Source organism: Protopterus annectens, chromosome 3.part1 (assembly GCF_019279795.1).
Source record: "Protopterus annectens isolate FY-2018-M chromosome 3.part1, PAN1.0, whole genome shotgun sequence".
Classification (NCBI taxonomy): Eukaryota; Metazoa; Chordata; order Ceratodontiformes; family Protopteridae; genus Protopterus; species Protopterus annectens.
In genome coordinates, this window is record NC_056732.1 from 812,128,079 (window position 1) to 812,272,257 (window position 144,179).

The window sequence follows — 144,179 nt, forward strand, 5'->3', positions numbered from 1 at the left end:
TTTGCCCGTGAGTGCGCTTATGGGCGTGCCGCTTAGCCACAGTTAGCAGTCAGTGGAAAAGCATATAAGAACTAAATATGCAAAGTAAACGAAGAAGCAATAGCGTAGCGGTAGAGACATTGGCTGAAGAAGAGGCAGTCATGGTTCGAGCCCCCACAACATAAATTTTTATATTTAGTGAAATAAGCACGAAACAAGTCCCTGACATATGTACATATATAAAATTATATTTTATGTAAAATGTAATGAAATGGGCCATGTATTTTGAAGAAATGTGAGATAAAAAAATAAAAAAAAAATGTGAGATATGCCCATAGCTGAGCTACAGTCTAACAAGTTGAGGATATCTGCCTGTAGGTGAACAGTGGTTTAACAGTTGTAAAATGAGTGCCCGTAGGTGAGCAGTGTTTTAACAGGTGTAGAATGAGTGCCCGTAGGTGAGCAATGGTTTTACAGGTGTAAAATGAGTGCCCGGGGTTGAGCAGCGTTTTAACATGCTGAAACTGTGTGCCTGTAGCTGAGTTGAGCGTAATATGCATGCTGACAGACAAAGCACGCGTAAGCCAGCGTGACCTGTTTGCACGGAGCTGCGCACCGCGCCAACAAGCTAACCAACGGGCAACGTTGAGCAAGTTGTATCAAAACTGCCTTTACACAGACACACCTCCTAGCCTGTGTAGACAGTGATAAAATATAAAAAGCAATGGCCAGGTTCGAACCCAGGACACCATGCACCATAGTCAAAGTACTGAACCACTAAGCAATGACAGTTGCACTTCACAATGCAGTAATAGCATATATATAGGAATGAATAGAAAGAGGAGCATGACAAAGCAGGTTTTGTGAAGCTGATACAATTCCAAAATGGCCAATCACAGATAAGTGCGGGAAAAACGGCATATATAAGCCCCATAGGTGGGAATACACAGCATAACCGATTGTAGAACCGACTTGCAGCCAGGATGTCAGGTGTAGGTGAGGGTAGTTGCTTCCGAGCACAGAGGTGGGGCATTGAGGAGTCCAAATATATGGTTTGGCTCCTTGTCCATAATCATGAGGCCCAACTCATGCAGGGCCAGGTCCTGTGGGGAGCATATAGGGCTGAGACGTGGGACCGGTTGGCTCATGATCTTACCAGTGCCACAGGAATACCAAGGACTGGTGAGCAGGTCCGTCACCACCATGCGGACCTGAAGAGACGGAAGCAGGACCAAATGAACTGTTGGATCCAGGAGGCCCAGCAAATGCCCAACGCCCCACTACTGAGTAAGTTACATGTAATTATTTACATAAGAAATTAACCTAGCTGATATTATGGAGATGTGTATTCCAATATTACTTTATTTATATTATAGCTGCAGGTGTCCGTTCTGTGAACAGTCAAGCCTATGGCGATAGGCTGGCGCAGTTGCACCACCAGGCTGGTCAGTAATTCTCTCCCTGTAACTGTAAATAAATATATAAGTATGACAGTTAGCAAAAGAGTGCAGTGTAGTCACTAATTAATAAAATGTGCAAGTAACAGTGTAAGAGGGTTTGCAAGTATTGCTTAATTACAAAAGTGTGATGCAGCCTGTAATCCAAACATAAAAATGAAACAAGTCTGAAATAAAGATGTCCCACCTGTAATATAATAGTACATAACCTGCAACAGGCTGAAAAGTACAGCTGCAGAAGCTGAGTAAAACACGTGTGAAATATATCCCTGTTGAAATACAGAAACATGACAGAAGTGAGACTGTTGGAAAGGATTGTTATAACTACAGGTAAACATGTCAATAAAGCCTAGAATTAAGTACCATCCTAAATTGTAAAAATAAAACAAGTGAGAGAGTGCGAGAAAGAGGTATGAATCCACCAGTAAAGTAGTAATAACTCCTGAATAAAGTATACTGCAGTCAGTAAAGAATGAAATGAATGTGACAGGCAGAACCAAACAGTAGCATGTGTTGAAAATGGTACTGCAGCTGGAATGTGTGTCCCAAAATCTGGATATGTTGCTCTCAGTCTGCAATATGCAGATAGTATGGTTGTCTGAAATACCAAACATCCACAGTTGTCTATAGCTATATAAAGCAAATGTATCAGGATGAAGTAGCTGAACAGAGCCAGATATGAATGTGTATGAATAAAAATGAAAATGTATATTGATGTAGCAGTAACATTCCTATCACCAACCTGAAATAGTTATCACATAGGAAACTGTAGGCAGAACTGTAGTATCTATATATCTGCAGCTAGTAGAAATGTACAGCATATGTATTGGTATTTGAAGTTGTTAATTAAATTTTCTTCACCCTACCCTATAACCACATATAATCCATTCCACGTGAAATTGGTATGTGCAATAAAAATTAACACCCCTGGACATTTGTCCTGTTGGTTCATACATATTTGCATGCACGTTGATGCATCTGCCCTGTTCATACATCCAAACCTGATGGCCTGTTGCCATCAATCAACCCTGCATGTTGTTGGATTGTGTATTGCTGTTCAAATTATGCATGTGTTATGCTTGCTGTTCAATGGTTTGAATATATGAGTGTTTGGTTAATGGGAATGCTAATGCATGCTGTTACAACTAATTGTGAATGGTATTGTACGTTACTAACCCAAACTGTCATAACATAATACAAAACATAGGACGACAGGGAAGGCGGGTTCCAGCGGACTCACCTCTCCCTCCTCAGCTGGCGAGTGCACCTGGCAGTAGTGCCCAGGCTGGACCCTCCTCCGGTGGCCCTGTGCCACCTGCAGGTGGAAGCGCTGCAGGGGATGGGGCTCATCCCCCCTCTGCAAGTGTGGCCGGAGGAGAACATCCACTCGTCCTCCGTAGTGTCCAGACTGTGGTGCGTAGGGAGATCCGGGACGCTGTTCTTTGGCCCCTACACCAGCTTGAGGCACAGGTGGCACAACTCATGGGTGTGCCTGCTGCCCAGCCTACACAGCCCCCAGCACAGCCCCATCCTGGGCAGTGAAGGTGCAGTGGCTACTGCCAATAGGTAGGGATTTCAGTTCCACTGTTGCCATCTGTGGGCTCATGGGCTCGAGATATCCAAACATCCGTCCCCATCAATTGTGTAACCCCCCGCACATGTGTCATACACCGCCCCTGTATGCATCTTGTTTGTCTTGTCTGTTAACCTACTCAACCTACCTCCCCAGCTATACCGACTTCCTGTACCTGACATACCACTCTCACCTGAAAAAAAAAAAAAAAGGGCACTCTGTACCCACAAAAAATTTACGCCCCATACATAGCTGCCCATTTTGCACACATGTCTGCTGGACATGGAAACTGTCAATTACAATTGGCTGTACAACAAGTATTACTGTTGTCCTTACACCTCTCTCAGGGGTGGAAGGTTTTAAATGTCACACCAAATTACAAACATATGGACAGCTGTTGCTGATGAAGAAATGGGCAGCTATGGGCCTTACCTACATCCATCCTGCAAAACCCGAGCATGTTTCCCTACTGTCCTAGTCTCTTTGTGACCCCTTTTTCACCACTTTCCTGTCTCCCCATTTTCATTTCTTTCAAAGAAATTAGCGCTGGTGTGCGCAAGAGTAAGCACTTTTAAGCAGTTGTAAGCGGATATGCGCGGAGCTGAACGCCAGTGCGCATGCGTGAGCTCTGCGTAAACCAGTGCTAACCCGCTTACAACTGCTTAAAAGTGCCTTAGTAACTCTGAATGACAAGGCTAGTAGTCTGCTCAAAAGCAAAATAAAATCCCACTGTCAGTCCCGAACCCAGGACCTTGGAAACAGTAGTCTTTATGACTTACCACTAAGCCATGACTGCTATATAAGAACATTGTGCTACAATAAATATATCATACAATAGTAGGAATGAATGTAAAGGGAATATAGGATGTGTAGTACACAAAGCATGTCATGTATATTTACTGTCAAATGTAGTGGATTTCTATAATAGTAGTGTGTGAACACAAACAGCCATGCTAGTTGGTAGCTAATAGGTAATAATGTCACTGTAACACCTTGCAAGCCACACACATACTCACAACAGGATAATCACTACCCATACCCCACAACCTCTTACAGCAAGACATCTGGACTAAGTAATAAAACATGTGGAGCAAAGGCCCAAAAAAAAGGACACATTTCAAATATTGCTCCGACAAACATAGACAGTTGAGAGAGTAACAGGTTTTGCATTATTTTGGATTTCTGGAAGGGTACGAAGTCTGAAACTGAAATGTTTGTCACTATAGTCTGACTTGAGCCCTGAGTGATTTGCCAGAAAAAGCTGTTTTATGAGATATGGACCAAAATATGAGGCAAAAATGTGGACATCCTGCAAATATCTGTACACTTGAGAGGTATGACACTGCCATATTTGAATAGTTAAGAGCCTAGACATAGCAACAGTGACTGAGTTACAGGGATGCCCCACAGACTCCCTGTGAAATGTACAAACAGTAGGCAGAAAGGTGTTACAACACATGCAATGGTGACTATGAAGTACTGAAAGTATGCACCACTTGCACGGCAGAAATAGTGTAGTAATACATATGCTCATGCTAACCCACAGTCACAACTGCAGAATACCAGACAATTTAATGGGTGTACCCCACTGATATGTTCCATTCCATGAGGCAGATAAAAGATGCACCTGAGAGTCTCTGGGGCCTGCTCAGCAGCATACTCAAATACCCTAATAGATGTCAAGGCCCACACCATGGCCAGACCACACTGCATGCAGTAACACCCTATCAGATATAGCAAGCATTCCAAGGTGTGAATGTACATGGAAGATAGGAAAGCCACAGCAACACACTACAGTCAAGACACCTAGCAGACATACAAGTAGTGAATGCAAAGGGCAAATAATGAAGCCATAGCAACAAAGTGCAAGAGCCACTGCTATATACCAGTTACACCACATGTCCCACAGGAAAGCACACACACCCACATTAACAGTAGTAGTAGTCTTAGGTGTCAGTGTACATACACACTAAGTACAGGAAACTGGATAAATGAATGGAGAAATGTTAATCTACAACACAGCTGGAAATATGAGAGAGATACTAACCTTTACACTCACAGAACAGTGTCCACAGCATACCAGCTTGGTCCCTGCCCTTAAAATCTGAAAGGGCTATGCCTATTTCACATAGCTTTTTATAGCACTGTCCTGAAATCACAGTGAGAACTGCAATCAGTACACAACTGGTTGCATGCAATTAACAAATGCTGGCTAACAATTGGTGCAGAGGCCATCACATGGACATATGCAGATACCTACAAAAGCATGCTGTACTCCCAGTCCACACATGCAATACTTTCATTGCACCCTCTGGAGGTAGGGGGAGAGAGAGAGAGAGAAACACAAACAAAAACACTTATTAACAAAACCTACTAGAAAGCTGTCATCTGTCAACTGGAGCAGCAGCAGCAGGACACCGATCCAAAAGACAATGTAAGCAGCTGTGACAAACACAGGTAATGTAAAGTAATACTTTAAAAATCTACATACTGTGAACCCTCCATATGTGTCATTGGTCTGTATCTATATGTATATGAAGATGTGCATAGGGCAGGGGACATACAGCAACTATCAGTGAAGGCTGTACATAAATATGTATGTGAGGGCATCTATGTGCACATATCAATGTAGGTTGAATGTAGGTTGTAGTGCAATGTACAATGTAGGTTTCACAGTTATGTATGTTTAGCAGTATGTTAGTGTGTGTATACAGTTTTGTAAACAAACATGTTGATATACCTATCTATCATATGGATACGTATGTATGTCAATATATGTATGTATGTATATATATATATATATATATATATATATATATATATATATATATATATATATATATATATATATATATTATGCATATATGTATACATAGATAGAGAGGGATGTAGGAATACATAGACAGATGTAGATAGATAGAATATGTACAAACATAAATATGTAATACACACATACAGATATAGATATATGTAGATACATATACATAGACAGACAGATCTGACTATCTACAGATATGACTGTATATGACTATCTCACACTCCCCCTGTCCCACCCCCGCTGTCACTCTCACCCCCTCTCTGTCACACTACCCCCCTCTCTCCATATCTATAGCAATATATGTACATCGATATATATATGTGTATATGTATACAGACATATATACATATATATAGACATATACATATCTATATCTATATATATATCTATATATATATATATATATATATATATATACATATATACAGATATATATATATATATATATATATATATATATATATAGAGAGAGAGAGAGAGAGAGAGATATTCTGAGTGAGGCACATGTGTACAGATGTACTGCAACAGGTGCCTGGTGACAAAGGCATGGAGTGAACACCAGTGTCGAAACTGGAGTACCATACCCCATTTCAAATCACCTACACAAGTAACCACCAGATATGTGATTGGCTGCCCACCACTGCATCTGTCAGGGGTGAACAGGGTCATAAACGTGTACAATAGGCCCCCCAATGATAGTCACAGTGGCACACTATTCCTGGAATACCTGTACATGGTATGTGTCAGCATACATGGTGTGTCAGCTATGAACATGTAGGTCAGTGTACCCCTCCACATCACACAATGTCTGCCATGGTATGTACCTCACATGACAGCTACAGATATGGAGAAGGACACAGTGACATGTACGACACTGTGACAATGCACTCAAACACATTACCAATGCACAGTGACTGACAACACCACAGAGTGCACACATACTACCCACATAGAGGTTACCACTCCTGGATTTACATACTTACGTCACACCCACGACAGATGTCCAACAACCATAGTAACACCTCACACCATCCACAACCTAAATGACCACTGTGTGTCGTCCTTGACACTGCAGTTGAGAGCACATGGTGGAGGTACAGGTTCCTACCCACAGATAAGACATACCCTGCAATAACCCACACAGCGTTAAGAAGCAAGACTCCCCATGAGTACATGTCACACATACCCCTGCTGAATGTTAGTCAGATAGGTAATATGCCATATGAGTCACCCTGTGTAACTGTTTGACAGGAGCAGGTACCATCACATCACATGTTTCACAAGGGTCAGGGTAGCAGAACAGTATGCTGCTGTAGTCCCAGGGGCAATAGCATATTGTATTGTATTGTATTGTATTGTATTGTGTTGTATTGTATTGGTATGTAGAGGTGCCTCCTTTGTGGAGTGGAACCACTGCTGCTGTACGCCAGTGTACAGGTACATATCCTGTAGTCAGGCTAGTGTTACATAGCACTTCTGTATGCGGGTTTAGCTCCTCTTGGAGTTCATGTAGCATGCAACTGGGGATACCATCAGGTCCCATTGATGCTGTGTTTTTTGCTTTTCTGAGGGCGGCTCTCACCTGGACATTTGTGATGACAGGGAGGTTACATTCAGCTGGGATAAGTATGTCTTCATTTGGGGGAGAGGGGGGAAAATTGCACTGAACCTGTCTGCCACAATGTTGCCAATATCTGTGGGTTCAGTGAATTATTTGTTGTTATGTACTAACTAAGAGCATATTGGAGGGTTTCTGACCAGGTTTCTAACATAACTGAAGAAGGCCTTGTGGTTATCTGTAGTGTCCCTGGTGATTTCCCTCTCAAAGTTGCCCATGGATGTTTGTATGAGAGAACATAGCTCTTTACTTGTGCTGATCAGACATGCCTTCCCTTTATGGAATTATGCTCTGTCTTGCAGTAGCTTCCATCTTTTGTTATACAATCTGTTTATGGCTGGGGTCCACCAGACAGGATGCTTTCCCTTTGTGGAGAGTGTCTTGGTCTTATATGGGATTGCATGATCCATGCATTCTCGGAGATGTCCGTAGAAATCATTTGTGAAGGAGTCAGCATTGTGGGTTGTGGCTTCCACTGGCCCAGTGGGCTTAAAGGATACCATCTCATTCTTAAGAAGTGTAAAGTTTGCGTTTGGAATGTTATTCACTGTAGTCGTTTGTGCTGGTGTTGGAGGTGGGATATGTATATCCAGGACGATTAGTTTGTGGTCAGATCACAGTAGTTGATGATGTTCCCCATACTGTACCTCGATACAAACCCCCAGATTGAGGAGGTGCTTTGGACCTGAATCAGTGTGCTGACTGCTGGGGTTTGGTAGTATGTTGTATGGAGTGTGCCAGGTACTGTTGCACAGTTGTTGGCTGAGCACTGATTCCTGGCCATTTATATGTGTATCCACCAATAGACAGACAGATGCTATATATGGGAGATATGATGTATCACAACAGTCGAGTAGCATATGTAGTATGTGTGCCAAATTCTGCTGACATATTTTGCTGATATCATTTTATTGTCTTTTTCAGGACCATGGTTCACCAGCGCAATCCGGCATACTCTGCAGCCGAGGATGAGGAAATACACAAGAGCCTGGTGTGGGATTTTGCAATACTCTTTTCCCGCACCAGCCAGAATCAGCTGGAGAGGGCTGCACTGTGGCAAGACCTGGTCCATCGGGTAAATGACATAGGCACGCATAATAGCACATATGAGCAGGTACAACATCACTGCAGTGATTTAATCAGAAATGTCATTCAGCGTGTGTCGGGTATCCACAGGCAACAGGTTGCCACAGGTGATGGGGTGGCTACACAACCCCCACTCACCAGACTGGAGGGACTACTCCTAAGTGTTGTGGCTCCAGCCCATCAACAACAACAACAGCAGCAGACCTGCATTATGATGGAGGCTGGAGCCACACAGCACCATGACTACAAGTGTGCAGGTAATATGCCATATGTATAGTTGACTGTTGTGTACACTGGTAGTTAATGCATGTGTGAGGTGTGTCCTTGGTTTGTAGCTGTCATGATAGTATTTAATGTGCAAGTGTGATATTCTCAATATCAGCAGCTGACCTGTGAAAGGCAACTGTTGTACTACTGACCTGTATCATACTCAGTAACAATGGCACAGTTGTGCCCACTGACATTAATTTCCTCACTTCTGCAGGTCCCTCCGGTGTAACAGCAATGCAGCCTATCCATGCTGGTGAGTGTGTATTAACAATACCTTTAATTGTCTTGATAGTAATAGTAATATTAGGCTCAATCAGTAGTGCTCTGTGTATGCATGCAGGTATGTCTGTGTGTTGATATCTCGCATACTGAGTAGTGTGCAAGTGTGCAAGTGTGCAAGTGTGTGCATCTGTGTGCATGTGTGCATGTGTGCACCTGTGTGCACCTGCATGCGTGTGCAAGTGTGCACCTGTGTGCATGTGTGCATGTGTGCATGTGCGCATGTTCGAATGTGTGCATGTGCGCATGTGTGCATGTGTGCATCACTGGTAACATTGTGTAGACATTGTAAACTGTGTTTCCTGTTTCCCTCCCACAGGTTCTGGTGCTGCTCTGGTGTCATGCAGCAGGGAACCTGAATCAGGTGCCACAGGTAGTGATAATGATGATATCAGTGTAATGGCACAGGAAGGTGTGCCAGGGTCTGTCATTGGTCAGCCAATTGACAGGACACAGCGGTCAACCCCATCAATGCGCACAGTCATCCTGCCAATACATCCTTTGTCACCAATGTCTCTAGGTGATGGACAGGATACAGTGGGCATTGACCAGGGTAATGTGGTATCTGTGGCACATGCTTCCCCACACAGCAGCCATGGGCATGGCCCTGAGATGGTACCACACAGACAGATGTCCATGGGTTCGTAGGAGCATCCGTGGGCGTACTGCCCGTGTCAGACGTGCCCACAGAGGTCTTACAACCTCAGCTATGTTTCGGGCTGTCAAGTAGGCACAGTCACGTATGGAATGGTACACCAGACAGAGTCTGAGTGAGCTGACAGCATGTCACACAGCCATGAGTGACAGTATGCGTGACATTGCGGCTGCCATCCGTAATTTCACCAATGTCATAGACAGATGTTGTGGGGACATATTAGATCAGTTCCACAACTACATGTCCATGAGCCAGGGCAATGGTGGACGGTTGAGGCGTCAACATGGGCGTATGCCAGCAACAGCTGCAGCTGGCAGTCGTCGCGGACGACAACAGGGCCGCGGCCGCCCCCATAGTGCCAGCAGCAGCCCCAGCAATGCTGGGTCTGTGCTGTCATCAGACCGCCCCAGGAGACCACATGCAAGTGGCTCTGGACAGGCACAACAGGGATCTGTGTCCAGTCAATGAACACTTGCTTCTGATGACAATACCCAGTCTGGATTGGTACTGGATACGGTCCATAGCACCCCTGCAAGGCACAGGTACCGTGTTCGTGGCCAGAGACACTGATCTGTGTGACCTGGCAGGTACAGTCTGTATCTGTCCACAAACACCGGTATATGGCAGCCATGAGGTGGAACTGTGTGCATCCATACACACATGCGAATTGACAACACCTAGGGCTACCGCATACACGCACACACTGCATCAACATTGCCCCACCTTGTACTGCTGTCCCTCACCAACACACATACACATACATGTCAATTGGTGGTATCAGTGGCAGACTCAGGCATTCCAAGTTCAGACCCTGTGCATATGATGAAACTGTGCCGCAATCTGTAACATCAGTACAGGTACAGGTTAACATGTTGCTGATGCACAGGGTGACTACATAGATGTGTAGTAATAGTATCATGTTGTTAACAGTACAGTGTGCTGATATAATTGTGGGTATATCCCAGCATGCCTGATGCAGTAAGGGTATGATTGTCTTGTTCTGTTTTCTACACCCATGGTAAGTACCATAGTGTATCATCTGCACATGTTTGCATACTGGTGGTAAGGATGTCAACAGAAGGACACATACATAGGTAGCACAGGGGATAAGGTAATGAAAGTATTGATACGCAATGATGGACATGTACACTGAAAGTGGCATGTTGCCCACACTGGACTCTGCAATGCGGATGTTTGAGGATGTTGATATGTGTGCAGTACTACACAACTGGTACAGGACACACAGGAGCACCCTAGCACTGCAAGCTCACACATCATACCATGCTAGACAGCCCCAACACACAAAGCTAACTTTCACAGGAGGGAGAGTCCCCATAAATGTCAGGGATACTGTGGTGGCAGGACAGGTAGCATACATCCTACTAAGTATGGAACCACTGAGTGAAGGCTCAGTGTATGTTATTTGACATGTATTAGTGCAGGTATGAGCACCTGGGTTTCCGTCCGGTTATTGTACATCCTGACGGTACATGGTCTGTACACTTGTGTGCGCTGAGACTGGACCCTGGCCATCTGACCTGTGTATTTCCATGTACGTGTGTATAGTGCCTGCATATTTGCACTGTTACCTTCTGGAAGTGGTACAGCTTGTTTGTTGTACAATGGACTACATGCAGCCCTGCTTACTGTAGCTTTGTTTGCATGCATGTTTGCTTGCAGTTACCCTGGAACACTGATTCCACCTGCAGTGCAGATTTACGGAGCCTCTGTGGATTCCTAGTGACATCTAGTCCATGTCTCACTTGACAGAATGTCACTGTTTGTCCTGTTCGCATGTACGTTGCCTGTGACACATTGCATATGACTTACCTGGCATTTGACCACGTGAGCAGTCATATATGCCAGCGCTAACTAATCACAGGCACTACACCCTCACATACTCACCTTCTGTACCTCATTCCCCATTGGTCCTATGTGCTGTTAATCACCATGGCAATCACAATACTATGGTAGCATGTGCGACGGTCACTTGTCAGTCACCTCTATGGTACAGTTGTGGAATATGTGAGTCATGTGGCAATGTCACAGCTGCCACATGTACACAGTCAACCCTCTCCCCTACCCATGAACGTACAACACATGTGTGAGATGCAACCACATAGCCAAACTGGGGACTAAGCACTCTGAACCCAGTACTCGCATAACCTGTCAGGTGGCATGAAATACTACAGTGACTACAATACCAGTCTGATGTACACCTACACTGACAGCAATCTAAACACATGAACACACTGGGGCATTCTTGGAGCCTCAGAATAGAATCCTGCCTGAGCAGCAGACACCTCTGCAGCTGGCACACAGGCATACGTTACGCCGGAACAGAGCACGTGCAACACATAGCACACAAATCCTGTGTGCCAAACAGTCACAGCCTGTACGGCTAGACAACACACCTGCTACAGTTGTGTTGGGTACCTTTATTGTCTGGTACAGTGAGGTCCCGCTCAACATGCTGGACAAGGTGAAGGTCACAGTGATATGCCCATGGGGCACTATGGTCCACCACATAACACAAGCATACAGGTCAGTCAGAGGCATGGACACATATGACTCAGTCATTGTCCGTGCCACTATGGCTGACCTGTGATGTACCTCCCTGGACTACATGATAGGGAACATAGAACTCTCTGAGCATGTGGCACAGGCTGGTACGACCCTGACCTTGGTTGGCATCATACCCTCACCAAGAATGCTGAAGTATTACTGAATGCTGATGAATTACTGTAGCTACAACACCCTAGCTGAAAGGTTCCTAGCATGTAGTCACTGCATTGCTATGGAACAACTTGTTACCACTCCCACAACAGGTGAAAACATGCAGCACCTGTTCATCAACAACATGTAGACTATATGCCCCAGACCAGATGTGTATCCCTCAATGCTAGGATGATACCATATACAACTCACACTGTATATACACATACCATATGCAGCACCCGCACAGAAAACCACAGTCATAATGTTATCCAGTGCAAATACCATGTATTCACATGTGGCAGGCATCAGACATGGGAACTATTGAAGGTCACAGGTATATATGTGTAGTTGGCACACACATACATCATATGTGTGCATTGCCATTACTGGTTTAATCGATGTCATGCATTATTGTGAACAACAACCCACACACACATGGTCATTTTGTGTGACAAAAACACATGTGGTATTTGTGGAATTCAAAGCCATAACTAACTGTGCTATGACAGTAGTGAGAGACGCAGTAGCAGAGTGTGCTATTTGCATTACTGGGAGATTTGCCTTCGTCTGCTGTACTTGTAGGGTGCAGACATCATCTCTGTTTAGAGATTGGAATATGCAGCAGCTGGTGTGTTGTACTGGTTGCACACACACACACTTGCCATTTGCAGGATTCAAACCTCTACCTAACTATGTTATGACACTAGTACAAGATGCAGTAGCCGAGCGTGTTATTTGCATTACTGAGAGGTTTCTTTTCTCCGGCTGTACTTATAGGGTGCTGACATCATCAGTGTTTATAAAGAGGAATGTGCATCATGTAGTGTGTTCTCCTAGTTACCAAAAGGGACATTTCTGTCATACAGAATTGCACACACGCTAATCTCCCTCCACACACACTGAGCATTTGCAGGATTTAAACTCCTACCTAACTATGTTATGATACTCAAGACGGACGCATTAGCAGAGCACGCTATTCGCATTACTTGGAGGTTTCTCTTCTCCTGCTGTACTAATAGGGTGCTGACATCATCAGTGTTTAGAAAGGGGAATGTGCATCCTGTAGTGTGTTTTCCTAGTTGCCAAAAGGGACACTTCCCTCACACACTAACCCCCCTCACCCAAACACACACACTGAGAATTTGCAGGATTCAAACCTCTACCTAGCTATGTTATGACACTTGAGATGGACTTAAAGAGGAATGTGCATCATGTAGTGTGTTCTCCTAGTTACCAAAAGGGACATTTCCGTCATACAGAATTGCACACACACTAATCTCCCTCCACACACACTGAGCATTTGCAGGATTTAAACTCCTATCTAACTATGTTATGATACTCAAGATGGACACATTAGCAGAGCGTGCTATTCGCATTACTGGGAGGTTTTCTTTCTCCGGCTGTACTTATAGGGTGCTGACATCATCAGTGTTTAGAAAGGGGAATGTGCATCCTGTAGTGTGTTCTCCTAGTTGCCAAAATGGAGATTTCTCTCACACAGAATTGCACACACACTAACCCCCTCACCCAAACACACACACTGAGCATTTGCAAGATTCAAACCCCTACCTAATTATGTAATGACACTCAAGATGGACGCATTAGCGTAGCGCGCTATTCACATTACTGGGAGGTTTCTTTTCTCCGGCTGTACTTATAGGGTGCTGACATCATCAGTGTTTAGAAAGGGGAATGTGCATCCTGTAGTGTGTTCTCCTAGTTGCCAAAAGGGACATTTCTCTCACACAGAATTGCACACACACCAACCCCGCTCACTCACACACACACTGAGCATTTGCAGGATTCAAACCCCTAACTAACTATATTATGACACTTGAGGGAGATGCATTAGCGGAGCGCACTATCCGAATTACTGGGCATCTGCTCTGCACCTGCAGTATTTATAGGGTGCTGACATCATTATTTCTACAGAGGTATGTACATCTATTACTACGTGTCAGGTGGGGGATAGCATATATATGCATTTGCAGCCACCTACTTCAGGGTCAGATATGCACATCAGCACTGTTAGGTTATGTTTTATACCATGCTTCGTGACCACAGGACCTGTAACACACAACACAACCAGTTCAGACCACCCCTCCCACATCCAGGACACACACTTTGCTTCCCTGGGAACAGTGCCAAGATATGAAGGTGTTCACATACACCATTCCAGTTGTTAACGTCAGGTACAGGTATATTGTGTGTGGGAACTACTCAGGCCTCCACAACATTACCCTACAGCCACTACAATTTGTGTGTCCATGTGCTATGGCAGGACCACTCACCACAGCCACAAGGGGGAATACATATTGCACCTGACCATCTGCAACATGGATACTCACTGTTCCACACCAGAGGTAGACTACCATTGTTGATATCTGACCATACCCACCATTCCCTGGACATCCATATCCCATCCCCACCCCCAGGCAAGTTTGTCACTGCAAACAAAGTGTATTTCTCAAAAGCAGACTTTGCACTTGTGAAGACTATGGTGGAAGACTTCAAAGGACCCATGCTGGGGGAGTATACAGGCCACTCTGCATAATCCTTGACAATTGCATTCTATGAGCATGGGGAAGGTTTGCATTGATCATGCTATCCCAAATATACCCATGACTCCTCCACAACAGGACACCTGTCAGGTGTACACCAGCCATATATGAGCTGTTCAACAGATGGAGTGAGCTAATACATTGCAGAGCAGTAGTCCACAGAGGGAGGACATATCTGAACAGTACTGGCATGACACTTCAATCCCTCATAATGATCACGACAAAGTGTTGACAGTGAAATTGTCCAGACACTGCAGATAAGGCTCCCCTCAGTCTGTTATTGACGCCCACTTACTGTTAGAGGTCCTCACCAACCCTCTTCCAGCAAACACCAGCCACATGGATGTGGCATAGCAAATTCAACACCTGGGATCTCCACTGTGTCCCTGCTTGATGGAGGCAAAGCACACTAGCCTCAAACGGTGCCTTATGTGACCTACTTTACAGTGGCACAGTAGCCTACTGTACTGGGGAGGCAGACGCCAAGCACATTCTGGCTAAGCTTTCATTCCCTAGGGCAAACAGCCTAGTATTGACCTCTACACCCATTTGTTTAATTGTCAGATGCACAATATTTGTTGCTGATAGACTGTTTGCAGGTCTTTATTGCCATAGCATTCCCTGTTTCTATGAAAAAAATTGTGTATCTGTGTAAGATGTTTGAATATGAGAGGAATCCACTATTTCACTTATGTCTCTGTAGTCATTTAACTGTGTGCACTGGGCAGATTGCTGTAATGTGGTTGGTTCCTGGAATAACACATACAAATACCAGATATATGTGGCCAACTGCTAAACTGAGATATGGCCTAAGTGTGCGAGCATGCCCAGTGTGAGCTTTCCATATGTTGAAATCTGCAGTCCACCACATTTGTGGATGAGTGTGAACTTCAACAATATCTCACGTTTATGGTTGTGTGTTGAGTGTCATGTTGTGTACTTACTGGCCAACTGCTTTGTGTCTGAACACAACAGGGATTATACTGTGCCTGCAGGGTTTGCATGGGATACTTTGCATACAGTTGTCAACATCCTTTCATACTGACCAAACACTGTAGTACCGTATAGTGTACTGGTTCAGTACTTTCACTGTGGTGGACAGTATCCTGGGCTTTAGTCCTATCACTGCTTTAAATTTTCATAGTGAGCACAACAGACTGGTTTGGGGCCAGTTGTGCACATATGACCATGTTGCATTATGTTCAGATATGGACTACTTAAACCAGGCTTGTCCAACATTGGTAGTGTATTCCACAACATAGGTGGACTAGCGATGTGCCCTAGGCCATTTCTAATGCTAGTCAGACAGTGTGTTTGTCCTTCGACACACATTGTAACTGGAGTTTGCCATGACATATGTCATGGTTAGTATACTGTGCCTCCGTCTACCCGTGACATAACAGTGATACCCAGGGTAAACCTGCCATCTCCCATCCACTCATCAAGATTCCTCTTGAGGAGAGTCAATGAGTGACTCTCTGGCTAACCTGTACTGGGAGTTTACTCAAGAGTGGGGGTGGCTTCTGTGTTATGGATCTATCAGTACATCATGTCCTATGTATGTCAGTGCTGGGGTTCAGGTCTCTCATGTGCATAGCTCACTGCCATTCAGATTGTACAAGGTGCAGCATGTTCATTGATTCCAGCTTGGACATGGCTTTATACATCAGGCACAGCTTGCCTCTGGGCGGGCAGTATGGCACTGTGTGGAGCTGCAGTTTGATTAATCAGGCAACACATGGCATCTGTTCAAGCTCTTTGATACTCCTGGTGAGGTACTTTTGGGGTCTTTCCGGTTGATGGAGGTGTCTGCTGAGGTACATCCCACAGGGGCCATTGCACTCAATTGTGAGGCTGATGAAGAATGACTGCAGAGCCACAATGACCTCCCCTGATCTAGATCTGACTACCTTCATGATTAGGTGGGTATATGGTATGTTTCTGTAACCACTACAGCCACATGCTTGTCCAATGCAAGATATCTATCTGCTTGTGTCCCCAGGTCTCCTATTACATCTTAAGTTCTTAATGGGTTAACACCTATGTGGTAATTGGTGGGCACTTACTGTATATCCACAGGGATTGACTATACACTTTTCTGCAATTAGCTTGCTGACATGGCTATGGCACCAGTTGTCTGTTTCTATGTGGCCCTTTTGTGGGATGCTTGTGTCAGCTGGAGGGTCAGATATGGTGGCCAGTTTGTAGTCCTCTGCAAACTTATTCAGACACAGTCCTTCCATGTTGGCCTGTACCTATGGGACATATATACCAAACAAGGGAGGTCCCAGGACCGAGCCTTGTGGGATGCCAGTTGTATCTGGTTTGTAGTCTGACATGGCTGCAGCATTTCTGACCATGTCAGTTCTGTCCTTGGTCTGGTTTGCAACCCCTCTACTGACATAGGGGTTTATATTTATGCTGGTGAGCTTATCTATAATGAGCATGTTTGGTATTGTATGGAAGCCTTTTGCAAGGTCCAGCTAGGCTGTGTGGGCCACATTCCACTCATCAATGGCCTTAATGACTGTTTCAAATGAGTCAAACATGTTTAAGGGGCAGGATCTGCAGTTAAGAAAGCCACACTGGGTAGGGTCCAGTGTCAGTAGGTCCAAATATCTTTATGTCTGAGGTACATGCTGATCCTTTCCATAGCTTTGCAGACAAAGCTTGTCAGAATTCTGGGGTGGTAGTTTGCAGTATCCATTCAGGCAACACCTTTGTGGAGAAGGACCACTGTTGTTGTAGTACACTGCTCTTTGGGTACATATCCTGTGGTAAGGCTGACATTGAGCAGTAGTGTTATCTGGCGTTCCATTCTTCTTGGAGTCCATGTTGGACTCAGCCCAGGACACCATCTCGTACCATTGATGCTGCATGTTTTGCTTTGTAGATGCTAGCTGTTACCTCAGCATCTGCAATGTCAGGGGGCCAGCACTCTGCTGGGATAGATATTTGGCATTGGGGGGGGGGGGTTTGCACTGCACCTGTCAGGTTGGATGTTGGCAATGTGTGTGTGTGCTTGGTATATTGTTTGTAATATTTGAGTGATTCAGAGCATATCTGTGAATTCCCAACAAGGTTCCTACCATCAGTTAAGAAAACCTTGTGATTATCTTTAGTGTCCTGTACAATTTGTATCTTCATAGGTTCATAGGTTCATACTAGGCTATCCACCCTAGGGCATTTATAAGCCTAGCCAGAGTGTGTGTGGCTTTCGCCACCCCTTGCTATGTGAATGTTATGGCCATTTAGGATTTACTTTACTGTGCCTCTGTCTGGACATGACACAGTGAATACCCCCAGTGTACATCTACGATCACCCATCCACTTGGTAAGATTCCTGTTGAATAGAGTCAGGGAGGGGCTCTGCCTAACATGGAGTGGGATTCCATTCCAGGGTGTAGGGAGCCTCTGGGTTATGTATCTGTCCCTCCAGCACATCCTATTTCATTATGTGTTGCGGTTGACATCTCTCGCTCTCACAGCTCTGATGGATTTGGGTTTTCTGGGGTGGAGCATGTCCATTAATCCTATGTTGGACATGGCCTTGTACAACAGGCATACAACGCCTTTATGTAGGCAGTATGTGACTGCATACAGCTGGGGTGTCTACAGCCAGGCAGCATATGACATATATTTGAGACCCTTTATCCTCTTGATGAGGTATCTTTGAGGTCTTTCTAACTGCTGCAGGTGTTGGGTAAGGTACATCCCAAATGAGGCATTGTACTAAATTATGGGCCTGATAAGAGAACAGTATAGGGGCACAATGACCTCTGTTGACGTAGATGTGAATCTTTTCCTGATAAGGTGGCCAATATAGAAGGTCTTCCTAGCCACGTTGGCAATGTGAGTGTCACATGACAGGTTACTGTCCACTTGTGTCCCTAGGTCCCTGTTTACTCCTTCCATACGTAATGGATTACCACCTATGTGGTAATTTGTGAGTACCTTGTTTGGTATTTGGTGAGACATTCATACTGTCCAGTGTCTTCAGGAAGGCTGAGTGGGGTTCCTGTGTGAGAGTGTGGTCTGTAGCATGCTACAGACCGTACAGCAGTTTTGCCTATGGTTAGTTGCACATGGGTGGTCTCCAATGCTTTGTGCATTGTCAGTTACCTGGATGTGTGGGTATTTTTGCTGAATATGGATACTCCCCTTCCTTTTATGGTTTGTTCCAGGTTTTAGGGCCGTAAAGCATGATATGAGGTATAACCTGGTAGTGCTGGTGTGCTCTCAGGAGCCTTGCTGCAGGTTTCTGTCAATGCATGGACATCGATGTTCCCCATACTGGGGAGGGCCTCGGGAGCATGCATGTTGAGGTTTAGACATCTGGCATTGGGCAGCATTACCCTTATGTTTCTTTCCACTTATGTTTTCTAGGGAGGTGGGTTAGTCTTTTCAGCCTTGCCTACAAAAGGCTCTATGGAGGTGGCAAGAGCCTTAGCCAGTATCCAGACGCCCAGAGGTAACAGGTGCAAGCCATCCCTGGCAAAGCAGCGTGGCTTGTCAAGCATGACTTCCCAAGCAGACAGACATTGGATCCCCTTGGAATGACACCAGTAATTGTGCCACTTGTTAAAGCTGATCATTCTGTGTTTGTACTGTGGCATCATTCTTGGTGAGGGTAGGATGATGCACAAAGTCAGTGTCATACCAGCCTGGACTACATAATCGGAGAGCTCATCTATGTCTCTTTTCATGTAGTCCGGGGAGGTACATCTCAGGTCATTCACACCAGCATGGACAATGACTGCATCATATTTGTACTTGCTTTGGGTTGACCTGCGTACTTGTGTTATGTGGTGTATTGTAGCAGCCTACAGGCAGCTTACTGTAATCTTTCCCTTGTTCAGTCTGGTGAGCAGGACAGCAGTGTGTCTGACTATGGAGTCACCTATTACAACTGTATCAGGCATGTTGTTTCTCCTTCTGGCCTGTGACTGTTTGGCACACCAGATTTGTGTACTATGTGTTGCATGTGCTATGTTTGGAGGTAGTGGTTGCTTGGGTGTCTGCTTTGGAGGCCTCTGTTGATGTGGTGTGTTTGTAATTAGAGCCTCCGGGAATGTTTTTCTCTGTTCATGTCTTTGGTTTGCAGTTATGATAGGTCTATGTGAGACTGGATTTGTGGTGTGTGTGGTTATCTTCTCCTCCTGACTAATTTTGACAGTACTGAGTTGAGAGAGCTCAGCCTCTGGTTTGGATAAATGGTTGCATCTCTCACATATATTTGTATTTCTTGGGGGGAGGAGAGGGTTGTCTGTGTACATGGAGCAGGTGTAACATTGCCTCAAGATTCACAGATTCAACTTGTTGTAGTTGGCCTTAGTGAATTGTACGAGTGGACATATTTTATTGCCATAATACTGATCAGAGATTACTTCCCTTTTTAGGTTTTCTCTATCATGTAGTAGCTTCCTCATTCTCTTGCATGGTTTGGTAATGGCTGGGGTCCACCATGCCAGATGCCTGCGTGTATAGCATTGTGTCTTGGTTTTATTTGGGAATGCATAATCCATGCATTAATAGCAGTGTTCATGGAATGCCTATATAATGGGTTCTGAGGTGTGGCCCATATTTTGCACATGCACAGGGCCTTTAATGGATTCCACTTCAGTTTGGAGGAGTGCAACATTTACTTTACACATGTTTTTCACTGTGGTTTTCTGGCCAGGGACTGTGGTCAGGATGTGTATATCCGGTGTGATTACTCTATGGTCTGATCTTACCAGTGAGGGATACACTTCTCATCTTGCCATCCAGTACCCATGTTGCTGATTATCACATCCAGTATGTGTAGCCCTCTTGTGGGAGTGGTACGTTGTTCCTGTGCATTTTGTTTTATGGATTCTAGGGACCTTTGTCCTAGGGTGTTGGAGCTAGAATAATGCTCCAAGTCTATGTTTGGATATTTTCAGTCACCCAATATAATGTGGTTTGGAGAGCTTGATATATTCATGTATTCCAACATAGGCCAAGTGCAGTTCCTGGTGTTAGGACGGTAGTCTGTAGAAGGCTATAAACTGGGAGGCAGTTTTAGCCACTGTTACTTGACCATGGCTAGTCCATGCTGCTTCTTGTTGTGGTACCAACATGGGGGTGTGGTTATCCTTGACAATTATTGCTAGTCACCCTCCTTTTGTAGCTTGTTCCATGTTTTGGGGCTGTACAGCACAGTATGAGGTGTAACCTGGTAGTGTTAGGGTGCTGTTGTGAGCCTTGACCCAGTTTTCTGTTACAGAACAGATATCAACATTCTCCATGCTGGGGGAGTTTAGACTGCATGCATCTTGCTGTTTAGACTTCTGGCATTGGGTAGCATTACATATAGGTTCTTATCCCTTGTGATACCTATGGAGGTGGGTTTGTGTTTTGAGCCTTACCTATTCAAGGCACGCTGGGGGTAACAACAGCCTTTGCCAGTATCCATAAGGCCAGGACTGATAGGTGCATGCCCCCCCTAGCATGTGGAGCATCATGTCATGCTCAGCATGTCATCCCAGGCTGGCACACATTGGATCCCCTTTGACTAACAGCAATACTTCAGCCAATTATTGCAATTGATCATCTCATCTTCATATTGTGGCATCATGCTTGGTGAGGGTAGGATGTTAGTCAGGGTCATCAGGTTTGCATATACTATATGGTGTTACATTGCTTAACACATGGCAAGCATGCTTCAGGTGGTGCTGCAGGGCTGCCTATGTTGGATGCAGATACTACACTCCCTATGCATGTTTGAAAGCAGGTTGTGTCAACTTAGGCGTCCCTTTTACTATATGTGTGAGTCGAAGAGAGGTATCATTTCCCGGGTCCCTACTGAACCAGTGTATGTGCTATGTGTTGCTGCTTTGCCAAGGCCAAGGCATACTGGGCTCGCCTCCTTCTGCCTACTGGGGCAGGCTCAGGTTGTTCCTCCTCCGAGTCACGCTCTGCCTGTGATTGACTTGGCAATGGTGGGGGGCTGTTTTGCCCAGCCCTATGGTGATCCTGCTGCAGCTGTTTTCGCAGAATCATGTTATGTAGCATAGCACATGCCATGACAATTTGGGTACATGTAGTTGGTGAGTACTACAAGGCTCCACCAGATGTATCCAGGCACCGGAACCGTGACTTGAGCAGCCCAAACACACGCTCGATTACATTTCGTGTTTGTGCATGTGTCTCATTATGGCGTTCCTGTTCAGGTGTGTGTGCATTTCTGATGGGTGTCATCAGCCACGGCTCCAGTGCATATCCAGCATCCTCTACTAAGTGACCATGTGGAATGTCCCCACTGGCAAATGTCTGGTACAGCTGCGTCAGATGCCAGATATGGGAATCATGGTAGCTTCCAGGGCAGCCAGCACACACATTCATTATTATGCCCTGGGCATCACACATGACCTGGTAGTTGATGAAGGGGAAGCCCTTGCAGTTAAGAGAGGCCCTACCCCACTCACCGGCTGGTGCTTTGATGCGTATGTGCGTGCAGTCTATTGCACCCACTACCTCAAGGTATTCCGCTATTTGCTGGAAGAGACGCATATTGCTAGCCAATACCTCACTGGGATTGGGGAAATATACATGATCACCGACATGTGCTGACATGGCATCCAGGAACTGGTACAGTACCCTGGAGGCTGATGCTTGTGATATCCCCATCATATCACCAGTTGGACTCTGGAAGGTACCTGTTGCTAGTATTCTTAGGCCAACACATACCTTGGTTTCCACTGGGATGGGTTCCCCTCTGTTGGTTCTGTGTGTGAGGCGTGGCCTGCACAGCTCAACAATTTGCTGCAGGAGGTCTCTGTCCACTCTATAGCGCTCCACTATCTCCAGCTCATGTAACCCTTGGTAGGTGACCCTGGGCCTGTACACTCTTCTCCGTCTCCTCACTGTGGGTTGTCTGGCAGCATTTGCATTGTCACCACCCTCAGCAAGTTGCCTATGTCTCCTTATGATAGCTATGGCAGCCCCTAGCATTTCTGCTCTGAGTGAAGCTTTTTCAGTTTTCACTTCTAATAGCCTACTCCTGTCTTGAAGTGTCTCTTGAGAGAAACATCCTGCACTGCTGTTTGCAGAGTTTTAGGTGCTGGGCTGGGCTAGTATTCTGCCTGTGTAATTGCCTGCTTCTAATTGTTTTCATCTGCTAGCTCCAGCAGTATTCACTGCTAGCTTCCTACTATTTCTGTTGCTTCCTTTTTCCTTTCTGTTTCCTCAGGGGGGAGCAACGCACATACCAGCGGAAACACACTCACAGTGGCTTACAGATGTGCACACATGCTTATACAGTTTAGAATCTACTTATTCAGGTTAAAACACGCGCACACCAGCGCAAACAGTCTTACACATCTGCCAACAGGCTCCCATATACTCAGTCTGCCTTACACGCGCACACACTGCCCTACTCGCGCCTCCTGGCATGCACACATGTGCATGCATGCCCAGCAAGAAACTTTGGTGTTGGCTACAGTGTACACCTTCCATTTCTTGACTTTCCCATGCTTATCTTGTGGCACTCCTCTTTCCATGATATGTGTCTGACATCTGTCACGTAACACTGTCCTCCAATGAACTGCATTTCCTTCTGCCATTCCCCCCTGTGATGTCACCTATCTCCTACTCTGTTCCTCCCCCTTATGAAACTCTTACACTACTCGGAATGTGCTCATTTGCTATGTGACAGTGGGATTCAGTATCCTAACACTCATTTACATATGATTACCTACTAATGCTTAGTTACATGTCTTAGACTCAGCTTCCCCCCTTAGCAACCACTAAACGGTTGCCATGTTGTTTTTGGTCTGCTGGTCCCTGCACTGTAAATACAGGTATTGCATAAAACCCACATTTGTGGGTTTATAACCTTCATTTTTATGTTTTATATAGCGCAGCCTGTTTGCGCGGGGCTGCGCTGCGTTTAAACATCAGCGATCGCCAAAAAAAAAAACTTTTTTATCATATTTGCATCGGGGTACCTTGCCAATGGCCACATATTTGGACATTGGCATGCTGCCTGACACATATGCACCCTTTATTTGGAGCTGACATGGCTCCATTGTGTTATTTGCAGAAACGTACTCAGTTGTCAACTGAGTACATTTCTGCAGCTAACACAACTCTTACACGGGCTGGTTTGAGCTTCGTGGATCGCTAATCTACCTCATTTGCATGCCTTTCAGCTGCAAGTGAGGTGATTAGCATATCCACGCCCAGTCCGTGTAAGAGACGTTTTAGCTAGTCTCTTACACGGAATTTCGGGCTGTTCCTGGATCGCGAGGGCTGCATGGAGTCTTACACTACTCTTAGACTCCGTGCAAGCCTTTGTGAATCCTGCCCTTTGATTGAATGCTTAATCTACCTGAGTTTACAATTGGTTGTAATTAATTTATTTTAATTACTTATGATCGGTAGATTTTTTATCATGTGATGGTTCTTATACTATTTAAATGGGTATAATGAATGAATGGTTAATTCTGATGAAGTTCCTTTAGTTACTGTGGAAGGAAAGCACTTAATTCTTAATAAAATTTATTGGAGATTGTTTTTAGCAGCTGGTGCATCTTTTCTGTGGTTATTAAGTAGGAGACAAGAAACAGAAGTCTGTGTGTAGAAGTGGTGAGGTAATCTAGGGAGGGCTTTGGAATATGAGTCACAAGAGAAATGCCTATGTAGCAAATATAATTTTAGAGTCTATATTGTAAACCCGAAAACCCTTTTGAGCGAACACTACAACAGCGACACATATAGCCCGAACTGCAAATACGCTGAAACTCCTAAACCACGAAATTTAAAATCTTGAATCGTCATAGTCGGCCAACCCCACCGCGAGCTACATACTACTTACACAAACATAATAAATAAACCACATACATACACTAACCAAACCCTACTTCTTACCCTACACTAAACCTTACATACGTTACTATCTATGTACTTACCTTAACCCGCACCCTAACCCTAAGATCCATAACTATTGCACACTTACCCTATGGAGATATACCCAAACAAAGCAAATAATCCACATGCATACACTTAACAAAACCCTACTTCTAACCCTACACTATACCTTACATACATTACCTATCTATGCACTTACCTTAACCTGCATCCTAACCCTAAGGTCCATAACTATCGCACACTAACCTTATGGAGCTATACCACAGATGGGCCAACCATAACAAATCGACATTTCAACTTTCGCAGTTTTGGACATTCACCATTTCCGTCATTCACGCAACATGTGTTGCTCTTTTCAGATTCGCTCAAATGGATCTTCTGTCTTCTAATATAATTTTAGAGTCAGAGCGATTGGATGGGAATTGGGGGTAGGGGGGCAAAGTGAAGCTGAGAGTAGTGAGGCTGAGCAAAGGAGGCTTCCCACCCTCAGATCAGTTTACATCTGGGAGCAATCAGTTTATAGCCAGAACAAAGCAATTAACAAAGTTATGCAAGTAAAACAGGTTGCCTGTCATTTCCTGAGAGTAAATAACTAGCATATGCAGTCTAGTCTACTGGTCAAGCAAAAGGGGACGGTGGCCAACTTAGATATAGGTCCTTAGAGTGCAGGGACTATTTCATGTAGATATTCAATCACAGAGCAGGCATGTATTTAATAGATTATAGGTAATACACAACAACAGTCTTCATGATAAATATGCTTACAATGAACACTGATGCTATTTTCAGTCAACTTGAAGGTGTAGGGCCTTGTAGCAGACCTCCTGCTCCTGCAATATCGAGGTCAGATATAGTGACTGCAGGCTCTGAAATGAAAGAAAGAAAAAATCTACTAAAATGTAAAATTATATTGAGTCAAATAGTTTAGGACTTATTATAGTTTCATAGGTGTTTACTAGGCTAACAACCACAAGGGGCTGAAAACAGAGTTGAAATTCTGAAGCTGGCATGAGCCTAGGCAAATTGGTTCTGACACATAATATTTATTTAGAACAGCAGCAAAAAAAGTTGTATTTTGTTTTTGTATAACTGTACAAAAAGTAAGATGAGTTTCACATTTTTGTGAATATCTCTGTAAGACAGTATGACAACATGTTAAATAAAGATTTACTGTGAAGCAGTCAGGAAAAACTGCCTGTGATCCATTACACATATCTAGCACTCCTGCAGAGATATGTTTTTTGTTTGTATCTTGCTTTATGAAAATTGTGATTTTTTTTATATATATATTTATCACTATCTCTGTAAGGGATCATCACATTATCATGCGTAAGGTATCATTTCAAAGATGATTTCAGTCCAGACAAATTGTCTACTGATACATAACCTCTATCTAGTATGATTTTGGAAACATGACAGTTTCTGTTTTTTGTTGGACTATGAGGAACATAGTGAGTGGCACATTTTGAAGTTTGACATCCAATCAAACAAGTCAACTAATGATACTAGATGTCTTGATGGTACATTCACTGAGATAGTTTCATTTGTTTTCCAAATAAGTGCAATATTTGCATAAAATCTGCAGTCATTGCCAGTTATAAAACCAGATCTATAGGTTGGAATATCAGTAGCTCTGTACGTTTTGAGCAATTTTGAAATATATATTTTTTGAGTGGCTGTTATGGTTCAATATTTTTCAACATTTATTTCAAGTATGGTTTTAAAAACATATCTTCTGCAAAGCAGCTCTATATGCAACCTTATCAGATGCATGAAGTTAAGAGGCAGCAATCCTGACCTTCTCTGGAGTAAATGAGATATGCTGCTTATGTATACTTATGTATTTTCAGACATTGCTTCTAGCTGCCTGTTTTAGTTATGTAGTTTGGAGATTTTGCAATAAAGTGGGAAACAAACATGCATCAAAATAAGGTTCTTTAGATATTTTTTTTTTCTTGTTTCCTTTTATTCATCCATTTTAGCCAATGCTTTGTCATGACACTGGCCTTTAACCATAGCAAATTCTGTCATTGTAATTACTTTAACTGATGGATGTTCAGTTTTTGTGGGGATTAGGATAATGTTATTTTGGTTTGACTATGCTAGCCATACAGATTCAAACAATTATTTTTATTATGAGTGGTATGTATAAACATTATATGCAATACATAACATTGTCCCATGGTAAACACACTAAGGTTGTGGGCAATTCATAAACATAGGGAAAGTGACTGCAGAGATTAGCCATACTACTGACACACACAGCACAGTAACAGGATATGAATGAGACTGGCAACATTGCTGCAAAATACCATGCAATCGAAAAACATTGATTATGATTTACACAGAAGCTTACCAGTACAGAAAATTAGGGGCACACAACTGTGAACAGTCATGCAACGCCTATATAAGATATGGGTAATCCCCCATTAATTATCATGCACATGCATGCTGTAGACATAGCCACACAATTGGACAATACTGCTGTACCAGGAGGCACCTTAGACCACAGATGGGAGTTCTGTATACATCAGCAGGCATGGGTATTACTTGGTTAAATGACAGGTATTATTCAGACATACAGAAAACATTATCATTACACCTGTCCACAACCAAGTGGGCAGACGTAATGATAATGCAGTCTGTATGTCTGCTCACAACCCAGTGACACCAATGTTTGGCATTTTAGTTTTAGCCATACAGTGCACTTTTGAGGCCTAATGCATCCCCACATATATGTTGGTTAGGTGATGCTGAACATCCAGTAAAGGCATGGCTGCTAACACTGAAGTCACCATAGACATCTGCATATTAGAGTTACAATTTTGCCTATCAGCAGGGATGGAATATTGACAAATGTGTCTTTGTATTCTTGAAAATGTGTTTCCACTCAGTCTACAACTGATGACACAATTCAGTGCATGCATGAGAAGGTGTGTCATATGTTCATTTTCTGCTTCATCTTTACAGTATTATGCAAGGGAACCTGGAAGCCTGCACTGAGTATGTCAGTGATCAATGGGTCATAGAAATTAGAAGGTATGTAAGTCAAGATACTATTTGTACCTTGCTGATACACACCCCAATATGCATCTCCCCACTTCCAGGAAGGTAAAACATGTCAGGCCAGGGATGAATCTGCAGATACTCAAGTCACCCAAATGTATTTTCGAAATATGTGAGGGTGACATTTTATTTCACATGTAAAGACAACTTGTTCCAGAGATGAGATAATCAGTGGGTAATAATCCTGTCCCCCAGCATGTTTTATTTATGCATTTGTAGATGTTTACATCCTTGGTTCAATCGATTGCAGCACTGCTTGTCATACGGAGGTGCACAAAATACAGTATAGTAGGGTCTTCAATGGGAGAGAATGCAAGGCACAGAACTTCTCACAGTAACTTATCAGAGATAGAGAACAGGTGTAAGGCTTATCAGAGATAGAGAACAGGTCTAAGGCTTATCAGAGATAGAGAACAGGTGTAAGGCTTATCAGAGATAGAGAACAGGTGTAAGGCTTATCAGAGATAAGAGAACAGGTAGGCTTTAAGCTTGGCTTGTTGGCTAAGGGTTTTTAGACCAATAATCTTTTCAATTGGGAAACTTTGTGGCCATGCTAAGTACATGCTATGTCTAGCTCAGAGGTGAGGTTAGCTATTCTTGCACCTAGTGCTATCACTTGATCTGGTAACCTCCCCTCCCCCACACATACTGTTTATGCCACACAGAGTGGTATAGTGTTTCATTTCTGACTGCACTTGCATTACTGGCATTCATTTCTGAATACTGGTAATGCATGGAAGGCGTGGAGCACTACAGTGCTTTAGTTATAACTGCATATGCAATGTTAATGCACAGAAGTCTGATTATGGTCTGCTGATCCTGTCCCATAATACATTGCACCCAAGTTGGCTGCCCTTTGCCCCAACTTCTCTACATCTCTCAACTGGCTAGGAACATTCTGAGAGGGGCATTGTATTCTACAACTGGTCTAATTAGAGTTCAATACCAAAGAATGTTAACTTCACTGAACCGTAATATAATGCCTTTTGAAAGTAGATGAACTACATAGAAGAATTTGCTGACAAATGTTGCTATATGTTAGTCAAAGATAGAGAGTCGTCAATCCTGGTGTCAATGTCCCTGACTGCTGTGCCAGGTTGGAATGGGGTACAAGCTATACTATAAATTGTAGATGAGAGGAGTTTGCCAAATGTGACTGTACTGCATTTTTTAATTCAATTTAAATCTTTTTTTTTTCTGTATACCATTAGTTTGTAAGGATTAGTTTTTGCTTTAGATTTTTTTCATCTGAACAGGAGTTAATGGTAACACACATCTTACAAAAATCTGCAAATGTGGTTAACCAAAAGCATGGATATATGGTACAGTATGGAGGTCAGAAAACTATAAGCCAAAAGGGTCCTAAGACTGAGCATTGTAATATTTAGGTAGCTACTTTCTTAATTTCTGTAGTGGCATCTACCACCTTAATTATGTGAGTTATAATCTTTCATCATATCTGAAATCCATTCAGCTATGGAAGGGCTCGTCTTGATGTCTTTTAGAAGATTTGCAATGTGAGCATGGGGCATAGTGACAGTGATTAGCCAGATTCAGATATGGTGTTTGGACTGAATGACCCATATTCATTGCCTGTATGACCTTCCTCAAGAATATTTCTACATTAAATGGACCTGACCAACCCTTAGACAAAACCAAACTGCTGTGAGTCCAATTGTATGATATTAAATGCCATAGTTTTTTAAGTCAGTGACAATACATTCGAAGGCCATGCAAGTAAGTCCATTTAGGCTAATGGGCATGTACTCTGTAGCTTGCAAGGTGCAGGAGGGATTCAGTGAATGCATGTTTGGCACTAATAATTATTCATCCAGGTAAATTGTCTGGGACTGGGAAACACGTTTGTAGTTTCCGAAAGAACAGCCTGGATCTGTTCTATGTTGAGCTTAGGCACTTTATGAGGGTCTATATTAGAACATCGAAGTTTCAGAACTTCGAATGTTCAAATATCGACCCCTAATAAGCGAAAGCAGAAAATAGCAAAGTTTCAGAAAACCTATTTCTTTCCTAGGAAAATAATTTGGTTGTCCATTCCTGTCGCTTCGCTATTTTCAGCTCTGTGGTGGAAAGTTACGGGTTGGGTTCAGGTAAGTGTGCGATTGTGTGGACATGAGGGTTAGGGCGGGTTAGGTGAATTACGATTAGGGCACGGGTCAGGTAAGTGTGCGAATGTGACAGACCTTAGGGTTGGGGTTTGAATTAAGGTAGGTGGGTAGATAGTGGTGTATGTGCAGTTTAATGTAGATTTAGATGTGAGATTTTAGGTGTATGTGTGTGGATTGCTGTTTGCTGGGTGTGTTTGTATTGTGTGTATGTGTTTTGGAACAGCAAATTTTTTCCCTAGGAAAATATTCACTGTTCTGAATTTTCAGTGTTAATCAGTTTTTGGTTACTAGGGGTCGATATTAGAACGTTTGAAGTTATGAAACTTCGATGTTCTAATATAGACCCCTTTATGAGAGTCGGCAATCTGTAAATACTCTAGATGCATGTCTTTGTGACATGGGAGGAAACTGGAGCACCCAGAGGAAACCCACACAAACACAGGGGGGACATGCAGACTCCACACAGAAGGCACCCCAGCCAAAGATTGAACCAGAGAACTTCTTACTGTGAGGCAACAATGCTAACTGCTGTACCGCTGCACTGCCCAATGGTTGCTTGATTGCTTTTATTTGAGTTTACTTCCTTACTGACCTTTTTGTTGAAGTCTTCAATGTTGCTAGCTTCTAATTTGCTATAAATAAAGAGGATGAGGAGGAATCATTAGCAACAAACACCTGCTTGGCATAGGGTACAACCCACATAACTCATGCCTGCCTAGTAAACTAGAGCATCATGATTGCCAAAGTATTTTGACCTCTAGAACTCAATCTGTCTAGAGGTGATATGGTCTCTAATAAATATATAGATGCCACCACAGTCACCATCAGGTCTGAAAGCATGGTAAGCGAAAAATTCAGGTAGGGAAGGAGTTCTTTCTGAACATTTAAACCAGGTTTCATTAATTACAAAAACATGGATGCACTCTAAATGCAGTAGAGCCTCAAGGCCTGGCATTTTGTTGATGAGATTTGTGTTACCGAGAAGAGCCACCTTAATATGATCCTGTTTTGGATTTAAGTTAGTTATAATGGAATGTCCATCAAATGAACTCTGTCTAAAAGGCAGTATAGGGCCAGCAAAGGCTTTAGCCAGTCTGCATAAGCCTTGGAATGAGAGGTGAAGACCATCCCTGTCAAAATGAGTAGGAGAGTTGAGCATCTCATCCCATGCTGACATATACCAGACCCATACCTCTAAACTGTACAGATTTAGGTTCATAGGTTCATAGGTTCATACTAGGCTATCTGCCCGAGGGCATTTACAAGCCTAGCCCATCGTTTTGTGGCTTACGCCACCCCTTTAGTATGGGGAACTATACCCATTATTTTGCTGTGCCTCTGTCGAGCAGTGACACTGAGGTAATCCCTGGGGTATATCTGCGATCTCCCATCCATTGGTCAAGATTTCTCTTGAACAAGGCCAGCAAGCTGCTCTGCCTCACATGTACCGGGATTTTGTTCCACAGCATAGGGAGTCTTTGGGTGATGAATCTATCCCTCCATCACGTCCTATTAATAGCCGTGTCAAGGTTTAAGTCTCCCGCCCTTGTGGCTCTGATGGATCTAGATTTTTTGAGGTGAAGCATATTCATCAAATCTGGGTTTGACATGGCCTTGTATGTTAGGCAAAGGTCACCTCTGAGCAAGGTGGCGACTGAATAGAGCTGGAGTTCTTTCAGTCGGGCAGCATAGGACAGATTTTGAGACCCTTTATCCTTTTGGTGAGGAACTTTGTGGCCTCTCCAGCTGCTGCAAGTGTCGGGTCAGATACATTCCGAATGGGGCATTGTACTCAATCACTGGTCTGATGAGTGAGGAGTAAAGGGAGACTATGACCTCCCTTGATCTAGATGAGAATCCCTTCATGATAAGGTGGGCAATGTAGAAGGTCTTCCTAACTACTTTAGCTACATGGGTGTCGAATGACAGACTACTATCAACCTGGGTCCCCAGGTCCCTGATAACTTCTTCTGTGCTCAGTGGATTGCCACCTATTTGGTAGCTAGGGTAACCTTGTTTTTCCCGAAGGGTATGACTATGCATTTTTTGGCATTTAACTTTAGGCCGTGGCTCTGGCACCAGTTATCCGTTTCTGTGAGACCCTTCTGAAGGATATCTGTGTCAGATGTGTTTTCTACTATGGCCCAGTTTGCAGTCATCTGCAAACTTTGTCAGCCATAACCCTCCTGTGTTTGCTTGTACTTGAAAAGTAGATGCCAAACAAGAGTGGGCCCAGGACTGAGCCCTGTGGGACACCACTTGTGACAGGCTTTGAGTCTGACATGGCGCCAGCAACTCTGACCCTGTGGGTTCTGTCACTCAGCCAGTTTGCAACCCATCTTGTGATGTATGGGTTGACATTTAAGCTGATGAGTTTTTCAATGATACCCGAGTGGGGTATTGTATCGAAGGCCTTAGCCAGATCGAGGTAGGCTGTATGGACTGCCTTTCCCTCATCAATGGCTTTGGTGACTGTTTCGAAAAAGTCAACCAAGTTTAAAAGGCATGATCTGCCTTTGACAAAGCCAAACTGGGTTGGATCCAAAGTCTGCAAATTCCCTATGTCTTTATTTATGAGGTCCATTATGATCCTCTCCATGGCTTTGCAGATAAGGCTTGTCAAGCTAATGGGCCGGTAATTTCCAGGGTCGGTGGAGGCACCGCCTTTGTGAAGTGGTACCACAGTTGCAGCGTGCCACTCCCTGGGTACGTATCCAGAGGTAAGACTTTGATTAAACAGCTGTCCTAGCTGTGGGTTTAATTCCTCATTGAGTTCATGGAGCACACAGCCGGGGACACCATCAGGTCCCATGGATGCTGTGTTTTTTGCTTTGGAGAGAGCAGTTCTCACTTGGGCGCTGGAGATGTTTGGGGGGCTGCAATCGTTTGGTATAGATATCTCTCCTTTTGGGGGGGAGGGGGGGGAGAAGTTTGCATTGAACCTGTCAGCCAGTATGTTGGCAATGTCTGTAGGATCAGTAATCTTCACATCATTTTGAACTAGCTCTGAGCATATCTGGGAGTTTCCTCCCAGGTTTCTAACATAGCTAAAGAAGGCCTTATGATTGTCTTTTGAGTCTTTAGCTATTTTTCTCTCGAAATTTGCTTTGGATGATTTTATGAGAGCTCTTAGGTTTTTACTTATTGTGATCAAGGGTGTCTTAACTTTTAAGGATTTTGCTCTATCTTGTAGTAGCTTCCTCCTTTTGTTGTAGAGTTTGTTTATGGCTGGGGTCCACCAGACTGGATGCTTGCCTTTGGTACAAAGAGTCTTTGTTTTGCTTGGGATTGCCTTATCCATGCAGTCCTGCAGGTGCTGGTAGAAGGCATTTGTAAGTGATTCAGCGGCTTGAGTACTGTTTTCCGCCGCCTCGGCGGCCTCAACGGAGACCACACTAGTCCTTAGAAGTGTGAAGTCGGCTTTTGAGAAGCTCTTTACTGTGGTCTTTTTATTTCAGGTGGGGTGGGATGAGGACCTCCAGCGAGATTAGTTTGTGGTCTGATCTCACCAGTGAGGGGTACACCTCCGGTGTTGAACATTGTGCTCTCATGTTCGTGATGATGAGATCAAGTATGTTATCTCCTCTTGTGGGGATGGTGACTAGTTGTTCCATGGCATTTGAGTTTATGAATTCCAGGAATTTTTGGGCTAGGGTGTTTGGGCTTGAGTAGTGTTCCCAGTCTATATTAGGGTAATTGAAGTCACCTAGTATGATGGTGTTTGGTGATACATTTATCCCCTCTAGTGTTTTCAGGAAGGCCATGTGAGGTCCCTAAGTTTGTGAGGGTGGCCTGTAACATGCTACAATTTGCAGAGCAGTCTTGCCTATGGTTAATTGCACCTGGATGGTCTCAGATGCATCGTGCGTTGCCACCAGTCTTGAGGTGTGGGTGTCCTTGATGAATATGGATACCCCCCCTCCTTTCTTGGTATTGTCCGGATTTTGGGGCCGGAACGCATGATAGGAGGTAAAACCTGTTAGGCCTGGGGTGCTCTCAGGAGCCTTGAACCAGGTTTCTGTCACAGCACAGAGATCGATGTTCTCCATACTGAGAAGGGCCTCGAGTGCGTGCATTTTGAGATTTAGACTTCTGGCATTGAGCAGCATTACCCTTAGTTTTTTTCCTTTTTTGTGTTCTAGGGTGGTAGGTTTAGAATTTGAGCCTTGCCTAAAAAGGCACTATGGGGTGGCAAGAGCCTTTGCCAATATCCGAATCCCAGGGTGACAGGTGCAAGCCGTCCCTTGCGAAGCAGTGTGGCTTGTCCAGCATGTCATCCCAGGCAGACAGACACTGGATCCCCTTTGAATGACACCAGTGTTTAACCCAATTGTTAAAGCTGATCATCTTATCTCTGTATTGTGGCATCATTCTTGGTGAAGGTAGGATACTGCTCAAGGTCAGGGTCATACCTGCCTGGGCTACATAATCAGAGAGCTCCTCAATGTCTCTTTTCATGTAGTCCAAGGAGGTACGTCTCAGGTCGTTTACACCAGCGTGGACAATGACTGAGTCATATTTGTACCTGCTGTTGAGAGACCTGAGTGCTTGCATTATGTGGCGGATTCTAGCGCCCGACAGGCAGCTTACTGTGACCTTCTCCTTACTCAGTCTGGTGAGCGGGACATCAGTGTGTCTGACTATGGAGTCACCAATGACTAGTGTGTCTGGCATTGTGTTTGGCCTTAAGGGCTGTGACTGTTTGACACTCTGACTGTGAGGTCTATGTGTTGCAGGTGTTGTGTTCTGAGGTGGTGGTTGTTTGGGTGTCTGCTTTGGTGGCCTCTGCTGTTTTGGTAGATTTTTGATCAGAGCCTCCGTGTATGTCTTTGTGTGTTTATGTGTATGATTTGAGGTTGTAATGGTACTATGTGAGACTGGGTCTATAGTGTGTGTGGTAACCTTCTCCTCCTGACTGGTCTTGCCAGTCCTATGTTGAGAGAGCTCAGCCTCCAGTTTGGCCATATAGTTGCATCTCTCGCATGTATTTGTGTTTTGTGGGAGGAGGAGAGGGTTGTCTGTGTACATGAGGCAATTGTAACATTGCCTCAATATTCCCAGGTTCACCAGCTGAGCAGGAGAGGACACTAGCAACTGATCCCTCGACATGCTAGAAGGAATAGACAAAAAACTTTAAAAAGATTCCGGGGGACGTGGGTGACCGAGAAATGGGGGTTGCCTTTTGGGGTACTATCTATGACAAGAGTGCCATATCAAGGTAATAAGTACTGTAGGAGCAAGTGCTACGTTTAACAGATAGAGAATAGTCTACTTGGAGTCAAGTAGAGATGATCTTTTAATTATAGGATACGCTGATTAGATCAGTAGTATAGTTCAAGGAAGGTAGTTTTAAGGGAAAATTTGAAGAGTGGACTTTAGGTAGCCGAATAGTTTAAACCTGCTTAACCGAGCTGCCCTAGTGTGCAACAGTGGCAACTCCGGCTAAATCGCTAATGCGCTAAAAGCGTGCTTTATAGCAGGGGCTGGAAAAGACAGGAAATGACCCAAAATGGCCAATAAACTACAAGTTACTGCCTTAAACCACTCCTCTGAGGACAAATGAAGGAGTTATGGAAATGACCCCTAGTGGCCAATAAAACTACAGTTTCAAGTCAGTAACCACCTCTACGGGGGCAGGGAAGCTGCTCAATGTTAGTCACTGCCACTGATGAACACAGAGACCCTCCTTCAGCCCAAGCAAAAATGGCCTCACAGAAACTTTCAAACAGTTCAGGAACAGCAAGCTTGTAACTGAACTTTTTTAACTCTCAGAAAAGTGGGAAAAAAGCAAGATTTTTTTGTTTTTGTTTTTTACAGAGATAGCAGAGGTTCACAAGTAATATCAAGTTATAACAGTGCAGTAAATGACCCCACACAAGAGTGCTAGGTCAAGGACAAAAAATATGCAAGTTTTAAGAAAAAAAAAACGATTTAAAATTAAGTGCAAACAGGAAATTCAGCAAACAGCTTTTGGTTGTGCTCTAAATACAGCTACTAATACAGAAATCAAGTTTAACAAGCCAGAAAATGCTCAAGCTAGGCAGCTATGCAGAAAAACCTAGCAAATAAACAGAGAAAAAATACTTAAAATCTCAAAAGTGGCTCCCTTCTTCTCTCAGCGTTTTTTCCTCTTGGAGGGTGCTTCACCAACAGCCAACAAGCCTGAAAAGACGCTCAAACCACGAGGCAACTAGGTTTTAAGAGAGGAAGATGAAGGAGTTATGGAAATGACCCCTAGTGGCCAATAAAACTACAGTTTCAAGTCAGTAACCACCTCTACGGGGGCAGGGAAGCTGCTCAATGTTAGTCACTGCCACTGATGAACACAGAGATCCTCCTTCAGCCCAAGCAAAAATGGCCTCACAGAAACTTTCAAACAGTTCAGGAACAGCAAGCCTGTAACTGAACTTTTAACTCTCAGAAAAGTGGGAAAAAGCAAGATTTTTTTTGTTTTGTTTTTACAGAGATAGCAGAGGTTCACAAGTAATATCAAGTTATAACAGTGCAGTAAATGACCCCACACAAGAGTGCTAGGTCAAGGACAGAAAATATGCAAGTTTTAAGAAAAAAACAATTTAAAATTAAGTGCAAACAGGAAATTCAGCAAACAGCTTTTGGTTGTGCTCTAAATACAGCTACTAATACAGAAATCAAGTTTAACAAGCCAGAAAATGCTCAAGCTAGGCAGCTATGCAGAAAAACTTAGCAAATAAACAGAGAAAAATACTTAAAATCTCAAAAGTGGCTCTCTTCTTCTCTCAGCGTTTTTCCTCTTGGAGGGTGCTTCACCAACAGCCAACAAGCCTGAAAAGACGCTCAAACCACGAGGCAACTAGGTTTTAAGAGAGGAAGATGAAGGAGTTATGGAAATGACCCCTAGTGGCCAATAAAACTACAGTTTCAAGTCAGTAACCACCTCTACGGGGGCAGGGAAGCTGCTCAATGTTAGTCACTGCCACTGATGAACACAGAGACCCTCCTTCAGCCCAAGCAAAAATGGCCTCACAGAAACTTTCAAACAGTTCAGGAACAGCAAGCCTGTAACTGAACTTTTTTAACTCTCAGAAAAGTGGGAAAAAAGCAAGATTTTTTTTGTTTTTGTTTTTTACAGAGATAGCAGAGGTTCACAAGTAATATCAAGTTATAACAGTGCAGTAAATGACCCCACACAAGAGTGCTAGGTCAAGGACAGAAAATATGCAAGTTTTAAGAAAAAAAAAACGATTTAAAATTAAGTGCAAACAGGAAATTCAGCAAACAGCTTTTGGTTGTGCTCTAAATACAGCTACTAATACAGAAATCAAGTTTAACAAGCCAGAAAATGCTCAAGCTAGGCAGCTATGCAGAAAAACTTAGCAAATAGAGAAAAAATACTTAAAATCTCAAAAGTGGCTCCCTTCTTCTCTCAGCATTTTTTCCTCTTGGAGGGTGCTTCACCAACAGCCAACAAGCCTGAAAAGACGCTCAAACCACGAGGCAACTAGGTTTTAAGAGAGGAAGATGAAGGAGTTATGGAAATGACCCCTAGTGGCCAATAAAACTACAGTTTCAAGTCAGTAACCACCTCTACGGGGGGCAGGGAAGCTGCTCAATGTTAGTCACTGCCACTGATGAACACAGAGACCCTCCTTCAGCCCAAGCAAAAATGGCCTCACAGAAACTTTCAAACAGTTCAGGAACAGCAAGCCTGTAACTGAACTTTTTTAACTCTCAGAAAAGTGGGAAAAAAGCAAGATTTTTTTTTTGTTTTTGTTTTTTACAGAGATAGCAGAGGTTCACAAGTAATATCAAGTTATAACAGTGCAGTAAATGACCCCACATTTTAGCAAAATGTCCAGATTTTTGCCTCATATTTTGGTCCATTTGTAATAAAATTGTGTTTTTTCCAGGCAAATTAGTGGCACATCATTAAAGACTGAAGTTAGAAAATAATGACTGACATTTGAGTTTCAGGTTTCATAGCCGTCAGAAAATTAATGCTAATGTACAGCCTGTTATTCTATCAACTTTCTATGTTTGTAAGAGCACTATTTAAAAATTGTCCCTATTTTTGGGCCTTTGTCCAGGTTTTAGTTATAGCTTTGTCCAGATTTCTTACTCTAAGAGGTTGAGATGTATTGGTCACCCCCCTGGAATGATTCTATATTGTAGTGGTTATCATGTCTACTTTGCATGCAAAAGGTCCTGGGTTCGAGCCCCAGTGAAATCATTTTTCCACAAATTCATCCTGTGAGTTTCACCTGTGTCCCTCTTGAACAGGGGGTGTAGTTGCTGACTTAGCTCTGCTTAATACCATGATATTCTTGGGAACATGGGATGCACTTGAGTAGGCTTGTAAGGGCCCTAGGGCCATTAGCCTAGTAGTCTCCTATGATCCTATGATTTGTTGAGGCCAGTTATCTTTTCATTGTATCTAGGCCTTATTCTTAGACAATATAGGATTCCACTCAGGATTAGAGTCTTGCCTGCATTGTGACATAGGGGGAAACTTTTAACATGTCACTCTGCATATCATTTTGGGTTTTATGCTAAGTCATGCACCCCCACATCGATGACTACCATGTCATAGTCAGAAACACTAGATGAGAGGGTTATAAGGGACCTCAATATGTCAGAGCCTGGTACCTGAAAGACAACTCACTATCACCTTGTTTTTGTGCAACCTAGTTACAGTAGAATCAGGGTTCCTGCCTGTGCAGTCACCAATCACTACAATGTTTTCATTTGCTGAGCTGACTGCTGTATTGGATAAAAGATTATTTAAAACCAGTGACTGGAAGAGGGTCACAAGGTGATGTGATGCTCAGTTTTCACTGAGACCTAGTTTTTGTGTGTTTAAGAGGCTTTGGCAAGGATCTGTGTACAGTCTCAAATTTTAGTGTGGGTTTATGTAGAGCATTGTGAAAACACTTGCTGATCACAGTCAGCGTGTGTTGTATTTGTGACAGTGAGGACTCCAGGTCAGTTAGATGGTTGCATCTCTTAAAACTAAAATGTCTTGTACTAAGTAAAATTTCAGATCAGTATGTGTGAGCATCAATTACCACACTACTTAAGGATACCAATTGCAATGAGGCTGGCTGCAGAAGGAAGATAAGCTGGCTAATCTTCCATTTTAGTCTGTGAATTTGTAGAATTTAAGTGGGGTAGTTATCTGACTATACTGTGGTGAAAACAACTATGACCTACCTTGCTGTTGCCCTAGCTATTTAGTAGGTTAGGGTGTTAAAAGCCATTGTGGGTCTCTCATCTGGTATTAGAATATATAGTAAAATATGCACTGTTTTGCTCATTCAAATAAGAAAGAGACCTGGAGCAAGTCATGGCTAAAATTCTTTATTTGTAAAGTGAAATTTAAAAATAATTCCAGGCAGATGAGCATAGATCAATTTGTTCAAGATTACATGTATTTCGCTGATTCTTAAAAAGAAAATATTAGAGGAATGTAAAATATTTGCATGCCACCCAGGTGTGAGTGTTAATTAATTGACATTTATGTAAATAAATCTGCAATGGTTCCGACTTAGTGGAATCTAGGTGTACATTTAAGATTAAATTAACTTCATTAATTAGTAACAAACCAGTCAATCAGTCACATACTTTCTAGTTTTAAATATATTGTTACATCTTATAAACCATATTTTTCATTAGAAACTCAAGTAAGTTTGGCTGTGAACAAATGGAATTATACAAGTGGGGGAGGGAGGGGGTTATAAACTTTATTAGAATACATGAATAAAAGCTGCAAAAGCTTAAAGGGTTTGGAGAAGTGGAAGGGGGTGCGGGAAGTGTAGTGGAATAATTAAAGATCCCCTGGTTTGGCAACTGTAGCACAGACAGAGCCCAGGGCCATCACTGCAATGTTTTCTATGTAGGCAAAACCATTAACAAATTACAAACCAGGATGGCCAGACACTATTCTGATATACAGCACATTATAAACTTCATCCCAAAGGCAAAACATGCTGGAGAGAAACCCAGTCACATCTTTTCATTTTCTCATGATAGACAGGATCATTGATGAACCATTTCAAGGAAATACAAATGACAGACTTGAGAAAAAGAAGCTTGAATGGAAAATCCATCTGATGGTGAACAACCCCCCCCCCCCCAGACTTAATACCACAATCTCTATTAACTGTTTTTTAAGCCTTAGAAAGCTGAATTACCACAATTATTACAAAATCAACTTTCTTCAATACAGTGTAGGTGTTTGTTTTTTTCCCCTCCTTTTTGCATTCTTAATATCTTGTTTAACTTTCATCAAAGCCTAAATGATACCTCTATTCTACCATACCACAGCATCTTATCATTCCTCACTTGTGTAACTTAAGACACACGTCTTTACTTTTCTCCGGCTCGCACACCCCTTGGTTGATGTTTATTTTTAATATATTTTTGTAGGAAATTATACTTGCTGACATACCTCTCAACCCGGAATCATCAAAAATCTGGACAAAGGCCTGTGAAAAGTAGGTACAACTGCCCAAAAATCAATATGGTGATTAACATAACATTTGTATACATAATTATGTAACATCACCCACTCCAGTGGAATTGTGGGATACCAACTTTTAAATGCAAATTGAAAAACAGACAAAATATTAAACACAAAATATAACAAAAACAATGCAACAGTTCCAAAGAAACATTGCAGTCTAGTTGAGGACACACAGAAATAATATGGTGACGCAACATAAGAATTTGTGCATTTAAAAATAGAGCACAGTATTTTTTTTTTGAACTGCAAATTGTGATGCCATTGACAGTTTAAATTATTAAATGGAAATAAAATGAATCTGGAAACATTCCAAATTATTAATTTGCAACTATTGCTCATTTATGCATTAGCATTCTAAACTTGCTAGAGTTCAAAAATAACTATCACTCCAGATCAGCATTTCATTAGTTCTGTGCATTTCAGATTTACTGACACAGTGTCTCATTCTCTGTCCAGATGAGAAGTTAATTAATTAATTCATTCATGCACTAAAAGGGAAATTGGCTAAGCTTAAAATGGCCCACAAGGCAGTTGGCCTAATACTTACTAGTCAACCTACGAATCTAAGGGCACAAGGCAAATCTCTTATAGTCAGGTGTTTAACACTCCAAACCTGGAGAAAGTAGCCTCTTCTTTCTCTCTCTCTCTCTATATATATATATATGGATGATTTTATCAGAAACTAGAGAAAATATCATTCTATCATATTTGGTTGTTTGTGAAAACTCATACCAAGAAATCCTGTTTCCACTACTAAAAATATGATCTCAATCAACTGGTGCAAGAATTATTATAACCAGCTCTAGCGAGATTTAAATTTAAGGATCCTGTCTATACCTATTGTGTTGAAATCTCCAGTTATTAACGTATGCCTGTTTGACAACTTTCTCAGATTATTATAATCTGGCAAAATGTACATCAGCCCATATGTGACATCACAACACTGATGCAAGGTAATATCTGAAAACAGCTATTCATTTTATAGACAATGTGTTTTCGGTGTCAAGCTGTTTCATGTGCCGTTTTAAAATACATTGGTATTTCCTTTCCTTAGGTAAAGTCCTGCACCACCTCACTGCCTCCAGCAGCTGTTTGCTATACATTTATGTCTGTTCAGCCCAATTTTTACTTTGCTTACTGTGTTTCTTTGACTACTGCTACCAGCATATGTTTCATCTGCTTTTGGGTTGCTATACTAGCAGCTTCAGTTTGTTTTCTTTCTTAAAAAAAATAATTTAAGACTAATCTCTAATGTTGCTTTCTGCTTACATCTACTTATTGGTGTATATAATAATTAAAGATCAACTAGGGATAGATAATTTCCATCCCTCATATAAAGCAGGTCTTTTTTCTTAACCACATTCATCTCTCCACATATGCATTCAACTTAATTACATCCTTGCCTAACATATGCTTACAATGTACTAATAAAACTAATATTTTTACCTTTACTAATAAGTTATTTGCATCTTGTCATATCCAGACCCCTTCTGTGGTCAGAATACCATTAATTTCTACATTATTACTAATGTTTCAAGCTGAAGTTTGCATTATATATTCAAGGACAGTAAGTGGTTTTCTTCATTACTGTAAACATTGAGCATGTGCTTCATTTGCTTTTTTTTCTTATCTTCTAACCTTTCTAATCTGCCTTTATTAGCTTCCTTCTTAATTGATCTGATTGCACACACATACACATATTAAAGCTGCCATTTCTTTGGTGCGTTCATATACTTCCAGAGCTGCTAAGACTATTTTGACAATTTTTTCCACTTTGCTGTCTTTCAATTACATCTCAGTCCAGGGTATCTCAATTATTTTCTTCATGTAGAATTTGAACTGCTCTAGTTTTAAAGTTTTCTTAACAACCTACGAGTCTTTCATTTTGTTGTTTTTCTACTTCCTCCACAGTACTGATACAGTCTAACCTCCTGAGATGCTATTTCCTGTTTTTTGGAATAGTGTATTACATGTTCTATTACTCTACCCTCTGACTTTATAAGTTTTTATTATTTCTGTCAAGATACCCTAGTACAATTCCAATATTTGATTAACTTCTAACTCACTATCTAAATCTGTGCTTTTTCATTACTATGTGAATTATTGTTTTACTGTAGTAGGCAATACTTCTATTATTAGTTATCTTTTATCATGTCCTCTTTCTTTGGAATTTGCCCCATTAGAATAAGTTTATTAGGTCCTCATCCATTCCTCTTCTCATTCCTACTTTGTTTCCTGCCTTTCTGAGACTCTTATCTCCCTCAGGAATACTCTGATTGTCTACTTTATAACTTCTGTTTTGCATTCAAAAATTGCTTTAATATGTACCTACTTAGTAATCTTTTAAATAACATTAAATAAATTAGTATGTCATAGCGATGTTCATAGGTTCATAGGTGTGTACTAGGCTAATGGCCCTGGAGCCTTTGCAAGCCTAGCCCATAAGATTACCCTGGCATCGTGCCACCCATCCTTAGTTTCCAGTGTCTCTGTCGAGTAGAGCCACTGGAGTTATCACCCGGGGTGAATTTTCTATTTCCCATGCACTCATCAAGATTTTTCTTGAAGAGGGCCAGTGAAGTGCTCTGTTTGACATGTATGGAAAGTCTATTCCAAAGCATAGGCAGTCTCTGGATTATGAACCTGTCCCTTCAGCATTTTCTGTATTTTGTGGCAATGAGGTTGAGGTCTCTGGATTGTGTGGTCTGGAGAGATTGGGATTTCCTTACATGTAGCATTTCTAACAGAGCTGGGTCAGACATGGCTTTATAAGTCAAGCAGAGATCGCCTCTAAGTAGGCAATATGAGACCGAGAATAGTTGGAGTTTTTTAAGTCTGTCCATGTAGGACAAGTGTTAAGGCCTAGGATCCTCTTTGTGAGTCACTTTGCAGCCTCTCCAGTTGTTGCAGGTGTCTAGTGAGGTACATGCCAGATGGGGCATTGTACTCAATGATTGGCCTAATGGAAGAGTAGAGGGAGACAATGACCTCTTTCTTCCTGGATGCAAAACCCATAGTAATGAGATGTGCCACATAGAAGGACTTTTTGACCACAGTGGCAGTGTGGTTGTCAAAAGAGAGGTTGCTATCAATCTGTGTTCCCAGATCTCTGGGTTTTTCCCAAAGGGGATGACAACACATTTTTTGGCATTGAGCTTAAGGCCATGGTTCTGACATCAGTCATTGGTCTCATTGAGGCCTTCCTGTAGGATGTCAAGATCACTTGGGGAGTTAATAATGGCTCCCAACTTGCAATTGTTTGTGAACTTTGCCAGCCAGAGTCCCTTCGTGTTTGACTGGACTTCTGAGAAGTAGATGCCAAACAGGAGAGGACTCAGGACCGATCCCTGTGGGACTCCACTCGTGACTGGTCGGCAGTCTGACTTGGAGTCAGCTGCGTTCACACTGTGGGTTCTATCTGTGAGCCAGTTTGCAACCAACCTAGTGGCATAGGGGTTGATGTCTAGCTTAATGAGTTTTTCTATGATTCCTGGGTAGGGAATGGGATCAAAGGTCTTGGTCAGATCAAGGTAGGCTGTATGAACCACCTTGCCTTTATCCACAGCTCTGGTGACTGACTCGAAGTTACAAAGTTCAGCAGGCATGATCTACCCTTCACAAAACCAAACCGTGTGGGATCCAGAGTTTGGAGACTCCCTATATCATTGTTTAACAGGTCTTTGATGATGCATTCCATAGCTTTGCATATCAGACTTGTCAGGCTAATGGGGCAAAAGTTCCCACGGTCTGTAGTCGCTCCTCCTTTATGGAGAGGGATGACTATAGCAGTGTACCATTCAGAAGGGACAAAGCCTGAGGTGAGGCTGTGATTGAACAGGGCACACAGGTGAGGCACCAGCTCCCTCTGTTCATGTAGAATACAGCCAGGGATATTGTCAGGTCCCATAGAAGCTGTATTCTTGGCCTTGGATAGTGCTGTTTTAACCTGTACAGCAATAATACTGGGTCCCTGGCAATCTACTGGTATTGTGATTGGTCCTTTGGGGGGGAGGGGTAAAGTTGACACAATCTTTCGACCGGTATATTGGCAATATCTGTCGCCTCAGTATAGGCGGTACCATTGTGCATTAGCTCAGAGCAAATCTGGGTATTGCCATGGAAGTTCTTTACATAACTATAGAAGGCCTTGTGGTTGTCTTTACTATCTGCTGCAATTCTGTTTTCATAGGTAGCTTTGGAGGAATTGATGAGGGATCTCAACTTTTTGTTGAGGCTCATAAGGGAGTTTTTCCAGTCTTGGGACTTCACTTTATTCCGCTTCAGTTTCCTCCTTCTGTTGTAGAGTTTGTTTATGGCAGGGACCACCAGATTGGCTTCATTTTTTTGGAGGAGAGCGTCTTGGTTCTATAGGGTGTGGTGAAATCCATGCATTTGTGTATGTGTTCGTACAGTGCATTGGTGTATGAGATGGCGGTCATGCAACTATTCCCCATTTGCATGGGTGCCGTGAAGTTAGCCACCTCTGTTCTTAAGAGCCCAAAGTTAGCCTTGGAAACGTTTTTCATGGTGATTACCTTTGTGGGGAGGGGGGGTGGGAGGGATGTGGATTTCCAAGGTGTTTTCTTTGTGGTCAGATCTAACCAGGGAGGAGTTGAGTATTGGTGCAGAGCAATGGTTGCCCATGTTAGTAATGACCAGGTCAAGGATGTTGCTAACTCTAGTGTGGGTAAGAAAGAGATGGTCCAGGGCATTGTAATTAATGAATTCCAGGAAACGTTGGGCAAGTGTATTGGTACATGAGTAGTTTTCCCAGTTAATGGAGGGGTAGTTGAAGTGACCCATTATATAAGTGTGTTGGGTTGGACCCTAATATTCTCCAGGGTGCTTAGGAACATGGAGTGAGTGTCTTGGGACATGGTTGGGGACCTATAACAGGCTACAACCTGAATTGCTGTCTTACCCAATGTTAGCTGCACCTTAAGTATCTCTGATGCATTATGTTGGGCTACCAGTCTGCAGGTGTGCGCATCCTTTATGAATATGGAAACACCACCACCTTTGGAGTTTTGGTCCAAGTTCTGCGGCCGAAAGGTGTGGCATGAGTTATAGCCTGGTAGTACAGGGGTGCTTTCTGCTGCCTTGAACCAGGTCTATGTTACAGTGCAAATGTCGATGTTCTGCATTTTAAGGAGTGCTTCATATCCTGTATTTTATTTTTATTTTTGTTCATAGTACTATCTGGTTCTCTAGTTCCTCTGTGTACTTGTATTTCATAAATACAGTTTTCATGCTAAATTTAGGGAATGGCACCATTTCACCTTTAGCACACACAAAACATTTCTTCTATAATGGAGTTGATTAAAGATTCACCAAAGTCACCCATTTTAGCAAAAGTGGTTACTGCAGTAAACAACACTTTTTTGGAAGGACTCAGTCAAATAATAGGCAAAAAACATTGGTCTTTTGTAAATTGAATCAGTCAGTACAGTGCCACAGAGTGCCAAAATACTTTAGGTAAATTCCAGATGTAATCCTTTTCACCCCCTGAGGATATTAATATTCTTTTAAAATAATGCAAACAAAGAATACTAGATAAAGTAAATACATAAAACAACTTAATTTAAAGTAAATTGAAAATTGGTTTAAGAGAATCATTACTAAAAGCCAGTGTTGAAAAACATTGAATTCACAATGGTAGCAAATTCCAAAGGTGCAGGGGCTCTTAGGAAAAGAATCAAACCCCTACCCAGATGACTCAAGTTGCACCCTACCGAGTATGAGCACCCCAGTGTAGCAAAGCATTATAGTTACTGTCCACAGACCAAAATATGAGTTATAAATCTGGACATTCTGGGAAAATCTGGACAGTGAGCTATGCTATGAATCTAGTCACCCTTTTTTTTTTTTTTTTTTGTTATTCTTTTACCCGGAGAAGCTGGAGGAAGTCAAGCCAATGGAGATACATATTCTCATCTTCAGCTGTGTTGTTTACCTGTTCTTCCTTATCCTGGCTGGTTCTGGGATTGCTGGGAGTAGGAGTGCAAGACACTGACTGGGTGGACCAGTCTTGTTATTCTTTTACCCGGAGAAGCTGGAGGAAGTCAAGCCAATGGAGATACATATTCTCATCTTCAGCTGTGTTGTTTACCTGTTCTTCCTTATCCTGGCTGGTTCTGGGATTGCTGGGAGTAGGAGTGCAAGACACTGACTGGGTGGACCAGTCCAGAGTGGATTCTGCTCGAGTCTCGATTGTTGGCTGCTACACTTAGTACACTGCACTGCAGAGAAAGCTAAGTGCTAGTAGTCCTTGCTTCAGCAGCTTCCATTAACTTAAATGTTAGTTAAAACAGCTGAGCTTACATCATCTTGTCCTCCAATCTGCTCTGCTTGCTGGTCGCTGGTGCCACTATGTGCTGCTGCCTGCTGCTGTGCTGCCCACCCTACTAACCACAGTTAATGTAATAATAAAAAAATTAAATATAAAAAGCATTAACAAGCTCACTAAATCATCAGGCTGGTCGAGTATCAATCACAATGATGTTTTGTTAAACTGTTTTTTTCCTGTGGTTGCTAAACGCAAGACCTTGGGAATGGGTATCCTTCCAACAGGTATTGAAACCTGTGGCCATTTCACGAAAGCACAATCATAGCTGCAGCAGGATGTCAGGCAGGGACTGCACAGGCATCTTCTGCTCAGTGGGCTATGCACCGCCTACACATAATTTAGGTTCCTAAGACTCTCTCAGCTCAATGGCATTAGAAGGCAAACTGCTGTGCTGGCCACGGCTACCTGCTGCTGATCTTACCTTGTTGCAGACGCTGGATCCACTAGGATAGCCAATGCAGTAGCATAAGCACAGTCTGTGCAGCTTAGGGTATGGGATGTCCATAAGTTTTCCCTGCAAATATAAATCCAAAACATTCAATGAATTAATGTACAAATGTACATAGAGATAAGCACACTACAGACACAGTTTGAGCCTTCAGCCAAATTCCAACTGGCTCTCAGTCTGCCTCACGAAGCTGACCTCATCATGCATGCCCCCGGATGTAATGACATCAGCACCAACTTTGAACAAAAAACAAATTAAAAAAAGAAATTTGGCAATTGAAGTGGCCACTCAGGAATTTGTGGCACTCCATTATTTTGCCCTCAAGACTGGTTAATACTGATGAATTTGTTACAGTTGAGAGGTATGCTTGGTGACCCCACATTGCATTGCTGATCCCTATGTTTTCTCACTCTTTATAGGCAGATTAGCTTCAGATAAACTCTATCCTATATTACCTGGTATTTCACCACTGTACTTTAATAATGTCACACACTAGTTTGTAATATACCAACTTTAAACCCCAGCACAAGCACCCGTTCTAACCTTAACCAGCAGTTCACTTCATCTCCTTTAAAGCTACAATCAATCACAAAAAATACACTGCCATAGCTGGATGCCCTCACAGTCCTTCTTTATTATAAAATTCCACACAATTGTGTGGAATTTTATAATAAAGGACTGTGAGGGCATCCAGCCGTGGCAGTGTATTTTTGTGATTATTGGTGGATTTCTACACTGTCTGGTTCATATTGTTTAAAGCTACAATTATCCAGATATATTTCCCCCAGAATTTATCACTGATCTATTTCCCCCAATATTCATATATTTTCCTTTGTAAGTTGTATCTATATTTTTGCCCCATGACAAGTTTACAGGCAGATCTGATGAGGCATTTGCATGGGCAGAGACAGCTTTAGTTATTTTTATTTTTGAATTGGAACTATACAGATGACAAGTGTTCAATCTAAGTTATTTTATATAAAATACCTACTCCTTCTAGAGACCAAACCAAGTGAAACCAGTGACAGATGTTTATTTTTATTATTTTATTACACTTCCCCTCCACCCCCTTTCACTTCTCCAATCACTTTAAGTTCCTGCAACTTCTATTCATGTGCTGTAATAAGCTTTATAACCCCCTCCCACCCCAACTTGTGTTTTTCTAATTTTTTCACATGGAAAATATGATTTACAAGATTTAATAATATATTTAAAACTAAAAGTGCGTGACTTGAGCACATGGTTTGTTATTAATTAACAACTTTAACTTAATTTAATCTTAAATATACAGCTAGACCCCACTAATTTGGCGCCTTTGCAGATATATTTATATCAATGTTAATCAATTAACACTCTCACCTGGGCACTGCAAAAATGTTTTACATTCCTCTAATGTTTTGTTTCTAAGAATCAGCACCAGACTAGTAATTTGAACAAACCGAGCTACACTCATCTGCCTGGAATTATTTTTAAATTTAACTTTGTAAATAAAGAATTTTAACCATGATGGGCTCCTTGTCTTTCTTATTTGACTGAACAAACCAGTGGATTTTTTGCTACAGATTGAAATGCCAGATGTTTTGACGAGGGACCCACAATGGCGTTTAAGAACATTGTAACCTACTAAATGCCAAGAGGAACAGACAAGGTAGGTCACATGTAATTTTTACATGCTTAGTATTTCAATTGTATGGCATAAGAGAGTTGGAAGTTGGCATAACGTTTAAAGTGTTTACCTTACAGACAATTATTTATTTACTTACTGACATTTGGTAACCGGGAAAGTCAAACTAGATCAAGAATCCATTTTTAGTGGAGGCCCTGGGAGAAAAGCTCCAACAATGCTTTACAGATAAGTTTAACAAAAGTTTAACAAAACAGATAAACAGTAAAAAATATATATAGAAATGCACAGATAGTGGTAGAGAAAAAATATTTACAATGGTGTTTGAGATCTGTATACAAATACAAGTTAATAAGAATTAAAACAGTATGTAAAACTTTTTTTTTAAAGAAAGGTGGATGGTTAGATGTGATAGTAGGGATGAGTTTTTAGGAAGTTTGAGAGTTATGTTATGCTAGGACTGATAGATGTAGAGAAGTGTGAATGAGTATAGATTAAGAATGAAAATTAGTAAGAGGTAAAGAGGGCTGGATGGAGAGAATTTAGGAAAAAAGCTGGATGTGAAGAGGAAGAGAGAAATGGAAGGTAAGTGGGTGAGGGAAAATAATATTTAGGAGAGATGGACTGTAAGAATTTAAGAGGAGACGTAGTTAAAAGGGGGAAGAGAGAAATGGAAGATAGGTGGGTATGGGAAAATAACATTTAGGAGAGAGATAGAAAAGAAGGATTTAAAGGGAGAGGAAGTTAGGAGTGGAGGAGAGGGTTATACATTGGTTTTAGAGCACAGGCATATCTGTGAGTTGAGAAGATAGCGTTAAGTCTTAGCTTGAATTTCTTGGAATTATCTATACTGGTAATATTGTTTGGTAAAGTGTTCCATAGTATAAAAGTAAAGGTACTGCCCAGCCCTTTTAAGTTTGTGAATGCTTTATTTATTTATTTATTTATTTATTTATTTATTGTTTGTCTGTAGAATAGAGAGTTTGGTAGGAGTGTAGATATGCAGAATAGATTTTAATGCAGGACAGCTATCTGGTTTGTATATTAGTTTTTGAGCAGCTGGCAGTTGTAGATAGTCAAGATGGTGGGGGAATTCAAGCCAGTTTAGCTCTGTGAGAACATTGCAGTAGTGGGAGCAGTACAATTAGCTGGTAACAAATTTAGTGATTTTGTAATAATAGGACAGAAGTTTTAGTTTTGAGAGTCAAATGCAGGTTGGTGAAAATGGGAGCACCATATAATATAGAGGAGATCAAACAGGTGTTGGCTAGGGTTCTTTTGGTGTTAGGATCCATGATGTTTTTGGGTATGTAAAGTGTCCCAAGTTTGAAGTGAGCTTTTTTTTTTAATTATAGCATTATGTATGTGTAGATCAAATGTGAGTTTATTATCTATAGTGACACCTAATAACTTTGCATTTGTTACCACTTTATACACACACACACACACACACACACACACACACACACACATATATATATATATATATATATATATATATATATATATATATATGTAGATATAGAGATATATATTTATAAGTGTTATAAGAGTTATCTTTGCACACATTCTATCCCATACTGAAACACTGGTGTTTGTCACTGGTACAGTTTGTCAAATTATGTAATGTGTGAAGTTCATTAGATTGACTATTACATAATTCAATTTTTTTTACCCTTTTCCAAGTTTGTGCAACCATGCAGTTAATATATTTAATTTCTAGAGGTGGGGGGGCAGAGACAGATCATTGGGGGATGAGGTGGCTGAAGCCTCCCATGTAAACACTGTACTTTGCATTTGGCTTCACTAGCCATCTGCTTTTGAAGCAACTCCAACTTATTAAACCTCCTATTCAGAAAATATCTATGCTACTCCCACTCAGCACACATTCCATGAAGTCCTTAATTTCCTTGGATCACATTCTCCCAGAACTCATCACCATCCAAATTCTGAACTTTCCTCATCCAACTTATACTTTTACCATCCTCCATGTCCTCTCCTCAAGCCCTTTTCTCTGTAGCCATGCTGTTTAAACTTTTACCATGTTTTCAGTCATCCAGCTTAATCTCTATCCCTTTTCCTTCAGCAGTGCCAGCACATTTCAATGACATCTGTTCCTTAATGTATATAATTTAATACTACAGAAAATGAACTGAAAGCAAACCAATCCTGATTTCAAGTCTCACCAAAAGTCATCAGGTCCCCTACTACACCCTGTATTTCCTTAGCCCTTGGTCCATAGCTTTCGTTGTCATCAATTTTCTATTTATAACACACCTTAATTCATCCTCCTCTTTCTAAGGCTACATATTCCCATCTTGCTTCTCAATAGACATCACACTGACATTTTTAGCCAGTCTTCTACCTTCTATTTTGCTTTATTGAAAATGACCTGCCCTTACCCGTCCTTTCTTTTTGAAGCAATATCTGAACACATTACTTCTCCTGTTGCCTCCATATTAGCTTCAGTTGTATACAGTTTTAAGCTAGACAGACTCCATCCTCTTTATCTTTTCTTAGCCCAAAACAGGTCCTTACCAGCAAGGACCACCATCCCTTTCCATGCAAACTGGTTATTCAGCTTCTGCCACTCCTTCAAGTTCATATTTCTGGAATCATGATATATGCTTCACAACTTAAATTACTAATGAATGATTATTAATTAAATTGCATCAAATCTGCCTGGGGCAATTACTTCAGGACCAAAATAGAAAACACTGTAAACAGAGGATGTGATTGACTGGCCTTGCATATTGACTCAAAGATTGTCAGACCATTAATTGCTATTCTCATGCCACATTATGATACATGCCTGAAGTCCCCTTACCTGAATAAACCCCTGCCCAAAATCAGCATGGTCCATGGTCCAAATAGTAAATCTAACTTTTCCATTTGAAATTCCTTCTTAATATCCAAATGCACAATTTATTTTCAAATATCATTTTAATATAGCTCCATAAATTTCTCCAGTGTATTCCATTTACCAGTCAACATATGAATAAAGAATTTCATCTATGACATCTACTAGTAGCCCTATAACCTATTCAAAATGTGATGACAGAAACACTGAGAATACCTTTGCATCTTTATTCATGATAAAAATGGGAAAAAAAGATCATCGCATCCTTAGGATCCTTCTTACATCACCACTACTGAGGCTTCTTATAGTGACAGTGACTAGCAGATAAAACCTCCTCAAGCCCTTGTCACATGAGGAGGGTTTTGTCTGCTAGTCACTGTCACTATAAGAAGCCAAAACCTCCTCAAGCCATTGCCACATGAGATGTGGGAAACCAAAGTGGTTCTTCAGCTTTGACTTTCTTTAAATGAGAAAGATCTTTAACTACATCAGCCCCAGCAGCATCTTTACCCAAGCTGACTATTTCTTCTAGTTTAATATCACATATTTTATTTTATCATATGTCATCTCCCTCCTCCCTATATAGCCTAAAGTAGTTCCTTGTAAAACAAAAGTCTTGCCTATCTCTTTTACCTAGTTCAGTGGCTTACTACCAATATTATTTTCCATTTTAATTAAGCACTTTAATTGTTTCATTTCATTTCTTTTTTGTATAAAACATTTGATTCTAATGACTTTCTAATGCAAAGTGCATTTGCTGTCAAAATACAGCAACACATAAAAGTACAATAATAACAAACGTTGTGAAAACATGTATATCTACTCTATTCTAATAAAATCCTAACAAAAACGGTGTGCACTACATGCAAGTATAATAAACTGCCAAGAATAAGAGGAAAGAGCATTAATATAACTTCTTCTACAGTTATATTTCTTCTGCAAATTATTATATAATCTATCTATAAAATGAAGTTTTAGTCAACATATATCCTTATGTTTTCTTTCATTTGTAATCAACATTATATAAAGTGAAAGAACTAAAATATGATTTGTTGCTCATGAAATTTACATAGTAAAATTGCATATATATCCAAAATGTAAGTTACTTTTTAGATGGAATCTTCAGTAATACCTCACAGTTTTCACATATATTATATCCATTGAAACTAGTGCTAGGATTATCAACAATATAACTGGTTTTAGATGTTTAGAAGACTATGTTTATGGTCAAGCCAGCTGAGTGAAATATAAAGTTTAAGAAGTGGGAAGCAAAGTATTTAATATAAAAAATATTCAATTGAGTTTCAATGGAAGAGACATGTAGGCTTGTTAATTTTCATGTTATGTCCTTGATGTCTGGTATGAGGACACAAATCGTAGAAAAAAATGTTCTATATTCTTTTATAGTATGTGCAATTTCAAAATATCTGTAAGGTATCCACATTTTTGGAACAACACTCTTTATATCTCTTTGGTGTATTTGGAAAGAACTCTTGTCACTTTTACTAGGGTGATGCAAGTGTTGCTTAAAACTATAAAGTGTGAAAAAACAAAGATCCTTAAAAGGAATAGATTTTAAACTGTTAGATTCTGATTACTTGTGATGACCTTCTGCTTGATATTGTGGTCATAAGTTCATAGGTTCATAGCTTCATAGGCTGTTACTAGACTATCGGCCCTAGGGCCTATACATGCCTAACCATAACAATTCTCTGGCTATTTCTTCCCAGCATATTTACTTCCCTGGTCCCCTGTCTAGCAGGGCGACTGACGTGATCCCCGGGGTGAACTTCCTATCTCCCATCCAATTGTCAAGGTTCCTTTTGAAGAGGGCCAAAGACATGTATGGGCAGTCTATTCCAGAGTCTGGGGAGTCTCTGGGTCAGGAACCTATCCCTCCAGCATATTTTGTTCATTGTGATGACAAGGTTTAGATCCCTGGAGCATGTGGCTCTGAGGGATTGGGATTTCTTTAAGTGTAGAATGTCCAACAGCTCTGGGTTTGACATGGCTTGTATGTTAAGCTGAGCTTACCTCTGAGTAGACCATATGTGACAGAGTATAGGTGGAGTTTTTTTAGATGGTCAGCATAAGGCAGTGATTCTTTTAGTGGGGTATTTCTGTGGCCTTTCCAGTTGTTGCAGATGTCTTGAGAGGTACATACCAAACGGGGCATTGTATTCTATAATGGGTCTAATGAGAGATGAGTACAGTGGGACAATGACCTCCTTTGTTCTGGATGAAAAGCCCTTAGTGATGAGGTGTGCCACATAGAAGGATTTCCTGACGGTTGTGGCGATGTGGTTATCGAAGGTGAGACCACTGTCCACCTGTGCCCCTAAGTCTCTTATCCACTTTTGGCGTTTAGTGTACTGCCACCTATGTGGTAATTCACAGGTACATGTTTTTTTCCCAAAGGGGATAACTATACATTTCTTGGCATTTAGCTTGAGCCCATGGCTCTGGCACCAAGCATCTGTTTCTGTAATGCCTTTTTGTAGAATATCCACATCATTTGGGGATTCAATAATGGCTCCCAGTTTGCAGTCATCTGCGAACTTTATTAGCCAGAGTCCCTTAGTGCTGGACTATACTTCAGAGAAGTAGATGCCAAACAAGAGTGGTCCCAGGACTGAATCCTGAGGTACTCCACTTGTCACTTGTTTGGAGCTGGATTTGGAGTCCGCTACTTTTACAGTGTGGGTTCTGTCAGTAAGCGAGTTGGCAACCCATCGGGTGACGTAGGGATTAATGCTCAACTTAGTAAGGTTATCTATGATTCCAGAGCGGTGGATGGTGTTGAAGGCCTTGGTGAAATCCAGATAGGCTGTGTGTACTGCCTTACCCTCATCCACAGCTCTGGAGACTGATTTGAAGAAGTGAATCAGGTTCAGGAGCAAGATTGGCCCGTCACGAACCCAAACTGGGTGGGGTCCAAAGGTTGCCAATGACTTTGTTTATAAGTTCCATAACTAGATTATAATGATGAAAAAAGATACTTGTGATTAAATTTAATTGCTAGTTTATTTGCTTTAAATATGACATTATTTTGCAAAAAAAAAGGTAGACAGAAATTATTGTAAGAATTTAATTCTAACTGGATATAAAGGGTTATATCTGACTTTTAAACTGACATTAAGAATTTGTGTTATTGTTGTTATATAATCTTTAGATAATTGCTTTCACATTCTTATTCTGCTGAATTAGTGTTGTATACAAGAAAACTCCATGTATTTTTCTGTTTTAGTAAGGGAAACAAGGTGAAGTCTACCATCAGATTATTTAACAATACATTAGGATTTTTGTGGGAATGGTTGCAATATATTAAAGCAATCATCCATTTTCAACCATTCCATCAAATATTTAAAAGAAATTATTATATCATAAAAAAATACATTTTTAAACATTTTACATTTTGAATATTTAAAAAAGGAATTATTAAAGAAGTGTATATAGTACCAGACATTTGCACCAAATATGTATACAAGTTAGATGCCAGCAGGTATTTGTTGAATCTAAATTTGTAGCAAACCCATAACCTGACTGCACTAGCAATTAAATAACATACATAAAAGTCTTGGAGGCCCATTCCTCCATTTAGTTTAGATGAAACAATTTTCTTGAAAGTGATTCTCTTTGATTTTGGTGCCCAATCAAATGCAGTTAGAGAGAAATTATTTATCTAAATTCAGTTTACAGTTAGAGCATTCTGAAAAATAATTTATGGTATGTGTAATTCTTGATCATTTTACTCCTAAGTGAGTTAGGTGCTCACATCATCTGCAAATGCAGTAAATGGAATTTTCTGTCCAAAGTAAATAAGAATATTACAAAGTGAGTTAGGTGTTCACATCATCTGCAAATGCAGTAAATGGAATTTTCTGTCCAAAGTAAATAAGAATATTACAAATATATATATATATATATATATATATATATATATATATATATATATATGCCCTTCAGATTGTCAAATGGCAGGAATGTCAAACCACAGATCACCAAGATGAAAACATTATTTTTTTAGAACATTGAACCATTTGCATGTAGATCGTTGTAGGGACAAATTCCCATTCAGTTCAATGTAAGTGCCATCTCAGAGTTGGTATATTTAAGTAGCAGGGGGTGTGGAGGGCATACCCCCCCACTGCAGAAAAAGAAAAAAAAAGTTTTTTTTTTTAAATTTAGGTTTTGATGTTCTGCATATGGTGTCGGCCATATGTGGTTTGACATTCCGGTCATTCAACAATCTACCGTAAATCAGTTAGGCAAGTCTATTTTCACAAAAGTGCATTTATCTGAAAATGCACTTTTGAGAAAAAGCATTTCAACAAACAGAAGGGATATTGTGTGGTGAAGGCATATATATCAAGTTAGTAAAGTGAAAGATGCCATCCTCCCTGCCTTAAGCAATTTTTAATTGAAATAGGTTACAAAAGTAATTTATTTATCAAAAAAAGAAAATTTAGATTTACTTTCTCAAACGTTCTTCAGGTATCAATTGAAAATATGCAAATGTTTTTGTTATGTTTAGGTAGATTTTGTAGAGTATATAAGGTAAGAGTTTGATCCATTGTTTGAATATTTGTCCCAGTTAATAAGTAGATATTATTCAAGTGTGACCAACTTTAATCCATTGGCAAATGATGAAGCAAATAACTATTTCATCCTTTAACCTTTGAGATAGTGATTTGTTGTCAGCATGTTTTTGCACACTCCAAAATAAGTCTCTCTACCTATTTCTGTTTCCACCTTAGGCTTTCTAACACAGTCTCTCTGCTAATAATATAATAATCTTATCTCTCCACATCACTTACAGCTATTTGCCTCCCAACTGCTTTTCCTTCAGCCATCACTGCATATCGCCATACACACTTTTCCACTATCAGTCTCTCTGTTACTAATAAAATATTACACAATGACTATATTCAAAAAGGAGCACACTGATTGGTCAGCCCAGCCAATATGCCCATTCTAAATCCAAGAATATACCAATGGAAAAAGGTCTGGAAGCCTGAACTTTTTTCCATTAGTATATCTCATAAAAGTTTTAATATTCTTTCTTTTTTTTAATAAATTTACAAAACTGAAGATCTCAAACGAATGAGGGAGATGGTACAGAGAAAAATAAGAGGATAAACAAGTATGTTCTGCAAAACTAGAGAAACATACCTGATTATCCTTTTATTTTCTCTGTCCCATCTCTCCTGGACATTAAAAGTCTCACAATTTCTTTTTTCTTAATAAATAAAGAAATAAAAAAGCAACAGATATCTTCCTTTCTGCATTGCTTGCTTTGTACAGCACTGATGTACTGTGTAAGTGTGGGAATGCAAGTTCCATACACATGTGCAGTACATCAGAAAACCCCCAGGATTCCAGAGAAAACATGGAAAGGAACCACAGAGGCATTATACAAAGACATCATTTAAGAAAAGTCTTTTTTTCTTAAATAATGGGCAGGATTCATGAAGCCTCCATGTAAGAGTTACAAGGCTTACATGGAGGCTGCAGTTAAATGGTGTGACGACAGCATGTCATGCATATGCATGAGGGCATGCTGAATCCCACCTAAGGCTAACACGGTCCATGTAAGACAGTAGGGGGCATGTCCCTGCAAATGGACACACCCCCAGAAGAGTAAAAGTCCCGAAAGTAAACCCCCACGACAGAGTCCATGTAAATGTGAATAAACACAACACAACACATGCCCCCACAGATTATGAACATAAAATGTATAAATGAACATGTTATATATTTTTTTATAAGTTGTAAAGATGTTTACCTATGAGTGCGCTCGTTTGCGCGGGCATGCCCAGCGCTTAGCCACAATTAGCAGTCAGTGGAAAAGCATATAAGAACTAAATATGCAAAATAAGCCAAGAAGCAATAGCGTAGCGGTAGAGACGTCAGCTGAAGAGGAGGCAGTCATGGTTCGATTCCCCACAACATCAATTTTTACTTTAAGTGAAATAAGCACGAAACAAGTCCCTGACATATATGTACATATATAAAATTATATTTTATGCAAAATGTAATGAAATGGATCATTTATTTTGAAGAAATGTGAGATAATAAAAAAAAAAGAATGCCAGATGTGTCTATAGCTGAGCTACAGTCTAACAAGATGAGGATATCTGCCTGTAGGTGAGCAGTGTTGTAACAGGTGTACAATGAGTGCCCGTAGGTGAGCAGTGGTTTAACAGGTGTAAAATGAGTACCCGTAGGTGAGTAGTGGTTTAACAGGTGTAAAATTAGTGCCCGGAGTTGAGCAGCATTTTAACACGCTGAAACTGTGTGCCCATAGCTGAGCTGAGCGTAATATGAGTGCTGACAGCCAAACGATGCGTAAGCCAGCGTAACCCGCTTGCGCGGAGCTGTGCACCATGCCAACAAGCTAACCAATGGGCAACGTTGAGCAAGCTGTATCAAAACTGCCTTTACACAGACACATCTCCTAGCCTGTGTAGACAGTCATAAAATATAAAAAGCAACAGCCAGGATACCATGCACCATAGTCAAAGTACTGAACCACTAAGCCATGACAGTTGCACTTAGCAATGCAGTAATAGCATATATATAGGAATGAATAGAAAGAAGAGCATGACAAAGCAGGTTTTGTGAAGCTGATACAATTCCAAAATGGCCAGTCACAGATAAGTGCGGGAAAAACGGCATATATAAGCCCCATAGGTGGGAATACACAGCATAACTGATTATGGAACCGACTTGCAGCCGGGATGTCAGGTGTAGGAGAGGGTAGTTGCTTCCGAGCACAGAGGTGGTACATTGAGGAGTCCAAATATATGGTTTGGCTCCTCGTCCATGATCATGAGGCCCAACTCATGCAGGGCCAGGTCCTGTGGGGAGCATATAGGGCTGAGGCTTGGGACCGGTTGGCACATGATCTCACCAGTGCCACAGGAATACCAAGGACTGGTGAACAGGTCCATCACCACCATGCGGACCTGAAGAGACGGAAGCAGGACCAACTGAACCATTGGATCGAGGAGACCCAGCAAATGCCCAACGCCCCACTACTGAGTAAGTTACATGTAATTATTTATGTAAGAAATTAACCTAGCTGATATTATGGAGATGTGTATTCCAATATTACTTCATTTATATTGCAGCAGCAGGTGTCTGTTCTGCGAACCGTCGAGCCTATGGCGATAGGCTGGTGTGGTTGCGCCACCAGGCAGGTCAGTAATTCTCTCCCTGTAACTGTAAAAAAATATATAAGTATGACAGTTAGCAAAAGAGTGCAGTGTAGACACTAATAATAAAATGTGCAAGTAACAGTGTAAGAGAGTTTGCAAGTATTGCTTGATTACAAAAGTGTGATGCAGCCTGTAATCCAAACATAAAAATGAAACAAGTCTGAAATAAAGATGTCCCACCTGTAATATAATAGTACATAACCTGCAGCAGGCTGAAAAGTACAGCTGCAGAAGCTGAGTAAAACACATGTGTGAAATATATCCCTGTTGAAATTCTGAAACATGACATAAGTGAGACTGTTGGAAAGGATTGTTATAACTAAAGGTAAAACATGTCAATAAAGCCTAGAATTAAGTACCATCCTGAATTGTAAAAATAAAACAAGTGAGAGAGTGTGAGAAAGAGGTATGAATCCACCAATAAAGTAGTAATAACTCCTGAATAAAGTATACTGCAGTCAGTACAGAATGAAATGAATGTGACAGGCAGAACCAAACAGCAACATGTGTGGAAAAAAGTACTGAAGCTGGAATGTGTGTCCTAAAATCTGGATATGTTGCTCTCAGTTAGCAATATGCAGATAGTATGGTTGTCTGAAATACCAAACATCCACAGTTGTCTATAGCCATATAAAGCAAATGTAGCAGGATGATGTAGCTGAACAGAGCCAGATATGAATGTGTATGAATAAATATGAAATGTATATTGATGTAGCAGTAACATTCCTATCACCAATCTGAAGTAGTTATAACATAGAAAACTGTAGTCAGACCTGTAGTGTGTATATATCTGCAGCTTGTAGAAATGTACAGCATATGTATAGGTATTTGAAGTTGTTAATTAAATATTTCTTCACCCTACCCTATAACCACAAATAATCCATTCCACGTGAAATGGGTATGTGCATTCACAATTAACACCGCTGGACATTTGTCCTGTTGGTTCATACATATTTGCATGTACGTTGATGCATGTGCCCTATTCATACATCCAAACCTGATGGCCTTTTGCCATCAATCAACCCTGCATGTTGTTGGATTTTGTATTGCTGTACAAATTATGCATGTGTTATGCTTGCTGTTCAATGGCTTGAATTTATGGGTGTTTGGTTAATGGGAATACTAATGCATGCTGTTACAACTAATTGTGAATGGTATTGTACATTACTAACCCAAACTGTCATAACATAATGCAAAACATAGGACGACAGGGAAGGCGGGTTGCAGCGGACCCACCTCTCCCACCTCAGCTGGCGAGTGCACCTGGCAGTAGTGCCCAGGCTGGACCCTCCTCCGGTGGCCCTCTGCCACCTGCAGGTGGAAGCGCTGCAGGGGATGGGGCTCGTCCCCCCTCTGCAAGCGTGGCCGGAGGAGAACATCCACTCGCCCTCCGTAGTGTCTGGACTGTGGTGCATAGGGAGATTCGGCACGCTGTGCTTGGGCCCCTATGCCAGCTTGAGGCACGGGTGGCACAACTCAGGGGTGTGCCTGCTGCCTGGCCTACACAGCCCCCAGCACAGCCCCGTCCTGGGCAGTGAAGGCACAGTGTCAACTGCCCATGGGTGGGGATCTCAGTTTCACTGTTGCCATCTGTGGGCTCATGGGCTTGAGATATCCAAACATCCATCCCCGTCAATTGTGTAACCCCCCCCCACATGTGTCATACACCACCCCTGTATGCGTCTTGTTAGTCTTGTCTGTTAACCTCCCCTACCTACCTCCCCAGCTATACGGACTTCCTGTACCTGACATACCACTCTCACCTGAAAAAAAAAAAAAAACGGCACTCTGTACCCACAAAAAAATTATGCCCCATACATAGCTGCCCATTTTGCAAACAAATATTATTGCTGCCCTCACACCTCTCTCAGGGGTGGAAGGTTTCAAATTTCACACCAAATTACTAACATATGCACAGCTGTTGCTGACGAAGAAATGGGCAGCTATGGGCCTTTCCTACATCCCTCCTGCAAAATCCAAGCTTGTTTTCCTACTGTCCTACCCTCTTTGTGCCCCCTTTTTCACCACTTTCCTATCTTCCCATTTTCTTTTCTTTAAAAGAAAATAGCGCGGGTGTGCACGACAGTAAGCACTTCTAAGCAGTAGTAAGCAGGTGTGCGTGAAGCTAAGCTGCAGTGCGCATGCATGAGCTCCGCATAAACCAGCGCTAACCCACTTACAACTGCTTAAAAGTGCCTTAGTCACTCTGAATGACAAGGCCTGTAGTTTACTCAGCAGCAAAATAAAATACCTCCCTCAGTCTCGAACCCAGGAAACACTAGTCTGCATGGCTTACCCCTAAGCCATGACTGCTATGCAAGAACATTGTGCTGAAAGAAATATATCATAAAATAGTAGGAATTAATGTAAAGGGAATATAGCAAGTCTAGTACACAAAGCATGTCATGTATATTTACTGTCAAATCTAGTGGATTTGTAAAATAGTACTGTGTCTTGAGAAACAGTCATGCTAGTTGGTAGCTACTAGGTAATAATGTCACAGTAGCATCTGGCAAGCCACACACATACTCAGAGCAGGATAAACACTGCCATAGTTGAATAGTTAAGAGATCAGACATAGCAACTGTGACTGAGTTACAGGGATGTCCCTGATGTGAAAACAAATGTAAACTGTGCCCCACTGACACCCTGTCAAATGTACTAACAGTAGGCAGAAAGGTGTAACTACACATGCAATGGTAACTATGACTGACTGAAGGTATGCACCACCTGCACGGCACAAATGGTGTACTAATACATATGCTTGAAATAACCCACAGTCACAATTGCAGAGTATCAGAAGATGTCTTTGGAGTAACCCACTGCTATGTACCATTCCATGAGGCTGATAAAAGATGCACCGGAGAGTATCTGAGGCCTGCTCAGCAGCATGATCAAATACCCCTGTAAATGTCAAGGCCCACACCATGGCCAGACCACACTGCATGCAGTAACACCCTACCACAACAACCACATAGGGAATTGCTGGCCAAACAGATTTAGCAAGCATTACAAGCTGTGAATGTAAATGGAAAATAGGAAAGCCATATCAACACTTTACAGGAAAGACACCTAGCAGGCATACAACGAGTGAATGTAAAGGCCAAATATTGAAGCCATAGCAACAGATTGCAAGAGCCACTGCTATATACCAGTTACCCCACAATCCCCACAGGAAAGCACACACACCCATATACACAGTATTACTAGTCGTAGGTGTCGGTTTACATATACATGGAGAACAGGACACTGGAGGAAGGAATATTCAGCTTACAGAACAACATGCATTGCAGTGTCTACAACACAGCCTGAAATATGAGAGACATACCAACCCTTACACTCACAGAACAGTGTCCACAGCAAACCAGCATGGTCCCCACCCTGATAATCTGAAAGGGCTATGCCTACCCAATAGACCTTTTAATAGCACAGTCCTGTAATCACAGTGAGAACTGCAATCACTATACAACAGGCTGCATGCAATTAGTAAATGCTGGCTAACAATTGGTGCAGAGGCCATCACATGGACATGTGCAGATATCTACAAAAGCATCCTGTACTCCCAGTCCACACATGCAATACTGTCATTGCACCCGCTGGAGGTAGAGAAAGAGAGGGAGAGAGAGAGAGAGAGAAAAAAAAAAGAAAAAAAAAGAAAGAAAGAAAGAAAGAAAGAAAGAAAGAAAGAAAAAAACCTGAAACAACAAAGCAAAGAGGCTGACAGCAGGCCAAGCAACTGCAAGCCTACACAAACAGCTGCACCAAACACAGATAATGTAAAGTACTACTATAATACTCTACATACTGTGAACCCTCCAGATGTGTTATTGGTCTGTATCTATGTATAGGAAGATGTGCATAGGGCCGGGTACATACTGAAACTGTCACTGAAGGCTCCACATACATATGTATGTGATGGTAGCTATGTGCACATAGCAATAAAGGTTGTAGTGCAATGTACAAGTAGGTTGTACAGTAATGGATGTTCAGCAGTACGTTACTGTGTGTATACATATGTGGAACTAAAAAGGAGTATATATATATATATATATATATATATATATATATATATATATATATATATATATATATATATATATATATATATATAAAACATGTGTATACGTATGTATATCGAGATATGTATGTATATATATATATATATATATATATATATATATATATATATATATATATATATATATATATATATATATATATATATATATAATATGCATATGTGTATACATAGATAGAGAGGGATGTAGGAATACATAGACATATATAGTTTCACAGTGTCATAGTTTAGTACTAGGCTATCTGCAGGCAGTGTATAGAATAGATTTATAAACTTGCGCCTCTGTATAGTAGTGACACAGTGAAGACCCCCCTACATAATAGCATTAGTTTACTGTGCCTCTGTCTAGTAGTGACACAGAGAAGACCCCTGCTGTAAACCTATGATCTCCCATCCACTTGTCAAGAATGCACATGAAGAGTGTCAGTGAGGGTCTCTGCCTAACATGAACTAGGATCCTGTTCCACAGTATGGGAAGCCTCTTAGTGATGGATCAGTCCCTACAGTATGTCCTATTCATATGTGTGCTGAGGTTTAAATCCATAGCTGTCGTGCTTCTGATGGATTTGGATTGTATGAGATGGAACATGTCCATCACCACCAGATTGGACATGGCCTACTACATCAGGCACAGATCACCCCTACGTAGGCAGTATGCTATGGAATTGAGCATGAGTTACATTAGTCTGGCAGCATATGACAGTTGTTGCAGACCCTTGATCCTCCTGATGATGTACTCATGGGGTCTCCCTAGATGTTGCAAGTGCCAGGTGAGGTACATACCAAATGGGGCATAGTACACAGTCATGGGCTTGATAAGGGAGGAGTATAGGGGTACAACGACCCCTTTTGATGTGGATGTGAATCCCTTCATGATAAGGTGGGCAAGGTAGGTAGTCCATCCAACCACTTTGGCAACGTGGGTGTCAAATGAGAGGTCAGCATTGAACGGTGTCACCAGGTCTCCGATTACTTTGTCTGTACTCCGTGGGTTATTGTCTATGTGATAATATTTAGGTACCTTGTCCGTCCAAAAGGGTATGAGTATACATTACGTGGCATGCAGTGTCAGGCCATGACTCTGGCACCAGTTGTTGGTGTCCGCGAAGCCTGTCAGTAGGATGTATGTGTCAGCAGGTGTATCACCTATGGCGCCTAGTATGCAGTCATCTTTGAACATTGTCAGCCACTACCCTCCCATGTCTGCTTCCACATCTGAGAATGATATTCCAAACATGAGCAGTCCCAGGACAGAGCCCTGTGGGACACCAAATGTGACTGGCTCTGTGTCTGCCATGGCACCAGTGAGGTTGACTATAGGGTTTCTATCTGTTAGCCAGTTTGCAACACATCATGTGACAAATGGATTTAGATTTCAGCTGTTGATCATGTCTATGTTGGCAGAGTGTGGTATTGTGTCGAATGCTGTAGGCAAGTCCAGGTAGGCTGTATGGACCGCTGTGCCCTCAGCAATGGCTGTAGTGACTGATTTGAAAAGGTCAACCAGGTTCATAAGGCAGGATCTGCCCTCTACAAAGCCAAACTGGGTGGGATCACGTGTCTAAGTCCCCATTGTCTCTGTTGATGGGTACCATAATGATCCTTTCCATAGTGTTGCAGACCAGGCTGGTTATGCTTATGGGGCGGTAGTTACCAGGGTCTGTAGAGGTGCCTCCTGTGTGGAGTGGGACTACTGTTGCTGTATGCCAGTGTCCAGGTACATATGCTGTAGTAAGGCTATGGCTGAATAGCATGTAATGTGCATGTGTAGCTCCTCTTGCAGTTCACATAGCATGCAACCTGCAATACTGCTGGGTCCCATCGATGCTGTGTTTACAGCTCCGCTGAGGGTGGTTCCCAGCTGGACATCTGAGATGACAGGGAGGTTACAGTCAGCTGGGATAAGTAATTCCACATGTGTGGGTGAGGGAGGGGAGAAACCTGCACTGAACCTGTCTTCCAGACTGTTGGCATTATCTGTGTGTTCAGTGTAGCGTATGTCACTGTGAACTAACTGTGAACACAACTGAGGGTTCCCACCCAGGTGTGTAACATAGCAGAGGCAGGCCTTGTGGTTATCTGTAGTGACCATAGCAATGTCCCTCTCATTGTTGGCCTTGCATGTTTGTACGACAAAACGTATCTTTCTTCTACTGCTGATCAGAGATGCCGTAGCTGTATGGAAGTATGCTCTGCCGTGCAGTAGCTACCTTCTGTTGTTATACAATTCTTTCAATGCTGGGTCCACCAGACAGGATGCCTGCCCTTGGTGGAGAGGGTCATGGTTTCATTTGTGATTGCATGATCCATGCATTCTTGGAGATGTATGTAGAAGCATATGTGAAGGTGTCTGCATTGTGGGAAGTGGATTACACTGGCCCAGTGGGCATTAAGGATACCAACTCAGTTATAAGAAGTGTAAAGTCGGCATGTGAGAGGTTTCCCACTGTAGTCTTTTGTGTTGTGGGGGAGGTGGGATATGTATATCCAGGGGGATTAGTCTGTGGTCAGATGTGACTAGCGAGGGGTATACTTCCAGTGTGTAGCACATTGTCCCCATGTTTGTGATGATCAGGTCTAGTATATTATCTCCTGTTGTGGGAGAGGTGACTAGTTGTTCCATTGCATTTGACATAGTGAATTCCAGGAACCTTTGGGCTAGGGTGTTTGGGGTAGAATAATGCACCCAGTGTATGTTAGGGTAGTCGCAGTATCCCAGTATAACCAAAAGCAGGATATACCGAAGGTAGAAGGACACAGCTCGTATGAGTGATGAACGAAATATATACTTTATTGCTATGATAAAACTTGTACCATACTACATACAGTTAAGCGCTTTCAACTGACAATACTCAGTCTTCATCAGAACAATGTATCCATTTTTAAAAACAGTATATATAGTGTCTGTTGATTTGTATTTAAAAATTGCGCCAAAACTTTTAAAGTGATAGCACTTGAAAACACATAAAAACCTCATATAAGAATCGCTGAATGAACTTGATATTAATACAAATAAAAATTGCACTAAACCAGACAATTGATAAATAACTATATTTACAAATAATTAAATAAATAATTATATATATATAATTTTATAAATAACTCCTACCTAATCTATATACAAATAGAATCTACCAGTAATAATAAGAACATACAATATTAGTACATGTTGGTGAGGTACTAAGAATAAACATTGAAATAAACATAAAATATGTAATAAATATACTCATAATTGTTGCCTAAAATATAAACATGCCATATAGGACTATTGAGGTTAACATGTTGATCATATAGTCTCATATGTTAAATGCCTAATATATAATATAAACTAAAAAATATATAGACAAAATGGGTCTTACTAATAAGAAACTAAATTAACTAATTTCTAGGAACGGTTTGATGCTAATATGGTCATTAAGACCAGGATATCTAGTGGCATCCGTTCTTATCTGCCAAACACTTTCCTTCAATGCCAATAGTGCTTTCCAGTTACCTTGATAGGTAACTTGATTAATCTGGTCTATAATACTGAATACAAAACTATGTTTATCACCTTTGTCTACTATATGTCTATACAAAGCATTAGATGTATCCTCCTTACGTATTTTGTAGAGATGTTCATAAATGCGTTTCTTTAGCATCCTTTCCGTCTTACCTATATAAAATGCAGTGCATACAATACATCTAGCAATATATACAATTTGTTTGCTAGTACAATTTCCACCTATACATCTGATCTCTGTATGGTTGATATCACTTAATGTAAATTTGTCCAATGTGTTGATATAGGAACATTGATGACAGGCCCCACATTTGCTACTTGCTTTGGTAAATTTTGTATTACTACCTTGTTTGTTATCTGTATGTTCTAACCTTATTTTGAGATTAGGGGCCACTTTATACACAATAACTGGTTTGGGACCTAATGTCGATTCCAAATTATTGGATAAAATGATATCCCAATGTCTATATAATATGTCCTTAATATAATGAACATATGGAGAGTAAGTAAGTACACATACCCTATTAAATGTATTAGTTCTACATGAACTACAATCACCTACTGATGCTTGTACGCCTAAAAGTGGTTTGTATCGTTGTCCCCATTGGGACAAAACATATTGTGTGATGTCCTTAAGTAACTTGTCTGGATAACCTCTTTTCATAAACATAGAGTATAACATCTTTATGTCCTCGATCATAGCTTCCTTAGTAGAGGACATCCTAGCTATCCTTATGCATTGTCCTTTCACTACATTTTTGAACATAAAAGGTGGATGATTACTATTATATTCTATGTAGTCGTTAGAGAAAGTAGGTTTCCTATACATTTTAGATGCAAACCCTGTGTTTGTATTACTTATATATGTATCAAGGTATGCTATTGCTTTCTTATTGTAACAATAAGTGAATTTTAAAAATTGTGTTGTATTGTTAAGGAAAATAATGAACTCATCTATCATTCCTTCTGGACCTTTCCATATTACAAATAAATCATCCAAATATCTGGCATAAAATACAATATACTTATAATAGGGGCTATTGAATAGATATTCAGTTTCCCATTCCAGCATTACCATGTTTGCAAAAATTGGCTCGCAAGAAGCCTCCATGGCAACGCCTATTTTCTGCCTAAAAAACTCTCCTTGAAAAGTGATGTAATTATATTCAAGCACCAGAGACATCATTTCTGTTAGTACACATATTTTGTCCCAACTATATCCTGAATATTTTTTAAGACTGTTAGTAAATAAATCTAGTCCTGTTTCTTTAGGTATACATGTATACAAATCAACTACATCTATGGTAATAAAAATATGATCTGGATTGCATTTATCTTCAGTAAGATTATTCAGAAAACTCCAAGAATCTTTCATAATATGGGGTACTGCTTTATATATATGTTTCGTCCATGTGTCTATAAGTACCCCAATATTATATGTTTTAGATTTTGATCCAGATATTATTGGTCTATAAGGTGGATCCTTAATAGATTTATGGATTTTGGGTATACCCACTATTTTAGCTAATATGGGATGGTCAGTTTTGAGAAACATATAGATGTCGTTACTTATTCTGTTGTCTATCAAATATTCTTCTAATATAAGGTCTATCCTTTTATAACCTATATTGATTTCATTCAAAGATACAACTTCATAGTTTCCTGAGTCATACAACAAATTATGTATTTTGGTGTTGTAGTCAATATTATAACTGACCACATATTTTATGTTTATTTCAATGTTTATTCTTAGTACCTCACCAACATGTACTAATATTGTATGTTCTTATTATTACTGGTAGATTCTATTTGTATATAGATTAGGTAGGAGTTATTTATAAAATTATATATATAATTATATATTTAATTATTTGTAAATATAGTTATTTATCAATTGTCTGGTTTAGTGCAATTTTTATTTGTATTAATATCAAGTTCATTCAGCGATTCTTATATGAGGTTTTTATGTGTTTTCAAGTGCTATCACTTTAAAAGTTTTGGCGCAATTTTTAAATACAAATCAACAGACACTATATATACTGTTTTTAAAAATGGATACATTGTTCTGATGAAGACTGAGTATTGTCAGTTGAAAGCGCTTAACTGTATGTAGTATGGTACAAGTTTTATCATAGCAATAAAGTATATATTTCGTTCATCACTTGTACGAGCTGTGTCCTTCTACCTTCGGTATATCCTGCTTTTGGTTCTATTGTCGTGTTTCGCTACAGTTGTGTGGGTCAGCAGTATCCCAATATGATGGTGTGTGGTGGGACATTCATATCCTCCAATGTCTACAGGAAGGCTGACTGTGGTCCCTGAGATTGGGAGGGTGGTCTGTAACATGCTAGCAGTTGTATAGCAGGTTTGCCTACGGTTATCTGCACCTGGATGGTTTGTGATGCTTCATGTGTTGCCACTAACCTGGAGGTGTGTGTGTCCTCCATGAATATGGACACACCCCCTCCCTTTTTGTTTTGTCCTGAGTCCTGGGGCCAAAACGCATGATACGGGGTATAGCCTGGTACCGCTGGTGTGCTCTCAGGAGCCTTGAACCAGGTTCTCACTTACTGCACAGACATCGAGATTGGTAGAATATGTATGTACAGATATATGTAATACACACATACATATATAGATATCTGTAGAGACTTATACATATACAGATAGATCTGACTGACAACAGATATGTCTGTATATGACTAACTCACTCTCTGTCCCACCCCCACACACTCACACTCACCCTGTGTCTCTCTATCACTCTCTCCCCCTCTCTCCCCACATCTATATATATATATCTACATCTATATATACATATTATATATACATATATACAAACAGATATATATCCATATACAGATATAAATATATCAATATATATATATATATATATATATATATATATATATATATATATATATACATATATATATACATATATATATACATATATATATATATATATATATATATATATATACATATATAGACTGTGTGAGGCACATGTGTGCAGATGTCTTGCAACAGGTGCCTGGTGTCACAGCATGGAGTGAACACCAGTGTGGATACTGGAATACCATACCCCATTCAAAAACACTGACACCAGTAACCACCACATATGTACATGCCTGTCCACCACTGCATGTTTCAGGGGGGAACAGGGTCAACAAGTGTGCAATAGGCTCCACATCGATATACACAGTGGCACACTAGTCCTGTAATACCTGTACATGGAATGTGTCAGTGGACATGGTGTGTCAGCTATGGACATGTAGGTCACTGTACCTCTCCACACCCCACAATGTCCTACACAGCATGTACATCCCATGACAGCTACAGATATGGAAAGGGACACAGACATATGCAAGTAACTGTGTCAATGCACGCAAACACCACAGAGCACACGCAGACTACCTACATAGAGGTTACCACTGCTGGATATACATAGTTCGGTCACACCCATGACAGTTGTCCACCAATCATGGTAACACCTCCAACATCCACAACACAAATTACCTATGTCTGTCGTCCTTGTAACTACAGTATAGAGCACATGGTGGAGGTACGGGACCCTACCCACAGATATGACGTACCCTGTAGTAGACCACACAGAATTAAGAAGCAGGGCTCCCCATGAGTAGATGTCAGACATACCCCTGCTGAATGTTATGCAGATAGGTAATATGCCATATGATTCACCCTGTTTAACTGTTTGTAAGGAGCAGGTACGATCATAACACGTGTCACAAGGGGCAGGGTAGCATAACAGTATGCTGCTGTAGGACAAGGGCCAAAAGCACACTACCTACCTAGAACACAATGCACACCCATGAACACATTGCAAACAAAATATGTGAGGTGGAATGAGTGTGCTAGTGACTGGGTGCATGTTGTGTACTGGTGTGATTGCTCACCATGACTGTCTGTCATGGTAGTGTGTGTCCTTGGTGTGAGGCCAGAGACAGGTGTGTGAGGTATTGCAATCAACACATACTACATTGCCATATGTTGTGCTGTGTTACCCTGTATGTCACTGTGTTGTAGGTAGGGTTATGGCAAGTAAGAGTAGTGTGCATTACCAGTGAAATATGTAACGTGCATTGTGTGCAGTGCATGGGCTGATAATGTTCCCTATACAGTACCTTGATACAAACCCCCACTGTGAGGTTGTGTATTGTACCTGAAACAGTGTGTTGACTGCTGCAATATACTAGTCTGTTGTATGGAGTGTGCCAGGTACTTTTGCACAGTTGTCGGATGAGCACTGATATCTGGTCATGTACATGTGTATCCCCCAATAGACAGACAGATGCTATATATGGTGCCTAAGTTATATCACTGCAGTCAAGTATTATGTATATTATGTGTGCTATAGTTTGCTGACAGATATTGCTGACATATTTTCCTTATCCTTTTCAGGGCCATGTTTCACCAGCGGAACCTGTCTACTCCACTGCAGAGGAGGAGGAGATACACCAGAGCCTGGTGCTGGATTTCGCTGTACTCTTTTCCCGCACCAGCCAGAACCAGCAGGATAGGGCTGCACTGTGACAAGACCTGGTCCATCGGGTAAATGACATAGGCACACATAACTGGACATATGAGCAGGTACACCATCACTGCAGTGTTTTAATTAGAAATGTCCGTCAGTGTGCATCGGATATCCACAGGCAGCAGCTTGCCACAGGTGGTGGGGTGGCTAGACATTCCCCCCTCACCAGACTGGAGGGACTACTCCTGAGTGTTGTGGCTCCAGCACAGCAGCAACAATAACAGCATACATGTGTAATGATGGAGGCTGGAGCCACACAGCAGCAGGACACAGAGCATGCAGGTAACATGCCATGTGTATAGTTGACCATTCTGTACACTGTTAGGTTATGCATGTATGAGGTGTGTCCTCATTTTGTAGCTGTAATCTTGGTAGTTATTGTGCATTAGTGATATCCTCATTATCTGCAGTACACCTGTGGAAGCTAACTGTTGCACTACTGAACTGTATCATGCCCACAGTATCAATGGCACAGTTGTGCCCACTGATGATAAATGTCTCTTTTCTGCAGGTCCCTCTGGTGTAACAGCAAGGCAGCCTATCCATGCTGGTGAGTGTGTAATGCCATTACCTTCAATACTCTGTATACTAATAGTAATAATAGGCTGAAACAGTAGTGCTATGTGTTTGATTGCAGGTGTGATTGTGTCTGTGGGTTGATATCTCATATACTGAGGTGTGTGCATGTGTGCATGTGTGCATGTGCCCATGTGTGCATGTGCCCATGTGCGCATGTGCACATGTGTGCATGTGTGCATGTGTGCATGTGCCCATGTGTGCATGTGTGCATGGGCTCATGTGCCCATGTGCCCATGTGTGCATGTGTGCATGTGCCCATGTGCGCATGTGCCCATGTGTGCATGTGTGCATGTGCCCATGTGTGCATGTGTGCATGTGTGCATCTGCCCATGTGCCCATGTGGCCATGTGCGCATCTGCCCATGTGTGCATGTGTGCATGTGTGCATGTGCCCATGTGCCCATGTGTGCATGTGTGCATGTGTGCATGTGTGCATGTGCCCATGTGTGCATGGGTGCATGTGTGCATGTTTGCATGTGTGTATGTGTGCATGTGTGCATGGGCCCATGTGCCCATGTGCCCATGTGTGCATGTGTGCATGTGCCCATGTGCGCATGTGCCCATGTGTGCATGTGTGCATGTGCCCATGTGCCCATGTGTGCATGTGTGCATCTGCCCATGTGCCCATGTGTCCATGTGCGCATGTGCCCATGTGTGCATGTGTGCATGTGTGCATGTGCCCATGTGCCCATGTGTGCATGTGTGCATGTGCCCATGTGTGCATGGGTGCATGTGTGCATGTTTGCATGTGTGTATGTGTGCATGTGTGCATGCGCCCATGTGTGCATCAGTGGTGGCATTGTGTACACATTGTAAACTGTGTTTCCTGTCTTACTCCCACAGGTTCTGGTGCTGCTCTGGTGTCATGCAGCAGGGAACCTGAATCAGCTGCTGTGGATAGTGATAATGATGATACCTATGTAATGGCACAGGTAGGTGTGCCAGGGTCCGTCATTGGTCAGCCAATTGACACTACACAGCTGTTGACCCCATCAATGCGCACAGTCATCCTGCCAATACATCCTTTGTCACCAATGTCCCTAGGTGATGGACAGGATACAGTGGGCATTGACCAGGTTAATGTGGTACCGGTGGCACATGCATCCCCACACTGCAGCCATGGCCAGGGCCCTGACATGGTACCACACAGGCAGACATCCATGGATACTCGTGTGAGCATCCGTGGGCATACCACCCCTGTCAGACGTGCCCACAGAGGTCTTTCAACCCCAGCTATGTTTCGGGCTGTAATGCAGGCATAGTCATGTATGGAACTATACACCAGACAGGGTCTGAGGGAGCTGAGAACATGTCGCACAGCCATGAGTGACAGTATGCGTGATGTTGCGGCTGCCTTCCACAACTTCACTGAGGTCATTGACAGACGTTGGGGGGACACATTAGATCTGTTCCCCAACTATATGTCCATGAGCCAGGGCAATGGTGGACGGTTGAAGCGTCGACGTGGCCGTATGCCAGCAACAGCAGCAGCTGGCAGCCGTCGTGGACAACATGTCCGCGGCCACTCACATAGTGCCAGCAGCAGGTCTGTGCTGTCATCAAACTGCCCCAAGAGACCACGTGCACATGGCTCTGGACAGTCCCAACAGGGACCTGTCTCCAGTCAACAAACACCTGCTTCTGATGACAGTACCCAGTCTGGCTTAGTACCTGATACGATCCGTAGCACCCCTGCCAGGCACAGGTACCATGTCCGTGGCCACAGACAGTGATCTGTATGACCTGGCAGGTACAGTCTGTGGCTGTCTGCAAACACCTGTATATGGCAGCCATGAGGTGGTACTGTGTGCATTCATACACACATGCAAAGTGATAACACCTAGGGCTACCGCATACACGCACATACTGCATCAACATTGCCCCATCATGTACTGCTGTCCCACACCAACACACACACACAGACATGTCAATTGGTTGTATCAGTGGCAGACTCAGGCATACCAGGTACACACCCTGCGCATATGATGAAACTGTGCCACCTCCTGCAATCTGTAAAATCGGTGCAGGAACAGGTTAGCATGGTGCTGATGCACAGGGTGACTACATAGACGTATTGTAATAGTATGATGTTGACAACAGTATAGTGTAATGATAGCATTGTGGGTATATACCAGCATGCCTGATGCAGTTACAGTATGAATGTCATTGTATTGTTTTGTACACCCATAGTAATTACCACGGTGTTCTGTCTGCACATCTTTGCATACTGGTGGTGAGGCTATGAAGGGATGGCCACCTACATAGGTAGCACAGGGGATACAACAATGTACATATTGATACTTAATGATGGCCATGTCTACTGCGAGTTGCATGCTGTCCACACACGACTCTGCAATGCAGATGTTTCAGGATGTTGATATCTGTGCAGTACTACACAACAGGTTCAAGGCTCACAAGAGCACACTAGCACTACAAGGTCACACCTCATACCATGCATAACAGCACCAAAACACAGAACTAACTATGACAGGAGGGAGAGTGTCCATACATGTCAAGGATACTGTGGTGCCAGGACAGGTAGCATACATCATACTAAGTCTGGAACTGCTGAGTGAGGGCTCAGTTTCTGTTATTTGACATGTGTATTATTACAGGTATGGGCACTTGGGTATCAGGCCAGTTATTCAACATTACGAAGGTACGTGGTCTATACACTTGTGGGGGGTGCGGCTGAACCCAGCCCGTCTGACCTGGGAATGTCTGGGTACTGGCTTAGAGTGCCTGCATATAGGCACTGTTACATACTGGAGGTTGTACACCTTGTTTGTTGTAGCATAGTCTACATACAGGCCTGCTGACTGTAGCTTTGTTTGTATGCATGTTTGCCTGTTATGTTCCTGAAACACTGATTCCACCTGCAGTACAGATATACAGTGCCTCTGTGGATCCCTAGGGACATCTGTGTTGCTTACTGTACTGATGTCCATGTGTCACTTGACAGAACGTCACTGTTTGTCCTGTTTGCATGTAGCTTGCCTGTAACACATTGCATATGACTTACCTCACATTTGCTCAAGACAGCATTCATATATGCCAGCACTAACAAATCAGGAGTACTACACCCTCACATAGTCACCTTGAGTACCTTGTTCCCCATTGGCCCTATGTGTCGTTACTTAGTATGGGAGTCACAATACTATGGTAGCATGTGCAAAGGTCACCTGTCGATCTACTCTCAGGTCCAGTTGGTGAATCTGTGAGTCATGTGGCAATGTTACAGCTGACTCATGTACACAGACAACCCTCTCCCCTTCCCATACACATACAACACATGTGAGTGATGCAACCACATAGCCAAACTGGGGGCTAAGCTCTGTTTACACAGCACTGGCATTCCCTGTCAGGTGGAGTGGGATACTTCAGTGAATACAGTACCAGTCTCCCATAGACCTGCCACGACCACAATCCAAACACAGAAACACACAGGTACATTATTGGGCTCTCAGAATAGCATCCTGCCTGAGCAGCTGACACCTGCAAAGCAGACACACAAGCAAATGTTACACCAGAGCAGAGCACATGCAACACATAGCTCACAAAGCCTGTGTGCCAAACAGTCACAGGCTATACGGCTAGACAACACACCTGCTACAGTTGTATGAGGTACCTCTATCATCACATACATGGTGGTCCTGCTCCCAAGCTGAAAAAGGTGACGGTCATGCTGAACTGCCCATCGGGCACTATGATCCACCACATAACACAAGCATACCGGTCACTCCAAGGCATGTAGAAGTATGTCATTGTCTGTGCCAGTGTGTATGACCTCTGATGCACCTCCCTGGACTACATGTTAGGGGACATAGAGGGGCTCTCTGAGCTTGTGGCACAGGCTGGTATGGCCCTGGCCTTGAGTAGCATCTCACCCTCACCATGAATACTGCCACAATATGTAGACAGGATCATCAGTTTCTGCAATTAACGTATCTTTCAGTGACATCCAAAGGGGATCCAATGCCTGTCAGTGTGGGATTACATGCTGTACATGCCACATTGCTTTGCTTGGGACAGCTTGCACCTGTCACCCATGGGCTGTTGTATATTGGTAGAGGCTGTTGCTACACACATAGTGCCTTTGTATGCAAGGCTGACATTACACAGCCACCTACACAGGTATCACACGGGATGGGACACTAATAGCAATGCTACTCAACAGCAGCAGTGTAAACCTCAAGATGCATGCAGTGGAAACTGTCCTTAGCATGGGGTACAGCAATATCCGTGCAGTAACAGACTCCTGGTACAAGGCTCCCAGGTGCACACCATCAGTGCCAGGTCATTCCTGATACCATGCTTGTCATCCCCTACACATGCACCAAACCAGAACAGGGGGGATGTATCCAAAGGCACCTCAGATACACACACACTCAGGTTGGTGGCACTGCACAAAGCATCAGAGCCTCTCCATGTGCAACACACAGTGGGTTAGACTGCCTTCAGGTTCATAGCCTAGCACACACCACACTCCCATACCCAGGAAACCCACTTGGCCTTCCTGACATCACTGGGAATATGATGGTCTCTCATCACACCACTATATGGTTGTACTGCAACTAACCAAACATACAGTGTGAGCATTATTCTAGCTGCAAGATCCTATCTGAAGGGTTCTAATCATTCATTCCCTGCATTGCTGTGGAACAACTTGTTACCACTCCCACAAGTGGTGACAACATGCTGCACCTGTTCATCACCAACATGTGGACTATATGCTCCAGACCAATCATGTATCCCTCGTTGGTGGGATGACACCATCTACAACCCACACTGTATAGTCACATACCACATGCAGCCCCTGCACAGAAGACCACAGTCATACAGTTGTCTGATGCATATTCCATGTATTCACATTGAGGCAGGCTTCGGACATGGGAACTCTTGCAGTTCACAGGTACATATGTGTAGGTGGCGCACACATAAATCATGTGTGCATTGACATTACTGATATAATGTATGTTGTGCAATAATGGAAACAACACCCCACACACATGGACAAACTGTGTGACAAAAATACACATGACATTTGTAGGATACAAACACCTGCCTAACTATGCTAAATCACTTTTGAGAGTCGCAGTAGCAGAGCGTGCTATTTGCATTACTGGGAGGATTGCTTTCTCCTGCTGTACTTATAGGGTGCTGACATCATCAGTGTTTAGACAGTGGAATATGCAGCATGTGTTGTGTAGTAAAAGTTGCCGAAAGGGACATTTCTCATACACATGTAATTGCACACACTACTCCCACACACACTGGGCACTTGCAGGATTCAAAACCCTACCTAACTATGTGATGACACTTGTGCAAGACGCATTGGCAGAACGTGCTATTTGCATTAATGGGGATTGCTTTCTCCTGCTTTACTTATAGGGTGCTGACATCATCAGTGTTTAGACAGTGGAATATGCAGCATGTGTTGTGTAGTAATAGTTGCCAAAAGGGACATTTTTCAGAAACATGGAATTGCACACACTACTCCCCCACACACATTCACTGGGCACTTGCAAGAATCAAACCCCTACCTAGCTATGTTATGACACTTGTGAGAGATGCATTAGCAGAGCGCGCTATTTGCATTACTGGAGAAATTGCTTTCTCCTGCTGTACTTATAGGGTGCTGACATCATCAGTGTTTAGACAGTGGAATATGCAGCATGTGTTGTGTAGTAAAAGTTGCCAAAAGGTACATTTCTCATACTACTCCTCCACACACATTGGGCACTTGTAGGATTCAAACCCCTATCAAACTATGTTATGACACTTGTGAAAAACGCATTAGCAGAGTGCGCTATTTGCATTACTGGACATAATTTCTGCTCCTGACATATGTATAGTGTGCTGACATCATTATGGATGGAGAGATATGTACATCTGTGACTATCCATCAGTACAGGGGAGAGCATATCTATGCATTAACTTTGCACAGGCACAGTGGCCTACTGTACTGTGGAGGCAGATGCCAAATACACTGTGGATAGCCTTCTGTATTCCCTAGGGACAACAGTCAGGTATTGCACTCTATGGTCATATGTTTACCTGTCAGATGCAAGTATCTGTTGCTCATAGGTTCATAGGTTATAGGTTCATAGGTTCATACTAGGCTATCTGCCCGAGGGCATTTACAAGCCTAGCCCATAGTTTTGTGGCTTACGCCACCCCTTTAGTATGGGGAACTATACCCATTATTTTACTGTGCCTCTGTTGAGCAGTGACACTGAGGTAATCCCTGGGGTATATCTGCGATCTCCCATCCATTGGTCAAGATTTCTCTTGAACAAGGCCAGCGAGGTGCTCTGCCTCACATATACCGGGATTTTATTCCACAGCATAGGGAGTCTTTGGGTGATGAATCTATCCCTCCAGCGCGTCCTATTAATAGCCGTGTCGAGGTTTAAGACTCCCGCCCTTGTGGCTCTGACGGATCTAGATTTTTTGAGGTGAAGCATATTCATCAAATCTGGGTTTGACATGGCCTTGTATGTTAGGCAAAGGTCACCTCTGAGCAGCGGTATGCGACTGAATAGAGCTGGAGTTCTTTCAGTCGGGCAGCATAGGACAGATGTTTGAGACCCTTTATCCTTTTGGTGAGGAACTTTTGTGGCCTCTCCAGCTGCTGCAAGTGTCGGGTCAGATACATTCTGAATGGGGCATTGTACTCAATCATTGGTCTGATGAGTGATGAGTATAGGGAGACTATGACCTCCCTTGATCTAGATGAGAATCCCTTCATGATAAGGTGGGCAATATAGAAGGTCTTCCTAACTACTTTAGCTACATGGGTGTCGAATGACAGACTACTATCAACCTGGGTCCCCAGGTCCCTGATAACTTCTTCTATGCTCAGTGGATTGCCACCTATTTGGTAGCTAGGGGTAACCTTGTTTTTCCCGAAGGGTATGACTATGCATTTTTGGCATTTAACTTTAGGCCATGGCTCTGGCACCAGTTATCCGTTTCTGTGAGACCCTTCTGAAGGATATCTGTGTCAGATGTGTTTTCTACTATGGCCCAGTTTGCAGTCATCTGCAAACTTTGTCAGCCATAACCCTCCTGTGTTTGCTTGTACTTCGGAAAAGTAGATGCCAAACAAGAGTGGGCCCAGGACTGAGCCCTGTGGTACACCACTTGTGACAGGCTTTGAGTCTGACATGGCGCCAGCAACTCTGACCCTGTGGGTTCTGTCACTCAGCCAGTTTGCAACCCATCTTGTGATGTACGGGTTAACATTTAAGCTGATGAGTTTTTCAATGATACCCGAGTGGGGTATTGTATCGAAGGCCTTCGCCAGATCGAGGTAGGCTGTATGGACTGCCTTTCCTCATCAATGGCTTTGGTGACTGTTTCAAAAAGTCAACCAAGTTTAGAAGGCATGATCTGCCTTTGACAAAGCCAAACTGGGATGGATCCAAAGTCTGCAAATTCCCTATGTCTTTATTTATGAGGTCCATTATGATCCTCTCCATGGCTTTGCAGATAAGGCTTGTCAAGCTAATGGGCCGGTAATTTCCAGGGTCGGTGGAGGCACCGCCTTTGTGAAGTGGGACCACAGTTGCAGTGCCACTCCTGGGTGCGTATCCAGAGGTAAGACTATGATTAAACACCTGTCCTAACTGTGGGTTTAATTCCTCGATGAGTTCGTGGAGCACACAGCGGGACACCATCAGGTCCCATGGATGCTGTGTTTTTGCTTTGGAGAGAGCAGTTCTCACTTGGGCGTTGGAGATGTTTGGGGGCTGCAATCGCTGGTATAGATATCTCTCCTTTGGGGGCTGGGGGAGAAGTTTGCACTGAACCTGTCAGCCAGTATGTTGGCAATGTCTGTAGGATCAGTAATCTTCACATCATTTTGAACTAGTTCTGAGCATATCTGGGAGGTTCCTCCCAGGTTTCTAACATAGCTAAAGAAGGCCTTATGATTGTCTTTTGAGTCTTTAGCTATTTTTCTCTCAAAATTTGCTTTGGATGATTTTATGAGAGCTCTTAGTTTTTACTTATAGTGATCAAGGGTGTCTTACCTTTTAAGGATTTTGCTCTATCTTGTAGTAGCTTCCTCCTTTTGTTGTAGAGTTTGTTTATGGCTGGGGTCCACCAGACTGGACGCTTGCCTTTGGTACAAAGAGTCTTTGTTTTGCTTGGGATTGCCTTATCCATGCAGTCCTGCAGGTGCTGGTAGAAGGCATTTGTAAGTGATTCAGCGGCTTGAGTACTGTTTTCTGCGGCTCGGGGCCTTAAAGGAGACCACACTAGTCTTTAGAAGTGTGAAGTCGGCTTTCGAAGTTCTTTACTGTGGTCTTTTTATTTCAGGTGGGGTGGGATGAGGACCTCCAGCGAGATTAGTTTGTGATCTGATCTCACCAGTGAGGGGTATACTTCGGTGTTGAACATTGTGCTCCCATGTTCGTGATGATGAGATCAAGTATGTTTTCTCCTCTTGTGGGATGGTGACTAGTTGTTCCATGGCATTTGAGTTTATGAATTCCAGGAACTTTTGGGCTAGGGTGTTTGGGCTTGAGTAGTGTTCCCAGTCTATATTAGGGTAATTGAAGTCACCTAGTATGATGGTGTTTGGTGATACATTTATCCCTCTAGTGTTTTCAGGAAGGCCATGTGAGGTTCCTGAGTTTGTGAGGGTGGCCTGTAACATGCTACAATTTGCAGAGCAGTCTTGCCTATGGTTAATTGCACCTGGATGGTCTCCGATGCATCGTGCGTTGCCACCAGTCTTGAGGTGTGGGTGTCTTTGATGAATATGGGTACCCCCCCTCCTTTCTTGGTATTGTCCGGATTTTGGGGCCGGAACGCATGATAAGAGGTAAAACCTGATAGTGCTGGGGTGCTCTCAGGAGCCTTGAACCAGGTTTCTGTCACTGCACAGACATCGATGTTCTCCATACTGAGAAGGGCCTCGAGTGCGTGCATTTTGAGATTTAGACTTCTGGCATTGAGCAGCATTACCCTTAGTTTTTTTCCTTTTTTGTGTTCTAGGGTGGTAGGTTTAGAATTTGAGCCTTGCCTAAAAAAGGCACTATGGGGTGGCAAGAGCCTTTGCCAATATCCGAATCCCAGGGTGACAGGTGCAAGCCGTCCTTTGCGAAGCAGCGTGGCTTGTCCAGCATGTCATCCCAGGCAGACAGACATTGGATCCCCTTTGAATGACACTAGAGTTTAAGCCAATTGTTAAAGCTGATCATCTTATCTCTGTATTGTGGCATCATTCTTGGTGAAGGTAGGATACTGCTCAAGGTCAGGGTCATACCTGCCTGGGCTACATAATCAGAGAGCTCCTCAATGTCTCTTTTCATGTAGTCCAAGGAGGTACGTCTCAGGTCGTTTACACCAGCGTGGACAATGACTGAGTCGTATTTGTACCTGCTGTTGAGAGACCTGAGTGCTTGCGTTATGTGGTGGATTCTAGCACCCGACAGGCAGCTTACTGTGACCTTCTCCTTACTCAGTCTGGTGAGCGGGACGTCAGTGTGTCTGACTATGGAGTCACCAATGACTAGTGTGTCTGGCATTGTGTTTGGCCTTAAGGGCTGTGACTGTTTGACACTCTGACTGTGAGGTCTATGTGTTGCAGGTGTTGTGTTCTGAGGTGGTGGTTGTTTGGGTGTCTGCTTTGGTGGCCTCTGCTGTTTTGGTAGATTTTTGATCAGAGCCGCCGAGTATGTCTTTGTGTGTTTATGTGTATGATATGAGGTTGTGATGGTACTATGTGAGACTGGGTCTATAGTGTGTGTGGTAACCTTCTCCTCCTGACTGGTCTTGCCAGTCCTATGTTGAGAGAGCTCAGCCTCCAGTTTGGCCGTATAGTTGCATCTCGCATGTATTTGTGTTTTGTGGGAGGAGGAGAGGGTTGTCTGTGTACATGAGGCAATTGTAACATTGCCTCAATATTCCCAGGTTCACCAGCTGAGCAGGAGAGGACACTAGCAACTGATCCCTCGACATGCTAGAAGGACTAGACAAACAGACTTTAAAAGAGATTCCGGGTAATGTGGGTGACCGAGAAATGGGGTTTTGCCTTTTTGGGGTGCTATCTATAAGAGTGCCGTATCAAGGTAATAAGTACTGTAGGAGCAAGTGCTAAGTTTAACAGATAGAGAAAAGTCTACTTGGAGTCAAGTAGAGATGATCTTTTTAGGTATTAGAGAAAGTGCTAGTAACAGGGATGCTTAAAGGTAAGATTGAAAAGAATGCACTCTGCAGTGTGCACTAGAGAAGTTAGATATGAAAGTAGGTAACTTGAGTTTTACCTGTTTAAAAAGTTAAGGTTTAGTGGAGAGTTTAAAATATACTGTTTGTGGGTCTTTATTGCCATAGCCTTCCCTATCTCTATAAACAACGTGTGTACTGTGGGAGATGTTTGCATATGAGTGGGATCCAGTACTTTACTTATGTCTCTGGTGTAACTTCACTGTGTGCACTGGGCAGATGTCTGTATTGTGGGTGGTTCCTGTGTTAACACATAGAATTGCCAAATATGTGTGTGCAACTGCTGAACTGTGACATGGCCTAAGTGTATGAGCATGCCCAGTTCGCAGTTTGTATGGCTTCTTGACTGCCACGTCTCATTTATCTAAGTGTGTGAGCATGCCCAGTGTGACCTTTCCTTATGTTGGGATCTGTGGACCACCACATTTCTGTTTGTGTGTGGACGCCATCTATATATCACATGTACAGTTGAGTGTTGGACATCAGGTTGTGTTTCTACTGCCCAACTGCTTTGTGTCTGAACCTAAAGGCATTATGCTGTGCCTGCAGGGTCGCCACGGGATTGTTTGCATACAGTTGTCATCATCCTTTCCTGCTGACCAAACAGTTGTATTGTCATATAGTGTACTGGTGCAGAACTTTCACTGTGGTGGACAGTATAATCGGTTTCAGTCCTGTCACTGCTTGTAATATTTATAGTGAGCACACCAGACTGGTTGAGGGCTAGTTGTGCAGATATGACCATGTTGCATTTTGTTCAGATATGGACAGCTTAGTACATGATTGTCCGACATTGTTAATGTATTCCACAACTTGCGTGGACAGTGACAAACAATGGCCATGTGCCCTAGTCCATTTGTAATGCTAGTCAGAGAGTGTTTGTCTTTCAACACACATTTACTGGTGTTTGCCATGACATATGTCACGGTTAGTGTGCTGTGCCTCTGTCTACCCATGACATACAGGTGATATCCAGGGTACACCTACCATCTCCCATCCAGTCATCATGAATCCTCTGGCTGACAGTCACTGAGGGACTCCCTGGATATCCTGTAGTGGGAGTTTAGTCATGAGTGGAGTGAGCTTCTGGGTTATGGACCAATCAGTACAGCATGTCCTGTTTATATCTGTGCTGGGGTTCAGGCCTGTCAGCTGCATAGGTCAACAGCATTCAGTGTTTACATGGTGCTAAATGTCCATTGATACCAGGTTGGTCATGGCTCTATACATCAGGCACAGTTCACCTCCAGCCAGGCAGTATGGCACTGTGTGGAGCTGCAGTTTCTTTACTCCGGCGACACATGGCATCTGTTACAGCTCTGCGATCCTCCTGGTGGGGTATTTGTGTGGTCTTTCCAGTTGCTGTAGGTGTCTGCTATGGTACATCCCTGAAGGGCCATTGTACACAATTGTGAGGCTGCTGATGGATGACTGGAGAGGCACATTGACCTACCATAACCAAGCTGTGCTTACCTTCATGATTAGGGGGGTATATGGTATGTTTCTGTAACCACTACAGACACATGGTTTTCACATGCAGGATATCTATCACCTTGTGTCCCCAGGTCTCTTATTGCTCCTGATGTACTTACTGGGTTAACACCTATGTGGTAATTTCTGGCCATTTACTGTGTTTCCACAGGGGTTCACTATACATTATTCTGCATTTAGCTTGTTGACATGGCTGTGGCACCACTTGTGTGTTTCTATGTGTGCCTTTTGTAGGTTGCTTGTGTCAGCTGGAGGGTCCAATATGGTGGACAGTTTGTAGTCCTCTTTAAACCTGTTCAGACAGAGTCCTTCCATGTTAGCCTGTACCTATGTGACATATATAGCATACAAGAGAGGTCCCAGGACCATGCCTTGTGGGATGCCAGTTGTACCTGGTTTGCAGTCTGCCATGGCTACAGCATGTCTGCCAGGTCAGTTCTGTCCTTGAGCTGGTTTGCAACCCATCTACTTGCATAGGGGTTTATAGTTAGGCTGGTGAGCTTATCTGTACCACCAACTAGGGTATTGTATGGAAGGGTTTCGCAAGGTCCAGATAGGCTGTGTGATCAACATTCCCCACATCACTGGGCTTGGTGCATGTTTCACATGAGTCAGACATGTGTAGGGGGCAGGATCTGCCCTGTGACAGCCACACTGGGTAGGGTCCAATGTCTGTAGGCACCCAATCTCGTTATTCATGGGATCCATGATCATCCTCTCCATTACTTTGCCAACCTAGATAGTCGGGGTTGAGGGGTGATAGTTTGCAGTATCCATTCAGGCACCCCCTTTGTGGTGTGGTACCACTGTTGCTGTACACTGCTCTTTGGGTACATATCCTGTGGTAGGACTGATAGTGCACAGTAATGATATTTGCTGTTCCATTCTTCTTACAGTACTTGTTGGACACAACCCAGGACCCCATCTGGTACCATTGATGCTGTGTGCTGTGCTTTGTGGATGCTGGCTGTTACCTCAGCATCTGCAATGTGGGTGGGCCAGCACTCTCCTGGGATAGATATTTGGCAGTTAGGTGCTGGTGGGGAGGTTGGAAGGAATCTGTTTCGTAGGCTGTTGGCAATGTGTGTGGGTTTGGTGTATTGTTTGTGATATTAGTGTGCTGCAGAACATATCTGTGGATTATCACCATGGTTCCTACCATCAGGTAGGACAGCTGTGTGATAATCCTTTGTGTCCTGCACAATTTGTATCATCATAGGTTCATAGGTTCATACTAGGCTATCTGCCCTGGCCTTGTTTGAGCATGGACAGACTGTGTGTGGGTCTCAACACCCCTTGCAATGTGCATATTATGCCCACGTAGGGTTTACTTTCCTAGATGTGACACAGGGATGGCCCCCAGTGTACACCTACTATCTCCCATGCACTTCACCGGATTTCTCTTGTTGAGTTTGTGTGTGGAGCTCAGCCTATCATGGACTGGGATTCTGTTTCAGAGTGTCCTGAGCCTCTGGGTTATGGATCTGTCCCTCCAGCACATCCTATTAATCTATGTGTAGAGGTTCAGATATCTCACTGTGGTGTGTCTGCTGGATGTGGGGTTTCTGCAATGGAGCATGTCCATTCATTCTGGATTTGACATGGCCTTGTACATCAGGCATACATCACCTCTGACTGTGCAGTATGCTTCTGAATTGGGCTGTGGTTTCTTCAGCCAGGCTGCAGATGTCCAATGTTTGGACCCTTTATCCTGTTGGTGGGGTACATTTGGGGTCTTTCTGACTGCTGCATGTGTAAGGTAAGGTACATCCGAACTGGGGCATAGTTGTCACGTATGGGCCTGATAAGGGAAGGGTATGGGGCACAGTGACCTCTGTAGCTCTACATGTGCATCCTTTCATATTAAGGTGGGCAATATAGCAGGTCTTCCTGGCCACCTTGGCAATGTGAGTGTCACAGGACAGGTTACCATCCACTTGTGTCCCTAGGTCCATGATTACTTCTTCCATACATACTGGATTGCCACCTATGTCATACTTTGTGTGTGCCTTGTTTGGTATTTGTTGGGACATTCATACTCTGCAGTGTCTTCAGGAAGGCTGGCTGGAGTACCTGGGTTTGTGTGTGGGGTCTGTAGGAGGCTTCAAACAGGTACACAGTTTGAGACAGTGTTACTTGGCCATGGATAGTCCATGCTGCTTCTTGCTGTGGTACCAACCTGGGGGTGTGGTTATTCTTGATAATTACTGGTAGCCACATTCCTATTGTCGTGTGTTCCATGTTTTGGAGCTATAGAGCATGGTATGAGGCATAACCTGGTAGTATTAGGGTGCTCTTCTGGGCCTTGCCCAGGTTTCTGTTACAGAACACATATTACCATTCTCCATGCTGTGGTGGGTTTGGTCTGCATGCACCTTGCAGGTTAGACTTCTGGCATTGGGTAGCATTACGTCCAGGTTATTATCCCTTGTGCTACCTATGTTGGTGGGTTTGTGTTTCCAGACTTACCTATTCCAGGCACAGTGGGGGTGACAGCAGCCTTTGCCAGTATCTACATAGCTAGGTGTGCTGGGTGCATGCCATCCCTAGCAGGTGGGGCATCATATCTTGCTAGGCATGTTAGCCCAGGCTCTCAGCCATGTGTTCCCCCTTGCTAACAGCAATGCCTCAGCCAATTATTGTACTTGATCTTGTTGTCTTCATAGTGTGGCATCATGCTTGGTGAGGGTGAGATGTTAGGTTGGGTCTTCATGTTTGCATGTACTAGATGGTGTTACATTGCTTAACACATGGCGATCATGCCTCAGGTGGTGCTGCAGGGCTGCCTCTGTCGTATGCACATACTACACTCCCTGTACATGTTTGAGAGCAGGTTATGTCATGTTAGACATCCCTGTTACTATATGAGTGAGTCAGAGAGGGATATCATTCCCAGGGTTCCTACTGAGCCAGTGTATGTGCTATGCGTTGCCTCTTTGCCAAGGCCAGGGCATACTGGGCACGCCTCCTTCTGCCTACTGGGGCAGGCTCAGGTTGTTCCTCCTCCGAGTCATGCTCTGCCTGTGATGGCCTTGGCAATGGTGGGGGGCTGTTTGTCCCGGCCCTATGCTGGTCCTGCTGCAGCTGTTTTCGCAGGATCATATTATGTAGCATAGCACATACCATGACAATTTGGGTACATGTAGTCGGTGAGTACTGCAAGGCTCCACCAGATGTGTCCAAGCACCGGAACCGTGACTTGAGCAACCCAAACACACGCTCTATTACATTACGTGTTTGTGCGTGTGCCTCATTATGGCGTTCTTGTTCAGGTGTGTGTGCATTTCAGATGGGTGTCATCAGCCACGGCTCCAGTGCATAACCTGCATCCCCCACTAGGTGACCATGTGGGATGTCAACACTGGCAAATGTCTGGTACAGCTGCGTCAAATGCCAGATATGGGAATCATGGTAGCTCCCAGGGCAGCCAGCACACACATTCATTATTATGCCCTGGGCATCACACATGACCTGGCAGTTGATGGAGGGGAAGCCCTTGCGGTTAATGTAGGCCCTACCCTGCTCACCGGCTGGTGCTTTGATGCATATGTGCGTGCAGTCTATTGCACCCACTACCTCAGAGTATTCCACTATTTGCTGGAAGAGACGCATATTGCTGGTCAATACCTCACAGGCATTAGGGAAATATACATGATCACACACATGTGCTGACATGGCATCCAGGAACTGTTGCAGTACCCTGGAGGCTGATGCCTGTGATATCCCCATCATATCACCAGTTGGTCTCTGGAAGGTACCCATTGCTAGTATTCTTAGGCCAACACATACCTTGGTTTCCACTGGGATGGGTTCCCCTCTGTTGGTTCTGTGTGTGAGGTGTGGCCTGCACAGCTCAACAATTTGCTGCAGGAGGTCTCTGTCCACTCTATAGCACTCCACTATCTCCAGCTCATGTAACCCCTGGTAGGTGACCCTGGGCCTGTACACTCTTCTCCGTCTCCTCACTGTGGGTTGTCTGGCAGCATTTCCATTGTCACCACCCTCAGCAAGTCTCCTATGTCTCCTTATGACAGCTATGGCAGCCCCTAGCATGTTTGGTCTGAGTGCAGCTTTTTCAGTTTTCACTTCTACTAGCTTACTGCTGTTTTGCAGTGTCTCTTGAGAAAAACATACTGCAATGCTGTTTGCAGTGTTTTAAGTGCTGGGCTGGGCTTGTATTCTGCCTGTGTAATTGCCTACTTCTAATTGTTTTCACCTGCTACCTCTACAGGTATCCCCTGCTAGTTTCCTACTATTTCTTCTGCTTCCTTTTCCTCTCTGTTTCCTCAGGGGGGAGCAGCGCGCATACCAGCGAAAACACGCTCACAGTGGCTACCACACACACACACACATGCTTACATGGACTAGAATCTGCTTATTCGGGTTAAAACGTGCGCACACCAGTGTAAACAGGCTTACAAATCTTTACACAGGCTCCTACATGCTTATTCTGCCTTACACGCGCGCACTCTGTCTTACTCGGAACTCCCAGCGCGCACACGTGCGCATGCACGCATAGCAAGAAACTTTGGTGTTGGCCACAGTGTACACCTTCCATTTCTTGACTTTCCCATGCTTAACTGTTGACACTCCTCTTTTTCTGCTGTGTGATTGATATGTTTCACATACCACTTTGCTCCAATGAGCTTGATTTCTTCCTTACATTCCCCCCTGTGATGTCACCTATCTCCTACTCTGTTACTCCCCCTTATCTAACTCTTACACTACACGGACTGTGCTCATTTGCTATGTGGCAGTGTGATTCACTATCCTACCACTCATTTACATAGGATTGCCTACTAATGCTTAGTTACATGTCTTACACTCAGCTTCCCCCCTTGGCAACAACTAGACGGTGGCCATGTTGTTTTTGGTCTGCTAGTCCCTGCATTGCAAATCCATGCATTACATAAAACCCACATTTGTGGGTTTCAAACCTTCATTTTTTCAGTTTTATATAGCGCAGCCCATTTGCGTGGGGCTGCAATGCGTTTAAACATTGCCGATCTCCTAAAAAAAAATTAGTTTTTTTCATGTTTGAATCGGGTTACCATGTTAATTGCCACATATTTGGCCATTGGCATGCTGACTGCAACATTTCCACACTTTATTTGGAGCTGTCATGGCTCCGTTGTGTTATTTGCAATAACGTACTTAGTTGTCAACTGAGTACATTTCTGCAACTAACACGACTCTTACATGGGCTGGTTTCAGCTTCGTGGATCGCTAATCTACCTCATTTGCATGCCCTTTGGCTGCAAGTGGGGTGATTAGCATATCCAAGCCCTGCCCGTGAAAGAGTCGTTTTAGCTGTCTCTTACATGGGATTTTGGGCTGTTCCTGGATCGCGATGGCTGCATGGAGTTTTACATGACTCTTAGACTCCGTGCAAGCCATCGTGAATCCTGCCCAATGTCATTGTATAACGGCAGTAACCAACTCTGTGGTGTGGTATATTAAAGATTTACCCACAATTTGCTTTGTTTAATCACAAGGGCTTTCATGATTAAACCATACCAACCATAGGTACGTCTTCAGTATACTACACCAACATTGTCAGTTATTGCTATAATGTTTGCCACTCATCACATTTACAACTGATTTTCTCCAACTATACAATTCTTTCATCTCTCATTGCATATCCCCCCACCACACGTTTTCCACTAACACGGTAACTCTGTTAATAATGCAATAATATGTTTGTCACTCATTACCCTTACAACTACTTTCCTGCCAACATACTATTCCTTCATCCCTCATTGCATATCCCTCAACACTCGTTTTCCACCCTTCATCACTTACTTTTCACTTGTATGAGTCTTTCTTTTCATGCAACCATTATTCAGACAAATTGAAGCACTTTTTTCCCTTCAAGTCATACAGTTTTTCCATCTTACTTCCTGAAACGTATTATAAGCCCAGTGAATCTTTTGTTTCTCTCCTTTTCCAAAGATTTCCTATCCAGATATCTAGCCTAAGTATTTTCCCATTCAAATGGCCATGTGCCTAGTTAAGGTTTTACTCTCCTCACTGTTCCATACAAAAATTGTCTCCCTATTTGTCTGCCTTCTAAAACACAGTGCAATCTGCTAGCTTGCCTAATCTCATCTATCAAAAATAGAAATGTTCTGCAGTCATTTCTCCTCAACATGCCTACAAACCACAAATTCTCAATACTATCAGTTTAATCTTATAACCCGCATGGAAATATTTCCTAATTCTGAATTTATTATTACATTGTAATATCTTTCACCACTTAAATCTTCCCATTTGCACTTTCTGCATTTCCATTTGTACTTTCATGACATTGTATGTGCTGTGTGTTCATTACGTCTTGATTTTGGATTAAAACTTTTGCTGTGGTGGATCTGCTGGTCTCCAGTGTCTTTTTAAGCTTCTTAACACTGTCATGACTCCATCTCTGTACTTCGACTTACATCCATTACTTATTTTTTACCATGGACCTACTTCCAAACAATGCCTTACTCTCCAACATTAGAACCCCTCTCATTCCCATCACTTCCACAAGCTGCCTTTAACACATCCAAACCCTTTCAGAAATGACCACCAGCTTCATTTAACTTTTCCATGGCTATGCAATCCTACCAGAGCAAAAATAGAATTATTCTGATGACAGACGTGGAAACAGCTGATTTCATCTCCTCTTATGCACATAGCCAAGGGATTTGCTCCATCATAACTTTTAGCAGGATATGCAAGTTCCCATCAGCTATTCTAAAACATATTTCTAACCCCCATCTTCATATTCTTAACCAGCAGGAGGGCCCAGTGAATATACAGAATCACAATACATCCACTCATATTATACCATGCAGTCATGAGAACACTTCTGCATACCTCTCAACCTCTTAACGCAAGACATCTGTACAAAGCCCGACAAAATGGGGGACAAAGGCCCAAAAATAGGGACATATTTTAAATGTTGCTCTTATAAACTTAGGAAGTTGCTAATATAACAGGGTTTCTTTTAACATACATTTTATGAAGGATTTAAAGCCTGAAACTCAATGTATGTCATTATTTAGTGAATTAAATCCTCAGATCATACCAGTGTCTTGCCAGAAAACCAGAAATTTTATGAGGAACAGACCAGAAATATGAGCCAAAAATATGGACATTCTATGAAAATCTGGACAGTTGAGAGGTATGCTCTGCATATATAACTCAGCTTTAAAGACTTGTACAAGCATCACAATTAACACTTAATTATTTTACCAAAATGATGCAACACAATAAACCAATACAGACCATGTACTTGTACTCACATAAATAATCCTTATCCTCCTATTTACTTGTTACCTAACCTGCAGACCAAATGTGCTGAATAATCACAATTTACCTAATATCTCCCGTGTTTTGGTTTTGTGGTCAATCCAACCAGGCCACTGAACTAGACTCATAGAAACATCATTGGTCATGTATTCTTAATGGTGACTCACCAGTGCCAGGCACCGTTTCAGACTATCCAATATAAAAGCTTGGAATGCTTAACACCAAGGAACACAGACATCTTTGCCTGTTATTCTCCCATGTTGGCACATACCATAACTTAGTTTAGACTGCACATAGAGCATGTCTGCTAATACTCTACCTTGTGTATAGCATACAAATTTAACTATTAGTGTGGAGTATTGACAAAATGAACGCCAAAGATAGTTATAAAGGCAAGTAGTGCAGTAAACCATTCTATGGTCCCGGCTATATATCATATAGCCCTGGGAGAATGTCACACAACTCCCTACCCTCTGAGGAAATGAGCAACAGCATATCCATGCTGTATAGCTATATCTATTTATCTATGAATATATATATATATATATATATATATATATATATATATATATATATATATATATATATATATATATATATATATATATATTTATATATATATATTTCTACATGTATATATATATATATATATATATATATATATATATATATATATATATATAAATATATATATTACACACACACATACATACAAATATTTCAAGTGTGGGCATTATTGCTCACTTGTTCCCATAATAAGTGTCCAGGCTGTTCTTAAAAATATCTAAACTAGTACTTGCGTTAATGTAATTTGGTAGTCTGTTCCATGCATCAGCTGCATAGACTCAATTAGTACACTTGTCATTCCTATAGAATCTTCGACATCGGTTGTCTGATTCTCCTCTACGTTTGATAACCCCAAACATTCCCAGAGGTAGTTGTCCCTAAATGCCCTATATACCTGAATAAGATCTCCTCTTAAATATCTGTAAGAGACACTGTACAAGTTCAGATATTTTAGTCTTTCATAATAACTTACATTTTCACATCCATGGATACCCTTTGTTATATTTCCACTGTACTCTTTCCAGTTTACTCATGCTTGCTTGTTTTCTTATTATGTTTCCATAATGTTATTCCATACTCAAGTTTGGGTCTAATGTAACTAACAAACAATGAAGTCATCATTTCTGATTTCCTAGAGTTTATAAATCTTTTTATACAACCTGTATCTCAATAACTATCATTAAACAATTGGTTGATATGATTAGAAAAACTCTGTAGCTGGATATATTGATATACCCAGGCCCTTAAATGAGTCTACAGTTTCAATCACTGTGTGCTGTATTAAATATTCACCTTTTACTTTGCCTCCCAAATTGCATATGCTTAGTTTCTGATGTATTTCACAGCATATTATTATCTTGTGAGCAAATGGTCAATTTAGTCAAGTTCTTTTGTAGACATGCCTTATCTGTAACATATGTAATCAGTGGGTCTATATAACATAATCGAATGTTTATTCTATTGAATACCTAATCATCAAACCCTAATTGTCAATGTACCTATTCAGCAAATGATCTAAACGTTGAATTGGAATTCATCTAATTGTTTTAGTTGGCCATTCTGAAAAAAATGTGTGAGTGACATGCCATCTGACTGAGATTTACCCATTACCTCACTGTAGTGTGATCTTGGAGTTGGTATATTTAATTTGCAGGGAGTGTAGGGTGTGCATCCCCCATGGTGGGTACAGCGGGGCACTGATTCCCTGCAAAAATGTAAACTAAGTTTACCTTTCACAGTGTTGGGCAACAAAACATTTTGATTAATTCCACTTCAATGTTTAGGTCATTTGCTGAATAGAGACTTCGATGATTATCTGTTCAATAGATTAAAAGTTTGACAATGTGATATAGACACATAATCAATCTACCCAATTTCACGTCATCTGCATATAGACTGTAGAACACCTCAGATGAAAAAATTAGGCCTGAAAGATTCAATATAAAAAAGTAAGGGCCTAGGACAGAACCCTGTGGGACACCCTGACTGTAACCAAGCATTTCACCTGTCCAGTTGCTGTATGATACTTGCCATGCCCTATTTGTAAGCCATGCAACTATTAATCATATCAAGTACATCAATACCTAGTTGTTGTAATTTATTGATCAGTGTTTTGTGTATGACCCTGAAGTTAAATCTATATAAATTACATCACAGCACAATTTTTCATTCATGGCTGCTATTATATTGTTATAGAACATGATGTTACAGATGGTAATAGATCTAGTTCCAACATATGCATGCTGATATATGGTTTCAAGTCAAACCTATCAAATTCTGACAATAACTTACCCACTATTATGGTCTCCATTATTTTTCCACAACATGAAAGAATACTTAAAATTCTGTGTGAGTCTGGGTTTGTCCTACTCTCCTTTCCCTTAAAGACAGGCTTAATAAGTGCATGTCTCAAATCTTGAGGAATCTCTCCATATTTATATGACCTAGTGAATAATGGATACAATGGTATTTTGCTTTTTTTAATTTCTCCATATCTTTTGGGTTTCTAATACCATGATGGGAAAGGACTCCATTCCTAAGTCAAAGTATGATTAAAGTTCATTAAATTAGTATTGTTTCAGTCTTTCTCAGCCAAAAGTGCTCTTTGCAGCACCCACAATGTGCTCAGTAATGACTCCTTCTACAATTCGTATGGGGTTACATGTATTGGTAACATATCTAAATACGACTGTAGATTTTTTTTGAGAATGTAAGTTCCTGCTGAAATGTTCTCAGGTCATTAAAACAAATTCTGTCTCCTCTCTGTACTTTGCTTGAATCCAGTTTGTGCAGTTCTTTTCAATAAAATCTAATTTGATTCTAGTATCTGAGCTTACCTGGATGTCACTAGGATAACGTATCACCCCCTTGTGTGAGCCAAACATTTTTTAATAAGATTTTGTAAATATATCTATAATATGTTGAGTCTATAAATATATTTTAGAATCTGCACACAGTTTATCAATTTGTATGTCTTTATTCCTTCCACATCTTATGTATCCATAAAAAGGTTTCCTATAATACTCATCTACATTTTCTTCAAATCTTTCTTGATCTTGTCTCACACTGTTTAATTTGTTTGCTCAGCTGGTTTGAGTTTTCAAAGATGTAGTTGGGCCTCTCCTCCATTTCTTATATTTTTTGTCTCACCTTAATCAGGTATCTTGTTCTTATGGAAATATATCCCCCTGCCAGTTTATGCCTAAATCTCAATGTTAAACATTTTTTTGATTGTTTGCACTCAAACAACTTTTCTTTCAAAACTTTCCAAATTCCATCTGCAGTTTTCCACTGAACACCACTCCAGTTAATTTTACATAGTGACTGCTTTGCTTCCATATTTATTTTATTTATTTATTTCAGTTTGGTGATGAGGGAAGTCCACTGGGCCCAGGTGTGCCCATTTTCAGTGGAGGCCCAGGGAGAAAAGCTCCATATAACAAACAGTAAGATTATGAAAGTAAGTTACAGCATAAGTGCAGTTTTTAAATATGTACATTCCATATCAGGCTTGATAGACAAAGATAATTTTGATGTATCTGAATGGTTGTACTGTAGATATTCTATTGTGCATTGGTTTATATTTCAGTTTGGCAGAATTATCTAGTAAAAAACTAACATTTATAACCCCATGATAACTGCACACCAATGGTGGTAAAACTTTACTTGAAGTAACAGTAATTTTCTTATGAACACAAACAATGTCTTGTATGTTCTGTCCCCTGGTTGTTCTTTTTTTACAATCTGAAGCAATTTTTGTTCCTGAATATACGCTGTGAATAATTTTCTTACCAATGTTGTTGAAGCAATATTATTCAAGTCTGTTTCTGGTAAATATAAGTCCCCAGCTAATATTATTCTTCTTGTCTGTGTTTCGTACAAGAAATGTTTGAATTCCTCTAGGTCATCTGCACTTGACTTTGGTGGTCTGTACACTCCAACAATTGTTATATGTTCCAGGGTTGTCTTTATTGTCACAGTTACACAGTCTATAGTATTGGTGTTATCACTGAACATGTAATAATCCCAAGTCTCATAGCTATCTTTAATCCCTATCATATCACCTCCACCTTACTTTTTGTTAGAATGTCTGTTACAGAAAAAACATTTATACCCTGACAGAACTGGTTTCCAGTCATTGTTCTTTAAATCAAAAGAAAAACGAGTTGAATGGTAGGAGAAAGCTGAAATAAGCAAATACGAATAACGTAATGCTAAAGCAACTAAAAACTTTAATATGGTAAGCGCTTTCAGTGGTAAAAATATTCCACCTTCTTCAGACCCAGAACAACATAAAACTGATGCTTATATAGCTTGTAGTTAATTATCAATTAGTCTTTCAATCAACCAATAAAAATAAAACCAGATAAAAGTACAATATTAAAACAGTATGAAACCTGCTCTAAAATGTTACAATGTTAAGTACATAATACTCAATTTATAAATAACATTAAATATATATGTATAACATGTGTAAAAGTTATACTAAAAAATCACATTTTAAAAAGCTACTAGGGCAAAACTGAAAATGTATAATATGTGATAATGACATAAATTTACTATAAGAACTAAGATGTTTAGCTAAATATAGACACATAAAAAATATATTGCAATATGTAATATGTAAAAAATAAATAATTAATTGCATGCTGGTTAAAGACCAAAATCTGATCATAATAATACTGAATATATGACCAAAAACAAAGTCCATAGTTTTATATATATAAAAAACTGTGTAAATATTACTATGTTTCAAACTTAATCAACAAAAAGGTACAGTATCAAATTCAAAATCTTTTATGCAAAATTAATATGTTATCTATTTAAGTATAACATTTACACATGTTATACATATATATTTAATGTTATTTATAAATTGAGTATTATGTACTTAACATTGTAACATTTTAGAGCAGGTTTCAAACTGTTTAAATATTGTACTTTTATCTGGTTTTATTTTTATTGGTTGATTGAATGACTAATTGATAATTAACTACAAGCTATATAAGCATCAGTTTTATGTTGTTCTGGGTCTGAAGAAGGTGGAATATTTTTACCACTGAAAGTGCTTACCATATTAAAGTTTTTAGTTGCTTTAGCATTACGTTATTCGTATTTGCTTATTTCAGCTTTCTCCTACCATTCAACTAGTTTTTCTTTTGATTTTTAGTAGTTTTTTGGTTTTCTTGGTTTTTTGTTGGATATCATGGCGAGTGGGAGTGGAGATGGGGAAAGCGGTTCGCAACTACTGTTTCCATCAACATCTGAGGAACTTAATGCTACTATGGGTCACAGTCATAACAGCAACTCCAACGGCGAATGCTGTTGGGAATTTAACCATATTGGTAAACATGCTTCTTGGGAAAGTTGAGGCACTTTCCCAGAAGTTTGAGCAAGGTACAAGAATGGTCAATACCTCCAGTATGGCAGAAACACCAAATCAAGGACTTAATTTACCTTGTTCTCATAATAGAAGTGCAAGTCCGAGTACCAACAATGTGCAGCCTTGTTTACCTTCAGGAAGTATTAGGGAAGGGACACAGGAAGTTATCATTGCTCCCAGACAAGAAGTGAATGTAGTAGGGGAGCGTTCTGCTGGTAACAATGTTTCTAATGCTGTCAATAGCATCCCAAGCATGGCTATTTTTCTGGATCATAATAACTTCTTTATTCACACAGTGAATGACCAAAATGGAGCCAACCAACGTCGTGATGTGAGTAATATAACTGATTTGCTTAATGCATTTGACCAAAAACTTTTTAAATGTCGCAAACTGCAGCTTGAAGTTGCCTATCTAACTGAATGTTTAGACAAGAAAATAATTCCCAAAGGGCTTAGACAGTGGCGCTTTCCTGCAGGTTTAATTGCTGAATCTGTTTTTCATAAGGAACTTTTAGCATTATTTGACAGGCAAGCAGCTGAATTCATTAAAACTTTGGTTAATTTTTATAATACTGAAATTGCTACTTTTAAAACTGAACTTGAAATAATGGAACATTCTATTTGTGGGGATCACAACTTTGAACAGTATAAATATGACTATTGCAGAATTTATTCAAGTATTGATGCTACCATTAACAAATTGTTAGCCACCAAAAAGAAAAAAATTGACAGAGATGTACAGGCTTATGTCCATAACAAGGCATACTCTGCCCCCCCCAGTCACCCACATGAATGGTATTCAAGATTATATGGGTTCTAGACCTGATTTTGTACCTAACAACAATGGTCCCAATAACTCCTTTCACCATAATGCTCATCTGGAAGAACCTTTACGTAGAAGTGAAAGAATAAGAAATAACCAAACACAACTTAACTAGCAGCAGTTGAATGATGTTAATGGCTCTAGTTCAACTGCTAACAACCAGGTTTTTCAAGTGGACAGGGATTCAAACCACAACAACCAGAACAATCAATCAAACCTGAGACGGCAAGGGAATTGGAAGAACAATCGGAGGAACAAGAGGAGGAGATAACACCAATTGCACCTAATGAACCAGAAATTTTATTGAGCACACACAGTGACTTTAAAATTTTCAACTATACTGCTTTAACTTTAGATCAAAATATGGCTGATTTCTTTGCTAAAGGTCTTTCCTTTGCTCCCCATCAGAAAACTAATTTTGTAAAAATGATAGTTGATCTTAAAATGTATGTGCGCAAACTGAATTTAGCGGTTCTGATGGGGACCAATACTACACTTGTGAACTCTCTACGAGTTTCTAGTTTGTTTAATTCCCCACTTGTACCCACATTAATGTCCTTTGAAAAAATGTGTGAGATAGATTTAAGGAGACTATCAGATAATGATATGCATGTTAGATTAATGCACACTAACATTATTTCTGAGGACAAACAATACATTGATTTGATACCCAATTGTGGTATTAGAGTTATGAAGCCGGACAAGGGAGGGGGCATGGTGTTTATGAATCAGTCTATTTACATTAGTAAGATGCGTGAACACATGGATACTGAGGTATATACCCCTGCTAGTTTACATCAGGTCAATACCGCATACAGGCACATTAGAACTGCTCTTGATGATTTATTTCTGGAAGGGTCTATTGATATAGACACCTTTCAGTATCTTTCTATGGCAGCACCTAGAATTCCTAGTATTTTTGGGACTCCAACACTACACAAGGATATTAGGAACCCCCCTTTTAGACCCATTGTTGATGGTAGGGGTTTGATTACTTTTGCTTGTGCTAAATTGGTAGATAGTATTCTTAAACCACTTATTAACCAGGAGTTACAAATATGTCGTGATTCATGGAGTTTCCTGGATAATATTAACAACTTGGAGTATAAGGACAACAACATTTTTGTTACGATCGATGTAAAAGATCTATACACAGTCATCCCCCACCAATTGGGTATAGAATGGGTGAGAGAATTTATGTTGTCCAAGAATGTAGAGCATGATAAAATATGTCTGGTTAAAACACTTTTGGATCTGATTCTTTCTAATAACTATATTATGTTTGACAAGAATATATTTTTACAAAACAAAGGGGTAGCCATGGGGTCCCCATACGGTGCCAGTTTCGCCAACAGTGTCATGGCATATTGGGAACATAATTTTTTGTTCCCTGATAGTGTTTTTCAGGAAAATGTACTATGGTACACCAGATACCAAGACAACATGTGTCTGGTATGGCAAGGTGACATCAAACTGATCGAAGGATTCATACAACATATTACCAACAAAACCAATTTTCTTGAATTCACTCATCAAGTAGGGGTAGATAGCATAACATATCTTGATGTACAACTGATTAATGGCAGGTATAACAAGCAGTATAAAGCTACCATTTATAGGAAACCGACCTACTCCAATGCCTCCCTGCACTATACTAATGAACATCCATATGACCAGAAAAGGGCAGTTGTTAAAGGCCAGTTGGTGAGAGCTGCACGGATGGTTACTGAAGATGTTGACTTTGACTTAGAATGTAACAAGATGAAGTCCATGTTCACAAGTAGGGGGTATCCTATCAAATGATTTTTAGAAACACTTACAGAAGTTAAAGATAAGAGACCACAGGTTGGTTTAAACCTATTTTAACTAGTAGAGCATATAAGGATGGTATTACTACCAGTACTAATCTAATTACAGGACAGCATGACAAAAACAATGACAGTGTCACGTTATTACATCTCAGTTTCCTATCTACTTTTTCAGCTGACACGGCAAGAGTCAAAGAGATTTTTATAAAAAATTGGGCATTAATTTTGGAAGAACCGTCCACTTGTACTAAGCTAGGTATCAGACCCCGCTTCACTTTTAGAAGGGGTTTTAACCTTATAAATCTGTTGGAAAGGCATAAGAATGAGCATCTAGGTACGAACAAGTGGGTACATAAAGGTATGCGTAAATGTGGGCATTGCACACAGTGTTAACACATTCAAGTGACTACTGACATCAATATTAATAACAAACACTGCACAATAAATGGCTCCTTTAATTGTGAGTCCAAAGCTGTAGTATATGCAGCTTGCTGTCAGGTTTGTCCCTCATTTTATATAGGTAAGACCGAGTGGAAACTAAAACAAAGAATATACGAGCATTGTTATGCTGTTAGTAAACGTGATGTTAACAATGCTCTTGCTCGGCATATTTTACAATTTCCAACACATGAGTTTTTATTTTTGGTTGTACACCAAACACTTTTAGACCCGAGAGGGGGGCCTTGGCAACTTTTATTAGAACAAAATGAGTTGTATTGGCAAATCAGAACGGCTGCTTACATTTTCCCTGGTTTAAATTAATTTATGTCTATTAAAAGCGTGTTAAAATTAAAAGCTTTAAATAGATAACATATTAAGTTTGCATAAAATATTTTGAATTTGATACTGTACCTTTTTGTTGATTAAGTTTGAAACATAGTAATATTTACACAGTTTTTTTATATATATAAAAATATGGACTTTGTTTTTGGTCATATATTCAGTATTATTATGATCAGATTTTGGTCTTTAACCAGCATGCAATTAATTATTTATTTTTTACATATTACATATTACTATATATTTTTTATGTGTCTATATTTAGCTAAATATCTTAGTTCTTATAGTAAATTTATGTCATTATCACATATTATACATTTTCAGTTTTGCCCTAGTAGCTTTTTAAAATGTGATTTTTTAGTATAACATTTACACGTTATACATATATATTTAATGTTATTTATAAATTGATTATTATGTACTTAACATTTTAACATTTTAGAGCAGGTTTCATACTGTTTAAATATTGTACTTTTATCTGGTTTTATTTTTATTGGTTGATTGAATGACTAATTGATAATTAACTACAAGCTATATAAGCATCAGTTTTATGTTGTTCTGGGTCTGAAGAAGGTGGAATATTTTTACCACTGAAAGCGCTTACCATATTAAAGTTTTTAGTTGCTTTAGCATTACGTTATTTGTATTTGCTTATTTCAGCTTTCTCCTACCATTCAACTCATTTTTCTTTTGATTTTTAGTAGTTTTTTGTTTTTTTAGTCATTGTTCTTTAACCATGTTTCATAAATAATAACATCAATCTTGTAGGCACGTAGCAAATTTTCCAATAAAAAAAACGTTATTATTAATACCCCTAGCATTAACAACCATCCGAGGTGCATCACATGTTGCTATCTCTGAAGTGCTACATTTTCGACCTGCAAAAATCCTGCCTAGTGTTTGTCAAATAATACAAAATATCTTCTGCAAAAATTATCTTCTCTGATGTTTACGAATGCATGCCATCCTGTCTGAACACATATGTGCACAAAACTAGGCTTGGATGCTCTACAGATTTCCATTTTTTAAAACAGGACATTTTTTCCATGTAGATATTTACCCCAAAAATATTTTCATTCATGGTGACCTGACTATTCTTTCTATATCTGTTTTGGGGAAAACACATTCTAATATCAGTGCACGCTATACTATCTAAGAGGGTTGTAAGTTCCCTACTAATGGTCAGAGAACTTTTGCAGATGAGATCATTTGTCCTGGTCCCCTTCAATAAATACATCACACCGAATGACATTTGACCTTTATTAAACTTCCATAAAATAGCTTTGATCACCAAATTTATTAATTACAATTGGGCATAGTGTAGTTGCTTTTAATCACAGCATAAATATCCTTGTAATGTTAATCAGGACAGCATTCCTACTCATCCTGCCTCAGTAAGCAGCATCCATACCTCTGCTCACTTTACTTATGAAGCAGCTTCCTCATCTCACTTTACACAACATTCGTTGAATTACCTTCTGACCAAATAAGCAGTGTCCTTACCTCTGCTTGATTATCTATTTAGCAAGCATCCTCCAGCTGCTCACTTTCCCTTCCCCAAGTACCTGAAATGACCATCCAAACACCAGAGGGGGGACAGAAGAGGGCAAGCCTGTCCCTCTTCTCCGCCAACTACCCCCCCCATAAAGGGAAGGGGTTTAGCCAAACATCATTTTGTGTACCCATCATCTGTATAGTAAATTAGCTCCCTGTCATCAATCCCATGCCTTGACATATCAGCACTGAAACATGACTTAATGAACCAAAATAAAGTAGGATTACACCTGACCCCCACTGTACACACCATACCATCTACATGGATAGGATACATCCTTATAGTCCACTTCCGGCCACTAACCACGGCTCCCTCTTAGCCACTAACCATGGCTCCCTCTTATCTGTGCTCTGTGGCCCCATTGTACCACTCTGGTGACCAGGACCTGTTCTGCAACTGATAGTCGGGACAGCAGGAGCATCCATCTTGTCAACCACAACCTTCTAAAGCTACTTCCTTTAGTCCCCGACTGATTCCACCTGCAAAAAAAAACACTGTAAAATCTTTGCAGACACCAACTTTCTTACAGACCTTAGTCAATGCAAATGTGCCTCAACCTTAAACTGCCCATCTAAATTGCCCTGATGCCCCTAACTCGGCCTGACACCTCCTTACCACCATCAGCAGAACCAATAATCCTCATTATAACAGAAATTGAAGTGGAACTAACAGGGGATATGACAACTAATCCTGTAAAAGCATAACTTAAATATTGATATACCTTACCTGTGTCACCTCTTGATTCCCATATAAAACCTATACAACTGCATATGCCCAACAAACTTGTCTCTGAATATTCACTTAATCAACCTACCAAATTACACCACACAATCCTCGAAGCCACTGGTAACAGAGGCTGTTAAATCACATATGCTGTGTACATTAAAAGAAGCCAACATTAATGTCCTGTCTTGATATTCCAAGCTAAACATAGCAGTATGTACCACAGCAACTTATTTAAACTGTACTGGTCCCCAATTCCCCTGACTAAACTGAATGACATGAAGTGTGCATGTGACAGCAGCACTCCCAGCCACAAAAAAAAAAAAAAAATCATTCTCCCAATCTCATCAGGACTCCAAATGAGGTGGCTCAATCATCAGAATATATGTAGTCACTAAATCTGTAACCCCTTACCCCCTTAAACTACCTGTCCTCCCATTTCTGCTGCCAGTAATTCCCAACTTTAAGAGGAATAATGTACTGTGTTCTCCTGTCAACCTTTGCCTTCTTCTCAACCTCTTGCAAAGTGTGCCAGTTCTGGGTATTAGCCAAGTCTGATAACTGCGAATAGCAACAAGTCCGAGCGCATACAATACCCCCACAACCAGAGCAACAACCCCCCCCTCTCACCTGATAATGTTCTATGAAACCCCTAATGCATTCCTACACTCCCACCCTTGTAACTCAACTAATGATTAACAGCACCCAACTCACAAAGCAACACCACCACATAGGACTTCCTCCATAAAACACTTAATCCATTTCATCACCACGTCTGCCATTAAATATGTATGAATCTACCCATATACTTTGAATTGTTCTCTTCAAAATTTAAGCTAAAATTCCTGTCAGAATAATATATTATGAGCAGAGCTAACATTCTGTGCTGCTATCAGACTGGCACATCCCCATTATAATAATGTTTATCACTACATCATCTAAAATCTGTCAAAAACTATCCCTTTCTTTACAAATAAAGTTAACTTTCTTCCCCATAGTTTCTAAATTTGTAATCCTTTGTTAAAATCCTGTCTTTTAATATAATTACCTGCACATCGCATTTATTACACCTCCACAAAATCCCTATTCCTTTTACTACATTCTTGATACTATTTGCATTACTGAAAGCACTCTAAATTTCCAGTTTCCCTTCCTTAGGTTCATAATTTATAAATGTATAGCTAATTACTAGTCTACCTGCCTTAATAGGCCATTGTAATCTTATTTAATTTCCCTTCCAAATCAAATAACGTACCTTGAGTCTATTAATCAAACATCTTGACCACTATGCCGCTCCACATTATTACTGTATTTATTCCTTCCAACATATGATTCATAGGTTCATAGGCACAGATCACGACAGTCTGGGAAAACTGTACAAAGAAAAATATGCTAACATCCTCTGCAGAAGCATTGCCTATTTCTAATATACCTGGAACGTGCTCAAACCTCGGTACCCTAAAGCAATTACCTCTGATAACCCCTGTTTAAATAGAAAAATATTTGTGAGAGCACAAGTATCATTAACAACCTGATAACATATGTTAATTCAATATGCTCAGTCTTTGCAGAAGTAAAAGCCATCTGAATAATGGTGCATTAATGGGAATAAGAATGATTACTAATGCAGAAGATGCTGCTGGCAAAACAACTTTGCATTTCAGTGCATGACGGAAAGCATGGCTGCACTCCCCTAGCAGATAGCGACAAAGAAGCCATCTGTTAAACAAACCAGACATACCTACCATGCACCCCTGAGAAGAATAGGAATTCTGGTGTATAACAAGGTAACTACCACTACCTTTATCCCCTATCTGATCTTCAGGTGCACCCTGAACACCATGAGAGACAACTCTGGCTGACATCCAAGATTGAAAGATTGAAACAATCCTAGTTTCATGACTTTCCACCATATGGGACAAGTCTAACTAACATCAACAATCGTCTGAACAATACTAATTTCATGAACTTAATTGTACTTTCCACCCCCCCCACAACCACTACATGAACATTCAGGAAAGTCTTTACAGCTAATTATAGTAACATTACATCTCATCACCCTCCCTCCTAATGTTACTGCATCAGCACGCATTCATGAGCAGCCTTTGTTCCAAGTGCCTCATAGCCCGCGAAACCCTCTATCTCCTCCAGAAAACCATCAACAAACCAGTTCTTCGTAGAAACTACCTTGCCCTCCTACATATAAACCCAAATCTGTAAAATGTTTTTTTTTAATAACATACTTATGAAGCATGTTCATCACCAAAAGGGGTCTTTTCCAGTATCATTTAACAGTCAGCAAAATGTAGCCAATTAATATATAAAATGTAATCTGCTCAGACTTAAAGTAAACCTTACATGTGGTACCACAGTATTACGTACACTCCACAAGCAAAGCACAACTAGCAGCATTCTCCAATACGTCTACTTTTACAGGCCCAACAAGATACCGGTTCTGACTCATGAATTTTCTTTAGAGCATGCAACCTTAATGTTATCTGCATGTCACTTTGTCTGACTACAGACTTCAATGACTAACTGCTGATTAGTCAAAACCACAACTTTAATAATGCCACCAACACTGAGGTAAACTCTGGCTACTCCACAAAATCAGCACAATCAACTGGTGTAGACACTGAATATGCCCACAGCCCATGAAAAGAAACTACAGTGTTTCAACACTGGAAACACAATCCACGTGCCAGTACAATACCAGGAGCCCAAACTCCAATTCCCAATCAGACCCCAATCGCAGCTGCCATCTACCCAATTACTCTTATAAGCTTATAAAGTTGCTAGAGTAAAAAAAAAATGTTTTAACATACATTTTCTGAAGGATTTGGAGTCTGAAACTCAAATGTGCATCATTACTTAGTGGCTTCAGTCCTCAGAAAACCCCAGTGATCTGCCAGAAAACCACAGATTTTATGAAGAACAGACCAAACTATAGGTCAAAAATCTCCACGGTTGAGATGTATGCCCAAGCTACCTGATTGCCGGCAAAAAAACTATGAACAGCATCAAAACATAAATGCAAATAAGTTAACTCATTGCAAAGGTCACACCCAGTGCACAAGAACACAAACAAGCCTGTGCACAGCTGCCAAACCGAAGCTGCAATAAGGCAGCACAGACCCATGTAACCATCACAAACACCAGCAGAGACAGCAATTACCATAGGTTCATAGGTGTGTACTAGGCTAATGGCCCTGGAGCCTTTACAAGCCTAGCCCATAGGATTACCCTGGCAACCTGCCACCCAACCTTAGTTTCCAGCGCCTCTGTCGAGCAGAGCCACTGGAGTGATCCCTGGGGTGGATTTTCTGTTTCCCATTCACTCATCAAGATTTCTCTTGAGAGCCAATGAGGTGCTCTGTTTGACATGTATGAGAAGTCTATTCCACAGCATGGGCAGTCTCTGGGTTATGAACCTGTCCTCCAGCACATTCTGTTGATTGTGGTAATGAGGTTGAGGGTTCTGGAGCATGTGATGCGGAGGGACTCGGATTTCTTCAGATGTAGCATTTCTAACATAACTGGGCCAGACATGGCTTTATAAGTCAAGCAGAGATTGCCACAAAGTAGGTGATATGAGACAGAGAATAGTTTTTTGAGGCTGGCCATATAGGACAAGTGTTTAAGGCCTAGGATCCTCTTTGTGAGGTACTTTTGTGGCCTCTCCTGATGTTTCAGGTGTCTAGTGAGGTACATGCCAAATGGTGCATTGTACTCTATGATTGGCCTATTGAGGGAAGAATAGAGGGAGACAATGACCTCTTTCTTCCTGGATGCAAAACCCTTAGTAATGAGATGTGCCACATAGAAAGACTTTCTGACCACAGTGGCAGTGTGGTGGTCAAAAGAGAGGTTGCTGTCAACCTGTGTTCCCAGATCTCTTATAGCACCTTCCATGTTCAGCGAACTACCATCGATGTGGTAGTTCATGGGAATTGGGTTTTTCCTAAAGAGGATGATGACACATTTTTTGGCCTTGAGCTTAAGGCCATGGTTTTGACACCAGTCATTTTTCTCAATGAGGCCTTTCTGTAGGATGTCAAGATCACTTGGGGAGTTAATAATGGCTCCCCACTTGCAATCATCTGTGAACTTTGGCAGTCAGAGTCCCTTTGTGTTGGACTGAACTTCTGAGAAGTAGATACCAAACAGCAGAGGACCCAGGCCCGATCCCTTTGGGACTCCACTTGTGACGGGTCAGCAGTCTGACTTGCATTCAGCTACTTTCACACTGGGCATATCTGTGAGCCAGTTTGTAACCCACCTAGTGATACAGGAGTTGATGCCTAGCTTAGTGAGTTTTTCTATAATTCCTGAGTGGGAAATGGTATCAAAGGTCTTGGCCAGATCAAGGTAGGCTGTATGAACCACCTTGTCTTCTATGAACCACCTTGTCTTCATCCACAGCTCTGGCGACTGACTCAAAGAAGTCTATCAAGTTGAGCAGGTGTGATCTACCCTTCACAAAACCAAACTTTGTGGAATCCAGAGTGTGGAGATTCCCTATGACCTTGTTTATTAGGTCCATGATGATGTGTTCCATAGCTTTGCATAGCAGACTTGTCAGGCTAATGGGGCAATTGTTCCCATGGTCTGTAGTCGCTCCTCCTTTGTGGAGAGAGATGACTATAGCAGTGCGCCATTCGATAGGGACAAAGCCTGAGGTGAGGCTGTGACTGAACAGGGCACACAGGTGAGGGGCTAGTTCACTCTGTAGTTCATATAGAACACAGCCAGGGATATTGTCAGGTCCCATAGAAGCTGTATTCTTGGCTCTGGACAGTTCTGTTTTAACCTGTGCAGCAGTAATGCTGGGTGCCTGGCAATCTACTGGCATTGTGATTGGTCCTTTGGGAGGGAAAGAGGGGAAAAGTTGTCACTGAATCTGTCAACCATTATATTGGCAATATCTGTTGGCTCAGTATAGGAGGCACCATTGTGCAGTAGTGCAAATCTGGGTATTACCATGGAGGTGCTTTACATAACTATAGAAGGCCTTGTGGTTGTCTTTACTATCTGCTGCAATTCTGTTCTCATAGCTAGCTTTAGAGGATTTGGTGAAGGATCTCAACTTTTTGTTGAGGCTGATAAGAGTTTTTCCAGTCTTGGGACTTCACCTTATTCTGCATCAGTTTCCTCCTTTTGTTGTAGAGTTTGTTTATGGCAGGGGACCACCAGATTGACTTCCTTTTTTTGGAGGACAGCTTTTTGGTTCTATTGGATATGGCGAGATCCATGCATTTGTCTACGTGTTCATACAGTGCATTGGTGTATGATTCAGTAGTCATGCAACTATTCTCCATTTGCATGGGTGCTGTGATGTTAAACACCTTTGTTCTTAGGAGCTGAAAGTTAGCTTTGGAAAAGTTTTTCATGGTGGTTACCTTTCCGGGGGTGGGGGGTGGGTGAGATGTGGATTCCCAAGGTGATTAGTTTGTGGTCGTATCTAACCAGGAAGGAGTTGATTATTGGTGTAGAGCAAACATCGCCCATGTTAGTAATGACCAGGTCAAGGATGTTGCTCCCTCTAGTGGAGGTAAGAACGAGCTGGTCCAGGGCATTGGAATTAATGAATTCCAGGAAACATCTGGCAAGTGTATTGGTACATAAGTAGTTTTCACAGTTAATGTAGGGGTAGTTGAAGTTGCCCAGTATGAGTGTGTTAAGTTGGACCCTAATATTCTCCAGCATGCATAGGAACATGGAGTGAGTGTCTTGGGACATGGTTGGGGACCTGTAACAGGCTACGATCTGTATGGCCAATATTACCTGTGCCTGAAGTATCTCTGGTGCATTATGTTGGGCTACCAGTCTGGAGAAGTGTGCATTCTTTATGAATATGGAAACACCGCCACCTTTGGAGCTTTGGTCCAAGTTCTGGGGCTGAAAGGTATGGAATCAGTTATAGCCTGGTAGTGCAGGGGCGCTTTCTGCTGACTTGAACCAGGTCTCTGTAGCCTGGTAGTGCAGGGGTGCTTTCTGCTGCCTTGAACCAGGTCTCTGTTACAGCACAGATGTCAATGTTCACTATTTTAAGGAGTGCTTCGAGCAAGTGCATTTTGAGATTTAGACTTCTAGCACTGAGCAGCATGACCCTCAGATTGCATTTGTTTGTAGCTGTTACTGTGGTAATTTGGTCTTTGGAACACTGCCTAAAAAAGGCACTATATGGGTGGCAAGAGGCTTGGCCAGTATCCGGAAGCCCAGGGGTGACAGATGCAGGCCATCTCTGGCAAAGCATCGAGGTCTGTCAATCATGTCATCCCAGGCAGACAGATACTGGATTCCCTTAGAATGACACCAGAACCTTAGCCAGTTTAAATCGATCATTTTCTGCTTGTACTGTGGTATCATTCTGGGTGATGGTAGGATGCTGCTCAGGACTAGGGTCATACCTGCTTGGGCTACATAATCTGGGAGCTCCTCCATGTCTCTTTTCATGTAGTCTAGGGAGGTACATCTCAGGTCATTCACACCCACATGTACAATGACAGAGTCATATTTGTACCTGTTTTTGAGGGACATGAGTGCATGCATTATATGGTGGATCCTGGCACCCAACAGGCAGCTGACTGTTACTTTCTTCTTATTTAACTTAGTGAGTAGTTCATCAGTGTGCCTCACTATTGAGTCACCTATGACTAGTGTGCAGGGCATGCTGTTTTGCCTTTGAGGCTTTGGTTGAGTGGCACATTGTTTAGGAGAGTTATGTGTCATGATGAGTGTTGTATTCTGGTGGTTGATGGCATTTCTGCCTTGGAGGTCTCTGCTGTTTGGGTATATTTTTATTGAGAGCCTCTATGAAGGTGGGTGTGTAGTTTGTGGTTTTATGTGAAGGCAGTGCATGTGTGTGTTTTGGAGCGCTATGTGTTCCATGTGGTGCAAGTATTGACCTTCTCCTCTTGACCAGCTATTCTGGTCTTGGCTGGTGAGTGCATGGCATCCAATTTGGATATATACGTGCATCTCTCAAGTCTGAGTGCAATCAATGTGCCTAGTAGGCCTACCAATGCAGAAACTCTGCCACAATCCCAACACAATGGCCAATGAACCTCTCAAGAATGTAGACCCAAACATTAAATTCACCAGTTCCTTTTTTTTTCTTTTCTTTCTTTCACCTTTCCATACGGGTTCCTATCAGTTCATCGAAACTTCAGCAGTTCGAACACCATATGTTCGAACTGTGAAGTTCGAAAACTGATTATTTTGAAGCCGCAGAACACCAAATTATTTCCCAGGGAAAGAATTTGGTGGGCCGTTTCTGTGGCTTTGTGATTTTCAGCACTGTGGTGGAAAGTTACGGGTCAGGTTCAGGTAAGTGTGCGATTGTGTGGATGTTAGGTTTAGAGAGCGGGTTAGGTGGGTTAGGGCACAGGTGAGGTGGGTGTGCGATAGTGACAGGGTTAGGGCAGGCTAGGTGAGTTAGGGTTAGGGCGCAGGTCAGGTGAGTATGCGATAGTGACAGACCTTAGGGCTAGGGTTTCGTTAAGGTAAGTGGATAGATAGTAGTTTATGTACAGTTTAGTGTAGGGCTAGATGTAGGATTTTAAGTGCATGTGTGTGGATTGCTGTTTTTTTGGTGCGCTTGTGTTGTGTGTGTGTTTCTTGGAACACCCCCCCCCCGGTAAAAAAAAAATCGCTGTTCTAAGCCTTTGATGGTCTTGCACTTCGATGTTAGAAATTCAAACATATGGTGTTTGAACTTCTGCCATTTCGACGAAGTGACATAGACCCTTTCCATACGGCACGCAAGGGGAAAGGGAACGGTGCACCCATGCAAGACACCAGAAATCCCGCTTACCAGTCCCCAATAAACATGTGCACAACAGCAAACTGTTGGCCACCACCACAAGTAAACAAGGCCATCCTAAGCACAGTCACCAACCCAGAAATGACTACAACAATGGGTCCGCAACAATATGAGTCCACCAAAAGGTACAAAACAAACTCTTAAGCCTGTCATCACCTCCACCCTTGAAACAAACCCCACCACCACTGCAAGAAAACCACAGGCCCATGAAACAGACCCAATCCATAAACCAAAACTCCAGCACCAAGGAGCACATGGCCCCCCAACTGTCAAGCACCCTCCCCAGAAGACGCAAATGCACGATGTAAAAAAACACAATCCACAAGAACTAAGAAAAAACATGGCCAAAACCTGAACAGTCAAGCATGAACCCCAGCATCAAATGCCCCACTGATGCATAATTTAACAGACTCAACCCAACCATCAACGAAAATAACACAGCTAAAGTATGACCCTAACCCACCAACGCAAATAAGAAATAACTAAATTAAGCACTATATGAAAACTGAGCAGCAGGGGTGACAAAAATTATCACAAAACTACCGACATAACATGATCAGTCAGGACGCTTCACTCGAAAGGACTAACTACCTTTCTCTCCTTGCCTACTTATAACCTCTGAGCACAAATCCTACCTGTTCCACCCAGAGCTGTTGAACCACTAAAACCATCACTCCTCATCACAATTAAGCATAATTGAAGGAATCTGAATAAGGCCACACTCCCGCTCCACTCACACCCAAGCTTACGCTAACCTGTTGCCCATTACCTTAACTAGCCAGAAAAAAAAAAAAACTCATAAATAAACCACTCACCAGTTATTACCCTTACTACCAACCTGACAACTACCTGCTCTCCACAGCACCTAAAGGTTGTCTCGGGCGAACAACTTGCCTTAGCAAGTTCATGCCAAAATGTGGTTACTTACTCAACAACACTTGTCTAAACCCTTTAACCCCTCCCCACTCTTACCTCATTATCTCCCAATCATCCCTCCTTCCATTTAACCCTTTTGTCTCCCCAACCCATTTAACTCCTACTAATGTATTAATCTACCCCCTACTGAAGATGTCCCTGGACAAATTGGTTTGCTGCCAAACCTCATTTGTACTGACATGAACAAAAACAGATCCATACTTCCTTACATTAAGGCATTCCAAGGCTTGTCTCACATCTTTTATTTTTGATCCTGGCAAACACAACACTATTCAATAGTCACTATCTTCTCTGCAAATATAAGTATTGGTTCCTCTAATAATTGAATATTGAATTACAAGATTACCTTTTCTGTCCAGATCTTAAGACTCTTCAGCTTTTAATACAGTAATATTTGCTCTATCGGTTGTTACAAAGGAATAATCTTCATTACCATTAGTCTTATTAATCCCACTGTTTTCATTGTGTATTAAAATTGCAAGCATACAATATATATTTATATATATATATCCCAGGTGAAAATCACACACTGCTTCAATAAAAACACTAACAGACCTTAAATTGCTTCCTTAATTTAATATGTGATGTCTCTTAGTTTGTGTAATTTAGATAGCTGGTTATTCATTAACTGGGGTCACCCACTGATCCTGAAACTTTTTTCTGTTTCACCCCAGGCTTAAAACAGATGAATTGAGAAGCATAGGTGCAATTTAATTTTCACAGAGTGCATATTTGACCTGTAAAACAGATATTACAGATGACGTTAGTTGAGCATATGCATGATAACACAGTCAGTGCCACTATTTACACAATGTAAAATTATATCAGTTATAGAGAAGAAGGAATAAGTAGGGTAAATAGTAATGGAAGAAGATGGGGGGAGTAAAGAAGGTTAAAGTGACAGAGGGAGGAAGTGGGAAATAGTGGATTTGCAGAGGAAAGGGAAAGCAGAAGTCAAGTTTAAAAAAAACTTCAAAACAGCACTCCCTCATGCTTCTTGTGTCTGTGACAAAGAACAGTACCAAGATACACCCCCAAATAACAAGATATAATAATTCTCTCCAGTCTTCCACCACAGCGTGGCATCACTTACATACTTCACATATCCAAGAATCTCAAAGCCATGAGGCATAAGGCAACAGAGACAGAGATTTATTCCAAAGTATGTTGCTTCACAGCTTGAAGCATATGTGATGCTTGCTGGATTTGCACAGACATGAACTATCACAAAATAAGGAAATAAGAATAGCACATAACATATGAAGATACAGACAACTAGCCCTATATGATGGTTCTTTGGTGGCATAAAAGAATCTTCAGGCTCAGCTCTGCATAAGGCAAATTATTCCTTATCACTGTTGCACAACTATGAGAAGTAACTACCTCCTAGAGGTAAAGAGTGCGTAGTTAATTATCTGTTTGTTTGCTTGTTTAGTTAGTTATTCATATATTTATTCATTCATCCATTCTTTCATTCAGTTAACTTTGTTAATCATGTCTCTTCAAAACCACATTTACAGATTACCTTTTGAGTAGCATTTCAAATTAACATTTGCCTTCAAGTTACAATATAACCAACATTTACAGTTTGATAAATGTTGCAGCTGTGATTTTACATGAAAGTTGTTTACACAAATCACTGCATTATGTACAAGAACACCAATCCTATTTCTTGACATGTTTTCATTGGTCACATAGCTGTCTCATGCATCATTATGGTTGCACATTGAGTATAGTATGATTTTTTTTTTTTTTTTTTTTTGTAGATTAGGCATAAGTTTGCTAAATATAACCAGGCACTCTATAACTAAATTGCGCTTATATTTGCTTGCAAGGTGTGCTTTCAAGAACTTTTGAAACTGATTTAGTTTTCTAGCTTTTAATATTTTGTAGGGTAGTGTATTCCATGCTACAGAGGCAGTTGTATAAAAGGCTGTTTCAGTTGTTGCCATGTTATATGGAGGTATTTGTAGCTGTAGGGTATTTTAATGTATTAGGTTATACTGGGGACTTCTTACAAGTAGAGTATTATTTTTAAAGGTAAGCAGAAACTTTTATTTAATAGCTTGCAAGTTAGAGTATTCAGTAAAAAAAAAGAAAAACAAACAAAAATCACTCCTGCCTCAACTGGTAATTATCTGGTTATATGTATAATAACAGAAGGGTATTCCCTCTTACATGATAAATTAATGTAAAAACATTTTTCTTGACTGTTTAAAAGTTAATATTTTGTTGGGAATTCATGTAGCTTAGTAGTAGAGCATACCCGAGACTAGAATGAGGACATTTCTGGCTATTGATTATCCAGCTTCAGTAGAAAGCTGTTTGGAGAGCCAATATGATATTATTGTTTCCAGTACTTTACCAATCTGTTATTCTCTGTCTGCCAAAGGACAATGTCTAACATCATTCTTAGATGTCATTTGATGGTTATTGAAGTATTATTATTTATTTTATTTTAACCTTCTAGATTTTAGCACTGGCTTCAAAGGAACACTATCATTCAAGCCCAAACCTCTGTGCGCTCCTAAACACAAAATCCATTCTAGAAGGTTAAAATAAAATAAAATATAATACTACTATTTTAACAAGAGAAGACTACATAAACACATGCAGGGCTTTGGGTCAATATGACAGTATTTCTTGAGCTGCTTCTAGCATATATATCATTAAAGACAAGCATTTGTTGACATGTATGTATTAAAGCATATGCGTTTACTAGGTGGACAACATGTGCATTTATTAGGCAGAATATATCTATTAAGTTGTTGAGTGTGTACTGCTTATAATTTTATATATATTTATATATATATATATATATTATGCTTATATCTATGCACATAAGTAGTTACTAAATGGGGAACATGAATATATGTATTTATTCATTAACTTATGTATTTTATTTATATTTATTCACATGTTCTTGTCTCTACATTTGGTGCATGTGGTTTTCAAACAGAGTTATTCTGACTTCAGCAATCAACTAAGGGCAAAACATAACCATAGTAATTAATTGATTGCTGAGTGATGAATTAACTGAGTGGTAGGATTGGTTGTTTAGTAATGAATTAAAGTATTTAAGTGCTGTTGCTGTTTGAATGAACTGTCTGATGAAGCAATGGTTACCATTGTGAAAGTGCTCACCATTTTGTATTAAAAAAAGAAGATTTTACTTTGTCATGGTTCAGCTTCTTTATTCCAGCTATCTTCCTACTGAGCACCTGTGTTTCAACATTTTCAACTTCTGGGCTGGTTTGGATTTATTTGTTTGTTGCTTGTGTATCTAATGATGGCAGAATGTACTGTGAACATTGCAGAGGATGCAACAGTTGGTATAAATGTGGAAAGGAGACTTCTGAATTTGCTGACAAATCAAGATAATCCACTGCTACAAACAGGTTCTCTTAATATGAACTCTGAGACTGTTAATACTAACAACATCAATGAAGCCGAGGTACGCAGTTTGAAAAGAAATGTGGAGAATGATTTGTATAGGTTTAAGAGGCTCCAGAGCCTACGGTTCCATTTTGAAGCCTGCTTAAACCTAAATGTTATACCAAGGGGACTCAGAGTACTTAATATGCCCACATAAGGGAAACGCCTACCCCACTTTGTTAGCCCTGTGGCAACAAATTAATCTTAACCCCAGTAAAGCATATACACAATTGTTGCTGGACTTTTTCAGGCCAGTGCAACAAGAGCTTAATGAAAAGATACGTCAGCAACAACACAAACTGTCTGTGCTTTATGGGGAGGCAGCTACTGACGTTTTCATGCATGAACTCATTGATAAGATACTTCGCTATGAAACCAGACTGCTTAAGTAAAAGACAGAAACTGTGTAGGGAGTTAAAAGATTTCATTAACCAGCATGTCTTTACTTGGCCAAAACCTGCACAGTCTGCAGGGCAGTCTACTACCAATCACAATTTGCGATTTATGAGAGAAACCAATGGGTGGTCAGAGGTACTACCAACAGCCTTCCAGCAGAGGACAGGGTGAGTTCAATCGGTTGAGCGACATGAGAAACCGAGGGCAGAACATCGGGTGCAGTCTGAAGAGATGACCAATACACTCGGGGAGGAAGAGGAAACAATGAATCAACAGCAAGGAGGGAGTGTCCTTTCACCAAATGAGGCACATTCTGTTTATTCTACACAGATGGAAGTGCCTTTGTCTTTGGCAACCAATGATAAGGCAACAACTGCTTACACAACTACATCCATGGTAAGAAGGAAGATTAATATGGAAGGAGGACAATAACAGGTTTTTCCTGTTTTATCCCTAACGTTTCAAGCAGGGAGGGAGGAGAAAATCTTTGGAACAGGACATTTACAGGGGCCAGAGATGGAAAGAGGCACCAGGTCAGTTACAAACTCACACTTTGAAGAAAATGTGGGGGTATGGGCAGGAGAGTTAATATGGAATATTTCCAAATATGAAGTGTCTGCAGCTGAGACTTCTTTATTAAATAGAGGTTTAAATTTTATACCTTCGACTAAAATGGACATTAGTGAATTTCTGTTATGCCTATGTATGTTTACTAGAAATGTAACGTTGCCATTTCCAAATTGTTGTTTCAATGAGGCAAAGGATGTTCAGTTTAAGAAAAATAGTCTGTATGTACCAAAATTGCTGCATATTATAGAAAACTTCTTAAAAGCTTGTGAAAATGTCATTTATAGTACAGGAAACAATATCTTTTTAGGAGAAGGAAAGTATAATTTGACAAAGAGTGAGCACAAAGTATTGCGTGATTTGGAGATTAATGAGATCATAGTTATAAGACCTGCTGACAAAGGGGGACCAGTGGTGATACTGAATGCTGACTTTTATAATACAGCTATGCAAGAAATGTTATTGGATCCAAATGTGTATGCTGAAGTACCAACAACAATTATGTTTGAAATGAGTGAACAGATTGCTAGTACCTTATATGAATGCATGTGTATAGAACTATTAAGTAAAGATCTTTTTAATTATTTCACTGTTGAAAATCCAATCATACCTCAAATCCATGGCCTCTCCAAGATACACAAAGACCCATATAACCCGAAATTTAGACCTATAGTAGCAGAGGCAGGATGGCTAACAGAACCCATCTCTATATACCTGGATAAGGAATTGAAGACAGCATTCAATGAAAATGCATATGTCTTGAAAGACACAGAACAGTTTTTAGTGGACCTTTATGGGTCAGTGAAGGAAATGGGAAGAGAAAATATGGGGATGCTGGCCACACTAGATGTAGTGTCTTTATTTACAAGTATACCCAATGACCAGGGGATAAGCATGGTGAAATCGGTGTTGACAAGGCAGGGAAAGTTTTCTAATACTAAGATAGACTTTCTCTGTATGTTACTAGAACTTGTACTAGAGCACAACATATTTATGTTCAATGACATATGCAATAAGCAATTGTCAGGGGTTGCCATGGGCAAAAGTTTTGCCAACACATATGCAAACCTGGTTATGGTTAACTGGGAATATGAACATCTGTTAGGTAATCCCCAAATAGACTTTTATAAGCATTTTGTAGATCTTTTTATTTTTTGGAAAGGTGATGGTAAACAACTTAAATCCCTGTATGCATACCTAAATACTACTAGTGACTTTTTAAAGTTTATGGTGAACTGTTCTGAGATGAGTTTAGACTTCCTGGGCGTTGCCATATACAGAGAAAATGACCAGTGGTCTATGAAATTACATAGGAAACAATTTTTCAGACCATCATTTCTACACAAACAGTATGCATAACCCTAAGATTTTTTCTAACATAATGAGAGGTCAGGCAATGAGAACATCTCGCTTATGTTGTCAAGAGTAAGTGTATAAAAATGAGTTAACTGAGCTAAGAACAGGTTTCATTAATAGGGGGTATAGTGAACATGAAATTGATAAGGTGTACCATAATGTACACAAAGAAAGGAAAGGTAAAGCTAAGAGGTAGTGACAGGGTAGGTATTAGGAATAGTGTATTACCATACATTCCAATGGTTTTTACCATATACAAGAGATGTGAAAAGGTTTGAAACCATCATACAACAAAATTGGCATATGTTGTTAGTAGATGAGGATACTACCAACATAGTGGGTGGACAACCACATTTTTCATTTAGAAATAAGAAAAATCTGAAACAGCAGCTTTGCTATCCAAGGACACCTGCTCTGATGGATAGCACAGTGAATGGTACCCATAGATGTGGAAAATGTACACAGTGCATTTATGTAGATGAATCAAGGCTTTTTAAGCACCATGAAACAGGGCAGCTATAGGAACTAAGGAATTCTGCTGATTGCAATACTAAGAATGTAGTGTATGTAGCTCACTGCACAACATGTTTCCATTTCTATGTTGACAAAACTAACTGTCACCTTAGGGAACGGATAAGGGATCACCTTTACTGCACTAGAAAAGGGCAAGTGTATAGTGCTTTGTCTAAGAATACATTGGATAAGGGGGGATGACCATATATTTTTGTTTCAGGTTTTACACATTCAGAATGTCAGCAATAGGATGGGTGACATAGTCAATACTACTGAAAATATGGAAGTAAAATGGATTTTGCATTTAGGAGCACATAGAGGTTTGGTCTTGAATGATAGTGTTCCATAGAAGCCAATGTTAAAATCTAGAAGGTTAGAATAAAATAAAAAATAATACTATTTTTAACAAGAGAAGACTACACAAGCATATGCAGTGTTTTAGGTCAGTATGACAGTATTTCTTGAGCTACTTCTAGCATAGATATTAAAGACAAGCATTTGTTGAGATGTATGTATTAAAACATATGTATTTACTAGGTGGACAGCATGTATATTTATTAGGCAGAATATATGTATTAAGTTGTTGAGTGTGTACTGCTTATACTTTTATATATATTATATATATATTTTTATCCTTATATCTATGCACATAAGTAGTTACTAAATGGGGAACATGAATATATGTATTTATTCATTGACTTTTTGTTTTTTATTTATATTTATCCACATGTTCCTGTCTTTACATTTTGTGCATGTGGTTTTTAAACAGAGTTTTTCTAACTTCAGCAATTAACTAAAGGCAAAACGTAACCATACAATTAATTGATTGCTGAGTGCTAAATTAACTGAGTGGTAGTATTGGTTGTTTTAGTAATGAATTAAAGTATTTAACTGCTGTTGCTGTTTGAATGACCTGTGATGAAGCAATGGTTACCATTGTGAAAGCACTCACCATTTTGTATTAAAAAAGATTTTACTTTGTCGTGGTTCACTTTTTTTATCCCAGCTACCTTCCTACTGGGGACCTGTGTTTCAACATTTTCAACTTCTGGGCTGGTTTGGAGACCTTTAAATATATTTTTGCACATTGCAATCACAAAAACAAATCTGAAGCCCAACCTTGCACACAAATATTTTTCTTGAGTGATACTTAAACACACAGGGAATTTCTGGATCTTTGCCTTTTCTGATAAGACTCCAAACCTACAAAAACTATTAGCACTGTTAGTGACTCACTGCTAGTTAGTTTTCCCACCTCCCCTCCCTTTCCTTAATCTGCTTTTTAAACTTGTTTATTTTATGCTGCCTTCCCATACTGTAAATTGAGCTTTATAACCTCCTCCCTTTCTACACTGCTGTTTACATCTTGAATTATTTATTTGCTTATCTTTGTGCTTATTATGAAAAAAGTGCAGTTTGTCTCTCATTGTCGTCTGTTCTACTGATTTACTTGCTCAGAATTCATTATCTAGCTAGCTGTTGGATAAAGTAGTGCATTTTCCACTCTAGAAATCACTTTTCTGTGGTTTTCCATCAATAATCTCCGGATTTTAAATCTAATGGTACTCAGTGGTAGCCTGGTCTGTATAGGTTGGGGAAACACACTAGAGATTCCTGCATGCAGTTGTTTTATTTGCTAGAGGGCTTATTAATCAGTTTATCTTGTTTTTAGTGCCTTTATAAATTCTGCACAGTTGAGTGGCTCTTGGCTCATTTTAACAAATTGAAGTACTTTTATTGAATAATCCCACTTTTATAAGCTGTTTAAAGTACACTGCTGTATCTGTATCTTAAGGTTTGTTTGTAGTATAACTTCTCTCTGGACACTCATATACTGTGGTTTTACATTGGGAGGGCTGAGATTACTTATCTAATGGCTGGGGGGTGTTTACCTGTTCTATCTGAGTTGGGAAGCAAACAAAAGGGCACTTACTGTAGTCATCGTATTGGCCAGAAGGCTCCGTTTTCTGTATTTCCAGTGCTGGTATCAGTTCGACACATTTGCACTGAGCTGCTTGCTGTGCCAGTGCGCTATACAGACATAAACATCTGGAAAGGTTTTCATTATACTGTGAAAGTTTACTGTGCTAGTTACCTTATTATAGCACTCAGGACTACTGCTGCTCAGAGTCCATCTGATTTTGGTGATGGGCAACATCTCTGGTTAGGTTAGCTGCAGATTACACCAAGTAATCACCCTTGCCTCTTCTTGTTAGAAACACCCTCCACTCCTATTCCTTTCAAGTACATATTAGGGCCTGTAACCATGGAGAGGCTCTTTCCTGCTATTTTCACATCCAGCTTGGTGGACATGGGTATCTTGAGGGAATGTAACAATTCCCCTCTTTGTACTGATAACCACTTAATTCTTGAACAGACAAATACAAGATGTGAAAGATGTAGTTGACTTTGGAGGCTATACTCTCACATACATAGACACACACACATACACACACACACACACACACACACACACACACACACACACACACACACACACACACACACACACACACACACATACATCACTCATCACACCCACAAAGGTCCACACACATAGACCCCCACATGCTGAATTGCTCACATGTAACTTACAAAAACCTCAAAGGCCTCTCACACGCAATCCTCAGAAATTTTGCATGTACGCAAACAAGAAAATTCCATCACAACACATAAAAGCATATCTCATTGTGCCTCAGCTATAAAACCCATAATAAGAAACACTCCATGACCCAATACTCTGGCCATAAAAGATCCATTGTGAGACACACTGATGTCCCTCTTACCAGGCTGGATAAGAGAAAGGTTATAGTTAGTTGCCTGTCAGGGGCCAGGATTCGCCAGATCACGCAAGCACTCCAGTCACTTAAGTACCTGTATGACTCAGTCACAGTCCATGAGGGTGTGAATGACCTGAGATGTACCTCCTTTGATTATTTGAACAGAGACACAATTGCGCTCACAAAATATGTGTCACAGGCAGGCAGGAGCCTATGGTTCTTTCCTTACACCTTTCTACATACTCCTTTACTGCTTCCCCTTTGTTCTTCCCCCACTTGCCCCCCCATTTCACCACTTTCATAACTACACAATTTACACACCTTTAATCTGGTCAAAAAATAGAATCACATACCACACACATGGCTAGAAATAACCCATAATAAAGCCTTCACTTTTTGCTTTCTGCATTCATGCAATTTTTGGCATCATGCATCAATGCTGATTGGAAGTGAATGGGTCTCTACATTCTATGTTAAAACCTGGTGAGTTTTTGCATCCGGCCTTGCTAGTCTAGTTTTCTTTGCACAATTCTGCTTAAACTCACTGCACTAAAGCAAAACACAGTTAAAATAAAGACAATACTTTGAAAGATGTAATCTGACAGTTATTTAGACTGCTGAATGTAACAAAATGCAACTTCCTGTGTGCAGTGTTGACATAAATCACTTGACTGAATTTTTTGACAGCATCTTCAAGGGTTCATTTAATTCCATATTCACCTCTCATCATTTCTTAGTGGGATGATATATTTGTATGATGTATTTAATCATCTACCTATTAAAAAATTGCCACAGTTATGATTTTTTATGGACATATATTGATTGCTGCCCAAAAATGAGTATCTGAAGTGACATCCGTCCCCACTGCTATCACATATTTAGCTAACCTTGTTCTGCTTTCCAAAGCCTGTTATCACTCTTCTACCCTTATGTCAGTCACGCCACACATTACTCAGCATGTATGGCTAATAATGACAGCAGTCCAAAAAAGTGACCATTAATGTGCAATTAAACAAAACACTGATTACGTGTATGTTCATCTCTCCTTGTATTCATCCTATCGCTCCAAACCCTCTTTACGTGTGTTCATCTATTAAGTTGATGAATGGTGTCTGTAGATTGACTTGACAATGCTGATGGATAATACAATCATTTTACCTTAATTCAATAGTTTATCAGTGATCCTTTACTGTGCAATGTTTTAAAATCATTTATAGGATTCTTTGTGTCATGTTCAGGTGATGATAGATGAAATTTTCACTTAATGTTGTGTGGAAACTGTCTTTACTGTGACAAAGCATATTGCGTATACTTTTCAGGATAGCTGTCCATGCACAAAGGGCCCCTATTTTATTAGTGAATGCACTGAATTCTGAATGCTTATCACTAATCACACCCTCAAAGGGCCACACACATAGATCCACATATGCTGAGGTGCTCACATGTAACTTACTGAAACCTCAAAGGCCTCTCAGGTGCAATCCTCAAAGTTTGCATGTACACAAAGAAGACAATTCCCATCACAACACACAAAGCCACATCTCATTGTCCCTCAGCTACTAAGTTGATAAGAAGAAACACTCCATGACCCAATATTCTGGTCATAAGAGATTCATTGTGAATTACACTTATGTCCCTCTTAGCAGGCTGGATAAAAGGAAAATTATTGTTAGTTGCCTGTCCGGGGCCAGGATTTGCAGATCACACAAGCACTACAGTCACTTAAGTACCTGTATGACTCAGTCATAGTCCATGAGTGTGTGAATTACCTGAGGTGTACCTGCTTGGATTATATAAAGAGAGACATAATTGAGCTCTCAGAATATCTGTCACAGGCAGGTAAGAGCCTAGCACTGAGCAGCATTCCACCATCTCCAAGGATGATACCACAATACCGGCAGAAAATGATCAGTTTTAGCAATTGTCTTAGCCAGTGGTGTCATTCCAAAGGTGTCCATTATTTGTCTGCCTGGGAAGATGTAGTTGATGGGCCACGGTGCTTTGCCAGGGATGGTCTTCATTTGTCCCCATTAGTCTTTTGGATATTGGCCAAAACATTTACTTCCCCTATAGTGCCATTTTTTAAGCATTACCAAACAGACAAACCTTCTAATATAACAAAATCTACTGAGGACAAGATAAATGTGTTACTGATTAATGTTACAAGCCTCAGCAAGAAACAGCACTCCCTGGAAGTTCTCCTCACCCTAGATAATGCTGACATCTGTGCAGTTACTGAAACATGGTGCAGAGTCATGGGAAGCACTCCAGCAGTCTATAGCTATAATACTTTTCATTCATTCCAAGCAACCAGTGAACATGAAAGAGATAAAGGAAGAGGTGTAGCTATCTACACAAAGGATAAGCACACCTCAAGGCTGGTGAAACAATATGACATGCTTGAGCCATTCCATGTCCAACTAACAATTGGAACAATCCATTACCATATTCATGCTAGCTAAAGGTCCCCCACTATGAACCAAGAAAGCCATACATCATACCTAAATTTACTATAATCACTCATTATCCAGCCCAATACCATACTCATGGGTGCTTTTAACTTCCTGTCCATTAATTGGGAGGCATACATGACCACTAGCATGCAGGCCCAAAGATTTCTTGACTTTGTAAATTCAAATACCCTGGAGCAGCTTGTCTACATTCCCACTAGGGGACCAAATATCCTAGATTTGGTACTCAAAAATATGGGAGAGTGGTGCCCCCCTCCCCCAGTGTTATGCCCTCACTGGTAAGATCAGATCACAAAGCAGTCTCCCTTGAAATAAAGGTAAAATTAGTCATTCCACCTTATCCCAAAAACCTTACGAACTTGTCTAAGGTAAATTACCCTCTATTAAAGGACAGCATAGCTAGTTTCCAGGCTACCCCAAATCCATAAAACACAGAAATCTATGCAGAGGCATGCACAAAATCCTGTGACCATATAAACAATTGCATTGAAATGGCAGTACAATACTGAAATAAACCTAGGTCAGACCGGAGAACGAGCCACCCTGGTGGACCCCTTGTATTAATAGGTTGTATAACAAAAGAGAGAAAATCCTGTCAGGAAGTAAGCTGGAATGTGTTCAACAGAGCAATAAATCCTTCATAAGGCTAAACAAACAAATTAGGGAACTAGTCAAGTCTGAAAGCAGACTTTGAAGTAAAAATAGCCAAAAAAGCTAAGAATAACCATAAGGCATTTTTCAGTTATGTCTGCAATCTTCAGGGCAACACCTAACAATGTGCAGAATTAGTTGACATAGCAAATCTGCTGCCTGACAGTCAGCTGAAATTTCACTTCTCCATTAGCCCCCCCCCCCCCCCAAGAAATGCCCTTCACCACGCCACGGCCAATTGTTACCAAAGAACAAGTTTCCACTGTGTCTCTAAAGCTAAAACCACTGCCTCATTGGGGCCTGACAATATACCAGGTTGCCTCTCAAACAGATTAAATCAGGACTTGTCAAGCCCATTTGAATCTCTAGTTAACTACAGTGTCTTGACTGGATTTATCCTGATAGAGTGGAGGACAGCAACAGTCATCCCTCTACATAAAGGGGGACAATCCACTAGAGAAATTATATACCCATTAGTTTGACTAGTATTGTATGCAAGGCCATGGAAAGAATAATCATGGACCTGATAAATAATTACATAGAAGACCTCCAAATACTGGATCTGACCCAATTTCTCTTTGTCAAGGGTGGGTCATACCTACTGAATCTGGTAGATTTCAGTGAGAAAATCACTAAAGCCATGGATGAGAGTAAACTAGTGGGTCTATATTAGAAGACCGAACATTCAAAATGTTGAGTGTTCTAATATTGACCCATTTTCAGCGAACACTGAAAATATCAAAAAAATAGAAAAACAAATTTTTTCCTAGGGAAAGAATTTGGTTGTCCATTTCTGTTGCTTCAGTATTTTCAGTGCTGTGGTGGAAAGTTACAGGTCGGGTTCATGTAAGTGTGCGATTGTGTGGATGTGAGGGTTAGGGCAGGTTAGATGAGTTAAGGTTAGGGCGTGGGTCAGGTAAGTGTGCGATTGTGTGGACATGAGGGTTAGGGCGGGGTAGGTGATTTAGAGTTAGGGTGCGGGTGAGGTGACTGTGTGATAGTGACAGATGTTAGGGTTAGGGTGTGGATTAAGGTAAGTGGATAGTTAGTGGTGTATGTATAGTTTAGTTTAGTGTAGGGTTAGGTGTTAGAGTTTAGGTGTATGTGTGTGGATTGCTGTTTGTTTGATGTGCTTGTGTTGTGTGTATGTGTTTTGGAACAGCAAATTTTTTCCCTAGGAAATATTTTGTTATTCTGAATGTTCAATGTTTTAAATTTTCGATTCATAGAGCTTGATATTAGAACACTCGACATTTTGAATGTTCGGTGTTCTAATATAGATCCAAAATAGTACATAATACCTTCCACAACCTCGCCAAGGTATTTGACACAGTTCCCCACTCAGGTATTATAAATAAACTCAAAAAACTATATGTAAATCCATATGTTCCCAGATGGATAGCCAATTACTTCACAGACAGGACATATGTAGTTAGTGGGTGAATCCAGATACAGCAAGAGGCCAGTTACTAGTGGTGCACCACAGCACTCAGTACTGGGACCACTCCCCTTTGGAATACACTTCTCTGAAGTCAAAGAAAATGTGGAAGACCTCTGGAGGCAAAGTTTTCTGATGACTGCAAGTTGGGGGCAATCATTGAATCCTTCAGTGATGTAGATATCCTTCAAGAGGGTCAAAATCAGACAAATGATTGATGCCTGAACCATGGCCTAAAACTAAACAGAGAAATGCATTATTATACCTTTTGGGATGTGAACTTCCCCTGCAACTTACATCAATAACTCACTGCTTAGAGAAGACTCAGAGGTGAGAGAGCTAGATAGACAGAGAGATAGTAGCCTGCACTTTGACCGCCATGTGTCCAGAGTGGTGAGGAAATCCTTTTATGCGGCACAACTTATAAGTAAAAGTATGGCATCCAGATCCAAGAAAACTATAGTCTGACTGTAATCAGCCCTCATTAAACCAGTAACTGAGTACAGTACACAATTTCACATGTACTTAACTAGGCACTTACAGCAGCTGGAGAAACCTCAGAGGTTCATCATACAGAAAATACTGGTTGTAAACAACATGGACTATGCAGGTGGACTAAAAGCCTTCTCTCATTACTCTACCTTCTACTGACTATTAAGGGGTGACCTATGCCTGACCTACAAGGCACTTACAAATTCAGCCCTGATGGAGCTGCTACACAAATGTATGTCAAACAGAGTGAGGGTCACCCAATCTAGGCATCTAAACTTAGTCAGTGACTCAAACAAAACATGTTGGTGTGGCAGATTTCTGTCCCAGAGATTGCCTCTTCTTTGGAATGGACTTCCTATTCACATTAAGCAGAGATCTTACTGGTCCACTTCAAATGCAGTTTGGATTAATAGATGGGGAATCACAAAAGCACACCTGGGGTAGTAGCTGTGTCCATTATGGACATGAACAATCTGTAAGATACTCAGTGCACAGGCACCAATCCATGTCATCTTGCCCCTAAGGGCCATATATTGGGTAAAATTGATGTATAATGGCTAGGCTTGTGAGGGCCATTAAGCCATTAGCCTTGTAATCTCCTATGAACCTATGGACCTATGACATTATGCTGATGGCATCCTTTATAAATAACACTAAGACAATGATAATATCAGACTTCTGTGATGGAGTGAATGTTAGAAACTGTTCTCCAGCTGAAATAACTAGTTAGGTAAGGGATTGAATGGCATAACAGTCAACTTGTGCATGTGCCTTTATATCTAACTATATGTGTGTATAATCAGAAGATCATGAGTATATGTCCTAATATCCTCTCTCAAGTATCATTCAGAACAAAATTTTCCAGTGATGCTTGACTACACAGTGATATCATTCAGCCCTCCCATCATCTTCTTCTCACATACACGGGTGATTTCATCCCCTATAAATTGCACTCTGACACTGTTAAAGGCAGACCTCTGCTGTGATGCTAGCATTAAGTACTGTATTCTCCCACTTGTGTAACTAGATAGCCAGGGGTTGTACTCTCACACCAGTCAATGTGTGTGTGTGTGTGTGTGTGTGTGTGTGTGTGTGTGTGTGTGTGTGTGTGTGTGTGTGTGTGTGTGTGTGTGTGTGTGTATGTGTGTGTGTATTTCAACTATCAATCAGGAGATAATTTTAGAGCAGCATGTGAGACACTCCTACCAACATCTTCTACTCAGTATACACTGATACTGCCATCCTCTATAAAGTGTACTGTCAAAGTATGAAGTCTGACTTGTGCTGTGGTACTAGTGTTAAGTATGGTGTTCTTTAGCTTGTGTTGCTAGGTATGGAGGGGTTCTAATCTCACAGCAGTCAGTTTGTGTGTGCGTTCAATCAGCTATCAGTCTGGCATCAATTTTTGAGAAGTATGTGAGTACTCAGCTATGGAAGACAGTCCTACCAACATCTTCTTATCACAATACACTAATAATGTCATCTTCTATAAAGTGTGCTCAGACACTGCTAAAATCAGACATGTACCATAGTGCTAGCACTAAGTACTGTGTTCTCCAGCTTGTGTAACTAATTAGGTAGGGGTTCTAATCTTGCAGCAATTAATGGGTTTGTGTTTATTTATTCAACTATCAGTCTGTGGACAGCTTTATAATAGAATGTGACTCCATGGCTATTTCAGTTCTATAAACATCTTCTTCACGACACACAGCAATGATGTTATCCCCTATAAAGAACATAGTATTATACTCAGACGTCTGTATTGGCACACACATTAACTACTGTGTTCTCTTATTGCACAGCAGGCAACTTGTGTGTGATCATTAAAACATTAATGTGGGGATGATTTTACACAGAGATGTGACTCAGCATCTAGGTCAGACACTCCTTTCAACATCTTCTCAGCGTACAATGATGCTGTCATCCTCTATAAAGTGACTGTGACACTGTTAAAGTCAGGTATCTGTGGTGGTGCTAGTCTTACATTGTATGGAATCTAGCTTATATATCTACACAGGTTCAGTCATCTTCTATGTGTGTGGTTGGTGTTATAAGGAGAACCTTTAACATAGCTCCATGAATCCAACATTCCCTTTTTCCCTCTATCCACATAATATCCTTTCTGCAGAACACTGGAAGATTCCATCATCTCAAAGATGCATACATACTGGGAGCAGAGCCCTTCCATGACCCTCTGCAAGCCATCTCCAGACCTCTGGATGTGTGACTGCTAATTCTGTTATGAGGAGGTGCACATTACATATTGACAGAGGCAGTATGTAATACAGTCAAGCACATGCAAATATATGCATGCACCCCTAATATCTTCCTTCATATAGATATAGCAATTTTGGTTCCAATGGTATAATAATGGCTAGGATTTTATGTGATGTTGGCTGTTAGCCTAGTAATGCCCTATGACACTAAGAACATTGCATATGTCAGTGTTGCTGTCACCCACATGTACTGTGTTGAGATATGGGTGTACAGTAGATGAATGTATTCCAAGCTGTGATTTGAGGTAATGTATTGGTGGCCACTGCTGCCATGTGATTATACGTTCTGCCCATAACATCTGTAGTAATTTGCCTCCTGAAGACTGTTGACATGGGATGGTGATATGTATATTGTTGCCTTAGAAAGGCATGTGTTCTTATAATGGAGTATATCTACATTCAGCCATCATGGTGTCAATTGCAGTATGGCAGAGATGTGCATTTGTATACCTACCATCATGAAACACTGTGACATACAGCAATAGTACATTATACTGATTCCATGGAACATACACCTTGTTTCATCCACATACTGCAATGCGTTAATACACACAAACATATAACAAGTTCAGATTCACTTGCAACCTTGTGAAATTCATTGTATGCACTATTGTGTTACTTTTCACAAGGAATATTCTGGTGTTCCCCAGAAGCATTGTGTGACTGTCAGCATTGGTGCTATTAATAGTTGGGCCTGAACCACATCCACTTCATTTGTAGTGTGTCCATATATAGTATCAGGGCCATTATACACACTTTTCCAGTGAAACTTACAGGCATATGTTGAGCGATTGATGTCATGATGGGAAATAGGTAGACTTGTATGACTGTTTTAGCAGTTCCACTGTGTGGCATGTGATGCATGCCCAAGGTTGTATCTGGAGGTGTTGTCACAAATCATATTTTAACTAAGTATGAAATTTATTTTATTTAATATTTGTTTAAAGGGGAAGTCTGACTGGGTAGTTGCCCATTTTCATTGGAGGCTCGGGGAGAAAATCTCCACATAATGACACATAACAGGAAGTATTTTAAACAGTAATGAAACAATCAGAGAAAACAGATCACCCAGTAAATGCAAATGATCACAGTTCATTTTAGTAAAAAAGCTCACAAGATCACATAATAATACATATTTTGTCATTTACACTTATTAATGAAAAATCATTTGAGCCAGTATAATTTTCAGTGTGTTATAGTATAAGGCGTAATATACAGTGGTGTTATGTCTCAGAAATGCCTCTTTGGTACTACACATTGTTTTGCTTAATGTTGTTATAATTCTTATCATCTCATAGGTTCAGTAATCAATAAAGATATAATGAAAGTGGAGAATAGGAAGGGAGAGGGAGGGGAGGGGGGAAATGGATTCAGCCTGGTGAGGAGCAGGAGCATAACCAGTTGTCATTTAGGTGGGACTTTAGCAGTTTTTGAAGTGCACTGGGTTTGCTGTGTTTAGTATGCTCTGGGGGTGGAGTTCCATGATTTAGATACATATGTTAGAATATAGTGAGTCTCCAAAGCTGTTGCTGGATTTAGTAATTTCTAGTAGTAATTTTTTCAGAGGATTGTTTTGAGGTGGATTTGTACTAGGTTCTGTAGGGATGGACATTTATTGGGTAGGTGAGCTCTGGGACGGGCTATGGTAAGTTGATTTAAGGTTAGCAGGTTGGGAGCTCTAGGCATTTGAGTTGTTTTACAGCAAGACAATCATGGGTTCTGTTAGGGCAGGTTAGCGGCAAATCTGGCTATCTTGTGGTGGCATGATTCATGTTGCTTACGTCTGATTTTCTGAGATTTGTAAATATAGGGCAAGCATAGAATAAGGTAGATAGTAGGTGGGTTCTGGCAATAGCTTGTCTGAAGAGTTGGTTAAGAATGGCTTTATTTTGTAAAGAGAACCTAATTTAATGTGTACCTTTTTGATGACGTGAGACATATGTTTGTCAAATTTTAACTTCTCATCTAGAGCTATACCTAGTAGCTTGGTTTCTGAGGTGGGTTTGATTAGAGTGTGATTTGATGAGGTCATTGTAAAGTCCTGGTAGGGAATGTTTGTTTTGAGCCACTGATTAGGGAACAGCATTAGTTTGATTTTGTTAGTAGGATGAGCTGGTATTTTTCTAAGAAACACTCAATGGCAGTAAAATACTTTTTGGTATCTTCATGTAATTATTTTAGGGTAGGTGCAGAGTAGATGACAGTGGAGTCATCTGCATATTGTATGATGGTAACAAGGTTAGTAGCTTTGTGTATGTTATTGGTCAGAATTATGAAGAGCAGAGGCCCAAGATTTGAGCCTTATCGGACACCTACTGTAATGGGAAGTGGAGAGGAGACGTCAGCATTCTATATGACTGATAGCAGTCAGATAGATAATTATGGAGCCAAATGAGAATTTTTGTTATGTTGAGTGATGCCAGCTCATGTAGGAGTTGTTCATGAGACACTGTGTCAAATGCCTTAGACGTGTCTAGAAATATCAAGGCAACCATTTGACTGTTGTTTTTTAGCTGGTTAATAGTATTGGTAAATTTGGGGAGTGCAGTGGTGGTATTGTGGCCTGCTCGAAATCCAAGTTGTGCTTTGGAAAGGAGCTTATTGGATAGTAGATGTTGCATTAGTTGAGAGTGGCTGCACTTCCCTAAGATTTTAGAAAGAAGAGACAGAATAGATATTAGCCTGTAGTTAGATAGTTCTAGTGAGGAGCATCCTTTGTGGAGTGGAATTATGTAGGAGGTCTTCCAGATTTTAGGTACATACTGTTCAGTGATGGCTCTATTGATCAGTATTGAAACTGGGTGACTGACATTGGCTGCTAATTTGAGGCAGTCGTTTGGCAGTTTGTCAGCGGCAGGAGTTGTGGGTTTTAGCCGGCTTAATAGTTTTTTTATTGCACTTGTTTGGACGGGTTGAAGAGAATTTGAGGTTGGTGAGTTGGTGATAGTAGGGTGTGATATTTGCTGTGGGCTATTTTTGTTCTTTATGAGTGAGAGGATAGAGTTTATGAAAAATGTGTTAAAGTGGGATGCTATGCTTTTGAGTTTTTGATATTTGGAGATGGGGTAGAGGTACGGCCTGGATGGATAAGCTGATTGATGGAAGCCCAGAATTTTTGTGGGTTGTTATTATACTTGGACTGCATGTTTGTATAGCACAATTTTTATCAGCTCTGATTTGCTTTTTGCAGATATTTCCTAGGTGGCAGTAGTTGTTTAGGAAAGGTATGGATTTGTTGGTTATGTATTGATGCCAGTGTTTATCTTTTTGTTTTAGTAATTGTTTGATTTAATTAGAGAGCCATGGGCAATAATTAGTTTTTGTTTTTATGTCTTATGGGGACTAGTATATTTAGAACTTCTAGAAATTTGTAATTGAAGTAGCTGACTGCTGCATCTAATAGTAGGTATTTTAATGGGGACCAGTTACAGTTTAGTAGTATTTGTTTAAAAGTGTCTATGGAGAAATATTTTGTATTACGCACTTGTTTATATGATGTTGGACTTGTGGGTGAGCTACGGTGTCTTAGAAAGAAGGTTAGTAGGTGCTCACTTAGGCTGTTAGGTAAACGGCCTGAAAGGTGAATTAGTGAGGGTTTATTAGTCAGGGTCCAGTCGAGAACGAATTGTTTGTTGGTTTTGTCTGTTCTTGTTGGTTAAAGAATCAGTTGGGTGAAATGAAACCAAGCATGTTTTCTATTGAGGAAGGGTTGTTATTTGGTGGAATGTATACAGCTAGCAAGACAATATGTTTGTTGTTATTGATTTGTATATGTGAGGCTAAGAATTCTGTGTTATCTATGTCAGGGATGTTCACCTGTAGTTTTTTTTTACTTTAAGAGTTTGTTTATATATATTTGCTACTTCTCCACCTCATATTGTTGCCCTGTCTTGTCTCAGAATATTGTAGCCAGGGGGAATGATCTCATTATTGTTTATGTATGGTTTAAGCCAGGTTTCAATTAGAATAGCAATGTCAGGTTTGTATAGTGATAGGGTAGCATGGAGTTCATGTATTTTGTTTAACAGACTTCAGAGGTTTAGATTCATGAGTAGGATGTCAGACCTCTTTCTGGATATTTTGGATAGAAGAAGTGTGTTATGATTTATTGTTGGTTTGGGAGAATTGTTTGTGATGGCTGTATTTTGTTAGGTGAGAATAGGGCCAGGGTTGGGATGTATGTTTCCACAGATTAGTTTTTTTGTTTGTACTTAAGGGTAAATATTTGGATGGTATTAGTGGTTGTTTTAGTGGTGTTAATGAAGGCTAGTATGATGTAGGTATCTATATGAGACTAGTTCAATACTCATGGAGTTGTAGATGTGGGGTGCTATATTGAAGTTAATGAGGATAGAGGTGGGTTTGTTAATGAGAAGGTAGGGGATTTTAAGCAGATTATTGGAGGTTGTTAGGTGTGGTGATGGATAGAGTAGTTAGTAATAATGGGATGAGTATTATGTGTAAGAGTATCATGTTTAAGTATTGGGCTTTGGGAGGGTTAGAGGAGGAGGTACTGTGTATGTGTGAAGTAAGGTTATGAAAGAAGGATGTAGTTGAGACTTTGTGAAGCAGGGGGAGGTGATAGAAAGGGGTTGGTTTGATAATATGTAATTATGCGGTGGGAGATACTGATTAGTTGATGAGTTGTGATGCAGTGGATAGTGGCTGGTTGGAAATCTGTGAAGGGTGTGGTATGGAAAAGATAAATGTGATTGATGCGAGGATGGGTGGAAATAGGGGTAGGTTGGGGAGCAGGCATGAGCCTGAGTGCAGCAAAGATGAACAGAGTTGGCTGGACCTGGTCACCAATGAACCAAAGCAAAGAAACTATCAGTAGCCAGGGACTACACCAGGTAGATGATAAAATGGAAAACTTATTTGTAGCAGAGTAGTCCATATTATTCAAAAATATTTTGTCAGACCTGCTTTGTCACAGAGTAAGTTTTGTATCTAAACTGAGAGAAAAGAGGAGCAATGAGTTTAAAGTGCAGGAAGAACTGACTAGGGCTACTTTCTAAGAACAAGATCTAAGGTCCTGTAGTGTGGAAAGTGAGTGTATAGTTGGGGGGGAGACTAAAATGTGACTGGCTCATGTGATCTCCACTTCTAAGTAGTAGAAACTTAAACAGTGGGTTTAAAAATTGTTACAATATATAAGAGAGAAACATACAATATTACAATTGTTGACTTTCCTATTGGGCACTGGGCTGTTTGCTTCAGAACATTGGTAGTGAGAGGGAGAAATCATCCAAAAGCAGAATGGTGGACAACCCATAGTACATCTAGTTGGCAATGCTGCAATTGTTGAATTTCCTATTGGGCACTGAGCTGTTTGCTTCAGAATGTTGGCAGTGAGTGGGAGAAACCATATAAAAGTAGAATGGGGTACAACCTGCAGTACAGCTAGATGGAATGAGGCTAGTCAGGTAGGCTATGAAGTGGCAAGCACAGAAGGCTTAAGCACCATTGAACTGCAGGGGGCTGGTTAGATTTTAAAAATACACAGCTATGTGCAGAGATGGTTGAGGATGGCAACAAACATACTTATCCAGAAGCAATAGACAACCTGCTAGCTGACAGATTGTGATCAAACTTCACCATCCTGTCCCGAATGGTTTTCCCTCCAGATAAACATGCAAACATTAATCAGCTTACTTTTTGAAGAGAGCAGCTCATCTGTGTACTCACTAAGGCTAAAATCATGGCATCAGTGGGCTCTGACAACATCCCAGGTAATCTTTTCAATAACTGAAAACCTGACCTTGCAGACAAAGCTGGATACCTACTTAGCCACAGAATCCACACATGCTGTGTTCTGGGAGAGTGGTGTACATCAAAAGTCATCCATCTGAACAAGGGTGGCCAATCACCCAACACAGGGAATTATAGATACATAAGCCTGACTAGCCTCATCTGAGAGGCAATGGAAAGAATCATCATGAACCCTATCAACAAGAACATAGGTAACCTCCCAACTGTAACAAACCCATGTTTTATTTGTTAAGGCTAGATCATGGCTGCAAATTCTGGTTGATTTCTTCAAAAAGGTCACCAAGCCATGGGTGAGGAAAATACTGCATCCCACCTAACTTGACCTGGGCAAGGGACTTTACACAATTACAAGCTCAGGTATTACAGAGAAATGTATCAACTGGCCATAACCCCCTACATCACTAAGTGGCTAACCAAATGGCTCACTGACAGGACATATACTGTCAATGTGTGTGAATTCACCTCTAACAAGAGGCCAGTGACCTCAGAAGTACCCTAGTGTGCTGTACTAGTCCCTTTCCTTTTTGGTATTTAATTCCCACAAGTCAAGACAAACTTACGCAGCCTTTGTCTGAACAACTTTGTGGATGGCTGCAAATTGTGGGCAATCCTTGAATCCACTAATTCTATTGATATATTACACAAAGTAAAACAAAATACACACACATTATTATTGCCAGAGCCATGGAGATGCACTAAATGGCCAATAAAACATTCCCTTTTGAAAAGCAAATATCCATACTAATTACAATATAGACAGCGCACCCCTAGGAGTATTCCCAGTTGCACATGATCTGGGTACTCAGTTAATTAGTAATCAGATGTTTGACCACCATGTGTCCACAGTGATGACAAATCCTTTCTATGTGACACAACTCAAATGGACACGGCATTCAGATCAAAGAATGTTATAATTACATTGTACTCAGCCCTCATTGCAGCAATAATTGAATGCAGTGCACCCTTTTGCATGTACCTCACCACCTATCTGCAACAGCTGGAGCAACCCCAGAGTTTTCATGCAAAGAAAATACAGAGTGTAAGAAAAAAAAGTCCTACATGGAAAGACTGAGACTTATCACTGTATCCTGTCCTCTACTATTAAGGGCTGATCTGTGTCTGGCCTACAGGGCAGTCTCCAATCTGGGCCTGATGGAAATGTTACATATTGTTAAAATAAACCAACTGACGAAGGATAAGATTCTATTAGGGTCCATCAGATATATAGCCATAAAAACAATAAAACCCACCAAGACTCAGATGGATAAGACCATGGATTGTAAATTTAATTACATCTACAGCCAAAATACATAAAATAACAAAATAAAAGTGGATAAGTGCTTTCAGAGACTTCCTTCAGACCTTCATTCATAACATCTGAAGAAAGAAGACTCCAAAAGTGCGTATGCACTTTCATTTTTTTATTTTATGTGTTTTGGCTGTAGATGTGATTAAATTTACAATTCACACTTTTATCCATCTGAGTCTTGGTGGGTCTTATTGTTTTTTATGAAATGTTACATATTGGTAAAGCAAACTGCATGACAGTCACTCATTCCAAGGATATTAATCTAGCCTTGGACATGATAAATAATGCTGGAGAGATAGATATATCTGTTAGACACTACCCCTTCTTTGGAACAAACATCCCATTCATGCAAAGTGAAGGCCTTTGCTGACCCTCCTCGAGTGCAACCTAGATCAATGGATGGTTAATCATAATTGTACTCCTGGTGTCATGCCCATTTTCCTCATGGACAGAGGCATTTGTTCTTAGATAACATAGAATAGCCTCATACCTTTGTGAACGTTATTCAACCAGCAATTGAAAATTGTAAAAATTCATGTTAAATATGACTAGGCTTTTATGTCAGCTTTGAATATTAGCCTAGTACTCTCCTATGAATTTATGAATCTATGAAGTCCAATTGTATCCTAGTTACAGCTATAGTGTGACTGTACAGCATCATAGATGTACCAGTATATCACATCAGTATTACCACTTGAAATTCTGTATGAGCGCATGCCTATAAATGCATGTCAGGATTTCATGGCAGTATAACATTTTCACTGGCAATGTCAAGGGGGCAGTGACTGTGTGTCACATATCTTGAGGTTTCACGTGCTTATTAACTGTGCTCCATTTATTGTTTTGTAAGTGAACAATATCATAGTGGCAGCTTCTTTGCTCATTAATGCCAGACTTTGCACTGCTGTAGCTTCTGTGTACATGGACATAGTTGATGCATTGCCACTAGTCTGACATACTGATGTACCATTTATGATAATGGATCACCTCTTAAATCAAACATCAATTGTATATGCTTCTGACAATATCCATTGACATTACATTTGACAGATGCATGCAATACCCAGCTGTGTGTAGGGAATCCACTCATAATAGTGTGTTGATCGTAAGTGTTGTTATCCATATGGCTAATACCTATGTCGGGAAGTGTATCTCATTTGGCACAGTGAGCTTTCATACATTTTGTCAGCTATACAGAACTATTCTTTGGGGATGCTTACCCATTAGGATTTGACAGTGCATACTTCCTTTCAAGATGTTCTACAAGATGCTTGTGTGATACATCTTTCTTTGTTGCACCCAGTAAATACACTGCTCACTGGCAACATTGATGGCATGGGTCTGATATTTGCAAGTGTGGAATGTGGCTTATGTGTCATGCAAACCTCTCAACTGTCCAGGATTGCCCCTTATTTCAACTCCATGTTAAACACTGTCCCTCTTAATCCCTCCAAAAATAGGTCATTTTTGGGGAAGGGGTGGTGAACTCCTCTTATAGAATACTGACAGTCATTACAGTTACACAATTCCGTTCCTGCAGAATGAGGATAATAACTTAAAGTCACATGTTCTGTCAATACCACAGATTAATGGTGTTAATATTTTACAATTGTCCCTGCTTGTACCTGCTTCTGTCTACAGTTGTCCATGAGTCTGTTGCTGTGTGTCCATGATTGGTTGACAGCTATGCTGACATGTCAGCCATATTCAAGCAAGTAATTTTACCAATCTTCACAATATGCATATACTCCCTATTGTGTATACCATCCTTGCTAAATGTCCTCTCCAGTGAGCATGCCTGTGATATTCATATCACAACCATTCATCTCCATTAACATGTAACCTTGTGTGACCATCACATGCATTTACTGTCCTGTGTGATATAAATATACTCACATAGGAGGTGTAAACAGTAGAACATACTGCGCTATATTCATATGTGCTTAATGTTATGCTACTGACTAGTCTTGGAAGTGTACATACCTTGAAATATCCTGTATTGGGTACATTGCCATATCTATCATGCCCTCTTCCTCTTTCTTCATTTCTATAATTCATGTCTGTGCCCATTTTCATCAGCATACTTTTGCTACTTAGTATTATGTTTCAATTGTATTAATACTTGCTGGTGACACCCCCCCCCCCCACATCTATTATTTCATTCTGCAAATAGTTCTGTAGTGTACATTGCAATGGGTACATGTTTCTTTTAATGTGTTAATGCTGCTGTTATTGTAGCATTTTCATGCCTGGTCATCATTGTGGCTGTCTGTGCAATCTGATCAAGCAGGTTTGCCTGCTGGCAGACTTGTATGCATCTCCTTTTCTGCATCTGTGCTGCTCTGCACGGTCAAAATGCCACTTGTATTTGTGTAATTGCGAGGAGCAGCATTAATATGTGATTAGCTCTGCTGTTCACCACTCTAACATATAAACTCCATGTAGGGTTTGAGCAAAGCCTACACAGAGTTTACTAAATACTCGGAAAAGTGAACTAGATCGGTTTATTTTCAAACAGACATGAGATATGCAGATATGCAGATACAATATTCAAATACACATGTGCAAGTATAATTTTCACAAGCAATTTTGGGACAATCAGAAAGCAATTTTCATGAGTCTGTACAAATTCATGAATTGGAAGCCATATGACAGAATAGACTAGAAAGATGAAAGTTAGGAAATTTTAGACTGTATGATGGGAGGTAGGAGAACTTATTCATACATTCTCTGTTTTACAAAACTGAAAAGTAATATGGAGTTGGGCATGATAGTAAGTGTGCAGTGATGGAGTATCAGACTGCTGTCAAACTCTTGCAGGCTCTAGATGCAACCCTTGTTGACATACTTCAGACTGTTTGCTGAAACACATAGTAAACTATATCAGACAATCATTCTTTGGTACCTAATACAGAAATATATTAAGAATCTGAAACAGAAACTCTGCTAAAAAGCTGTGTTTGAAGTACACAGCTTCATTCTTCCCAGGAAATAGTCCTACTTCTTAAACCTTCACTTCCTCACTCCTTATACCTTCCTCGTGTCCTCTAATGTCTTCCTCTCCTACTTTCAGTCATAACTGCTCGACTTTCCTATCTCCCCTTCCTCATCCCAGTTCTGTCTTCCCCAAATCCTTAAAAATACTATACATTTTGTAAATAGATTTTTACTAACATCGTTTGATTATATCTTTGATATGAGCCCTCATTTTAGACACACAATACTTGTTTTACATTTAAATAAACCTCATGCATATTGTTTGCAATCTTCACATGCTCTTCTCTGTGTACCTCTCTACTATACATGGCTATATAATATTCTGTTTGTTCTGGTGTTGAGCCTGAATGTGATTCATCTGTGTTAGCATGCTAACCTTGTTAACAAATGGTAAATAAATAAATACATACATACACAAATCAGTTAATACATACATAAAAATGTTGGCAATGCAAATAATACATCCAAAATTGTGTTGGAGTTGCTGAGCAGTACATTCACTTTGGCAAGAACTCTGATGTGAGAATAACATAACAGGTATATATACAAAATCTTGGATAGTTGAGAAGGGAAGAGACTCAAAGTATAAATGCAATGGTAATTTAGTAACCAAGGGACTGCCACTGTAAGCATGGAATATACAGGGCTCAACAGCTATTTACCTACTCTATAGTACAACTCCCCCACCTGACTCTTTACTTTATAATCACTGGTTTAGGGACTACTGGGAACTGTAAGTTGGGGTGATGACCATAAAGTTCTCCATGTCAAGTCCAGTTGCTTCCACACAATCTACTAACACTGATAGGCCTGCAGAGGTTCTTTGTGTTAGCTGTTTTGATGTCCTGTGCATTATAGCATCTCTTCTTCTTTCTTGTAATTCTGTGCAATCACTTATTAAAATCTTAAAACAGCAAACAGTTATTCATGTCCCAACAATTGTTATGCCCCTCTCTCTTTCTCTCTCTTTCTCCTATAAATCTTCCAACAGCACTTAAATGAATACTTGATCAAGGTTCAAACAGCACACTACAGTCTGTGTTCCCTCCATCATCCTAGGCCTTGATAAGCTTGCTTTACTACTCAGTAGAGTGTATAATAAAGGTGGAAGACACAGACCATAAAATGCTTACTACAACACACACGTCTTTCCACTGTTAATAAACATTGGTCTAAGTGCAAAACAAAAATTGCTACAAAATGATATAAGAAAACTCTGGTGTTCTCATGAAGTCAAACTGAGTAGTGTGCCATCCCCTCACCCAGTCTTAGTATATATGTGTAATTAACTAACATAGCTCACCGTAGGTAAGGCCATGCGTAAACAGGGAACTGTTAAAATACAGCCACCACATCTGCGCATACTTGTGAGTCATCACCAATTGTTTGAGAAAACTGTCACATCTTCAGAATTGAAAAAAAGCATCACCAATTCAACTGCACACTTTAACAACATGATTATTTATAAAAAGAACTTGCCATGTACTGCTAGTTTACTAAAAGGAGATGATTGCTTCAATTCCAAACCCTGATATTCAGTGTAGGGTAATGAATGACAAGGACACAGACAAAACCATAAGCCTTTCTGATTCTTGGACTGATCTAGAGTAAACATTGTGTCTGCACTCATTCATGTGGAGTTAGTAACATCTTGTTGGATGATGTGTTGGAGTCTATTGATAAATGCTCTGCATATTCAGTCTTAAAATCAGCATCTCAAAGTCCCACCAGAGGTCCTCCAACATAAAATCAGTCCTTAAAATCCTTTTCTTTGCAGTAATGGTTGACACATGCAGGATACAGTGGTAAGAATAGCTTACCATGAAGTGGCTTTTCTTTAATGGCTCCAGGCATGAATGTATATTCTCCCTTTGTTCTGACAACAACAGTTTCAAAGTTCTAAATGGCCTTATTTTTTCTTTTTCTTCTTTATACCACTTTTGCTTCAGATATTTAAATCAGTCACATAAACACCCCTTATAAATCATCTAATTTTCCCTTATTACACAAAGATATATAAAGTACCATTATGGAGCTTTACATCCTGATAGATTTTTGCATGACTTTTCAAAGGGTAAACAAGCACTACAGACACCTTGGCTTTGTGCTATTACATGCCCCTCTTCAATTTGCAGATGTCCAGACTCTTTTTGAAGAGGTATGGACAGATATTTTTTCAAATAAGTTATTACATCATGTCTCTCTGTGTTGTCAGGAAGGCAGGATATATGAATATGAATGTTTTCTTCACTTTCTAGTTTTTTGAAGAAAGGTCTGTAGCTGGTTGCTTATAAATTCATGCTGGAACATTTTGTTTTTATTGGACTACATGGTGTATTAATTAAGCAACCATGTGTGTCGGTCTGGTCAGTCAGCCATCATGTTGAATGAGGAGGGCAGACATTAATCTATGATACTGCAGTGTATTTTTTTTTAATTTAAATAGTACCAGGTAGAGCCTGCTTTAAAGTCTTCCATACAGCTTTTCCCAGTATAGAGCATTTAAGATTGGCAGGCTGTTACTCATTTAAACACTGCCACGCCATCACAGTTGTTGTATGTAATTCTGCTCTCTCTCCACCACTGTATATTTCTGTATCTAGACATTCATCACACACATCGTGAAGCCTGACAGACAGGATAATTACATTTGTTAATGACAAGGCCTAATAAAACATTATTTTTTGTGATGATTATCATGGCCTTGATGAACTGAAGTAGAAAGCTCTGTCACTGACCATCACTGGAAGTTCATTTTTTTTTCAGAGTAACACAGACTTATTTAACCTGTAACACTGAACTCATGAACCTGGATTTAAAAGCTTTTCTAGAAAATGTCAATAAGAATGAGTCTTCCATTAGGCTTAAAAGTATTCACAGCTGTGATCCTTAATGGGATGAAAGAGCTAGAAAAGGGGAAGGGGAGATACCGATATAAACAAGGCAGCATTATGCAGTAAGTGGAAGGAGAAGCGTTGTTATGTGAATGAATTACACAGGTGAGACAAAGTGAATGAATTACACAGGTGAGACAAATGTGGTCTAAATAAAGAAAAAATAAACCTACTTTCACATGTCAATCAGTGTAGACAAGAAAGAAACATATCATGATTAGAGCTTTAGTAGATAACTGTAGTCTGGCTATATAAAGGATAAATGTGTGTCACTTCCCCAGTGCTGTAAGTTCAGGAAGCAGCTCAGTGAATCATTATAATTGAAAAGGCTTTATGAAGATGGTGCAGTTTTCTGACAGCTGTCATCCTTCTAAGTGAAGTCTCATGCTATCACAGATTTTATAAATCAACAGCCGGATAATTAACTGCATAAATATTACATAGAAGGAGCACATAATTAATAGCATAGTTATAGCATACATGCATCATTCCTAAGGTCAGACTAATTAATACGCACTTTTATAAATATAATTTCCTGGTAAAATCTTATTATCTAGAAATAACCCTCTATTATGATCTATTACATATAATGGTATCATTCTACAAAAGTATATAATGAAATTCATTAGAATTTTCTTGCCACATGTAAGCTGAAATGATGTATTAGTACCATGAAAGCCATTTTATTGGTCTGTCATCAAGTTTCTAGGAACCATTTAAATGCTCACTGTAGCAGATTTAATTTCTACATTCATTGAGGTCATGCTTTACAGAATATACCTAGAAACTGCCCTGTCTCCTTGGACTTTCCCAATATGGAAAAAACAGGAGCTGCTTCAACCCTCCACAAACTATTTGACCCCAGACCTATAACATATATAGAACACTAAGCAATCATTTAACCCATCTGCATTTCTGAACAATGTTCTCTCACTTGTACTTTTTTCCTTGCTGTGTGGAAGCTTTCTCTGAACCTTGTCATTCATACTCTTTCTCTTACTACTTCAGACTTCTGTCTGCTGTATTTACCTCTCCATTTCCCACCTTTATTTAATTATTTCATTATTTGCTTGCTTGTTTAGGTATGCCGCAGCGGTACAGCGGTAGCGTTGTTACCTCACAGCAAGAGGTTCTCCTGTTCGATTCTCGGCTTGGCTTGAGAGTGCCTTCTGTGTGGAGTCTGCATGTCCTCCCCGTGGTTGGGAAGCATTTGAAAGACATTTGTGCGTAAATGGGTGTGCCTTCGTTGAAGGTTGGGTGTCGAGCTGGCATCTCGGTGTTTCATAAACATCTATTGCCAATCATTAGCAGACCTGAGTTCTGCTGTGGTGACCCCTTACCGGGAAAAGCCGAAAGACAAACAACAACATGTGCTTGCTTGTTTAGCTGCTTGCATTTGCCAACCAGGATAGTCTGAATGGAATGTCTTCACTTTCAGTTGAGGTCAAGAGAAAAAACACAGCTTAGCACATATGAAATTACATGCAATTGAAGAATAATGCCCTGAGGAATAAGGAATGAAGTCATGACTACAAATGAAATAGAACACCTGACATTAACATGCTTAATTTGGAATGTGTGGCAATCTTCTGGGCAGTTATATCAGTTGACTCAGCACAAATACCGAAAACTACAAGTGCATGCTTTAATTATGTAGCTGCATTAACATTTTAGATTTTTTACATTATACAGAGCAAATGCTGTTGTATACCTATTGTTATTTTTTGCTACATTAATGAGAAATAACTATTCACATGTATCTCAGTACTACTTTACTAAGGATTCACTTAAATGCATTATTAAAGAAATAGGTAAACAAGATGTGGGATATCAGATTACATACCAAGGGCTTGGGCAGATATATAGAGTGAAATTAATAGTCAGTTATGCAAATGCAGTGAGGCTATCTATAATGTCTGTGGTGAGCGCAGCTGTGCTGCGATTCATAGAGGCTATTTACACCAATATGCGATGATATTGAATGTGCTTATACAAACATACAAATAATGAGATGGAAATGATGAGTGATGTAAAATCTTCCTATAATAATGAAGTATGTTTTATACCATTTGCGATTCATAGTCATATGTTCCTAATTTGCCGTGTTGGTTACAGATATGCTATATAAAGAGAAGACTTGCCAAACCTGATTATCAGAACTGCATCCAGTGAAAATGCTTTCCCTTGCTGCTAGCTTTTCTATTTCTAGGTCTGAGTTGATTGTCTTGGCTGTGCAAAAACTGCTTTTACCCAGCAGTGCTCACCAGCCAAGAAAGCAAAAGTATAAGCAATGGATTACTCATGATAACTTTGACAATTGGGAAACTTTTGATAGGTTCAGAGTGGGCAAGGACATTATAAGGGTCTTTGTGGGTATGCTTGATGCCCATGGGGGCACTGGAGGAATGCATGAACTTCTTATCCCTTTAAACACCAAGGTATGTATAGCCTTCAGTATTCCTGTTATAGGGACCTTTCTGAGACAGACCAGGGACAATGAGGATTTCAAAAGCTTCTGCTTCAAGGATACTTCAATAGTTTCTGGATGTATTCTTGGCATGTATGGATCACTACATCTATTTCCTAATGTCACCTCAGGACTAAGCCATGACTATGTGCACCTTTTATCAGCTGGAACCTTTCCCTGTGGTACTCAGTGTGAAAGACTTCACCCATATTGCAATTTGGGACCCACCTGGTCCACAGATGGGACCAGTACCACAGTAGAAAGAGCTACTATTCCATTAATTGCAGATAGTGTGTGAAGCATGGGGGTGCATCACCATCACCTCTGCCCAGCATCCTGGCAGTGCACATGATTCCCATATCTGGCACACTAGCTCATCCTACTGCCTCTTTCTGCATGGTAGGATACTCAGTGGTCATCAAATTGGTAAGTGGAAAAATATATATATATATTTTATTCACATTAAACCATATTGCTGAATACTATTTTTGTCCCCCACTATTTTCTCTCCCTTTTTTTTCCGGGGGATGTTTTCTATCCACTAGAGCCATAGTTAATAACACCAGTGAAAAACCCAAGTGGAGCTGCAGAGATGTATAACACATCCCTGTCCCAGACCCATAATGTTATCAAGAGTATCTTTGGTTTCCTGAAGTGCTGCTTCAGGTGCCTGAATGAGTCTGGGGTGCCCTTCAGTATGACCCAGCTGCTCCATGCAGGATGTTTATTGCATGTTGTATTTTGCATAACAGGATCATCCTCCAGGGTTTTGGTGAAGTGACCCATGCTGTCAGTTGCTCTCCCAGTTCCAGTCCCACTAATGATGACCATCCAGTAGCAGGAGTAACTAAGAGACCTCATGTGGCAGGCTCATGCACAGCATGCAGCCGCGTAGGTAAAGAGACGGCAACTAGTCCACAACTATGGACCATGCTATTCAGGTTAATGTTTCCTTTATTGTAAAAATGCACAGAGTATAACTGATGCCTGCAGAGATATCTATGTGCTATGCTGTCTTTTGCATGGTCTACTCTCACTGTTCATCTGACATTTTCTCTCACCTTAAAATATATATAAATATTTATCGCCAAAATAATACTCATGTTACTGCTATGTCTGACTGCTCACTGACGCCTGTTCAGTGAGGTTGAAAGGCATCATATACAACATAATGCACATTTATGGTTGCTTTCATGAACAACTTCTACTGCAATAATTAATTAATTTTACAAAATTAATGAATATTGACAACAATAAAATGCTTCCAGAGTTAATACATTGCAAATGTAAGAAAAATGACTTATTCTGCTTTTTTATATTATGCCATTTCTTCTTAGATTATTCTGTTGTACTGCACATCAAACTAATTTTATGCTATCATACACAATAAATTCTGACTTCAGAAACAATCATAATTTGAGCAACGCAGCGAGTGAAGTGGCAGCAGTATAAGTTTACATGGCAGGATACTCATTGTTGTATGTCATTTGCTAATATAGTTCATTTTGGGGTCTATATTACAGTGTTCAAACGTTGCAATATCAAACACCAAATGAGTGACACAGTCATTAAAACACATTTAAGTGATTCGATGTATACTTTACAGGTGTAGTTAGCCAAATACAGTGTTACCCTTTTCT